Source organism: Nelumbo nucifera, chromosome 4 (assembly GCF_055504915.1).
Source record: "Nelumbo nucifera cultivar China Antique chromosome 4, China Antique-T2T, whole genome shotgun sequence".
Lineage (NCBI taxonomy): Eukaryota > Viridiplantae > Streptophyta > Magnoliopsida > Proteales > Nelumbonaceae > Nelumbo > Nelumbo nucifera.
Window position 1 is genome coordinate 25,322,989 of NC_142652.1, and position 113,025 is coordinate 25,436,013.

Here is a 113,025-nt window from a genome sequence, read left to right on the forward strand (position 1 = left end):
GATGTATCATCTGATCTATTTGCAGCTCTTTACATGGGGAAGGGGGAGAAGAAAATTGTCATTTGTTCAGTAGATCTAACAGTTCCTGGTCATCTGATGCTCGGGACCCACACGCTGTGAATCAGTGGCCAATGGGAAATTGACTATGTATCTAATTCAAGTCATGAGATCATGTTCTTATTCTGTGTTCTCTGTACTCTTTTTTTTTTGATGAATATGTGTTCTTTCTAATTAGAAAATGGAAAAGAGAGAGACACGGGATATGGATATGTAGACCCAGAAGCCTGGAGATACGCCTCATCAGTGATTCGAAGGCCAAATGCCTCTTCCCCCTTTTTAAAGCACAGATGGTATACTGAATTTGGATGACTTGATTGGCCTCACAAGCGTCAAAAAGTATGCGTTAGATATGTATAATATATAAGAATTACCAGATTTTGATGCATGGATCATGCTTTTTTATAATCTTAGAATTGAATCATGGGGACCAGTGTGGGAGCTTTATCACTGCAGATTACTACTAGGGTTGTGCTTGCTATCATTGCTGTTTCTACTTGAAACGTTCTTGGTTGATAGGTGTGAAATATGTATTGCCACGTCACTTCAATTACAAAAATCAAGAATACATTTGTGGGACTGGTCATTAATGTTTATAGTTGAAACGTCAATTTTTCAGATAGGAACAATAGTTAGTTTTTACAAATTTGTAATAAAAATAGTAACACTACCAACAATCCAAATATAACTCGCTAGATATAGAATAAATCCAAACTAATAGTGCATGTAGCTCATACAATTATTAGGAGTTTGGATTAACGAGTTCAAATCAGCTCCTCACAACTTCACAAAGGACATTATTTTTGAGATTATGATCGGGAGATGTTTCTAATGCATGACGGAGATGTATTGTGAGACGTTGTGGGGGGCAATGTTGTGAGGGGCTGATTTGGTCTCAACTACATTTCATGACTGTGTTGGGGATGTTTAACCGTGAATGATAATGCCCCACAACCACTCCAACCTCTCAGTTCAGAAGCATAGTTGATATATTATTGGTTAAACAACCCTTAGTACTCAATTGGGATAAATAATAATATAAGGCTTAATTTTCTTGCGCAAGGTGCCAACTGCCTTTGCACCGGAGTTGGGGGGGAGGATGTAGGCATGCCAATAATACTTAAAATGATGTCCGATATTACATCTGCATCAGAGTTGGATGATGTATTTATGTAATCGGAATGGATTTGGATTTTGGAATCTGCATATTGGATCGGATTCAGATTTGACTCCATCCAGTTCAATTAAAATCCAAATTTGATTATATTATAATGTTTATTGATTTTAATATATAAATTTTATATAATTATATCTACAATTATATATATTACATGAATTTATATATAATAAATTCCGTATATTATATTTACATTAATTTAATATATATTAAAGTTGAAATAAAAAGTAATTAACTTTTTTTTTTATGATTTTTAAAGATTAAAGTGGAATCGAATTAAATCTGAATCCGATCCAAGTCCACTCGGATTCAAATCTGAATACAAGGTCTTTAAATTTAATCGGATTCAAATTTTGTTGAATCCAATATGAATCTGATTCGATTGTGGCCCTAAGAAAGGGCTACCCTTGTTGTGTAGCCCCATGGTGAAAACAAATTTCCTTTACCGAGGACCCGAGGTATTTCACTAAAAAAATATGGGATGCAAATCTATCAATGGTAACATGTCGTGCATAGAAAGCACAAACAGCCGAAGCTGCCCTCTCTACACCCGTAAAAAGAGAGATCACTTTGGCTGTTTGGAAAAAACGGCTTTGGCCGTTTTGGGACCCTCTGCACATGATAACTAACTAATTTCAGGTTCTTATTTGTCTTTTCATCTGAAAAAACATTAAGTATTAGAAGGAGAACAAACAATTATTTATATAACCCTACTATACATGACAATTAACTAACGAGATAGACAAGTATGACCCTATTGATAGTATATACTGTCCAATATAAGACAGCGAAAAATTTCCCTACTTTTTTTTTTAAAGCCAAACAAAATTTCATTCATAAAATGGTCAGATTACAATAGGAAGGGGAAGAAACAGCAATAAGAGGAAGCGGAAACAACAATATAAGGGTTTGGAGAATTAACTGAACTGGTTGAAAACCCTAGTTAAGTTTTCCCTACTTCATTATTCTATTCAGTAAACAAATTCGTTGGCTGTTGTGAATATTGTACGGCATGACACATTAATCCATTCACTCCCTTGTTTCAGTCAAAAGAGATTGGAATGCAATTACTCTTTTACCCATGGTAACGTGTCATACCCGTAAACGTTTCCAACAGCCAAAGGTTTTCGACTTTCGCTGCCTATTTCAAAGTTATGACCGTTAATTTTTTCATGAGTATTTTTAAATAGGAATTAAAAAAATATCCTTTATATTTGTAAGGGATTCAAGTCCTTGGGGCTCACATTTAGGAATCCCCTGCTAGAATATCTACGTGTGCTAAGATGGATTTTTTCAAAACATCATCCACCAAACCTAGGGCTGTCAATGGGTTGGGTCCATCCAAACCGGTGGTTCGATGTATATATATATATATATATACACACACTAGTAAAATTGTACGTGCGTTGTGCGTGGTAATATCAAATAATGGTGTTGATAATAGTCAGCAACCAAATGATCTTACTAATTGAACTATTAATCTATTTAACCAGGAAAATAAACTATGATTAAGACATTAATTCATTTTTATCTTTGTATTTTAACCATTTGCTAACAATATTTCTTATTTTTCAAACATATTTTTGTTTAATATGAAGAATATATAATATTGATGTATGTTCAAATTTTTCTATAAAATTTATAAAAAGTTCTATATTTTTATTTTTTATTGTTTAATTTATAAGATAATAAAAATTACTTATTTACCAAGAGGAAATGCAATTCCAATATATTGTTTAAATATTGGTTTTAATATTGCGGTCAAATCAATTATTTATATATATATATATATCATTTATATATATGTTATTTATTATTTATTTATAAATATGTTATTTATATTGCGTTTTTGTAAACTTCTTATATGATGAAAATGGTTGAAAAAATACTTATATTTTTTTTTGTTTTTCTTTATTTCAACAATTATATTTTATTTTCCTTTTAATAATTTATTATTATTTTTAAATTAAATCGGATCATATCAGATTCGGATATCCAACATCTTGATCAAATTCAGATTCTAAGCAATATTTATAAGATCTGATAAGATCTTCGGATCAAATCGAAATCGAATATACCCTAATTCAAATCCAATCCTATATGTTTGCATCCCTACCAAACCACTTGCCTACAATGACCTAACTAATTAAATCATTAAACCATTTGACATGGTTAGTAGGGTCATGTGTTATACATTAATTCTCTTTATTTTTTATCTTAACTTTTATCCCATTTCTATCATTAGTGAAAATAATTCTCATTAATCATAATTTTTTATATGATTAATATATAATATTATAGAATGTGCCCAAAACTATCAACAAATTTCTATATTTTCTAGAATTTTATGTATTTTATTATTTAAAAATAACACCATGTGTTGGTCCATTTGACGTGGATAGTTGATCCACTAACCCACCACTTGGATAGAAAAACCATTTTTTCTTTTTCGATTGATTTTAAATCTTGTATTCTATTTTTATCATCAACAAAAGTAATTCTTATTTTTGCATTTAATTTTCCATGTGGTAGTATCAAATGATGATGATGATGATAACAATCAACAACCAAATGACCTTACTAGTTTAACCGTTAACCTATTTAACCAATAAAATGGACTATGATTAAAATATTAATTCATTTTTTCGTTGTATTTTAGACATTTCTATCTTTACTAACAATAATTCTCATCTTTTCAAACATATTTTTGTTTAATACGAAGAATATATAATATTAATGTATGTTCAGTTTTTTTATAATATTTATAAACAAATATATATTTTTATTTTTTATTATTTAATTTATGAGATAATAAAAATTACTTATTTACCAAGAAGAAATGCAATTCCAATATATTGTTTGAACACTGGTTTTTAATATTGTGGTCAAATCAATTATTTATATATAATATATGTATTATTTATTATTTATTTATAATTATGTTATTTATATTGCATTTTTGAAACTTTTTATATGATGGAAATAGTTGAAAAAATACTTATATTTTTTGTTTGTTTTTTAACTATTATATTTTTTGTTTCTTTTAATAATTTATTATTTTTTTAAAAAATTAAATCGGATCGTATCATATTCGAATATCCGACATTTTGATCGAATTCAAATTCGAATCAATATTTATGAGATCTGGTCAAAACTTTGGATCTAATCAGATTTGAATATACCATGATTTAAGTTTGATCTGATCTGTTTGCATCCCTACCAAACCACTTGTTTACAATGACCTAGGTAATTAAATTATTGAACCATTTGACATTGTTAGTTGGGTCATGTGTTAGACATCAATGCTCTTTATTTTTTTTTATCTTATTTATATCGTTAATGAAATAATTCTCATTAATCACACTTTTTTATATGATGAATATAAATATTATAGAATGTACCCAAAATTATCGATAAATTTCTACATTTTCTAGAATTATATGTATTTTATTATTTAACAATAACATCATGTGTTGATCCATTTGACACGGATAGTTTAACCACTAACCCACCACTTGGATGGAAAAACCATTTTGCCTTTTCGGTTGATTTGAAGTCATGTATTCCATTTTCATCATCGGTAAAGGTAATTTTTATTTTCACATTTATTGTTGTTTAATATGGTGAATATATAACAATAGAAATGTATCAAAATGCTTTATACAAAGCTTATATTTTTCTTTGAGTTTATATCGGAATGTTTGTATGTATGTATGTATGTATACTTCATATTTGTTACTTAGTTATGACATCATAGATTGACCCATTTGACCCGGAATGTTAGATCATTGAATTACCTACCATCTAGATATGGAAATGGTTTCATTTTCAAACATGTTTTAAATTTTGCATTTCATTTATATCTTTGATAAAATAATTATTGTTTATCATATTTATTTTTGTTTATATTATTAGTATATAATATTATAGATGTGCCTAAAATTGTTTCATATTTTTTTTGTAGTATTCTATTTAAAAAAAAATTATTTTTAATTATACATCATGGGTTAACCTATTTGACCTGAAAGGTTGAACCACTAACTCACCCCCTAGATAAGAAGATGGTTTAATTTCCCATCGGTTTTAAGTTGTATATTTGACATCTGTCATTAATAAAATTATGTCTATTTTATCATACTTATTTTTTAATATGACAGATATATAATAATAGAAATGTGTCCAATTTTTCTATATTTTTTATAATTTTTGTATTTATAAATTTATATTATTTATTTATGACATCTTGAAATTATCCATTTGACCCAAATGGTTGAAGTACTTTCCCACCACCTAGATGGAAAAAATGATTTCATTTCCAGCTTTATTTTAAAAATATAAATTTTAGTTCTATTAATAATTATTGTGTATGGATTTATTAGTGGAATTTAATGATGATAAACAAAAGTATTTTTATATTTCTAAATTTATATTATTTATTTATAACATCATGAAATTATCTGTTTGACCCAAATGGTTGAACTATTTACCCACCACATAGATGAAAAATATGATTTCATTTCTATGTTTATTTTAAAAATTTAAAATTTCATTCTATTAATACTTATTGTGTATGGATTTATTAGCGAAATTTAATGATGATAAGCAAAAGTATAAATGTTGGATTCAATGAGAGAGAATGTGATTTATTTAATGACTTAAATGTGAGATTTAATGAGAGGTAATTAAATGGACTTAATGGTATTCTTTTAATTAAATTTTCTACCATTTCAATGGAGATGAATTAAATTCAAAAGGAGGAATATTTTAGTAAAAAAATTCCAAAAGCCAATACCTCCTCATTCACACTTTTATAAGTTGATATATATCAAGTCAATTGGGTGAGACCCAATTATTTCGAGAACCAATCAATGCAATTATAGGTCTAAAATTATAAACCCTATTGGATCTAATTGGATTCCTGGTCTTTAGTGCTTATCAGACCGGTTCCAATTCTACATGAACCCTATTCAGACCCAACCCGTTGACAGCCTTTACCAAACCTATATGTAAATTGTAAAATACGAACATAAATCAAAGGGTGGGAACAAATTCTATTCCCATTTGAAAGTAGGCTTTAGGCCCTTATCGTTCGGTTACCACCTACCAGGTTTATAGAACACAGGAATTGAAAGAAATACTTTTTCTTGAAAAGAGGTGAAGTCATAAAAAACGGTGAATCTACATTCTCGACCATTTTCAAGGGTCAGTTGTTTTTTCCCTTTTGGGTAAAAGAATTTAAAAATGAATTCATTAAGACAACAGCTTTCTTTTGCTAGCCATTAGGGCAAATTCATTCATTAAGGCTGTGTTTGATTTAAAGTAAAAAGTAGGAAAAGGAGAGAAAAATGTAAAGAAACCTTTACAAACCTTATATGAGTTTTCCTATCTTTCCCTTCCTTTCCCTACCTTTTTCCTTCAAATCAAACATAGCCTAAGACAACTGATTACAAGTCCTTTAAGAAAGTTAAATTGGGTGGTTGAATTTTCATGATCAATCGAGCATTCTGTATTCCGCGTTTTGCAAATAAGTATTTATAAGGAAATGGTTCAATGTTTTCAACAAATTGCAGAAACATAGGTGCCATTTATTTGCATATAAAATGAAGGAAAATAAATGATTTACTGATATTTCTTAACTATCCACGTTTAAGTGAAAGTAAAACCCCACCGAAGAAGGGTTATAATTCATTTTCCCGACTTCTCGAGTATTAATTTTGAAAAAAATAAACACTTGATTTGATAGAAAATAAGAAAGAACAGAAACTAGCTTGAGGGAAATGTGAAGTACTTTCCGTCTCTCTTATAAAACCAATCGTAGCTTCATTTTACATGCATCCAAACTGCCATAATAAAATTTTACAGGGATTCAAAAAGACAAATTGCCGAGTACCTTGAATGCTGGGTTCTCTATGTGAAAGTGATTACTTTCTTTTTCCACTCCTGGATTCTTTGTTTTGTTTAAAATTATTTTTCTGACCCATTAGCCTGTTCAAAGCTCAAAGTCCCAAGAAATCATCGAAGGGCTGTAAACATATTTTGACTAGGTATAGATGCAAAATCGCAGTCAAAATCGGGCTACGAGTCTAGAACTTTAATTTTTTTTTTTTTTTCTTCTTTTTTGTTCTCTCTCTTCTTAAGTTTCCCGTCTGCAAAGGAAAATAAGGGAATTAGCTTGAAAGGGAGTCAGGTCGTCACCCATACTGCCGAAAGCACCTGTTCACATGGCTAATTCAGGGTTCTATCAAAGTGGCCGCCTCGATTGACCATGAAAGCGAAGAAGGGAAAAGAAAAAGCCTATGAAATCTTCAGTGGATTTCCATTGTCAAGGTGTGATCAGACTGGAATCAGAATCACATCGGAACAGTCGAACAGCTGAACCGGTGACCCAGTGAGCTTTCTAGTTTCTAGGTCCCGGTTTTCTTAATTGCTTAATGGGCTGAACGAATGAACCGCCAGTTAAACCTGTAAAGCTGTTATCCAGTAAGCTTTCTGGCGTTACGTCTTTGTCCTGTTCCAATGACATTGTAATCGAAAGAGAGAGAGAGAGAAGAGAAAGCAAATCTTGTGAGTTAGCTAGGTGTTTCCATCACTTATCAAGAAACATCCTTCTTTTTATTCCTTTCCAGTACTTCAAAAGATTGCAATGAAAAAGCAAGATATACAGATTTAGATGAAAATAACTGAACGTGCACGGATTTCTAGAAACTGTAGTTTCTTTTCTAAATATCAAATAGAAAAAAATGTTCACTATGGTGCACTTTTTAAGATTATGAAATGGGATTGGCTCTAATGCCTATCTGTGCCTATAACTTTGTCATTTAGGTTTCATTTGAGAAGAGTAAAAATATAAATATGTACATATATAATATAAAATTTTGCATTCTACATATTTATATTTATACTCCTTCAGTCCTTTTAAACTGAGCCTTAATTGTAATCCTGTAGGAAGAAATTAAGGTAAACAAATGTGGTTGAGTCCACCTTCAGATGGGTGAACAGATGTGCAAATTCATTGGCAGACTCCCTGGCTAAACGAGGGGTTTCTCGGGACCAGCTTTTCTGCTTATTTGTAGTCTTAACTATAAAAGGGCTAGCTTTGTTGTAGCATTGTAGAACACTGTAATGCTCAGACATCTCATCCTCCATCTTGCATAAATATCTTGGCCTTGCTAAGTCTATAAATTGTTGATGCCAAATGAGTACAAATAAAAAATAATGGTGCATCAAAGGGGAAAAAAAAGAAGAAACCAATGAACAACTAGAGGACACTAAACAACCTATATATTTCGTACCAGTTTTCAAAGATCGGTTCTGGATGTATTGGAAAGAATAAGGATTTCAAGCATTTTAGGTTGGATTATATGGATTATTGTTAACCTAAACTACCAGCTAACCCTAGCTAAATTAGGTGTGGGAAGGCCGGTTAATACTTGCTCATGCGGTGGTACGTGTTAGTGCCACTGTGCATAACATCATACCTGGAAATTCTTCAAAATTTTCTTGGCTGCATCATAAAACCATGGAATTCCAAAGTACAAGTTATCCACAAGGATTGGATCAACTACAAATTTCACCTCGCACGCATCCCACAACCAGCATTCCCCCGCACCAAAAAAAAAAAATAAAAGTCGAAGGAAGAAAAATCAATAAAAAACCAAACAAATGAAAGAAAAAAATATTAAATACCAAGAAGAACTCGCCTCCGAATACGTGAGCTTTAACAAATCGGTGCCGGAGAAGCTCCTCCCGGCCGCGCTCCCTTCAGAAACCAGAGCGGAAACAACATTGATTATACATATATTTCGGGATACGAGCTCACAAAGAAGAAGGGCCTGTGCTTTGTGAACTTTGACTCGGAAGAAGATGAACGGCTTCGGTGGGTGAGAATGGTAACAGCAACCGTCTGCCTAGTTCTCTTTCTCTATCAGAAAAACAGAAAAGAAAAAAAACGAAGGAAGAAAGAACGACAGGGCTGCATTAGGAAGCCAAAAGGATTCATCAATAACAATTTACAAGAAACTGAAATTCGTAAACCAGTGTTCTGTAGGGTTATCCTGCATTCCTGTGATCTCTTCTCTTTCGAGCGAGGAGCTTCCCGCGAAGTCTCTGCGTATCCCACCTTCACCAAGGATTCGCTTGGTTGAGCTACATCTGCGCCCCACAATGTCCACAGCGCATCGTCGCCGTGTATTGGGAACATCGCCCGATGATAACCAGACCCGATGAGCCGGTCTACTGATGTATTAGTAAATTCTAAGAGGAGCATATGTTTGTTTCTCTTTCATTTTAAAAAACCTGTAATTCAAGAAAAGATTTTGAGTGGTTCACATAGGTTAGTAGAATTTAATGTAATGTTTTTAAAGTATACTTTTTAAATAGAAATCAAGAGTAGAACTTATTATAAATTTCACTTTGTAAACAACATTTCTTGTATGCTATGGTATGATGGGAGTGTATTTTTGTTAGCAATTAAACTTTCAATCCATCTTTTGAGGAAACCCTTGAAACAACTACACATAATTGCCCATGTGTAAAGACCGGAGATTTTAATATATCCTAATATTCTTTAAAGTTTGTCCATGGCAAACTTTATAGAAAATTGTCTCCTCTTCATTTGAAAAAAGGTAGATAAACTCTAGGTTGTGACATTATGATCTTAAGAATGTAAGTTGTTTCTCTTATTCGGTTTCTTGTGATGATTATGTGCCTCCCAAATCTTTGAACTATAAGTCGTGTTCTATTGCATAGTCCATTTGATTGGTTTAAATTTTGTAACAACATTATTGGTACACCAATCTTTAACTTCAGAGAATGGGGTGGTAAGCTAGGAAAGTTCAATGAATTTAAATACTCGGGTGGATATAAATTTAATTGATTACTTGATACTTGTTCAATGTTACTAAGTATATCTATAATCAAATATGTTTGGCAAAAGTGAAAGTACATATGCATTGATATCATCCATCTCATCATTTTTTGGTGCCAATATTGCCCATTCACAAAGATATTGTTCATGTTGGAACATTGATTCTATGTTTGGGAATGTCTCTTCAACCAATTGTTGAGTTCTTAGGCCATTGTCTTCCAATAATACAACTTTTGGTATTGAAATCCAATCATTTTCTTTAGATTTTGTGATTGAAATTCCAGGTATGTTACCATCACCAATACTAAGGACCCAACTTGCAAACCTACATTTATTTATTGGTTGTCTTGTAGTATTCTCATGTTTACCCGAAGCTCTATCAATTCACATTGTGACCATAACTGGGATCTTTGTAATGAAATAAAAACTGTATCTCGACGATGGCTTTTTAAAATTACTGGTAATATTTGTCTAAAATCCCCACCCAAAATCATTGTTTTACTTCCAAAAACTTTATTAGATGCACTTAGATCTACTACCTTAATTAGTGACTTGTAACAGTTCAACAAGAGAAAAATGATGACTTATGGAGTAAATTGAAGTATCATGAAGTTCAATTATAATTTTAAACCTTGAATGTGCAGTCCTTCCTCCTAGAAGTAGTAAAGAAGTTATCCCAGATGTTGCAACTACTAAGACAATTTTACGATTATATCTGAGTTTGGAAATCAATGTCTTCCGCAAGTATGTTTTTCTTGTTCTCCCACTACTATATAGAAAGAAGAAACCACCAATTTTGTTAACAATAAATGAATAATCTTATCATACGCTACTTTTTATTCAATGTTCAAGGTAGAGTACATTTCTTCAAATTCACCTTTCAAGCATATGACATCATAAGATAATTCTTCCCAAATGAGTCTATTCATGCTTCTATAATGTACATCATTTCTTGGTCTTGACATCCTTGCATAGTCATTCAATGACTTACCATGAAAGTGCTTAAGCAAGGCCTCCCCTATACACCAGTTAGATATTTGACTGTGTTTGTTGTCTAGGAGATGTGGAACATCAAAGTGTTATCATTTCCCTAAATTATCATTCCTTGTTTACTCTTTGTTTGGCCAGATTGTTTACCAAACTATTTTCTGATTTTGGGACTCAATTACAAAAAACACCTAGTTCCATAATCATATGATTAATTTCCCTTAAAGTATGCCAATGGTGCCATGGCTATTGACTTTTATTTATACCACACCAGTACAATCCATGAGTCCCCTTCTATTTCCACATATCTAACATTCAACAATCTTTTCTATTTCAATCCTTAAAGAGGTGAAGTACATGAATTTGCTACATTAAACCAACCTCTGAAGATTTCATTAGTATTAAATGGAGCAAGCAAGTCAATGTTTTGAGTCAATGAACCATTGTTATTAAGATTTTTTTTTTTTTTTTTTTATAATGGCCTCTTTGCTTTATGATTTTCCAAGAACACTATCTCTGTATCACCTTTCGTCCCCTCTTGTTGAGGATTGAAGAAGGAACTTGTAAATATGGATTCAAAACCATAAAATAAGCATTATAGTGAATCTTTGCATCACCTTTTGTCTCCTCTTGTTGAGGATTGAAGAAGGAGCTTGTAAATATGGATTCAAAACCACAAAATAGCCATTCTAGTGCATCTCTGCATCACCTTTCCTCTCCTCTTGTTGAGGATTGAAGGAGCTTTTAAATATGGATTACACACCACCTGGACGAATCCACCTACAACTGAAACTGATTTTATGGTAAACTTTGGGATCAGCCTAGTCCAAATTGACTTTACTAGAAAATTGTCTCTGGAAGTTGATAGTCAAGTACTTTACATATTTATTAGGCATTAATATTAGTGATAGCTTTTGTATGTATTTTTTTTAAATGTTTGCATGTTTTCATGATTACATCATACTTAGAATCTTATATATTCTTATAATTGGTCAAAGTCTAGATCTACCCAATCTGATTAAATTTAAGATTTGATTCCACAATATATATTCATTAGCAAATGGGAAGTGATTGGGAACTTGAAGAGTTGTGCAGATCTAGTCTACTATGATTCCGACTGGGAATTCATTTCAATTGGGTTGATTATAATCTAATCACTAATAGACATGCCAAAGCTGCTCCAATGGGTTGATGGTGGTCTTGGCTATTGCCATCTCTACCTGGGTCCATAATGTACCCCCTCAACTTGAGCTGGTTAGTTGTGGATGACTAAGGGTGGTGATTCTTGTCTCAAAACCTACTAATGTACATAGTTCATCCTGGTGATTAACCATTTACTGAATTCTACCTTTGTTTTTACTCATAATCTAGCTATACTTTGAAGATTTTAATACATATATCGGATCTGTGATTTATATATCATTGCATTAGTAGCCAAGTGACCGAAAAACCCAGCAATTCTTATAATAGTTGATGTGCTTTTCCAAAACAACAACAAAAACAAAATGAAGACTGAAATAGAAAATGACTCACTCACCTCTTAACTTGACTACTTCTAGACATTTTGTTGATTTGTGAACTTGAGAATAGAAGAACAAAAGTTATAAATCTAAAAGAGTATTCCATAAGCAAAAAAAAAAAAACAACTTTGATAAAGAAAATGTGAAGTCCCTTAAAAATTTCAAAACAAAAAATCCATGAATTATTCTAATAATTCATGTGCTTTAAAAAAAAAACAAAAAAAAAGTGATGATTAAAATAGCAAATGACTTTACCTTGGATGGTTCTGAACAGTTTGTTGATCTTTGAAGCTGAAAATAGAACAAAAGCCATAAAGTTAATAGACTACTCCATAAGCAAATCTATTCAAAGAAAAGATTTGAAAGAGAAAACTGAAGTTCCTTGTTCAACTATGTAGTAGATCAGTCATTCCCAAATTCTACTCTTCTTTTTCAAGAAAACAAATCCCAAATTAAATTTGATGATTGCATTGTCATATTAGATTGTGCTCTTGCACTTGTACTAGTAACGAAAAACACACCAGAGAAAAAGAAAAGGAAAAAATGTGAATTTAATTGACACTAGAACATTCAACAAAGAATGAGGAAGATAGCTACACAATTAAAGTACCAACATCCTCACCATTATTGTCCTTTGTGGCAAGGCTAAAGGCTTTATAGGAAACAAAGGGGGAGATGCAAAGGGTTTGGTGGATTTAGGTGACAGTAAACAATTTTAAGGCATATGGTTTCAAGGAATAAGCATCGAATGCATTCATCAAATGTAACCATTTTAGCTGCAGGCTATTGCATACTTCTTTCAGATACACTTGTATCTAAATCCATGTGTCTATCATCCTCATGTCATTGATGCCTAAGCTGATCAAATAACCTACCAAATTTTCACCACATAAAAAGTTGCACAAAAACCTAAATTTATACTGTGTAGTTTTCTTCCTCTTATTATCTGTTTGTTTGTTCGGGAGGGGGTCGGGGGGACATCAGGGGGTTGTGAGTTGTAGAACAGCTCTAATGTCATCCACCTCCAAGCTGACAACTATGCATGTAAATTAAAAGCCAGTGAATCCTCCAAATATGAACTCACAACATGTGTTTGTACATAAAATAAAAAGATATTAGTTGATATTTTGATTAATATCAAGTAGACGGATCATAAAAAAAGTAGTTGGCATGAATGTTAAACTAAACATGCTACAAAAATCATATAGCAACAGGTCATACAAGGAACGACCAACAAGGTGGATTGGGATCATGCTGAAATTTGAATGAACCAACAAGGAACATAGACTTGCTAATCTTAAATGTTGGTCTCCATGACACTTACTATGATGTGAAGATCCAGACAAGTTGGAAACCCTAGTTAGTAACTTCTAGGGGCTTGTAAAACAGAGTATCCATATATTCAACGCTGACAAATTATCAGGGAGCCACTCCCACTAGCCATCACTACAACCAGTCAACTGCCAAGTTTATATTTCAGCTACTTGCTATCAACAAAATCAAAATAAATGAAAATATAAAATATTAAGACAAATAATAAATGAAAGAAAGAGAACAAAAGTCTACAAAAATAACAAAAGAAAAATTAAATTAATTAATTAATTAATTATTATTAATCCAATGGGAAAATAGTCCCAATTGGCGGTTGGCTATCAATTTGCAGCAGTGAGGTCATGGAGAAAACAATCGAAAATGTATCCATATTAGGCAACACGTGGCCTTCCATCCAACATGTTGCCTTAATACTTGCAGATTAAATCAAATCAAGTTGAACATATAATTGTAAATAAATTAAAAATTGAACAAAATTACTGTTAACTTGATATCATCTAAAGATTTTGATGGTATCATTGTCCAACGATGAAGGTTGAAGACAGTAGTGTTCAACACCAGGGGATGCTCATAGCGCCCTACCTTGTTGATCTAGATTTGAGCCAACTGTTGATCTAGATTTGAAGATGAAGGTTGAAGACGACAACGTTCAACGCTAGGGGATTCTCATAACACCCTATTGAGCCAACTATTGATTTAGATTTGAAGATGAAGGTTGACGGTTGAAGATGGCAACATTCAATGCTATGGGATTCTCATAGCACCCTACCCTGTTGATCAACCAACAGTTTGAGAAGATAGCCAAGCCTAAAGCCATTAAGAAATCGAACATACTTGCGAATGAAATTAGGGTTTTGGTCGAAATTTCCCCTCTTTCCAGCACGTCTGCTTTGAAAATGTTGTAATAAGAGCCTTGGTTGAAGTTTCCCCTCTTTCTAGCATGTATGCTTAGCCTTGATCATCTCTACAATAAAATCAAGAAGAGAACAAAATGAAAAACAAAGGGAGAGAAAAAACATGGACTAAAAACATAACTAAGAAAAAACGTAGAGAGAGGGAGAGAGAGGGAAAATCAAAACCGAAGAGAAAGCGAGAGAGGAAAGGGGAGAAAGGGAAAGAGGGGGACACAAAGAGAAAGGTAGAGAGGGAGGGAGGGAAAAATAAAAAACGAATAGAGAGGGAGAGAGGGAGAGAGAGAGAGAGAGAGGAAAGGGGAGAAAGAGAAAGAGGGTGTGCGGCATCACATACCATTATTAGCATATGTGCGGATATCATTGCACATGCGGTATTAGATACCGTTATCTCAAACGAGAAGGTGCCACGAATCAACCAATTCCATTAATAGATATATATTGGATACACCATTACGGTTGTTTAAGATGCCTTACTTGTATTTTGGGAAAACTTTTTTAAGTGCTTATTAGCAAAAGTGTTTACTAAAAGCATCCAAAGAAAGCTGATTTAGGTGTTTGGTAAAAATGACTCAATAAGCACGTTTTAAAGAAGCCAAAAATTATGGATTTTTTATAAGCACTTTTGTGTTTTTTTGGTCATCTTGACCCACCACCTAATTACCAAAATGCCTATACCACCCCCATTTGAAAGAAACAATTTTCTCACAAAATATTCATATGCTACTTATCTAAAAAATGAGTCATTTATAATAACACTCTCTATAGTTTCACATATTATTTAAACCTATCTTATAGTTTTTATTTTATTAAAACACTTTCTATAGTTTGCAGCCTATTTACTTAATTGACCTTTCACTAAAAAGTATTTATTTTACCATCTGAAAATAGTAATATGATCACCTAAACTGAGTGAAAAATGTTTAAAGACATGGGCCCATTATAGTTTATTCCAAAAGCATCCCTAACACCTCTTGGTACAGGAAACAAAATTGACTAAATAGATCCAAATTGAGTGGTTGCTTGTGTCTTATTACTTTATTAGGGACAAAAATGGTATTTTCCATTATAATCTAATGAAAGGTAGGCAAACTATAAAGAATGTTTTAGAATGTAAACTTTAATGTATGTTTTAGTAAATCCAAAAAAGCTATAGGGGTGTTTTAATAAATGACCCTTAAAAAAGCCCGTTTAAAAACAATAAACACTCAAGCATCGCCACTAAAGGTTTGCACTGGCCTCTAAGGGTGAGCAAAAAAACTGAAAAACCAAATCGATTAAAAAAATTGACCGAAACCGAACCGAAAAATCGGTTAACTGAACTAGTTGGTTTGGTGTTTTAAAAAAACTGCAGGTATTGATTCGGTTTTGGTTAACCAATATAGAAAACCAGTGATTAACCGAACCGATTGATATACATATATTTCTATATATTTTAAATATATTTATGTATATTATATATATTATATATTTTTATATATTATAAATTAATAAATATGCATTATATATAAATATATATTTTATAATATATTATAAAAATTAAAAAACTGAAAAACCACAAACCAAACCGACATTTAACCGAACCGTGAGTACGTGGCCTCCACCGTTCAAATCTTTGCACAAATGTAATATCATGGTGGGGTCCATTGAAAGGTGCGCCCTGAATTTCGATTCTGTGTTTGTGGTACCGGTTGCCAGTTATGGGCCTGGAGGCCCTAGACCACAGTCTTATGTCTCTGGATCCAAGCCTTCTAACATTTATGTGTCGCAACCAGATTCCTTAGTGCCTACCGAAAAACAGAAAAAAACTTAGGTTGGTTCCCATTTGTTTGGTCAAATTTGGAGGCATAGGCAACGTTTATGGTCCGTATTGCAACAAGAAATATGAGGCCCTCCGTATTTTCATGTCATGTGCGTCCATTACTCCACTTGAGCCATGAGCCCACGGGCTGGACCCCAACACGGTGACCGAACCGATTTCGCTTTCTTGCAGAGCGGAGCTCTCTCACATTCCATACAAGGACAACTCAGATACCCACAATTAATGGTGGCCTTGACTCCTCGGGGGACCCTCGGAATCTCTGTTGAGCAATCAATCTGTGGTTAGGTCCAACGACTCTTACGTGGTGTACACCAAATGGGCCAGCGTCGATAAGGCAGCACTCCCTGGATTTCGTTTGACGTATACAGGGCCTTAGCGCCAAATACCCACAGCCAACCAATGGAGTCTCTAATAATCTTCTCTGCAACTCTGCAAATGGGTATGGGTGTTGTTTGAGATGACTCTGCTTATCGAGAGATGTGGTTATCTCCTCATTGAATGGTAAATAACTGGCATATATTCCTCCAAGAAAGATGTGTTTTGTTTATCATGTTTCTGTGGCGTTTTTTTTTTTTTTTGATACAAAGTTGGTTCTGCGAGCATGTGAATTTAGTTGGACCCATCTGATTCTTTGTATTGATTTCTTCCTCTTTCTTCGGTTATATATTGCTGTTGAGCTGTGGAGTATGGAATACTAGTTTCAATGAATAGCGGTTACTTTACATGTTTCATCATAATCTTTTACTAGTTTCAACTCAAATCTGTGATTACCCATCTCGCGATCCATTCCGAGCTCAAGGTTTTTGTTTAAATGTTTGAATGTTGATAAGAAACGTGTACAAAAAGTAGTCCTAAAATAGCACTAGGTTTTTCGCATTATGCAACTCCCGGTTGATGCTTGCTTTGACAAATGAAGTAGCATCAACACACTCCATGGCATGATGGCAAACACGAGCATTTTACATCATGATTCCAAAATGTAGCTCATCTCTAAACCTCATATAGAATTGCGATAAGTGCAGATGCAGTACATGATTGATGGGATCCATGTGTTATTGAAGATTATCAGGTTTCGTACTGTAATAATGACGTAGTCATTTATTGTCCATAGCTGTCGATAGGTTGTGGGCCTAGGGGTGTCAATCGGACTGGATTTGGTCCAATTCGATCCGGTCCAACATGAGTCCATTACAAATGGACCAGGTCCAATCCAATCCAGTGAATATACTGTGGACCATTTTGGACCAGTCCAATTCAATGTCTGACCGTTCAATCTGTTCAAATTGGTTTTAATTTAGATTGGTTCCAACCTAAACTTGGTCCATTAACACCTGTATTCTTATCTTCTATCAATGGACCGGATATTGGTTCAATCCATTCCAATCCAATATAATCAATTACGGATGGACCAGGTCCAATCCAATCCAATAAATACTTTGGACTGGATTGGTCCAATTTAATATGTCCTATTGGTCTGTCCAATCCGTCTAAATCAAAATCAATTTGGACGGGTCCAACCCAAAACCGGTCCATTGACACCCCTAGTTGTGGTTTCATTACTAAATTGACAACTAGGATTCCTAAGTAATTGGCAAATTGGTATAAACAGAGTTTCGCCATGCCAGACAGATTTTGTACCCCAGAAACCATCATCTTTACCATTGGGTATCTATGCCAAATGAATGATTTGACTAAAGGTGAATATTTCAGTTGCCAGAAATATTTAAATGCTCTATTTACAGTTTTGGCATCATCTCACTAGATTGATTTTAGATGTCGTTATTGTTTTATTAAACCACAATTCCGTGCTCTCTGTTTATATATTAACCAAGCATCATCATCATCATCATCATCACCTAAGCCTTATCCTAACTTTATGGGGTCAGCTACACAAATCCTGTTTTTTCATTCTGTTCTGTTTAGTGCCATATCCATCCATTGTTAAAGTATGAGCACTTAATCATTTGTTATATATTAACTAAGCATAGTGATATCAATATCTTACTAACTTCCTGATAAGAACTGTAAATGGTGACTCTATGGCAGAAAAAAAAATTCTATGTAGCACTGAAATGGAATTACATATGTATGTAATTTTGTAATTTTCTAACTGGTTTATTTAAATGTGGGGTGATAATGATACCTGAGTTTTGAGGGCTATGGTTGATATAAAGATATCAGACTTGAAAATCTATACATTTGTGATGTGAGGAGGATATAATAATGCACACTGAGTTGAAACAAAAGTGTTTCTGAAATAAATTAACTTTTCAAGTTGGAGGCACTGCAGTTTGTCGTCATTTTGCAGATGGCACAAATACTGAGGCACAAAGCACCATGGAATACATGTGGCTAAAATGCAATTGTGCTTAACACATTTTTCTTTTATTTGTTTGATTTTCTTGTTTAAATTCACCATATCCTAACCAAAAATGGGACAGAAGTGTAAGTATCCACATGAAGGATACATAATAAGTTAACCAGTAACAGAATACCAAAAACAGCTGCATGCTTTTCTCTTCTCTTCTTTTTCATTTTTCCCTGATGTTCTGTTTCTTAACATTATACCACTATTCACATAGACTTCAATCACCAGTATGTGTTTACCGAAAAAAAAATCACTGGTATGTGTTTATATTCGGCAGATTTTATTTCTAATTTATTTATTTTGCAGCTATAAATAAGATAGATAATAACTCCTAATACCAATTTCGTTGTAATGTTTCAGACACATATGGCTGTAACTCCAATATGTTCAAATGTTTTTTACAAGGATAACGCCCTTCCTACTTTAAAATCAATAAGGGAGGAGAGAAGTATCACAGGTGAATGCTTTGCTGTTCAAGAGGCATGTAGGTGCTTTTTATCATTTTCTGGTGATACAGGAAGGAGATGGCATGAAAGATATAATATCACCAATTTCTGTATGAAAGCAAAGAAAATGCAAGGAGATAATGCATTTCACATGGTTCATAGAAGGAAGCTCATGCTATCTCAGAGAATCATTAAATTATCTAGTCTACATAATGTCTATGGCATAGAAACTGAGAAAGTATCTACTTCAAAAGATGCTTCACAAAGAGATATGTCATGTAAGGTTGCACATGAATCAGAACCAAGTACTAATGGGAGGCACTTGAAAGCATTGGAATCTTATTTTAGTAAGCTTCAAAACGAAGCTAAGTACCAAAATACTTCTCTGTCTTCAAGTGATTTTGAAACTACAAACAGTACTGAAGAACATAAATTGGAACTTTCTTCAAAATTTCCTGACAAAGTGACAAAATCACATGGTGAGAGTGACCAGTTAAAAGCAAAGAAAGAGTTGGGCTCTCTAGAAAATTATCTCAGCAGACTTAATAAGACAGGTAAATACTACAACTGAAACTTTCCTGATATTTATCAAGGATCATGGTTCTAGAAACTGAATCTACATGTGTATGTTCAACTATACAGAATATTTATACTGGAGTTTGATGACATTATGCAGCTGATTGTCCTTAATTTCTGTACCGATAGCTCGATGAGTGGATTTTCTTGACATTGGTTATGCAAATTTTTCAATAAACTCATCATATCAGCATGTGGGTGGTAGTCAGAACAAATGTATTGTATATTGGTTGAGAAAGCATATACAACTCAACAATTTAAAATTGTAGTACAGTAGTTCTTTAGTTTCTCAAATAAGCCATATAAACCACTTACCACTAATACAATTAGCATTCCATGTTAGTGTGCCACTGTGCATTTCTGAGGAAGTTTCTATGTTTCTCATCACTCTTGTGAAATACATTTATTGATATAAATTGATATATAATGATGGAAGTTGTTTTCATTACTCCCCAGCTTCATGTCTGTGTGATGTTTAATCTATGCCAGCAGAAGGTTTTTTACATGCAAGCCATGGACACCTTAATGTCAGAGATCTATATTATTCTGTTTTTGCAAATAACAGAGGAATTATATTTTCTTTTAATGATTTGTAGTGGGAGACTTAATGAGCTAGAAGAAGAGGCAATCTATTTTTGTACAATTTTGATGCTAAGTACATGCACTAACTTAATTCCACATCTTAGTGCTAAAGCAGTCCAAGTTCTAGTATTGCATGTGAAATATTTCTGATCAAGATTTATTGGATGGACATGGAATTTATTATTTCTATGAATCTCACCCTAGACTTCTATAAAAGGTTTAAGCAGATTGACGTCCAATGTCAATTTAACCAAAGAGGTCATAGCCAAGCTTTTATTTCCTACTTTGAACTTTAGAGAAGTATCTAAGCTCATGGATTTGTCGTAATAATTTCACAAGCAGCATATCCTACATTTATATGCCAGTTTGAAGGGGGGGGGGGATTGTAGAATTTGGCTGTCTCATTCTCATATGAACAAGACTATTCAAATTCATTTGTGTTGGCTTTCTGTTTTCCCTAGCCATAATTAAGCAAACTTCTTGTCATAATTAATGGTAACTTGTAAGTTTTATGTTCTGTGAAGAAGTAACAATGTGCACAGGGATGCAGGAAAAAACTTCTTTTTATTGTTTATTCTTGGAACTCTTTTCCTTTTTCTCCTTCATTGCCTGTAGAGATAGTTACTTTCTTCTTTCCTGAAATTAGTTAAAAAAGTATTATAGTGTTATGATTTATATATGATATAATAACAAAGTACTGGATTTCTGATGTTTTCTTGTTCATTACAGCAGTAGAGCCACAGAATATTTCATCTGGTCTTGATGATGAACCTGCTGAAAGTAATCCGATAAGATCAACATATTACTTTAATAGAAAGAATGAATTAAATGAAGACAGAAAGTTGCAAAATCTAACGCAGTTAGTAACCAATGATGCCAAGAGTAGTTCAAAGGATTCTCAAGGCCTACAATCATATGATGAAACATCTGATCTTTATTTAATGTAAGTTGCTCTTCAATTTTCTTTATGATGCTTTACTTTTCATGCCTGCGTTGTTAATCTGCATTCTTCTATTATAGTTTTATTGGATTGTGTTTTAATTTAGAAATCTTTGTTGCTCTTAGTGTAATGTTTTCCTCAGTGGCTAATATTTCTTTTGTTTTCCTTTTCTTCCCTTTCTTTTTTCTTGGATCAGATGCATGCTGGCTTCTATAAACATAGCAGTGTTTATTTTTGAGCTAGCAAGTCCAATTAAGACTTCTGATCTAGAGCTCTTCTCTCTTCCTTTATTATATGGAGCCAAGATAAATGAATTGATTCTGGTTGGAGAGTGGTGGAGGCTAGTTACACCAATGTTTCTGGTACATCATTGAAGATTGGGTTCGTGTTTCTATTTCTGTTAATGTTTTCACAATTTCCTCATTACAATAAAATCTTTTAGGAAATTACACTTGTCATGCAGGTCTTATAATATTTGATTCATTGGATTTTATTCTCCTTATCAACATTTTTTTTATCAATAACAACAAGATTTATGTTAAAGATTAAAAGGATAGATACAAGAGGTACAATATACACACAGGCATTGAGAGACAAACAGACTCATCTCTCCCCAAAAACCTATAAGTTTTACAACTGTGCCCAGAACAAATTCTCCCTCTCCACCCCTTGCTTGGCTAAACCATCTGCCATAGAGTTAGCAGACCGCTTAACCCATTGGACCTTTACTTCCATATCTTTTGTTATCCATTCGAATTTCTTTTTTAGAGAGCTAAAAATCCGCATCCTCTAATCATTGCGCCGCAACCAACTCACCACCAGTTTGCAATCTCCTTCAATAACTAATTTTCTGATGTTTAACAGACTTTCTCTTTGTATTCCTTCCATCACAGCCAGAACCTCTGCTCTAAGGGAATCTCCTTCCCCAACTGGCCCTGAATAAAGTGCCATAACATTACCTCTCTCATCTCTGAACGCACCTCCTATGCTTGAAGGTCTTGGATTACCCACACAACTTCCATCAAAATTGAGTTTCATGAATCCCCTGTCCGGTGGGCACCATATTGGATTAGCTTCTGATCTACTAGGTGGTGATTCAGCCACTACCTTCCAGCTCCTGAGAAGATCATCCATAGACACATTAAAGAATTTATCCATGGATTTTAACCAATGTGCCGTTCTGTTCTGATCAAGACAGTTTCAATTATAGCCTCCTTGGAGCTTTCCTTGTCCTTAAACAAACTTGCGTTCCTTTCTTCCCATACAGTCCAAACAATATCTGCCCTTATACGTTTCCATATAATCTTACCCCTTTTGTTTGGCCATTCAAAGAATGATGAGGCAAATAGGTTTTGGACGTTATTCAGAGGAGTCCACCTGCACCAAAATAAAGAGAGAAACCATTCCCAAATACAAGTAGTACAAGAACAAGAAATTAGCAAATAGCAAGTGATAACAGTTGTCACCATTGGCACAAAAAAACATCTATGGGGGGGATAAACACCACTGTGGTCTCTTCTTTTGAAGTAAATCACAGGTATTAATCTTTCCATGAACAACTTTCCAACAAAAAACACTAACCTTAGGTGGAATAGGCTTATACCAAACCTCCGTAACTGGGAAATGTTGCGAAGAAGTCATATCAGAATGAGACTGGGCTTGAAAAAATGAAGCACAAGTAAAGGAACCGGAGGGGGAACAAGTCCAAATTCAGCCATTAGGTTTGGAAGGATCAAAGAAAACATTTTTTGAACAGAAAAAAAGTAATCTGGAGATGAACTTGTCATGCTGTTTCTGTCTAGCTTGAATGGTTTCCTAAGGAATTTCGAACTTTTGGTAGTTCTAGCTTTTTTTTTGAAGATAAGTAAAAAAGAAAGGTTATTGCTAAAAGAAAAAACAGTACATCATAACTAGGTGACAAGATGTCACCCCCTCCGGATTACAGTAATGTAAGGTCACAAAAAACAAACAAGAACACCATTTCAGAAACAAGACAGATCTCAACATTCCTATAAGAATTCAGAGAAGTCCAAAAGTCAGCTCCAAAGTCTTTTTTCCGCAGTCCTTGAAACTCTGGAAGCAAGAGCATCCAACCAATTACTGTCGAACTAATAACAGCTACCAGCTCTTCCATGCTTTTATCTTTCTCCTCAAAGATCTTTCTATTTCTTTCCTTCCATATTTCCAGAAAACAGCAAAGGGAATACATGTCCAAAGGATCTTGACTTTAACTCCACCTTGGATTCTTGGTCAACAGCTTAAAATTTCAGCCGGATCAGCAAAAGGGCTCCTGACCACCTTGAATAACTTGAAGAAATAGGACCAAACTGGGCATGTAAAGCTGCAATGAAGCAAAATATGAGACACATCTTCCTCACCAGCACAACACAGCACACATGTACTTGGAAACTGCAGACCTCTAAGTTTCAAGTTATCCTGTGTTAGAATGCAACCTCTCACAATCAACCAAGCAAATGCTTCAGCCCTTGGTGGTACAAGCTTCCCCCAAACACCCCTAACTGGATCAGCCTCTACCTGATTTCTTATCAGTGCCGAGTACAATGACTTGACAATAAACTTCCCATCCTTACACTCTTTCCATAATCTGACATCTGTTACTGAGGGGTTGATCTCCAAGGCCTGAAGTTTTGTCAGCAACTCCAAGCACTCCTCCACCTCCCAATCAAAAAGGGGTCTTCTAAGATTTGGCCTCCAAATCACAGCACCATTTACTACTTCGTAGCAGTCTGAAATTGGCACTCCTTTCTTACTCAGATTATATAATCTTGGGCATAGTTCAGAAAATTTCCCCACTCGACCAGTCATCTTCCCAAAATCTTATGCTTGACCCACTACCCACTTTCCATGCATAGAAAGGGATCATCAAGGAGTTAAAACTCATGATACCTTTCCATACACAAACTCCATACGCATGTCTCACCTCCTTTGAATCCCACCCAACCCAAAGTTCATCACCCCATACTTACAAGCCACAACTCCTCCAAAGGGCCTCCCTTTATCTTCCGAGCCTCCAAACCCACTTCCCCAATAAAGCTTTGTCAAAGACTCCAACCCTTTGCACCCCTAAACCCCCATCTTTTTTGGATCTGCACACCAGCTCCCACTTAACCAAGTGTAACTTCCTTCTCTCAGCCCTAGCATTCCACAGAAATTCTCTCTCTAACCTTTCAATCTCTCCCACCACAGCAGCAGGAGCTTTAAGTGAAGATAAATAGTAAACCGGAAAATTTGAGAGAACATTTTTTATCAATGTTAATTTTTCTGCAAAGGGTATATATTTTCCCTTCCACCCCACCAGCCTTTGGTCAATTCTGTCCAAAACAGGTTGCCATGTAGAAATGGAAGCAGCTCTAGCTCCAATTGGAAGTTCAAGATAGGAAAAAGGAAACTCCCCAATCAAACACCCCATGGCCTTAGCACACTCTTCAAGCACACTGCTGGATGTCACCTACCCCTATCATTATGCTCTTAGATTAATCTTAAGACCTGAAAGCAACTGGAAGCTGTTAAGAATACTACTTAGAGAAAAGGCTTGCTCAACTGATGCCCCAAGAAAATTAAGGTATCATCAGCATATTGCAAATGAGATATAATCAGCCCTTCCCTCCCAAACCTGAACCCTGAAGGCCCCAATTTCTTCCCTTTGTCAATCAGCTTGCTCAACACTTCCACCACCAACACAAACAGAAAAGGGGAAAGAAGAACCCCTTGCCTTAGACCCCTAGTTCTAACTTCTAAACCATGCAATAGTTTTCTATAGGAAATTTTACAGATAATCAAAGTGGAGGACAGTAGTTAGAGAGAAAGGAAGGGAACAGAAAAGGATAAGCCTTTTATGGTCAAAACTGTATAAAGTTCTATTTGGAATTCCTTCTTGGATTGAAGACCTCTGTTTGGACAATTTCTGGTGTATTCTTTTCCTGATAGAAAATTCTACTGGGATAAAGGATTCATAAGATACACATATCATGAAAACTGAAAAGCATTTCTTGAAAGGTTGGTTACTAGAGAAAGAAAAGATGCAAGATTAATTTAAAGGAATTATTTGCTGTGATGGTGCACTTATGCTTCATTTGAAAGGTACTACATCACTATATAACCTTTACAAGGAAGATCTTTTCTTTAATTGCCTTCATTTTTTCTCTTTGAAAAAACTCTACTTCATTATGGGTTTCTATGAATGATGGGCACCTAATGCTCTGGCTTGGTATTTGTAATTGCAATTTTGCTGATTAATTCTTCCCTTCTTTTTCATACAAGATATTTAATAGATTCAGTAATGACCCGTTTGAGTCTATGAATCTTATATTTTTCTTTTCTGTGCAATGTGTGACAATACTGCTACACGAAACATATTTTACATTGCACCAGAAAAATAAAATACATTTTACAAGTCAATATAGAACCTTCACATGGGTATTTGATACAAGTTGGTGCAATCTTAACTTTCCTGCATTTGACTGACCATATGGTAAAAATGTCTTATATTCAATTTTGAGTTTTGTCAGTATACTCGAAGTAGTGATCCAAGCATTTTATTCAATTTTAATGGATATTTTAGATCATAGTCCAACATTATTTGTATATTTTGATTTTGGTCTTTGGGTGCTAGTTCCATTTTTGACAATGTACCATCATTGAACAAGGAGCCGATATGTGCTATCCTTTCTTTCTCCAACTTATCAGTTACCATGTGGATCATAACATTATGTTAAGTTTCTGAAGGAATGCACAATATGTCAATTAGTCATGTCCTCTCATGTAGAGATCTCAAATCCTATCTGATTGATGTATTCTTTTAATACCCACTACAGCACTACTTATACTGTAATGTAGATTGAACAATCACAAACATTTTATAATGTAGATTGGTGCTCTCCCTCTAATGATTTGGTTTCTGTGCAGCACACTGGATTTCTTCATGTTTTTCTTGGTGTCTGGGTTCTTCTTACATTTGGGCCTCAAGTCTGTAAAGGATATGGTTCGTTTACATTTTTGTTGATATATATACTTGGAGGGGTTTCTGGAAATTTGATAAGTTTCATTCACACACCAGAGCCAACTGTAGGTGGGACAGTAAGCAGCAATGCACCCAGCTTCTTTTTTTCTTTGTGTTTTCCTATCTCGCTTTATGTTGCAGGAAAATTGCATGATATCTTATTCAAAGGCAATTCATCGTTAAAATTGTTAGTAAGTTCTGGAAGTTGGTAGATGTGAAATCTACTCCCATGGACATTATTTGATCTGTTATGCTAGTCTTCCTTTACATCATATGTCTTACCATCATAACTGGTATTTTTGTTGGAGATAATTCAATGTTATGAATGTTGTATGAAGAACTTTTAGAGCTATAGTTTAATACTGATGTAGCATTTAGAACACCTCAGTTCTCACCATTTCAGTGCCCATGCTATTTGTTGTCTCTTATCGGCTTTAGCCTTGATGCCAGCCATGTACTCGTGTTTATGTAATTGTACATGTTTCTTGCATCTATAGGATAATCATACAGCAGTCCTTGTTGGCTCTTGTAGTTTTACATCATGTTATTATCTTTTGACTCCTTGAATATACTTTCATGCTCAGGGTCCCGTCTTTGCCATAATTGGATCTTGGCTGATCTATCAAATCCAAAACAAAGATATACTTGCAAAGGAGGTGTTAGAAGGCTTGTTTAGGAAGGCAGTAATTGCAACTGGTCTTGGATTTGTGTTGAGCAATTTTGGACCAATTGATGAATGGTTAGTTTTCTGTTTGGGACATCCTAGTCACACCAATTTGAGAAAAAAGTTCAGTTTCCTAATTTGAGTTCTTAAATGAACAAGATACAATTGTTGTGATTTAGTGCAATAGGTGTTACTTCTGAAACTTCGACACTCTCTTTGCAGGATGCATTTTGGGGCAGCTTGTATAGGCATTGTTTATGGCTTTTTCACATGTCCAACTCTGGAACTGGATAATGAATCTTCGAAGATGAGTCAAGAAAAGGGAATTGCAGTTGTTAGACAATATGTGAACCCTTGTAAATCACTAATCACATTTGCCCTCTTCATTGTGGTTTTGTGCTCTTTGGTTTTTCTTCTTGAACCTCCACTTAATACATTGGAAATTGAAAGCCTTGAGTAAAGAGAGGTATATGAGTATGCTAATATCTTCAATTTCATGTAAGATGTGTGAAAGCCTTGTAGATATAGAATAATGTCCTTGCTTTTTTGTATGTTGCCTGTTTCACATGCTACTTTGAGAAAGAACCTGAAAATCATTACTTTCAAGTGAGTTTCTCTTTTTTACTTTTTTTAATGGATAAGGCTATATTTTTTTGTTGTTGAGATCAGTGCGTTCATCTGATAATATGAATTCGTTGGTCCCAGAAAACTACAAAGGCCCGAAGGGTGCAACTTGTACTGGTATATAACAAAAGCTGACTGAAGCAATCCAACTTAAGTCAGATTAGAATATATTATTTTAAGCTGAAGTTAAATTTCCAACACTATATGCCAATACAGTAAGGATGGGAAATGTCCCCTTCTGCTTGTGGTTAAATGGGAGATTGAGATTATTGGTCTTGAGGCTTTCTAAATTCCTGTCAAATAAAAACATATATAGTTGATTGATCTACTGCCAGATAAATTGATAACGACTCAGTATCGTGATTATTTCAAGGAAATATGGGCTTGCAGGTATGAACTCCGTAGATTTTACCACTGAGGCTCAGTTTGGAAGGAGTAAAAATGCAAATATGTAGAGCGAAAAACATTGTATCTTGTATTATTTTATATGTAATTGTATTGTACATATTTGTATTTGTACTCTTCCCAAACTGAGCTTAAAGTGTTTGTACTGAACGATATGAACCAAAAAATTTGGTTAGGAGATAGATGGTGTTACAACTCACTAGAAGGCAAAACCTGGTTACTTGCACAAAACAATAACCTGGAAGGAAGCACGATGAACAAGGTGTTTTTGTAATTCCAGAGGGACCCAGAAGCTGCATGAACCTGATGATCAGCATGCAATCTTCTGAACCATTTAACAGAAATATGGTTGAGAAAGAGGTGCGCATTACCGAACATTCAACATTGTGGCAAGAGACCCATGGCTGCACAGCCCACACCAAAATGTGGAAATGATGCGCATGATAGTGGAGGGACCCCATTCTCATATCATTTCATTCATATCACATTCTTCAATTCTAATTTATACATCTACCAAGCAATGATGGCTAATGACTACCTTACCGGTGGGTGCACAAGGGTTATTGCATATTGCTTGTATGCAATGCCATGCCAAGCACAATAGAGGATTTTATGGAAATAGTAACTCCTGATCGTGGGATTTCTACCAGGCCCTGCACAGGTTTGGTCGGGTCACAGGTCATTGCTCAATTTCAGAAGCCTTGTGTAGGCTTGTACAGTCATCGAAGTCATAAAGAGTATATCAGGCACCAGTTACGGTTATGACAGAACTGAACTAAGGCTATGTTTGGGAGTGCTTATGTTAAAAATAAATGTTTTAAAACAAGTGCTTATTCAAGAGTGGAAATATTTGAAGAAGCGTAAAAATATTGATATGCTTTGCTTTCTCTAAATTAAGTGAAAGAGATACCACCTTGTGGTCATTCATTCTCTGGAATCTTGAAAACAAGTTCTCTCTCCCAACTCTGACTACAATAAGGTATTGCTTTCACTATTTTCATTCCTTGAAGGGATGGCAACTTGCCATCACTGCAGACTTTCTGATGCCATACTATTTCATTCTCATGCTCAAGTTTCCTAAGCATCTCACTCATTGCATCCATCTCCTCTCTGAAAACCAAACACCATGCCTCTTCCCCTGGCATTTTTTCCTGAGAGATCGCCAAAGCATGGTGAAGAACTCCAATTGCAACCCCAACTTGATCTACACTTAAGTCTTCTGCGAGGTGCTTCTGGCTTTTCAACTCATGTAGGGCTCTGCAAGCTGGTATGTAGTCCTGCACAAAATTTACCATTACTTGGTTATCTATCAACTCTAAAATGTAGCACTGTAGGAAGATACCACAGAGAGAGAGAGAGAGAGAGAGATTCAGTACCTATGATTGCTTTCATTTGATGAACCCCTTAAATTTAACTAATTTAATACCCAATCAATCATAAGCACACGCCAAATGTACAAGTACAACATGTAAAAGGATCCCCCAATGTATAATAATTATGAAGTCAAGAGGAAAGCATTACCAAATCCATTTGGATAAATAATTCAAGCAATTAAGCATTGGTTTTACTAAAAAACCAATAGAATGAAGTTGCATTTTTATCCCAAGAAACAGAAATCCAGCTTAAGGATAACAGAATATGATATTGATAACGAATATTTGGAGATTTACAAATGCCATCTAAGTTAGAATGTTACTTGGTCAAATCTGACATTTGTCAAATGACTCAAATCACGGTCATTTATTTTCTCTGTTGCCCTTATAAAACCCAATTATTTGAGCACCGATTAACCAAATTTCGTTTGAATAGAGAGGTCTTCTAGGAAACTCTCTTCCCCATTTTTGTATTTTCTTTCTCCCTTATGTTTTCATTGTTAATCCAAAACAAAAGTTGTATGAAGACAAAAAATGCCTAATAAGAAGGAATTATTAAGTAATATCTAAATGAGGAATAACAGTCCTAGTGTACTGATTATTGAAAAGCCAAATTACAGGGGGACTAAGGAAGATATACCATTAATAATACAAGGAGAAGGGAAAATCAGGGTGTAAATATGCTAACGACAAAACTTCAGTAAAAGGAAGAAAAAAATACAACTATGAAATATTTTACCAAAGGAAAATTTGTCATTATCACTATATTGCTTCTTCCAACTACAAAAAGTTGATTTTTTTTCTTGTAATATTAATGAATTATGAATGTAAGAAGCGCTCAATGAATTCCAAGAATAAATAGTAATACATTCTTCAAGGAAAATAAATTGGGAAATCATGAAGAAGTATCACTATAAGCTACATAATCTACAAAGAAAATAAATATCAACAGAATAACAGTAGAGTAACTGAGAGGTACACTGCAGATGAAACAAACATGTATTCACTATTCACTGAGGAAAAAAATCAATTGAAGGTAATACATACCAGAAACCTCATTGAAATATCATTGCAGTCCCCCATGGTAGAATATAGAATGTCAGTGGCCTCATCAAGTGACTGTGTAATGCCACAGTGCAACTTTGCTAAAAGACTTTTAGTAGTTCCCTTTTCTTCTGCCTTTCTTATAGTTACAGCCTAAGCATAATTATAATAAAAATCGCAGTTCAAATCTATTAGAACAAACATTAATCCTCTCATAATACTAAATCCAGAAATAAACATGAAAGGAAAAAAAATCGAACTGCTAAACAAAACATATTAGTTGACAACTGGATTGTGAAATGTGGAATTAGCAACATCACGGTGAAAAATCCTGAAGAGCTAAGACAGTAATAGAAAATATCACTAACCTGAGCCTCAGCCAAGCAAATCAGACTCATAATAGTGGACATAGATGGTGTAGCTTCTGGTATCCTATCCTTAGCCAAGTCAGGCTGCAGAGATGGAAGTATCTCATTAGCCAAATGGTCATAAACCCCTGCTGCTTTTCTGTAAAGAGTGGCAGATTGTACTAGATCTGCATTGCATTCATGGTAGCACAAATCACGATAATCATCCAAATACAAATTCAAATAAACCAATAAAAAAATAACAATAGCAATGGCAGTTGTAGTTGTAGAGTGTAAAATGCAGGAAGAAATCCACTTCACTACCTTCTTTTAGAACTTCTGAAGCCCTTTCCCGAAGAAGTGCACCATAAAGGAAAAGAGTCATGCTAAGCTCAAAGTGCAGGTTATCAATGCGAAAAAATTTTGGACCCATAAAACTGAAGACAGGAGAAGCACAAAGAGCACTACTCCATCTTATCATAAGGTCTGAAGTCCACCGAACCATCTGCTGATTGTTGCTAACTGATTCCACATGAGCCACAAAATTTTCCAATAGTGGCAAATATCTTTCTAGCTTTTGCAGATCCTATGATATTTTAGCAAACATAAGTACAACTTGCTAGTTGCTACATATGAACTAGGTGCTTAGTTTTAGACCAAAACCAATAATACCTGCTCATTGTGAGAAGTCAACCCTCCGGCCATTTCTCTTGCAATAGCCCTTGTAATAAAGTTATTCTCATTAATGGACTCCTCAACTGCTCTACGCCTGGAACTTAGCTCCTTCAGCTGCTCTAATGTACCAGAATCACGTGCAATGAAAACATCTTCAAACACAACCTGCCAAGTCAATCTCATATAAATGGTGTATCTAGTAATGCTTAAGATCACCTTCCTGACAACATCACCCAAAAAATCTAAATAAGGAATGCATGTCACAAAATAGACAATCCTATTTTTCCCACTTAAACAAACTAAATCAGGTATAGTTAATAACATGCCTGTTCTTATATTTCAAACTCATAATCTATGTAATAATTTAACAAATCTAGGCAAAGAAACTTGTTTATGGTTTACCTAACATATTATGAAAGGTCTTTTTGAAATGGATTCAAGGGTATGACTATGCAATTCAATAGACATCTTAATTAAATCTTCTTCAGGAAGCTCACTAATCACTATGCCTAAGTTGTTTCCTAGCAAAGATTTGGGTTACCAAGACACTGATGTCAAGGCAATAAAAAAAGGCCATTACCTAATGTTTATCCTAGCTATCTAGGGTCTTGGAAGGGGTAGACTAGATATGGACCTAACCTTTGGCATTTTTTTAAACAAAGAGGGTTCTCTCAGACTTGAACCTGCATTGTCACATTAATTGTCAAAGAAATGATTTTTCATATGAAAAGCCCAAATAAGTTTTGCTTGTTTCCCTATTTTTTATGAATTAGTTTATATTCTTACTTAGTTTAGCAAGTAAAAAATAATATCAAAGATGACATAAAATTCCTTGTTTTGTTAATACGAAGAAAGAAAATAAGAGACACAAAATGTGTGTAATAAATCAAGGAATAGGAAAAATAAATAAATTAAGGGAAGAACCTTATTTATGTTGAATGTGAAAGAGACATGGAGGAGAAACAATGTGTGGTGTGTTAATTTGCAGAGAAAAAGGGGGGGAAATGAAAGGATAGAACCCTTGTTCTGGTTATAGTTAGAATAACAAAGAGGGGTGATTAAAGAGGATTAAAATGACAAACAAGCAAAGGGACAATGCCCCCCTAATCAGCCATATAGAGAGACATGATGCTAATTTTGCTCAAGGAAATTGAGAGATAAGTAGAATAAATCTCTTGTGAAGAATATGTGATGAAGGCTAGTAAGTACAGAGACTTCACTGTTAAAAGCTCTATTGTTCCTCTCTATCCCTACCAAGACCCTTATCATCCAGAGACTTTCTCACCTCTGCCACTAATAACCTTATCATCCAGCCATCCAACAACTCAAACATAGACTGAGGACACACCTAACATATGTTGAGAATACTCAAAAGAAAATCTAGAAAGTTGAGATCCTCAATGCTAACTGTAAGCCAATGGATATGGTTTGTAAGCTCTGAAAGTTGAGATCCAGATGGTGGAATCGGTGATAGAGTGAGTGAGGAGGAGGAAAGGGTATAGGGGTTGAGAGTGTTAGGTTTCTTGGAAAAAGGATCCCTTTAGTAGGAAACCAAGTCTTCTATTTATAGGGGTGAATCGTCCATGCAGACGTACACCACCTGAGAATATTCCAGATTGGTCTGTATTAGTTGGGGCGGCAGATCCCAGGTTGCTTCGGTGGAGAGACACATGTAGAGTGAGGGACCAGGTATCAGCGCCTGTCACAAGCCAACTGCTATAATTCCCCCTCCTTGTGGGAGAAGTCATGAATGCAGGCTCAAGGTCTCTGCTATTCCAGAAAAGCTAGAACCAATGTGTCTTGTTGACAAGTGGGAGTTCTGTCTCAACAAAACTGAGCTTAGAAATTCCTAATAGCACATTCCTATTTCCATGACTAGCCTCACTGCACTAGTCCAGAATCCTGGACTCGTGAGTTTCGATATCCGTAAACTCAAGGTTTGTGATGCCCGACCAGGGCATTGCAGTGATATGTATATCCATTATCTTGCACCTCTTCTGTGCAAGTTGTCTCTCATAAGGCATTTCCCCAGCACACTCATCCAGCAAAGGCCACTTTTGATGGAACACCATGCACCCATTAATTTGTAGGGAAAGTCTGGGTTGGAACCACCAGCCAGAGCCCTCACACAAGATTTGATTGACAGAGAACACCCCTGATTCTTCCCTACCTAAGCTAGGGTAGTGTTCCTGAATCTTTGCAAATAAATCTGCTACCTGTCTACTAACCATAATTTTATAACAATACCTGCTTTGACTAAGGAAATGCTTATCAACTGGAACCTCTTCTAGGATGGGGTTCTAATGTCATTAAGGAAACCCATGAGACCTTTTAGTCAGTTTGGACAATCCCCTAGTCCATGGAGCTTTAAGTTTTGATGGGTGACCCCTCCTTCAAGTTCAAGCCATGATCTTTTTTGGGCTTGGTTGATCTTGAAATGCAAAACTATACTACTTGGATGGTTCTAATTAAGGGGAATATAAGTGGATGCATTTACTAGAAAAGAAAGAAGAAAAAAAAAAGAAAATGGTTGGGATCTGGTTTAAGAATAATCTGTGTATTTGGATTTTGGATTCATCTCCAAATGTTGAATGTACTGATACTATGCAACTTGGTTAAACCTAGTGGGAAAAAGAATAAGAAAAAATGGCATCTGCTCCAGGATATATGGGCAATTTGTTTCTCTAGCCAGGGTAATATTAGAATTGGTTTAAGTGATGACTATTGAGTTCCCTCAAAGCCAAACAAATTTGGCTCTTTATTCTTTCTCTCTTTACGAATTTAACAATTCTAACATGGTATCAGAGGAACAAGAACAAGTAGTGAACAACAAAGAAAAGGATCCTCAAAATTATATTTTTGTATTGGTTATTTGCAGAAGAATGGATGATTTATTTTTTATACTTATTACAAATCATGCATCTGGAAAAAAAATGTCCTTTTTCACCTAAGTAAAATGGAGCTTACCATATATTGACCAAATTTCCTAAACCTACTAATTATAAGGAGACAGACGAGGGTATTTCTCTCTAATTCTACTGAAACAAAATTTGCATAGGGGATGCAAACTAGGAAGTGTGACCTCCACAATTTGAATGCCACTTCAACTTTCATTATGTGTATGGAGTTCTATGTAACAGAAATTCCAACGAGTAATACAAATTGCAATTGTTACATCTACCATCACCAGGAAGCTCATAACTGATTTTCTTTTTAGAAAGGTAAAATAAAGCTCAGTTTTTGCCTTCCATAATTAAACTGAATGGAATTGAACACCCAAACCGAAAAAACCCAATAAATCCAGCATCAAAACAAATTATCAATAAAAGTTCAAGCTCGACCCAGTAACCAATTAAATTATAATCCAGTGAAAGATGCTTACCTTCTTAGTTTTCAATTTCGCCGGGTCCCCAAACTGCAACATCGTCGTTCCAAATAAAAATTCTATAAAACTCTAGCTAGTTACACCCCAAAGCTAAAATGAACACAACAGACAAGGAAACAAAAGAACAAGCAAACGATTCTTCAAGGCTAAGAGATGTCTTCGAACTGTTCCGACTTCTCTCTCCTCTTCCGTTCGTTTTCATACTCCGCAGTCTTTCCTTCATTTTTTCATGTATTTAGAGAACCACAGTTGACCGCAACTTAATCACAAACTACCCAAATAGAAGTAAAATAAATTAAAAAAGAAAAGAATCCCATTCCAGTGAGATGTAAAAATTCTGAGATAAAACCCATATACTTGTTTATTTTGGAACAATGAATTTATTATTAAGTAAAAATAATAATAAATACCAATAACGATAAAAGCCGAGCTCATGGAAAGGGAACCTTGTAGCTAGTTTCGACGCGATGCATAACGAAGAAACCAAGGATGCCTCCAAGAATGGTGCCTGTGATAATCCTGATATTTGCTCCTTTCCGGGAACCCACCATTGTCGCTTTCATCGCTTCACCTCCTTCCTTTTCCTTGTCTCTTCAGCCTTGCTCTCTTTGTCCAAATCCGACACACTACTTTCGCTATCATGGTTACCGTAATGCAGCAGAGTTGAATTGGTATACCACATACCTACCAAAGAAAGAAGGTATGCGACAGAGTGAGACGAACCAGGGGAGCGGCATGGCCTTGAGGCTGAACCTGGCTTTAATGGTCTCACACTGGTGGTAGATCTGTAGATGTTAACGGTTAAGGGTTGGAGGCGGGGCCAGTGGTTTGTTATATCTGGCTGACTTTTTCAATGCCGCATAGCTTCGCTGATCAAAATAAAATATCCATTGCAAGAAAACACTGTTGCAGTCGTCAACGCCAAACTACCTCCATGGCTCCATCCATGGTCAAAGACTTGGCCTTTTCAGCCATCAAATGGGTAAAACTCTGTTACAAAAAACAACTCAGCTTGTACAAAATACTTGAACAGGAGCAAGGGCAGAACAAGGCGTTCCCAATTAGAAAAAGAAAAAAATAGAGATTGAAACCAACGAATCAGACTCCGCAAAGATTATCTTTCATCCGTTGGCTGCAGCAGAAAGAATTGCCTTCAGAACGGCCGACATTTCAACTTCCACAGCTGACCTTACCTCCTACAGCAGCCAAATAAGATCATGGGGCCTGTTTAGGAGGGCTGAAGCTTTGATTGGTCTACTTTCACTCATTCACTGAGCTGCTTTCTCTAAGCCGTTTTGAAGAAATGGATGCTGTCTTTGGCGGAATTGACAGGCTTATTAAGGACTATTGCAGTCACATGTGGGTGAAGGAATACTGATTAGATCTTATGGCCGTGTTTGATAATAGATTGCATGGGAAAGGAGAGTTTGCACTCACAGACATACAGAATCGGATGCTCTAGTTTGAATCATTCGAAGATGACTTGTATTACTACGACCTCTATAGCAAAAATTTCACAAAACTTGAAACTGGGGAGTTGATAAAACCTCGAACCTCAGATGGGAGAGTTCTACTGTTTACTATTGTAATTAGATTTTGCTTTTCTGCATCCAAGGCAAGAACAATGAACAAACAGAGGGCCATTACCCAGTGTTGGTTCCGCCCGGCATTCTCATTACACTGACTCTGAAACAACTGGAGTCTATGAATCAAAACTCTGCAGAACTTGATAGATATTGCTTTTCAAGTCTTTATCTTATATATATTTGAGTTGAAGCCTTGTAAAGCCCATTTATGCAAAGTTACAAAACAATTGAACTTGATAGAAATCTAAATTTTCGATGACCCATCAAGCTATATATCACTAGCTTGGAGATTATCAAATATTAAGTGCACTAATCTATTTCTATTTAATAATGGCGCAAGGTGGGGGTGGGGGTGTTGGGGATGGACTGCATTGTCCTGCACACATCATGTAGGGAGCCAAGCATCCTTGGATGCAGGCCGTCGCCTCTTCACCTTTTGCTGCACATCCAAGCGAACAAGCTGAGAACGTTTGTAGGCAAGCCGCGATGCATCCAATCTGATCGCTCTTGACATGGTGCACAACTGAGCATGTCAGCAAGAGCAACAGAGCAGTACAGACAAGTGAATTTGAACGTGAAGGAACGAAGCCTGACATACACATATAATCGGTTGTTGTCGCCATCTATAGTTTGAGCAGTGTTGGTTTTCTGAGAATCTGAGTGAAAGGGGCTGGCGTTTATATAGAAAGTTGAGTGGCCAAAAGACTCTCTGCTACGTCTGTGACAGCTCTTCGTGCATCCCGGAAGTATGTGTGTAACAGTTTTTCATTGTTGACATGAGACGAAACGCATGACCATGGTTATTGGGCTGGGCTGCGTTGGGCTTTTGCCTATCCTGCCGGTATATCCCGGTCCGTTTGCAGATTCTAATTTAGATAGTGGGCTTGTTGGACGCTTATGTCATTGGAGGCTCATGTAGCTGTTGCCAAAATATGACTCTTAATCTATATTGGACACAACAAAAAGCTTATATCAAGACTGTTCTTAATGTTGGGTTATTTGAAAATTCAAATAAAAGTTTTTAGTTTCTCTCCCACTCCTTCTGTCTTTCGATCTCCCTCCCACTCTCTAACACTCATAGTTGTCTCTCTATGTTCAACGATTGTACGATTTGAAAATAAACAAAAATGATTTCCGGTTTCTATATTTACACCCTCTTTGTCAATCTCTCTCTCTCTCTGTATGTGTGTGTGTGTGTCAATCTATTGTTCTCCCTCAATCTCTTTCATTTTATTTCTTGGTCAATCAGTCATCCCTCATTCTCTCTCTTGGTCAATCTTTCCTTCTTCCTCAATCTCTATCATTCTCTCTCAGTCTCTCTCCTTTTCCTTCTCCCTCTCTCATTCTTTTTTTTATTTGTTTACACACTTATACGATATTAATCAGATTGTATAACAAAACATAAGACCAACCACTTGTACAATCAAATTATAAACTTCTATCGAGTTGGGGTAAATTTCATAGCCAAGAGTTTCTTGTGAATTTTTATCAAATTGGGTTGAAGAAGATAGAACCATGCCAAGTTGGTCTTATGTTCTTTAACACAATCTGGTTAATATTGTATAAGTGTGTAAGAAAAATAAAAATGAATGAGAGAGGGAGTAGGAGAGAAACAGATAGAGATTGAGGGAGAAGGAGAGATCGACTAAGAGAGAGAATACCAGAGAGAATGAAGGAGAAGGAGAGATTAACCAAGAAACATAATGAGAGAGATTGAGGGAGAATGATAGATTGATAGAGAGGGAGAGAATGAGAGAGATTGATAGAGAGAATTTAAAACTTTTTTTTTTTTTCAAATCACAAAATCGTTGAGCAAAGAGAGATGATTATGAGAATGAGAGAGTGGGAGGGAGATCGAAAGACAGAGGGAGTGGGAGAAAAACTGAAAACCCTTTTTTTATTTTTCAAATAACCCAACATTAAGGGCAATTTCAGTATAAGCTTTTTGTTGTGTCTAACATGGATTAAGAGTCTCATAATGGCAACAACCACATATGCATCTAGTGATATGGCGAGGGTTTTTATAATTTGAAATATACAATCGGTTGTTAGAGTTTTGTTGGTTTCTAAACCAACCTAAAACACCATTTTAAATGTTGAGCTGACTCAAGCTATAATTTAGAGAGAGAGAGAGAGAGAGAAAGATGATTGAAAGGATAAATCATTTTGTAGGGATGGGAACTCAAATCATCAACAACCAAACAATTTTAGGTAAAAAAAGGACCAACTTCCGAATCCTTATATTAAAAAAGTCTAAGAGAATAGAAATTTTTTTCTCTGTTTTGGAATTGAAGGATCAACTGGTTATCGGGGATGATCATGGGCCAGGCTAGGCATCCAGGCTTGTTCACATAAATTAATAAAACTACTTTTTAAAAAACTTAAAATGGATAAAACTTTGCCTGAAAGCAAGCAATGCAATGATATATCTTCTTTGTTTAATTTAGACATGGATGATATGCAAAATATTACAGAGATTAGGAAAAAAACTAGGGATTATAGCTGATAAGGGCAACTTTTGGGTCTTATTATCAATAAAAATAATCTTTTTAACATAATTTCTAGAATAGGGTATCTTTTTTAAAAAATATCAAAAAAGAGTAGAAACACTATTCATCTCCTTCCTCCTTCAGACCACCGAACAAATCTCCTCTCCCCACCTCCTGTCTCTATCTTTCTCTTTCCTCCTCCTCCTCCTTTTTCTCTTCTTCTTCTTCTTCTTCTTCTTCTTCTTCTTCTTCTTCTTCTTCTCTGCAACTGATGCCAAGAGAAACACCAAAGACTCCCATGTCCCTGTAAGTATATATACCTTGCTTCTCTTCTTTCTTCCCTACCTCTAGTCTCTGGTGTTTCTCTTGGCGTTAGTTGTAGAGAAGATGGTGTAGACAAGAACAAAGGTCCTGACTATCTCAACACCAAGGGGAAGAAGAAGAACGAAGGTGCAGAGAAGAAGAAGAAGAAGAAGAAGAAGAAGAAGGAGGAGGAGGAGGAGGAGGAGGAGGAGGAGGAGGAGAGAGAGAGAGAGAGAGAGAGAGACCGGAGGTGGGGAGATTTGTTCGGTGGTCTGAAGGAGGAAGAAGATGAACAATGTTTCTACCCCTTTTTTATATTTTTTAAAAAAGTTACCATATTCTAAAAATTATGTTAAAAAGATTATTTTTATTGATAATAAGACCCAAAAGTTGCCCTTATTGGTTATAATCCCAAAAAACTATTATAACATGAAATATAACCATATCTAAATGATAAATTACAGATCATAGAAAACATAAACACCTATATTTTTTTTGACATATGTAAAAAGAAAAGGAAGACTCATCTCTAAGAAACATAGGATTTAAGCTTGGCCTTAGATTAGAGTAGGTAGTCTTCTTCCTGATAATGCAATTTGATATTACAAAGGGGTGAAACCCTCAAAAAGCTATAAAATTTTGTTGCATATCGAACCATATCATATATATCGTATCAATGGCCCACTAGTACAGAAAATATACATTGGGGGGGGGGGGGGTTGACCCACATTAGGGGTAGGTAGGGGTTTGGATTTGGTCCAATCTGATCTAGTTCAATGCAAGTCCATTATAAATGGACCAGGTCCAATCTAATCCAATGAATGTTTTGGACTAATTTGGACCGGTCAAATTCAATGTCTAGACTATCCAATCTATTCAAATTCATTTTGATTTAGATTGGTTTGAATCCAAACCCAGCCCATTGACATATATATTCTTATCTTATATCAATGGACCAGATATTGGATTAATCTAACCCAATCCAATATAAAATTGTTTCGGACGGACCAGGTCCAATCCAATCTAATAGATATTTTGGACCGGATTGATCCAATCCAATATGTCTTATTGGTCCATCCAATCCATCCAAATTGATTTTGGACTGGACGGGGTCTAATCCAAAACCGGTCCATTGACACCATGGTTTTTAAAAATGAACCAGAAATAGAACCGATCAGGGGACTGGTTTCTAGTTAAGCGATTCAACCATCTGGATCGAACAGTTCGACCCGTGACATCATAAATATATTAAAAATAAAAAAAATATATTTATAAATAATAAAAAATAGCATAAAATTAAATAAAAAAGAAAAAAAAGAAAAAAAAATGGGGTTTTGGGTTGAAGAACGATAGGTTTGATTTGAGAGGCTGATTTGTTTGTAGTATCCCCATAATGAAATCAATGAATAGGGACAACAGTTTCAGATGATCTACCTGAAATCGATGAATGATTATGGTTCCTAGTTATCTTCACAGGTTAAACGAAGAGCATGCATTTGGGACGACGATGTACAGGGCTTTGTGGGTGCTTGGGAGGTTAAGATGAGAGGGAAATTAAAGAGACAGATAGAATGTGGAGGATTAATCCAGAGAAACTAAAAGGGAGAGAAGGAAATGAGAGAGAGTGGCCAGGTAAGGAGGATGTTGGGTAGATCACTGCTATTAAGAATTGTAGCGACGATCGAGAAAACTTGTCAAATAGCCACTGCAAATTCGCCGCCCGCCGCTGCAAACTTGCTTGCGCAACTCTTACTACTGGAGCCTACAAGTGCTGGCCGGTGCAACTCTTACTACTGTAAACTCGCCGTCGCCGGTTGCCATTAACCACCGTCGGTCGGTGTATATCGCCGTCGGATGCCAGAGGTGTTGGCCGCTGCAGGTGGTCGGTTGGGTGTGAGGGTTGAGAGGAGGGAAGGGTTAGAACGGAAAATGGGGTTCTAACCCTAAAGGGACTAAACATTAGATTATGGGTTGGGGATATTGAAGGCATTTTATTTTTTGTTTTTTTATTTAAACCAGTGAAAATAAAAAGGGTAACCCGTGAACTGCTGCCTGGGTCCAATGGTTTAGTGGTCCAACTGCCCGAGTCAGCGGTTTTTTGACTTTTTCAATGTTTTTTAGAAATCTCCGATTTTTAGTATAACCGGACCCAGGGGCTGACCAGTTACTAGTTTTTCTAGTTCGACCATCCGGTTCGGTCTGGTTTTGAAAACCATGATTGGCACACTTAGGGGTAGGCAGGCCTAAGACCTATTTGAATCCTGTTTGTCAATATGTTATGTTTAAAACAATTCCTTTGAAATCTTGAGTTATCAATAAAAGAAAAAAAAACAATTTCTTAATAAGAGTCATGGTGTTTTGATCTCATAATTCAAACATCAGAAAATTAAGGTACTACTGTTAAGTTTGACGCCACTTTTCTTTCTAGTAAGATTTAGCAAAGTGTTAGGATTGATGAAAAACATCTTTAGTCCAAGCAAAACTGTTGTCTTTGTAGGTCTTGTGCAGCTAATAAACGGGTGTTTGGTATTTGGTACTAGGGGTGTTTTAAGTCTCAATATTTCAATTTAAATCATGACATCAGGAATCAAGAAATGAGATGTATGTTTTGGCACAAAATATACTGCACAGTAGTTTATCAACAAAATGCCTACCATGTCCACTATTCTTTAATTAAAGACATAGTTTTAAGGGCAAAAGAGTAAGTAAAACAGACACACATATTTATGAAGAAGGGAATGCTAAACGAATTGGATTGTTATTGGATTGGATTGGGTAATATTCAAACTTGAAGTGAATGATAAATAGATATATAACTTAAGAGTCGAACTTGATTTGTTTATCTTTAAAAGATATCCCAACTCATCATATAATTGAATTGATTTTTTTTTTGTCATATAATTGGATTGAATTGAGGGTCCATTTGATTTGTTTATCTTTTGTCCTCACTACTAGGAAGTTCAAACACAAATTTGAGATGATTAAAAAACTTTTCCTACTTATAAGGGAAAAGGGTAAATTACTAATACTTTTACAGAGGTTTTGGTCAAATACTATGATCCTGTTCATTTTTCGGTAAGTTACTTACCCAGGTAAATGCAGTTACTTGGGCATAAGTTTTTCCTAGGAAACACTTACTCGGGTAAGTGCATTCACCCATATTCTTTTATTTCTCATGTAAATAAGGCAATGTCAATTTTAGCCATAAAAATCCATTATTAAAAATGGAATTTTTGTCCCATTCAAGTGTTAGCAACTTTCCCCCTAGGTGGGAAAGTTATTTACCCACCTAGTAGATGGGTATCACCCAGGAAAATAAACTTTCCCTGGTCCTCACATAAATCTGAAAAAAGAACATGGGATTCTTGGTCAATGGGAACCAAAATCCCATTGACTAACTCCCCCCCTCAAAATCCGAAAAAAGAACGCCCACCAGGAGGTATATTGGTATTGGTGAACTTTTATTTCCTCTTAACTCTGAATGCAGAGAATGTTGTTCTGAAATTTGAATTCTGAAAATTATCAAATATCTATTTTGACCTCATATATGAGAGTTTTTATTTACCGTTTTGGGGATATCATTGGAAAACAAAAACTTGTATGATTGCACTTTAAGAGATAAGAGATAAGAAGAAACGAACAACAATTTTTCTCTTAAAGTTAAAAGATTCATCTTAAAAGAAAACAAACATGCCCTTATTCGTTCCTTTTTTTTGGGTACATAATGAAAGAAAAGCAAAACAGGAAAAAGAAAGCTTTGACATAATCACATTCAAAGATAGCATGCATGATAGATTCATTTTTCTTTTGTCAAATTGGACATTCAGCAGAGACCCCAATACCCCTTTTCCATAAATTCTCTCTCACTGCAATAGCCCCCCAGCAACATCTCCAAATAAAATCTTTAATCTTGGGGTCTATTTTACTTTTCCAATTTCTTTCCAATGCTGCTTAGGGTGGAAATAGTATCCCAACCCCTCCACTTGTAACATCATGGACATAAATGCTCTTATGATGAAGGGATGCATTTTTTTAAGATTCACAGCATAAGGCATATTGTATCATATCTTTGGGTCTCCAAAATGCTAAATGCTACGACTTTTTAACTTTGGTTTGTTTTCTATTAAATTATATGATATGACAATAAGTCTGAAAGATACCTAACAAAAGAAAAACTTTTTTCATATGCAAATTTTGTATATCAAAGAGTATTGATACTTTGAACCCTATTTGTTTCTGTCACAAGGTTAAGGCGGGATAAAAATCCAAACACAAGTTAATGAAGTAAAATAAATTAGGGTAATAATTTAAGTTTGTAAAATATATAATTTCAAAAAATTAGTTTTTAGAGGCAAAATTAGTATTTTAATAATTGATAGAATTTGTAAATTAGTTATTTCTATCTCAATTCCCTCTCTTCTTAAGAAACCTCATAGGTTTTTAGTCAAAGAAAAATTGGAATACGATCAAATATCATGGAAGAGAAATAACAGTGTACATACTTAGTAAAGTCTGCTTACAGGTCTTTTGTGAGCTCTTATCCATCATCATCATCATCTTACAGGAATCTAAAAAGCTTAAGGACAAGTGTGCCAAATGGTTGTCACTTGTCGACTCAATATCAACTCTGTACCTTGTGTATGCTTTTCCATATTTTCTTCACATGTAGTGATGTCTGTTCACTAAGGTGGAATATATGGTGTAAAGCCCAAATTGGCAGTCCCGATCTATTCATCACAGCATGTATCAACCGTACATGGGGAATATGTTCTGTACTTGTATATTATTATTCATGGGAGATATTTTCAATACACGGTGGGATATGACTGTGAGGTCAGTGTGAAGAGCGCTTTCTAAGGAATAGATCCCCATAGTTCATTGACTCAACATCTTCGTCAAGTAAATACTTAAAATCACTCTGTGGCTCCAACCTAGCTAACAGAAAGTTTCTTGTTTATTTGAGAGATGTTGTGTGTTATTACATCTAATATGGGAGGCCCGAAACAAAACATTATTGTTTTGAAAATCTGCAACTCATCCCTTCAGATGTCATTCAGAAAACATCCTAATGCCAGTTCACTCTGATTCACAGAAGTTAATCTTTTGAATGCTAATACTAAGCCAAGCTTATGGATTAAGCAACTACACTGGGAGTATATTAGAAAACTACTTCTCTCTTTTAAGTTTCTTTTGAGTGCACGTAAACAGACATCTATACCAATTTCTTCACTTGGTTGCATATTTTGCTCGTAAGCATCAAGTAACTATAATGTATAACTAACTCCCTTACCATCATGTATGGTTCTTGCACAAAGAATGAATAGAGCTAGCAACTGGTTGGCGCCCCAGTTGGTAGGATTTGTATTTCGTTGTAGTGAAGTAGGTCAGGTTAAATGGTAAGCCCAACTTGACTGGGTTAGGGTTTGGATTCTCTGATCCAAGTTGGGTTCCGGTTCAGGTTTAGGTTTAGCTGATTCGTACACATGGGCCATATCAGGATGGAGACTACCTTGGCGGGAGTGATGTCCCTGCCCTACCTCGACCCCGATTTTACATATATATATATATATATAATATTTTTAAATATATTTAAAATATTATTTAATTCTAAAAATTTTGTTTATTTTAAGTAATTTTTTCCAAAAAAAGTTAATAAAAAAATTGTAGATTTGGGTACTTGACAAGGAACTTTGTCCCCATTAGGGATTGGGATGAAGGCTAATGGGTTGGGGATGCAGACTAAGGGTCAGGAACAGGGAGTCCTACCCCGAACCCGATTTATTGCCATTCTTACCCTACTTGTATACAAGGTATTCTTGTAAATTTCTATGACTTCTATCTATATAGCCTTAGGCTCCATTTGGGAAGAGTGCAAATGCAAATATGCAGAGTTCAATCTAATCCATACAAAATGTAAAGTTGGCATAGTTTGCATTGATAAATCTTTTCTTGCCAAATGATTTTTAATTGTAATGGGTGTAAATACAAATCCCAATATTGAAATATACTTTTTTAACATTTAATCAACTTTGAGCACGAATGTACATCCCTTTTTTTGTTGTAAAATTTCCTCTCATCTTGGGTGTAAACATGCCTTGGAAGTTGTGTGTGTATGTGTGTTTTTTTTCATTGTTAATGCATAAATGCATTATTGCCAAACATTAGCAAAATTGAACCAAAGTGTATATATACACTAAACCAGCATTTGCATTCTTCCCTGATGGAGCCTTGGGCCATATTTGGTTCTAATGCAAATGTAAATATGTATTCTGCACAAATACATTCTTTTGGGTTTAAGAATGCACAAAGTGGGTTCACATTGTAACCCATTATTGTATTCTTCCTGTTTGTTTTAAAATTGATGCAGAGCGTAGGCCCCATCAATAAATGCTTCAACTACGGATGCTCCAATGCCTAAACTTTTGGTCAAACGTACCAATTACCAAAAGAGCAGTCTGTATCCAAAAAATGGGTATAATAATACTCTCTCATTAGGATAGAAAACACATTTTTGACTTCTCAATGATTGCATTTTGGTATGTCAAACAAACATTCATAAATCTGAATCAGGGTATATAAATATCCCGATTTGGCGTTTGTATCGCAAACAAATGCAACTTTAGGGTTTCTTTTAATGTTTAGTTTTGTTTTCCTTAAAAGTTATACCTTATAACTCATAAACTAAATTTTACTTAAATTGATGACTTTTAGATTTTCAAAATGTGATAAAAAATACAATTGAAAGACAATCAGGTCGGGTTAGGATTGGACCAAACAATGAGCCGTTCTAGGTCCGGGTCAAGCAGTCTGACTGTCTGATCCGAACGGCCAACCTGCTCTAACAAAAAAAGTAAAAAATTAGAAAATTAAAAAACATAAAATGGCTAAAAACCATTATCCGGATTGATGGTCCAAATGGTCTAACCGCTCAGGTGAGGGGTTTACTGACCAAATAAATGGTTTTTGGCCAAATTATGATTTTAGGGTGAAACGTGACCGGTTATCGATTTTTCCGGTTCTACCGTCCGGTTTTGAAAACCTTGGTTAAGGGTATTGGGGATGAGTATTGTTTTTGTTAACTCAAGAAGACCGGAGAGATTATTCGACGAAACCCCATATAGGTTTTGAGAATAAATTTTTTCGGCACAAAAGTTGACCGTGTCCGATGGTGCACCGAATACGACCTGATACCATGAGCTAAGCAGTTATAGCAAATGGTAAATAAAACAGGTGCAACCGTCAATAGCATACAGTGCTAGCATCCGATACGATACCGAAAAGCTGACCTACAGAACTGTTCCGAGACCGAGAGAAACTCCGAGAGACGTCATAAGTCATAACCGCCGCCCACAACGAGCGATAACGGTCACTATCCAAGCCAGCGTAGCATCATTCCACCATTTAAAAATCCTTCCATTGATGATCACTTCATCTCAACAAGTAAACCGAGAACTGGGGAACGAGAGAACTTGAAAGGAAAGCCCACGGGTCTCTTCTGTTTTTTTTCCCCACCTTCAGCTGGAGAAAGAAGAAGAGAGGAAAAACCCTTATTGGGACTCCGCTGGGTCCTCCTTAAAGCAGATCAAACCCGGACATGGCCGAAAAACAGTTGATCGTGGCCATCGAAGGGACTGCGGCCATGGGTCCCTTTTGGAACACCGTTGTCTCCGATTATCTCGAAAAGATTATCAGGTTCTTTCATTTTTCCCTTGAAAAATTTGTTTTTTTTTTCATCTCTTTATTTCGTAATTTGTTATTTTTGTTATCTTCTCTGATTTGGAGGATGAGGTAAATTTACTCTATTTGCACGACTGTTTGTTTTGGAGTTGTGTTCGATGCATGTAACTTGAAATTGGTGGAATTAAGATAGAAAGTTTTTAAATTGGTGAGCTGGGTTTTGACTAGTTGGGGTTGTGAGTTTCAGAGCCTTCTTCTGCATCTTGGGTTGCATTAGGGGTGTGTATTTCGGAGAAGTACACCCTCGTACCTGGCGGGACAATTTTGGTTCAATCCACCTTCAGTAGTTTATTGGCTCACTACATTTGCTTTTCATTCAGTCCCTTGTGGAAGTGATTATGAAAATTGAGTGGATTCTGGGGGGCACTTCTTATAGGAATTCTGGGTTATTACAAGGAGTCACCCAATCAACTAAAAAATTGTTTGAGACACAAAAAAGGAGGGTGGTTTTGTTCAGGAGATTGAAGTAGAAGAATCTTGCTTTAGTTGGTTAACGGTGGTGGAGAATTCCGAGAAAACCATATCATGGTAATTACGGTAATCCTTTGATTGTGTTAGATTTTTCCTAAATTCTCCCTCTGGGAAAAGCTTCGATTTGAGCAGAAATAAACATGTAAAAAATATTTTCAAATAACAACCCCGCATGACCATTTTAAAATGGCTTTATTTCATGAGGGGGTAGATATTCTATTTCTGTTAAGTGTAATTAGAAGGTTACGTTTAACAGATATTTTTTTGGTGAATAATAATGGAATTTTATTAGAATAGAAAATGATTCAGGATTACAATCTCATATGAGATCCCATGGAGAGGCGTGAGCTGCAGCATCTCCTGACATAATGCAAATAAATTAGGAAAAGAGTACTGGAATCACATCTGAGCCCAAAACAATTCTTCCCTATTTGCCCCTTGCTTGGCTAACACATCGGCCAAAGCATTTGCTGATCTCCCCACCCACTGAATAGAAACCGGCGTATTCCTTGTTAGCCATTTAATCTTCTTAACTTTGTTCTTATAGCACCAAACAGTCTTCTCAGGTTTTCTTAACCAGCCCACCACCACCTTTGAGCCCCCCTCAATAATTAGTTGCTGTACCCCCATTTGGTTTGCAAACTGCACCCCTTGTACAGAAACTAGCATTTCTTCCCTAACAGAGTCAGTCACCAAGTCCTGAAGGACCCAAGTACAATAGAGCAACCTCCCCAAGCTTGTTCCTCAGAACCCCCCTCCATTCCAGATGACCCTAGATTGCCCAAACTACTACTGTTGAAGTTCAGCTTCAGTGAGCCTTCAACCTGAGGACACCACGTTGGCACTACCTTGTTCTTGATGGAAGAGCACCTCACTATTGCCAACCAATTTCTCCAAAAGTCATTAAGGGAGAACTGATGGAACAGGTCCAAAGTCTTCAACCATTGTTTTTACCCTAGCCAATACATAGTCCTTCAATTTGTGGTTATTTCTTTCCTTCTCTTGAAATATCTTATCATTCCTTTCTTCCCATAGTGCCCAAATCAAGGCTACTCTAGCACATCTCCACATTGATCTTCCTCTTTTTGTAGGCCAGGTGAAGGTAGACTGATCAAAGATCAACCATACTTTTTCTAGCAAGCTCTAATTACATGCTACACCCAAACAAAGAGAATAGCCACACCCACAATTCTATAGAGAGTGGACAAGAAATGAATAGATGGTCACAATCCTCCCCGTGAGCTCTACAGAGGGTACATCAGTTGGGAGAAATACAAAGGAAGGGTCTTCTCTTTTGTAGGTTATCTAAAGTGTTTACTTTCCCATAGTACACTTCCTAGTAGAAAGCCATGACCTTTGGGGCAATCGGCCTGAACCAAATTTCCTTTGAGGGAAGGACCTGTTGAGTGTAAGACTGAGACAAGGACTTAAAGAATGAGGCACAAGTAAACATCCCTTTGGGACTAGGGACCCACACCCTTTTGTCTGGTTTGGAAGGACACAAACAAATTTGATTAAGGAGGCCAAGCAAATGAGATAAAGAATCAATTTCAGCATCTCTTAACCCACAATGAAAACCAAAATCCCAATTTGGATCCAGGAGTGTTCCTGAGGGTGAGACGAATTTTGAAATTGCCTCTTTTTTAAAAATGAGATAGAGAACAGAAAAGGGAAAAGGTCCTTTAAAGGGGTATTTCTCACCCAAATATCTTCCCAAAACTGGACAGAAATACTAGAACAAGGCAACAAACTTCATACTTGACAAACCTGAGAAATTGAGGGATGAGTTTGTGGATGGCCTTCCACGGTGCTGCCAGATTAGCCCGCCTTGATACACCTGTGTCGCACCCATCCTCTGAGATGTCACGAATAATCCCTGCCACTTCATGCCAAAGTCTCTCTCTCTCTCTCCAATGGCCAACGCCAAATCCATTTCCCCAATAATGCTTTGTTTTTTCTAAACCACCCTCCCTAACCCCAAACCCTCTTCCTTTTTGCTTCTACACACAATTTCACACTTAATCAAATGATCCTTTTTTTCCTTGTCCTGGTTCCCAAAGGAAGTCTCTCATTAACTTCTCCAGCTTCTTTTTAGCACATATATTTGCTTGAATTTCTTCTTCTTCTTCTTCTTTTTTTTTTATACTTTATGTAGTGGAATTTAAGTTTTGGATGGTGCAAGAGCTTTCCTTTTGACCACGAAATGGTTTCCTGAAGATTGAGTTGATTCCGAATTGGTTGGATGTGATAGCATTCTTAACTTTAGTTGGAAGCCTCACTTCATTAAGTAGCTCAGGATGTGCATCTAGGAGTCATGGCTGCTTTAGCTTAGGTTGAAAAATGATGTATGTGGAGCCTGTTATTGCTCCATTCAAGTCTGATGAATTAAGTAGCTCTTAGGTTGTTGACCTATGACTAAGGAAGTCCTGTATAATTGCCATCATGATGCCTTAGTCTCTGCCCTCCTACAGGCATGGCTAGGCAGTTCCTGCATTGGTTAGGAGAAGTAACCCTTGACCAAAGTGAGAGGAAACATGACAAGTCACCATATGTAAAGAAAACAAAAGGATAACACTAATTTTTTTAAAAGACAACTACAAGTGATATTTTTGTCTTTGAAAAAGCAATGTATAGTATTCAAGTTTTCTTAAGAAAAACATCAACCTATGTACCTCAAGCCATTGTACACTGGGAATATTCACTAATCTGAGAGCCCATAATGCCAAAGTAAGTTTATAATGTGATGACTCAAGATATTTCCTAGCCAAGACATTCTAAAATCTAGAGGCTATATCAGAAAACCAGTGGCCTCAGAGCTTTAATTTAACTTAACAAAATTTATAGTCCATGTTATAATTATACTTGATGAAATGGTAAATCAATCTTCTGTTTTTAATTCCTGCCTTTGGCTTCCATCATTTATGGTTCAATTTGCTGCCATTCTCTTATACATTGTAGCCTTGTTTGGTTAAATTACTCCAAAAAAGTTATTTAATTTAATGTGGTTTTTGTGCAGGTGCTTTTGTGGCAAGGAGTTGTCAGGACAGGTATTTTTTTTTTCATAATTGTCAATACAATGTAGAAACCAACCATTATAAGCTTGTTTTACATCCTTAAGGTTATTGGTTGATCCCTAGTCTTTGATTAGAGAGCTTTAGTGCTCTGCTCAAACTGCAACTTCATTAATTTCCTTCTCTGATTAATAAACGATTCAGTTAATTTGGTACTTGGAAAACTTAGAAAGTTTGTTGAATCCTACCTTCAGAAGGCTATGACTAGAAACCAACCATTATAAGCTTGTTTTACGTCCTTAAGGTTATTGGTTGATCCCTAGTCTTTGATTAGAGAGCTTTAGTTCTCTGCTCAATCTGCAACTTCATTAATTTCCTTCTCTGATTAATAAATGATTTAGTTAATTTGGTACTTGGAAAACTTGGAAAGTTTGTTGAATCCTACCTTCAGAAGGCTATGACTATAAAAGGAATTAAGGAAGATTTGGTACTCTTGAGGGCCCTGGAAGATTGTTGGTTGGAGCAAGATAAGGAAGATCAGAAAATTTAGAAGATGTTCTGTTCACTTAATTTTTCTAACTTATAGGGGGGGGGTGGATTTGACATCTAGGTAAGTAGGTGAGTAGGATTTGGTGTAAACTAGTTCTTCACAGAGTGGAAAGATTGACATGTGTAGTTGTGCTTTAGCAGATTCTCATTGTTGATCAATTTAAGGAAAGAAACATTAGAATAACAAACATATTTAATGTTTGAGTGTGGAGAAGATAGAAAGTACCTATTCTTACATTATATTGGACTTCATATTTTTTCTGGATGGATTAGAGGATTCTATTATTGCTTCATGAGTTGATGTAATTATGAGAAAATGTTGAAACAACCCTTTTGAAGCTTTTGGGCACATCTTATGGAGGATCACTCCTTTTATGGTGTTTCAAAATAGAGCAAAGGAGGATATGGACATTTTCAACTTGTCCTTGAGGATTTGTGCAGATATTAGTGCATCCATTGTTGATTGGCTACGGTGCTTAAGGAGTTCAAGAGTAGGGAAAGAATCAATTTTGATAAGGATTAGGAGGAAATTGTGAAGTATTTAGTCATTTATTTTAATTTTTCATTTTTATATATGTAGTCACATAAATATGGATGATTTCATATCCTCTACTTATATGTAAAGTTCATTTATTTTTAATGACGGTTTCTATAATCAATAAAAAGAAGATCTTGATTTTTCATTATGTAAGTTGTGATTCAGTTAGCATTTCTGGAGAAGTATTTGTGGAGAAGAGAAAAAGAGGAAGAAAGAGAAATTCTGGGAAGAAAATATGAGGCACATGCCTCATCCAAGTTATTTTATTGAGAGAGACTTAATAGAACCTCATGGGCAATTACTATACTGCACTTTTATACTTAGATGCAACTAGAACTATAGTCTATAATATAGTATTAATAAATCACCATAGATTCTCAATCCTATGCAAACTTGCAAATAACACTCTCAAGTTGAGTTTTTCTGGCAACCTTGGTCAACACATCTGTCGATCGTTCATTTGTCTTACAAAGGGTGGGCATATCTTTGACATCTACTTTCTCTTGAATAAAGTGTTTGTCAGCCTTGATGTTCATAGTCTTGTTGTGATGGACAGGATTGGAAGCAATGCTGATTATAGCTTTATTATCATAGTATAGATTCTTTGAACCCATTACAGGACAACCAGACTCAAAGAGAATGGTATTCAATCATTATAGTTCATATGCACCAAGATCCATTGCTCCATACTTTTCTTCAGCACTTGATTTTGATACCACACATTGTTTTTAGTGATCTAAGTGATTAAGTTACCATTAAGAAATGAATATTACCCTGAAGGGTATCTTCTATCAACAACTAACCCAGACCCAGTTAACATCAGTATAAATCTCCACCTTCTTGTGACCATTATTACAAAATGAGAGCTCCTTTCTAGGGAATTCTTTCAAAGAACTGAATATATGGTTCATTGAATTAAGATAAGGGACTCGAGGATAGTGTATGGATTGGATAACTACTCTAATAGTAAAACAATGTCAAGTCTAGTAAGAGACAAGTAAATAAGCTTGTCCATCAACGTTTGAAACATCCTATATCTTCAAAGTTTCACCACAAACACCATCAAGCTTCAGATTAGGGTGCATTGGGGTGATAGTTGGCTCCAAACCTAGTTTCTCTATTTATCATAGAAGATCAAGAACATACTTCTGCTATGAAATAAATATTCCCTCCTTGGATCTTGCAACCTTGATTCTAAGAGGCCCCAAATCCTCAATTTCAAATTGCTTGGTCAATACAATTTTGGTGGCTGTATCTCCTTTGTTCTATCACTACTAACTACAATATCATCTACATACACAAGCAATATAATAGTAGACTTGTTCTTCCAAGATTGTATGATTTTCTTGGCTTCTAATGAACTTGATTTTCTGAAAACATTAGTGAACTTTTCAAACTAGGCTCTAGGAGGCTGCTTGATCCCATAAATAGCTTTCCTCAACTTGCACACCTTCACTTTGATACTAGGCAACTCAGCATCAGATGTGACAACCATATACAGTTCTTCCTTGAGTATTCTATGTAAGAATGCATTCTCCATGTCCATTTGATGAAGAGGCCAAGCTTAATTGGTTGCAAGGGAGAAAACTACTCAAATCGAACTCATCTTCCCTACTGGAGCAAACATCTCTTGGTAATAAATATCGTAAATTTGTGTGAACCCCTTGGCCACTAACCTTGCCTTATTATCTTTCAACTAACCCGTCTGGCTTGTGTTTGAATTTATTAATTTAACAGTAGAAATCCATTTGCAGAGTTGCAACCCACTGGTTTCTTTCCACCTAGAAGATCAACCAAGTCTCATGTGACGTGACATTCTTGTTTAAGGATTTTATTTCCTCATCAATTGCCATCTTATACTTAATTTGGTCAGTACTTGAATATTATTTGGAAGTTGGTACCTGAATGTTGGATGGTGAAGAGATAAGGGCCAGAAGGGAAGGAGATAAGGCATTGTGGGACTCACATTTTTCAATAGGATTAAGAGAAAAATACCTTTCTGAAAGGCTACAGAAAAATCAAGGCTAAAATAGGACATAGGGTTACTTGGATTACCTGAGTTTGAAGAGTCTAACTTATTGAGTGCATCAATAACTGATTTTTATCTTATCATATATTTTTGTAGCTCTACCTGCTTCCCAAAAGTGACATAAGTAATGGCTCAACTATAGGAATACGAACAAGAATAAGAAGAGTGCAGCTGAGGTCATTTCTTCCAAACCATTATTCCCTGAAGAAATGTCCTAGATGGAGAGAGGAACGGAATATTGGAATAGATTCCCAGAAAGTGACTTCTATAGAGACAAACTTTTTATTGGATAGAGGATCATAGACATGATATCCTTCTTGATTTGAAGAATAACCAAAGAAGACATTGGTCAAATAATTGGAATTTGGATTTGAAAATATGATGATTGTTGTTAGCTAAACTTGTCCATTCTGCCTAAGGATGCATTCCATTTTTCAGATGTATGGTCTATCTTAATTTTCAGTTGCTATTGGTTTTTGATCAATTGGTTTGACTTTTCATAGGCTATCAGCTTTATGAACTTTCTGGAGTTGTCCAGTTTGATAATCTCTGTACTTTTATTTTTTTCTATTTTTTACAGAAGCTTCCTGGTGCAAATTTTGAGCTCTCCCTTGTTGTATTTAATGCTCATGGATCTTGTAGTGGTATTTATCCTTCAATACCATTATCTCTGAATTTACTCTTCTTTTATGCAAGCATGTTACATCTTTATGTCAATACTGTTTTCCTTCTGATCATATACTAATGTTTTTTCTTTCAAAGACCATATTATTTAATTCCCACTGTAACATGTTTTCCTGTTTTTCCTTCTGAATGTGACCAGTGGTTGCCTACATAGGCAGTATTACTATTGCATTATTTTTTCTTTATGCATGTCAATACCGTTTTCCTTCTGATCATATACTAATGTTTTTTCTTTTAAAGACCATATTATTTAATTCCCACTGTAACATGTTTTCCTGTTTTTCCTTCTGAATGTGACCAGTGGTTGCCTACATAGGCAGTATTACTATTTCATTTTTTTTTTCTTTATGCTTTTCTGATGGTTAGGCTCAGTTTGGAAAGAGTACAAATACTAATATGTACCATGCAAATACATATAAAATAATACAAAATACAAGGTTTTACACTCTACATATTTGTATTTGTACTCTATTCAAACTGAGCCTTAAGAGCAATATCTATTGAGAAAAGAGCGAATGCTACAAAACGGGCTTTTCCAGATAAATCAGTAAAAAAAGAAAATTACATAGCAGTGAAGAACCTATCCCTAAGGCATTATCTCCACTCCCCAACACATTAGATCATTCAAATCCCTCTCTCTAGCTATGGTTTAACCAAATTGGGATCACTCAATCATGAAGTTTGACATGGATTAACATAACCAATCTTTCTACTTCTGTACCGGTGTGCCTAAAATGCCATGTCAAGCACCATCTGCTCATAACCAACCAATTGTATTACTTGTATCACCATCGATGATGATGTGAGGGACAGAAGTCTCTACATCGCTTGAGAGTTGATACCATGCAAATGAACAGAAGTTTCTGCTTGACTCGATTTACTATTTCAGATAGGGATTGAAAATAAATGAACTATTCTCTAATTGCTATCAATTTCCAATTTAGAAGTTATGGGGCTCAGTCTGGACACTAATCCGATTTTCTTGTTGGGTGATGGGTTAATCTATCCAATTGTCAAAGCTGAAATCCAGCAAATCCAGGATTGAAAATAAGTGAACTATTCTCTAATTGTAATTAATTTTGAATTTTAAAGTTATGGGGCTCAGCCTGGACACTAATATGCTTTTCTTGTTGGGCGATGGGTTAATCTATCCAATTGTCCAAGCTGAAATCCAGCAAATCCAGCTTTAACAAGATATAAGTGGGAAAAGATAAAGATATAGACATGTTTAAATGAACAATGCATGTATTATGTCAAAACAATGCAAATACCTTCCAAGACACCAGAAAAAACTTTAAATGACAAGAGGTAGTAAACTTAAGATGGGATAACATTGACCTTCAAAACAATGCATGTATTCCTAAATGAAGCAAGTTATTTATTCTGTTTCTCCACCACAGGATCGCTAAATTTCATGGCCTTTAGATTATCCCCAAGAGAAAGGCATAACCAAAATTCTGAAACAGCCTTTAGGTTTTATTCTTCTTGCATACGCCTCATCATAATTGGTTTGTTCCTTGTTATTGTCTTAAATGAGATTATATTTTTCTGGTATTAGGTTTCAATTGAATTTGATTTAATAGGGATTATGGAAGGATCTACTTTTGGGTACTTTGCATGTCCATTTGTAATTTTGAGGCATCTATATTGAGAAAGTTGCCTTGGGCATGGACTAGGGAGCTACAAAATGCATGGAGGTGATAAAAATTGTTGATGAAGACTTACACTTTTGGTGAATGACGATCATTATATAACCATTGCTTTCTTCATAAGAACAAGTTAATCCTATTTTTTTTGGATAATTGTATTAAGAAATCAGGAAAATGAGGGGCTGAGGCAACTCCAGTATATCTTAAACTCTTATTAGATAGAGGCCTGAAAGAAGATGGGGCACTCAAATCCTTCCCATGACAGAAAACGCCATAGAATGTTTTTGTTTCAAAATCCTCGTATTCCTCTCCTCCAGGGCACACCAACAAATGGCAAAACGTGCAAGATTCCAAAACTTTCTTGCTATACCCTCTAGCTAACCAGGAGTTAACTAGTGAAGAGAATGATTGAGGGATGAGGCATTGTCTTCCAGAATCAGCATGCCATCATAATCACAAAATTAAGGTTTTACTTACATTTTATATAAAGTAGAAAAGTTGTGAAGTAAATCATTGAATTCCTTTATATTGCTATTTCTTCAATTCATATGATCCGATCTTTAGGGGCCATTGCTTGGTGCAATAGTAAATCTTGGGCTGACAAGTATGAGAATGTAGGTTCAAGTCTTGGATTGGTCACTTTTTGCAAGAAAATGCAGGAGGTTTGGTCTGTATCCATTCCACCCCTTCCAAAACTCTGGCTAGACGAGATCTGCAATGAGGAGTGGCCCTGTGGTCCAATCCTCTAGATTTTTTCAAAGCTTGGACAGAATCTTAGTATAAAATTTGTACATGTGTCTTCTGTCATCTTTTTAATCTTCTTGCTTATGTATCTGATAGACACCGTGCACTGTAACCTGCTTTGATTTTTTTTTTCCATCTGATATTTTACCTGGATAATTTTTGAGGAATAAAGATAATTTTATTACTTCAAAAGATAATGGAGAACTCAGACAACAGCCTATGGAGAGGTGCAGGCTGCAACTTCTCTCAACTGATTATAAAGAAACTTAAAAGGAAAAGACAAGCATTACAGATGAGCCCAAAACAAGACTTCCCTATTTGCCCCTTACTTAGCTAAGCCATCAGCCAAAGCATTTGCTGATCTCCCCACCCAATGTGTATTAACAGACATATTCCTTGTCAGTCAAACTTTTTTACCTAGATAATTTGAAGCCAGTTTTTTCCCTCCCTTTCTTTTCTTTGTGCAGCTTGCTTAGTGCAACGAAGTGGCTGGACAAAAAATATGGATACTTTTTTACAGTGGCTCTCAGCCATACCTTTTACTGGAGGTGGTTTTTGCGAAGCTGCAATAGGGGAAGGGCTTTCTGAAGCTCTAATGGTAGGGGCTATTTCTTTTTCTACATCACTCATACTTTTTTATGCTGTTTGTTCTAATTATGTATCATACATTCTTGATGTTTTTAAATTATTATTCTTTCTCCAAAAATAGTAAGCTAAAAAAGAAAGTTTTAATAGAGCAGCAATTATGAAGTCATGCTCACTTGATGTTCCCCTCATTTATATAGTGGTTTATTACTTTTCTTCTGATAAGATAAAATCCTATACTGAATATAATAAGCAGGAGATCACCAAGCTGTAGAAAGATATCAATTATATTAGCTTGACTTGTATAAAATGGTAGACATCATGGTGGGACAGGATTCATGTAGCTGACCCCATCTATTTGGATAAGGTTTTTTGAGTTCAACATATGAAATGGTAGACCAACCATCATATGAAAAAAGAAAAGGAAAAGACAATGTTCAGACCACTGGGTTTCTTGAAAAGTTGCTATGCCAGTTTTTGTCTCTTTATCTCATAAAAATTTTCTTTAATGAGAGAACCCAGTTTTAACAATGATGTCAGGATATTATACTGCTTCTAATTTTTCCTTGTAAATCCCTGGAGGTTCATTACAGACATAATTCTTCGTTTCAGTCTATGGATATCATATGAATTTGTTGCTTATGCATGAATTGGTGTTGATTCTGTGGCACACTGACACTTTAACTAGCTTCTGCTTTTTAACTTATGCATATGTTTTGTAATTTATAATGCAAGTCAAGATCTGTAGAAAAGATCTAAGTGAAGATTAGGTGATGGAAAATGGACTAAATAAGAGGAAGAAATGTTGCCCAATGGTACTGAATGAAATCACGATTTCTAGTCCTCTTTGCTATCCTTGGGAATTCTTATGCTTTTTGAGCTATAGGGGTAGTTTCTATTTTTTTATAATGTTTCTTTGTAGTCTTTTCCTTTATGTCAAGTAGAAATTATAAAGTTAATTTTTTTAGCCTTTTAGGAGAAAGTAAAGAGCCTGAAATTTACTTAGTAACTTGATTTTTTGAGCTCTATAGTTGCTTCTGTCTCTGTCTTTCACTTGTATATCTTCCTAATTAGAGTTTTAGTAGGAAATGTGAGTTACTAGAAAATATTTGTTGAGTGTAAGTTAATTACTATATTTTTGTACTTGTAATAATGATCAGAATTTAAGATGTTAAACATAGAGTTTCTGATGTCCTGGCATCTAGCTGCGTTAACATATAAGTGGGTTTCTACCAAAAAAAAATCTATTAGTGGGTTGCTAACAGGCAATGCTGCTGCACTTTGAACACACTAAAAAGGCAAAGTGAGGCCCACAAAAAAGGTAGGTTAACTGTTCTCTTTTAGGCCCGAATCGTTTACTGGAAAATAAGCTTGGGAAAGTTGGTCGATGGGTATCTTTTTCCCATTGACCAACTTTACAATGTTCTTTTTGCATTTACTAATGGGCCCCACGGTAAAATAAGCTCCACTTCCCCAGGTAAAACTTACCCATCTCCCAGGTGGGTAAGTAACTTTCCCACCTGGGGGGAAATTTTATAAAGCATAATGAACTTTGCCCATTTTTATATTATCTCTTTATGGGTAAAGATGCCATTCTGTTACTTACCTGGGAATCCTGGAAATCAAAAGAACATGGGTAGACATTTACCTGGGTAAGTGCACTTACCTGGGTAAGTTACAAAGCTGCAAACAAACGAGGCCTTAGTGTCCCTTAGCATGCTATAAGTGGCAACATCACTGCCTGTTAGCATTGCTCAGCCTGCAAGTATGGACCTATTACCTATATTGTAGTGAAAATATTAAGACAAGTTATATTGATGAATAAGACTGTAAAACCTTCATAATTATCAAAAAAAAAAAGACCGTAAAACCTTCATGCTTTAGTGCATAAGGATGATTATTAGCATGGCGATATAGGCTATCTTGGCACCATATAGCCCCTGTTTAAGATACGTGCAACATTGATTCTTGGTCAAGTAGAGGTTAGATCCCTTAGTTATCTTAGTTTTTGGGTTTTCTTTCTAATTTCTGCACTTGAAGCCCTAATTTCAGTTATGGTACTTGGATGCTTCATTTTGCAATGAAGTAGCAATATTTAGTTATTTATAAAACATGATATGTTTGCATGGGATATGTATTGGAGCCACCTATTTGGTTTTGCTTATTTATTTTATTTGGAATTTGAGTTAAATGGATTGGGTATGTACCCATTCACTTGGATGCTTACCCAACATTTAAGTATTAACTGATATTGCTAAAAGGTGCCATTGGAAGTTGAAACGAATGTATGCTATACGTTGTTTGTGTGTGCTGCAAAGCTCGTTGCATTATTTTGCTGCGGATGTCCTTTTTATTGCTGATTGAGGACTTAATTTAAAAATACTAAATGGTGCAGGAGGTTGAGAAACAAGTTTGACTTTTGCAGTGACTGAGAAGATGCTGAAATGCATGAAACTCTTATTTTTTTTTGTCAAACTTGTTCTTATTTAATCTTTTTAGAGTTTCTTTTATGGATTTTCTTTTTGTGGACATTTTTTTTTTTCATTTTGCATATGGTAAAGATTAATTTCAGTGGTATCATTCAGATGTTCTGTGTGGCTCCAAATGGGAGCCAAACTCAGCAAAATGTGGATGGGCAAAAGCATTGTATTCTTGTAGCTGCCAGTAATCCCTACCCCCTGCCCACGCCAGTGTATCGTCCACCGAACCAAAATTTAGAGAAGAATGAAAGCATGGAAGGGCAAACAGAAAGTTGTCTATCAGATGCTGAGACGGTTGCCAAATCATTTGCTCAGGTTATGCAACCGCAAAGTTTATTATTATTATTTTGTTATTTTGTGCTTCCTGATCATGTTTATGCTGAAGATTCATTTATGGATATCTTCCCAGTGTTTCTTACTGTACTTCTGCATGCAGTGCTTTGTTTCTCTATCAGTCATTTCACCAAAGCAGCTCCCAAAACTTAAAGCAATATATAATGCGGTATGGATTTTAGTTATAGTTGAATTCATTTCTATTTGCAAACTTCTGTATCAAGCTTGTTAAGGCCTTTTCCTAGATTTGTTCAATGGAACCTGTCCCTTAGTCTGTGCACTAATCATCTTATTTATATTGAAACTTGTATGGTCAGTTTTCTCAATTCAATATACTTTGCATATAGGTAGTGAAAACTAATTCAATTGTCTGAATTATTTTCCAAATGAATTCTAATTAAAGAGAACTGTTTCTTACAACTAGAAATGCTATGTCATATGAATAAAGATGTGGTTTACTGTCTTGGAACCAAAGTTTGTTGATTTAGTTATGCATCTAGCACTCTCTTTTTCTTGCATTTGGATATTGGTAGAACTACAAAGTTTCAATCATGAATTAGCCTCCTCAAAATGTGGATATAAGTAAGCCATTTAAGCCAGTAAGTAATACATGGTTATATCCATATCCATTTAATTGCACGAAACATTTTCAAGGAAAAGTATTGCAACATAATCCTGTGCGTATGTATTTATGTGGTTAGTCACATACTCACATGTTTCTTCTATGAGCAACAAATGCAATAAAACTTGCACAAAAATCATTTTTGCAATTGGAGAAAATGTCTCCTCATAATCACTACCATAAGTTTGTGTATTACCCCTTGGCAACTAGTCACACCTTTTATCTATCTATACTGCTATCTGCTTTGCATTTAATTTAATGGTGAAGATCCCCATTTACAACCCCCCTCAAAAAAAAAAAAGAAAAAAAAACAGAAGAAATAGATGCAAGGAAAGACTAATATGAAAGGGACGAATTATCATACGCAATATGATGGTAAATACTATGGCTATAGAGGAGTGGCACTTACCCTTTCTCAATGCAATGGGAAGATCAAGATCTAAATAGGAGACTAAGATGGATGAGGTTCATCAGTGGTGACTTGGAGTGGTGATGTGGACAGAAGTGAAAGATATATGCAGCACTTCAAGTTTACAGAAATAATCATAACAATGAAACTCTGAAAACAACAAAAAGGAAGTTGGATTCTTAGGGATTTCAGATTTGAACCTGAAGTAGAACTCCTAGAACAGTTATGCTACAGTAATAATGGTGTCAAGCTGGCTTCTCGTGCAAACACATGACAGTAGAGGGATTGGAAGCCACCAAATGGGTTGACTCCTCAAAACCCAAGCTCCTAATACTTGAAAACCCTAGTTGGGGCTGAGCTACAACTCAAATAAGAGAGGAAGAACCAAAAATACCCCCACAAAAACAACCCCCTTCTCTTTTATAAGACTCAATGGCTTACTGGAGAAGGCAAGCTCCTAATACTTGAAAACCCTAGTTGGGGCTGAGCTACAACTCAAATAAGAGAGGAAGAACCAAAAATACCCCCACAGAAACAACCCCCTTCTCTTTTATAAGACTCAATGGCTTACTGGAGAAGGCAAGCTCCTAATACTTGAAAACCCTAGTTGGGGCTGAGCTACAACTCAAATAAGAGAGGAAGAACCAAAAATACCCCCACAGAAACAACCCCCTTCTCTTTTATAAGACTCAATGGCTTACTGGAGAAGGCAAGCTCCTAATACTTGAAAACCCTAGTTGGGGCTGAGCTACAACTCAAATAAGAGAAGAAGAACCAAAAATACCCCCACAGAAACAACCCCCTTCTCTTTTATAAGACTCAATGGCTTACTGGAGAAGGCAATTAAAATATTTACACATAAGCCCCTAGAATGTTCCCCCTTCACAAGCAACACCTTAAGAACAAAACTAACTTCAAACAACCACAAAATATAACTTTTGTTATAAAAACACCCAAGAGACCAAAACCCAACAGATGTGCACCCTGTTGCCCCCCTGACCAGAATCTGAAATATAAAAAATGATGAAAATACCCTTAGAACCAAACTGATAACAAAGCTTCCCAAGACAACTACTTGGGGTTCCAACTACAAAAACAAACTCAAAACATATTTACATTGTTATTTTCTCTTTCTTTTTTTTTTCTCCTTTTTCTGGTCTCATCAGGTGGTGTTCTTCTTCCCCCTTTGGTACAGCTATAACTCCTTTCTTGGGTTACCATAAGTCATAATTGTGATCAGATGAAAGAGAAGTCTCCATTAACTAGTACAACCTTTGGAACAAGAACAGGAAGAAGGAAAGCAACCAATATCAACACCTTCACTTCCACCTTTCTTCCCTTGAGATGTAATCCCAAAGTATGAAGGGAAATAATAAATGTGACATCCTTAGAAGCAAAGGTCCTCCTTGACATTGGATCATAAAAGTATCCTCCTTTTTGATCATATGCATATCCAGTGGTGGTGGCTGTATTTTGTGAGATAATCATGGGACCTTCTTGGGAGATAAAGCTTCTTTTTACAGGGCTGCCAGTAATATATTTGTGGATGCAATGGCCCTGAAGGATGGTATTCTTTTATCTAAAACTTTGGGTCTCTCTCATATTCACATCTTTATGGGTTCTAAAGTCTTAATGGACTTTGTTCAAAAGAATTCTTATCCTACTCATGAACTATGTCACTGGTGGAGCGAGATTGATGACTTAAGAAGTGACATAAATATGGAGACAAGTCAAACCCTGCATGAAGGAAACGAGTCAGAAGATTTCTTAGCTTGCCTTAGTTGTGATAGGCACACGATCATCTATGATTCCACATTTCCACCTAGGCTTCCTAATGGTTGGCTACATGAATCCTATTTTGCCAGTCCGTTCTGTTTAATGTCATTTCCACCGTTAAATTATTGGTGCTTAAATCATTTTTTTTATGGGTGCTTTTGATGGTCTTTGTTGGAATGCTAACTTTATTTATTATGTTTGTATTCTGCTGAGTTAGGGTTTGTTTGGACAAATTAAGGCAGTTTTTTCTTTTGTTTTTTATGCTGTAACTTAAGTAGGGGCATAAGGGTCCTTTCCCTTCTAATTATGGTTGCCCTATATATATTAATATAAGCTGGCGCCGCCAGCACTGTAGCAGACTCCAAATCTCTCTCTTCTCTTCTCTCCTCTCCTCTCTTCCTCTTCTCTTCTCCTACCTCTCTTGATCTCTTCTCCTTGTTTGGCTGTTAATATGGTATCAGAGTGGTTCTGCTAGGCATGTGAGCAGATCGACAAGCTTCAACCTGCTGTCTTCTTCAACTGAGATAAAAAAAGTGCAGATCTATGACTGGTAGATTTTTTTTAGTGTTTTTTTCCTTTTCCTTGGTCATGTACCAAGAAGAAACTATATGACTCCAGACTGCTGAATGTATTCTGAGAAGTTGTGAGGTTTGAACCTCTTTTTTTTTTATGGATCGTGTGATCCCATGTCTGAGAATTCAGATCTGTAGGTCGTGGATGACCTGATCTTTTAACCCTTGTGGTGTTACCATACTGGTTTATGACCCCTCCTAGCAGTCGATGTGTTTGGGGTGTTTGGAAGCTGGTGGAGTGTGACTGTTAGGTCAGATTAGCTCTGAGATCACCCTAAAATCTTGCATTTTTTGGTCAATCTAGGCTGGTTTGTGGTTAGATTGTGTCTAGATTGCAGTGTGTGCATGTGGACTTCATCCTTGGTGTTTCTAGGACTGTTTGTTTGGTGATAGGAGGGATCATAAAATGTGTGTAAGGTCTGAAAGGTGTTTGAATTATGTCCTCTGAGAATTCTGCAACTTCAAGAATTTCAGGAGGTCAAAATGGAATGAGTGGGGGGATGGATATGAGTTTCCCCATGGCTGTAATCCCCTTTGATGGACTGAACTATCTTGAATGGTCTAGGGGAATTAAACTTTATACTACTGCTAGAGGAAAAATTGGGTATATTAATGGTAAAATCAAGGAACCAAAGACTGGTAGTGCTGAACATGATAGATGGGACCAAGAAAATAGCATGGTGATGTCATGGCTGAAATAGCTTGTGAAACATGGGAACAAGCAAAATCTACCTATTCAGAACAGAGGCACTATGCAAAGATATATCAATTACAAGCAGAATCTTCCACTTGCAAGCAAGGGGAGAAGAGTCTCTCAGTATATTATTCAAACTTGACATCAATTTGGAAGGAATTGGATCATTATCAAAATGTGAATTGGAAGTGCGATGAGGATGCAAGGGCCTACAAATCACTTGTTTACCAGCAACGGGTATTTGTCTTTCTTTTGGGGCTGAATCCTATATATGAATCCATGAGGGTACAAATCTTAGGAAGTAAGAACCTACCTTTAGTCCAAGAAGTTTATGCCCTAGTTTAGTCTGAAGAGAGTAGAAGAAGTGTGATGAATTGTACAGAAGGGGAACCGATTGCACTAGTTGTCTGAGGGGGTACAAGTTCAAATGTTGGAGGTTCTTTTAAAAAGGGAGGTTCACAGAAGAGAGTGGATGACAAAGACAAACTTTGGTGCACTCATTGTCAAAAGTCCAGGCACACTAGAGACACATGTTGGGATCTTCATGGCAAACCGAAATGGGCTCGGGAATTGAGTAAGAAGTCTGATCCAATTAAGAAGCCAACCCAGCAGAGTCAGAAGAAATATAACTCAGCAAATGTGCATCGCAAGAGACTAGTCCCATGGTGCCCCAAGAGCAACACTCTGGTTCTGACCCCAAGGAAGAGATCATCAACTCCTTTTGTGACCACTTGGAATTATATGGTAGGTCACTTCGCCAGATGGATTCTGGCCCTACTCCTTCTACCTCCTTTGCGTCTACATCAGGTAACAACTGCCACTGCCTTCCATGTGTCATCTCATACATCTGATTCCCCTTGGATAATTGACTCTGGAGCCTCAAACCACATGACTGGTAAGTCAAATTTATTTCAGACATATAACCTCTTCTCTGGGAGAGGTAAGGTGAGACTAGCTGATGGGTCTTATTCCACCATAACCGGTCAAGGAATCATCTCCCTTCCTCATGGTCTTACCCTCTCTAATGTGTTGCATGTTCCTAAATTACCTATCAATTTACTTTCCATTAGCAGTATTACTCATTCCTTGAATTGTTCAGTGACCTTCTTTCCTTTTTCGTGTGTATTTCAGGATTTGACCTCGGGGAAGACGATTGGTAGAGGAAGCATGGTGGATGGCCTGTATGTGTTGGAGAATAAAGCTAGTCTTGTGGCCACAGAGTCTTTAAGTTCTTCTAGTGAGAGTTATTCCTACTTGTGGCATAATCGTCTTGGTCACCTTTCGTTTGAGTCTTTAAAACTTATGTTTCCTGAGTTGTTTAAGTCTTTGTTAGTTAGTAAATTGCAGTGTCATACATGCCAATTGAGCAAACATTGTAGAAATTCCTTTCCTTTAAGAAATAAAAGATCTGAATTTCCTTTTCATATTGTCTATTCTGATGTTTGGGGCCCTATTTCTCTACCTACTGAGACTGGATATAAATATTTCATTACTTTGATCAATGACTACTCTATATATACTTGGGTGTATCCTATGCAATCTAGAGATGAAGTGCCAAAGATTGTGAAAAACTTTCAACGAATGATTTTCACTCAATTTCAAACTGAAATTCACATTTTCCAGTCGGACAATGCAAAAGAGTACTTCCATAGTGATCTCACAGAGTTCTTTGCTTCGTGTGGATCTCTTCATCGAAGCTCTTGTGCCAGGACACCTCAACAAAACGATGTTGCTGAAAGGAAAAATCGTTATCTACTTGAGGTAGCTCTTGGTTTATTACTTCATATGAATGTTCCGAAACGTTTTTGGATGGATGCTGTTATGTGTGCTGCATATATCATCAACTGTTGTCCCCTATTCTAATGCGTGTCTTCGGGTGTCGTTGCTTCGTTCATGACTTGTCTCCTACTCGCGGTAAACTCGATCCCCGTGCTACTCCTTGTGTTTTTCTTGGTTATCCGTTATCGCAAAAGGGTTACCGCTGCTATAATACTGCTTCACGCAAGTACTATGTCTCCATGGATGTATTGTTCTTTGAGAGTCAACCCTTCTTCTCGGTTTCTCCTCAGGGGGAGAGTAGGGTTGAGGAGAAACACACTCAAGTTCAACTACCTCCTCTTCCCGACCCTTCTCCATTTCGGGTCTTTCTTTGCCGCCATAAGAGCCAACAGAGTTCAAGAGCCGTGGAACCCAAAACTATGCAACCAATATCATCGGACTCTACATAGGTAGATCCTCCTCATCATCCAGGTACACTTGTTCCCATTGATATGCCTAAATCTCTTAACATTGATCCTCCTGTTGTTAATGATCTTGATGTTCCTATTGTTAAGAGAAAGGGTGTTAGGTCTTGTACTACTAATCATCCTATCTCTCACTTTGTGTCCTATGATCATATTTCACCTTCATACTATGCATTCCTTTCCTCTATTGACAGCGTCTCTATTCCTAAGAATGTAGTAGAAGCTTTATCCAAACTTGAATGGACAGATGCAATGAAGGAAAAAATTAATGCCTTACACAAAAATGGCACCTGGGAGTTAGTGGATCTTCCTGAAGGGAAGGAACCAGTGGGTTGCAAGTGGGTATTCACATTTAAGTATAGAGCTGATGGTTTAGTAGAAAGATACAAAGCTAGATTGGTGGCCAAAGGGTTTATACAAGTGTATGGAGTAGACTATGCAGAGACCTTTACTCCAGTAGCCAAGATGAATTCAATTAGAATCCTCCTCTCACTAGCAGCTAACCTTGATTGGGAACTTCATCTGTTGCATGCTTGAATGGTGACCTAGAGGAAGAGGTTTACATGACTCAACCTCTAGGTTGCTGAGCCAAAGGTAGTGAGCAGAAGGTGTGCAAATTAAAAAAATCTTTGTATGGGTTAAAGCAATCACCTCGGGCCTAGTTTAGTAGGTTTCATTTAGCAGTGCAACAGATGGGATTCAAACAATGCCAGTCAGATCATACTTTATTTGTGAAAAAAGGTGAAGGGAAAATTGCATCTTTAATTGTCTATGTTGATGACATAGTAATCACAGGAGACTAGAAGACTGAAATACAGAAGCTGAAGAAATTCCTAGCCACTCAATTTGAGGTGAAAGATCTAGGCCCCTTACGTTATTTTCTTGGAATTGAAGTTGCGCGCTCAAAAAGGGGCATCTTTATTTTCCAAAGAAAATATGTACTAGATCTATTAGAGGATACAGACAAGTTGGGAGTGAAACCAATTGATTCACCCATTGAACCCAACCATCAGCTAGGAGACAGTCAGGGGGAGTGTTTGAAAGATGTAAAGAAGTTTCAGAGACTTGTAGGGAGACTCTTATATTTGTCTATGACCAGACTTGATATTGCCTATGTAGTGGGTGTTCTTAGCCAGTTCATGCATAATCCTAAGACAACTCACTTTGAAGCTGTAAAAAGAATCTTTAGATGCCTCAAGAAGTTCCCAAGAGCTGGTTTGCTTTTCTAGAAAGATGGGCATTTGAAAGTGGAGGTGTATATAGATGCTGATTGGGCAGGGGTAATCGATGACAGAAAATCTACCAGTGGGTATTGTACCTTTGTGGGAGGAAACCTAGTCACCTGGAGAAGTAAGAAGCAAAGTGTGGTGGCTAGATCCAGTGCTGAGGCAGAACACAGAGCCATGTCTCATGGTGTTGCTGAAATGATGTGGATAAAAAATTTGTTAGGAGAATTGGGTTTTGCAGTTAACAAACCTATGTCACCCTACTATGACAACAAGGCTTCTATCAACATTGCTGTTAACCTAGTCCTCCATGATAGAACAAAACATATTGAAGTGGACAAGCCTTTTATTAGAGAAAAACTTGTGAGCGGAGAAGTGTGCACTCCTTATGTTAGTTCAGAGGAACAACTTGCAGACATCTTCACCAAGGGCCTTCAACACGTGCGGCATAATAATTTGTGTGACAAACTGGGCATGATTGACATCCATGTCCCAACTTGAGGGGGAGTGTTGGAATGTTAACTTTATTTATTATGTTTGTATTCTGCTGAGTTAGAGTCTGTTTGGACAAATTAAAGCAGTTTTTTCTTTTGTTTTTTGTGCTGTAACTTAAGTAGGGGCATAAGGGTTCTTTCCCTTCTAATTATGGTTGCTCTATATATATTAATATAAGCTGGTGCCGCCAGCATTGTAGCGGCATTGTAGCAGACTCCAAATCTCTCTCTTCTCTCCTCTCCTCTCTCCTCTCTTCCTCTTCTCTTCTCCTACCTCTCTTCTCCTTTGTTCGGCTGTTAATAGTCTTCTATGCACATGACCAAACCATCATTGTCTATTTTCTCTCCTCTTATCACCTATTGGAGCTACTCCTAACAAATTGGGTCTCCTATGCCCCCCCCCCCACCAGGACTTTTTATATTTGATTTTAATAACGTTTTTGTGGCCGTCCATCCAAAGTTTGGGGGTCAAAAAAAAGAAAACACACTTTATTGCCTTAGGATTAAACTTGGATCTATGGGGACCTAGTATGTGAATAAAACATGTATGGCCAAAAACCCGTAGAGGAACAGAAAAAACATCATCTTTGGAGGACAACACACTGAATGGGGTCTTGAACCGAAGAACCAAAGAGGGGACTCTGTTAATGAGATAAATTATATGGATGGCATCCATGTAACAAGGGCGGAGTGATCAAGTGTCGATTGATGTAATAGAGCCTTCCTCATACTCTCTTAACTATGTCCAAGAGAGTATGCCTGTGATAGAGATATATCCTCCCAAGAACAGAGAAAATGACAGGAACACCCTGGTTGTACAACACATCATATATAAGAAAAAAATATAAATAAACAAAATAAAAAAGAATAAGCTGTAATCATTCAACAAGAAGGACATGAAGAAATCCATCTGATAGTGATGCCTGGTGGAGATTGTAGTATCTCAATGAGGTTCTTCTTTATGTCTTTGAGTGAAATACACTTGAATTCACTAATTACCTGCATCCAAGAGATAGGAAGAAATAGGACTTGGGCACTCAGTATCTCAAAAGATGCCTCTCTTTGTTGGCAAATATATGTCAGTTTGACCTCAAAAAAGTGCTCCACATAAGAAAAAAGAGAGTTTTTGCTACATGTTCGGCCCAAACTTACTGCATATGGTTTTCACCTTTTATTAGTAATGGGTAAATGCTTGAAGTCTCCATAACAATATATAGTGATTGTATCTGGTTGTAATTTTATTTGTTTTTTTTTTGTGATACTACTTGAAAAGGCTCTATACTTTATATTTATATTTCATTTAAGTATAAAAGATTTGCAAAAAGGATTTGGGTACGCTCCATAAAAGAAGAGAGCCTTTTACAATGGTAATGCAAAAAGAAAAAATTAAGTATACAACCAGATAGAATCAGTGCCTCGCCAGACATTAATTATGTTATTCATTACTTAATGGCCTTTGATATTCACAGAATTTCTCTAGTCCTTGTTTTTTTTTGTTCCATACTCTTAATCTTGTTTTTCATTCTCTTTTCTGCCTGCACTTCCACTTGCAAGTCTCTTGTTTTATGGCATCTGACTACTCTGTACTCATTAAATGTTAACACCTTGATTATCAGTAGTCAATGGAAGTCATGCTTGTTACTAATTTCTCCACTCTGTCAATATAGGGAAAGCGTAATCCTCGAGCAGCAGATCCATCTGTTGATAATCTTAAGAACCCACAATTTCTCATTCTATTGTCAGAGAATTTCATGGAGGCTCGTGCTGCTCTAAGTCGCCCTGGAATAACAAGTTTGACATCAAATCAAGGTCCAGTGAAGATGGATACAACTTCTGTTCCTCCAGTTTCAGGGCCTTCAGCTTCAATACCTTCAGGTTATTTTGCACATTGAATTTCGTTACACCATTCTTTCAGGTTGTTTTGCATGTTTAATTTGTTTACACCATTCTTCTTTGCCTTATCCTTGTAGAGAACACTCCTAACATTTCTAATCACCTTTTGTAATTAATTGTGCTAAATGTTTACCCGTTATTCTATTTTCAGCACTTAAATGGTATCTTGATTCTTTGCTTAAACAGAAATAAAATGTGTTAAAACATCAACTAATGTGGTCAGACTTGAGCTTGGAGAGCTTACTCTTTTTATGATGTTTCTTCCTTACCAAGTTCTGACTTAATGTATCAGCTCTTAAGAGTAGCATATTAGCTGTTTTTCCCTAATTAGGGACTACCTCCAAATTCTTTTCCCTGGATTATATTCTACCATTGATGTTATTTTCTTTTTCTTTAAAATCACTTGATCATGTTCATCCACTGAGCTGGAATTGAACATGTGAGTTCATGGTCGTGATCCACTGGAGTCTATAGCATCTCTATTGGTTCGGGTAGAGTTAACTAACACATCGTTTGTGGTGTAATCTCTACACCAGGCTGTAAGATTTGATGTTTTTATTTTAATAAAATTATTCTGTTATTATCAAAAAAGAAAAAAAAAACTAACACATTGAATATTTGATACAACTAAGTTTCTGCTTTAGTGGGTGTCAATTACTTGCTTACATTTTATCTCTTCATGTCACTTTCATGACTGATTAAAAAAACTCTATGAAAACAGTACATAGCTATCAGGGAAGTGAATCCAATATGAAAGGCAATACGAATTTCTGTCATACACTTTGCTTAATTGCAAATACAAATGGTTCTTGATTCCTTCTATGAGAATAAGTATAAACAGGCATTCACTTCCTTCTATTGGCACTCAAGGTGCACAAGAGTCAGCTAATGATTAAAAGCCATTTTAGAAAGGTTGAGAGGGTATTTATTACCAGTTATCGGTATTATGCCAACATATTTAGTTGTAATGGTTGACACATATCCACTCTTTTGCCCGGTTTAGTGCTTACAGTCTGTTCTTTTTCATTTGCAGTCAATGGTCCATTGATGACTCGTCAGCAAATTCCTGTTGGGAACATTCCTACTGCAACTGTAAAAGTGGTCAGCTTCATAAACCCTCTATTTTACTTTCATTGGAGTTGTCACTTCTGAAAAAAAAGCAGCTTTTATCACCATTTATCCAGTTTTATTAGTTTCATAACTACGCTACTCCTGGTGCTCTTGTTCAGGAGCCAACCACTGTCTCCTCCATGGTAACGGGACCTGGTTTTTCAAATATTCCACCTGTTTCACATGGGGCTACTCAAGCTGTTCCAAGCTTGCAAACTTCTTCACCAATTGCCTCTTCTCAAGAGATGATAGCAAATGCTGACAATGTGCAGGAATTCAAACCAATAGTGAATCCTGTCTCACAACCCTTGCGTCCTCCAGGTGCTGCAGCAAATGTGAACATTCTCAATAACCTCTCTCAGGTACGGGGAAGTTCTATTGGGCTGCAGACAGTGGGTGCAACTCCCATGGCAATGCATATGTCGAACATGATATCCAGTGGAATGGCATCATCTGTTTTGCCAGCTGCACAAACTGTATTTTCATCTGGACAATCAAGTATCACATCATTAACTGGATCAGGGTCATTAATGGGGACTGCACAAGTTACCCAAAACACAGCTATTGGTTCATTGACTTCAGCAGCTTCTAATATATCTGGAAACTCAAACCTAGGCATTTCACAACCATTGGCTAATATTCAAGGAGCTGTTAGCATGGGCCAACCAGTACCCACTGTTGGCCAAGGAAATCTTTCAGGAACACAAATAGGACAAAGTGGAATTGGTATGAATCAAAACATAATGACTGGACTTGGTCCATCAGGTATTTCATCTGGAGCTGGTACAATGATTCCTACTCCAGGAATGTCTCAACAAGTCCAGGGTGGGACACAATCCCTTGGTGTGAACAATGGTTCTGCAGCTAATGTGCAACAGACAGCAGGCACTCTCCAACCATCACAGTCCAGATATGTTAAACTCTGGGAGGTAATTCTGGTGCCTTTTGTTGCTTTATTGAAAGGGTTAATTGTAAAACTGTATATTTGAATGTTTAAATCTATTCATGGTTTAACATTATTCTTTTCAAGAATTTGTGTTATATGATGAAATACAATAAAGCTTGGTATCTTTTAGATTTTTTTTGGCAAAATGTCTTTCTGTTACTTTTATCTCTCTTTCTTTTTTAAATTTATTTATTGATTAAGGAGAAAAATATTTACTAAAATCAAAAGAGAGGTTTGAGGAGGTTTATAAGTAGAGGAGTAAAAACTAACATCTTCCTTTTTCTAAGCCTAACTAAGCATCCCTCTGGTTATCAGATCTAGGATTTCTGAACATAAGAGAAGTTTAAGAAACTAAATGAACAAGGTGTTTTGCCCAAAATTTCAGTTTTACTTTTTGAGTCATAATATCAGTCTGTTTTTCTGCTCATTGTAGATTCTGGAAACACTGACTTACTGGAATGACTTCTGTGGACATGCAGGGAGCCTTATCAGGACAAAGACAAGGACAACCTGTATTTATTACTAGACTTGAAGTATGTATTCATACATATGATCAAGATAATTTTACTTTCATATTATGTTGGAATGTTGTTCTCATCCTTACAGCATTAGTGATTGTTTGATATAGGAAATTACAAAATTGAATATGATTTGTAATCTTCTTCTCTAATTTATCTCAAAAACTGATACCTAACACATTTTCCTTTGTGACAGGGCTATAGGAATGTAACAGCATCTGAGACGTAAGTTGATGGGTTTCATCGCTTATAAAATCATCTATTTTAACTTTGTGCCATCTCTTTTATCAGTAGTCAATGAAAATTATTACTACCACTTAAAATTTTCTAAGACCATAAAAAAGCCCAGTCTTTAGGGGTGCAGGAGGGGGTTGGAGGACATTGAAACCAATAGAGAAGCTAGATAAATATATTACTAGAATCCACCTAACATTATCAAAGGAATATTCCTTGATCATACCCACAGTAAATGAATAAAATAAGCTATGGATATTTTGTGATGCAGTAGGCCTACAGAGAGTTTTTTTCCTTTCTGGTTTTCTTTTCTGTTTTTTCTAGAAGACTTCAATCAACCTAGTCATTTGGCAAGGTTGTATGCAGTGTTTCTTCTTGATCTTACTCTGTTTTACATAGAAGAACAGAGAAGATATTAGCTGACAGAGGTAGGAAGAGATAAGAGAGGAAGAAGACCTATCCCCTTAATGAACCAAGATCCATTTTGTATTTGTAGTTCAACCTTTTTTTTTTTTTTCCCCTTGCAGAAGTTTCCTTCCTAGGGAGGACAGGGTTATACTGCTTTTGGTACTATCAAAAGTAGTCCTTCAACCACATATGTTTGTAGCCCAAAATCTCTGTTTTCAAAACCAGGTTGCACTACCTGGAACTTTATATGTCTGTAGGTTAAAACATTTGTATGGGAAACTGTCCTTTGTCAATAATTCTAGACAGTTGATTAATAAATGGAAGCCCCTCCATATATTTCATATATTCAAGCGTCCTTTTCATCTATCATATCAACTGCATGAATTTTGTTAAAAATCTGCTAAATATTTCCTTACTACCCTAAGTCATGTACCCTTCCCTTTGTGATTTGCAATAAATTACTCTCTTCAAGCTACTGCATTCTTTAGGTCTTTATCTTACATGCTCTGTCAGTGTTGACTTCTGGTGCTATCTTTAAGTTCTCAAAATATCCTTCCTAAATATATCCATCCTGGTCTTGCTATTCATCCACTTCAACTTCCTGAAATGTCTTGACACTAATTTTATGGAAGTGTTATTGTGCATTGGCACCATGAAGTATGGTCAGTCTTAAATCTGTCCAGAAACAGTTTATCTGTATAAAAGCTATGAACAGCTGTTTATGTTTCTAGAGATAAAAAGTGCATTATTGTGTCATTGGAAATTTCTGGCACTGTATGTCTATAGTAGGCGATCAAGACTACAATCAGCCTTGAATCCTAATGGATTTCAGATTAGGAAAGGTAGAAGAAAAGTAAGGAAAAGAAGAAAAGAGAGGAGAAGAACAGGAGAACACAAAGGTTTGAAAGGAGGGACAGATTCTAAATTGATCTGCCGCCGCCACTCTTAGTATTTATAGGTTATGTTCAGTACATAGAGGAAATGACAGATCTGCCCTTAATACTTACATGACAAATAAAGCAAATAACAAACTGAAATAAATAACAACTGAAATAACACGCTGACCACCAACTAACACTAACATGACTGAAACAAATAATTGCACATACTGTCCTACGAACACAGTGGGGACCACAGCTGTGGGGCCCACATCAGTGTTCTCTACATCTATCATATTCTAAGATTGGTATTGAAGTCAAGTTTTGACGCAAGTTCTTTCTATTTCAGGCTTGCATCTGATTGGCCACCCACAATGCAAATAGTTCGTCTGATATCTCAGGATCATATGAACAACAAGTAATTTCTGATTGCTGTCCCTGTTTTTATTTTATTATAGACTTCTGTCTCATCCTGTTTATCTGTATTTATGTTTGGTTCTGATGAATAATATACCTTTTTAATTTGTTCTATTTTTTATTTAATATCAGGCAATATGTGGGAAAGGCAGATTTCTTAGTTTTCCGGGCACTGAATCAACATGGGTTTCTTGGACAACTTCAGGATAAGAAGCTTGTGAGTCGATGGAAGCTCAGCTTTCTTGTTTAGATGTATTTTGTCTGTCATATTTTTATCTGAAAGCTGATACAGTTCTTATTTTTTCCCTTTTTGTTTATTACTGTAGAACAGATGAGCATTACCTTTAACATAAAATATTAGCATCTGGTCAGTGTAGGAGATTAAAGCAATGTTGTAAGATTTGGACCAGACACAAAACTGGAATGCCTGCTGGGTCATGGGTCAAACAGTCTGACCACTGAGTCAACCCAGTGACCCATGACATCATATAAACAAGATATAAAATATTGTATAATGATACATCATATGTATATGTAGTGGCTAAATGGTTTGCTTGGTTTTTAATACAAGTGACCAGGGTTCAAGTCTTTTTAACTAGCATTTTATTAAAAAATGTATACATATTTGATAAATATAAATATTACAGAGACAGAAACTAAAACAAATGGCATACTTGATCAATGGTAGCATGTAGCACACAAAGAATAGGTCTCAGCTTCAAATCTTGTCATTGACATTTTGTAATTTCTCGATAAGTCATTGATCGGGGGGGGGGGGTTGTTTGAAATTGGCCAGATCATTGAAACCCAGATAGTTTTCAATGGGTCACCCGTTTTTTCAGAAATTTGAAAAACTAGGGTTTCATGCCTACTGGTTCCCAGTTTTCATGGCCCAACTGTCTGGTCCAGCTTGAGTCTTAACAACATTGGATGTAACTTTTAAGTTGAGAAAGTCCTTTATGATTTACAGTGTCATTTACTCATTTGATTAGTTGAATTCTCTCTAGAACATACTTTTTTTTTTGGAAAAGGTAAGGTAAAGTATTTTATTAAGTATCAAAAGTATAAATATCTGTACAAGAGGCTGTACACACAGTACTAGGACTCTTCCTCTTCCTCACACTCCAGTTCTTCCTGATTTTGATGCCAAAACATAGATCACCCTCCTGATGACTGGAAAACACCAAAAAATCCAACAACTGGACAATCTAAAGTAGATTGATCATCCCTTTATCTCATGCAATCGGCTGATCTAGGACTGCATGGAAAAACTCCAAGAAACCCTAAGTGAGCTCTGATACCAAGTAGAAAACTGCTGAAATAAAAAACTGTAAAAGAAAAAGAATATTTCTTGAAGAAGAAGGAAAGAGAGAAGGAAGAGAAGAGAAGAGATTTGAGAGAGAAAAGAGAGCAGTAATTCTGGCCACCCTCTTCACTATTATTTATAGTTTAAAATAATAGAGTACAAAGACCAATATGCCCTTATAGGGAGGCTAACCAATAGAACAGCATAAAACACTTAAAATAACTACTAAAAAAGGACCCAACAAGAGTGTTGTGGTCCCCACTTCCTATCTAAACAATAACTAATAAAAAACTACCACTACAAACTGCACAAAACTGTCTAAAACCTCAGCAGTGGTTACAACATTAATGATCAGAAGAGCATTCCATGTATGCACAGCTATCAAATGTTTTGGGCATGGTTTGTTCAATTTTGAAGAGTGATTTCATGGTTGATAATATAAATCCTTTCATTTTCTAATATCTGGCATTCTTTAATGCTTTCAGTGTGCAGTAATCCAACTGCCATCTCAGACGCTGCTCCTTTCAGTTTCTGACAAGGCCTGCCGCTTGATTGGAATGCTTTTCCCTGGGGTAAGTTAATAGCACAATCAATCTTGCGGAGTTACATGCATCTCTCAACTGAACAATATTTTCTGTGAACCAGGATATGGTTGTATTCAAGCCACAAATACCTAATCAGCAGCAACAGCAGCAGCAGCAACAATTACAGCAACAACAACTACAGCAACAGCAACAATTGCAGCAGCAGCAGCAACAACAACAACATCAGCAACAGTTGCAACAACATCCACAGCTTCTGCAGCTACAGCAGCAACAGCATCCTCCACAGCTGCAACAACAGCAACAGCATTTACAGCTACAGCAGCAGCAACATCAGCAGTTACAACAACAACAGCATCAGCAACTGCAACAACAGTCACAACAGCACCAATCACAGCAAATGGTTGGTGCAGGAATGACACAAGCATATGTTCAAGGCCCAAGTAGATCACAACTAATGTCTCAGGGACAAATATCATCTCAAGGCCCACCAAACATGCCTGGAGGAGGGTATTTAAATTAATTGAGCTGTGCTATGCCTCAAGAACACAGCTGTGGACAGACAAGAAATGGGAGTTACGGAGGAGCTGAAGGAGCTAATTTTTAAATTATTTCTAGGAAACAAATGTATCAGGTCAAAAACTAATCTCTCAGGTCAAAATCATTTCAGGCAAGCTGGCTGTAACCTTATTTTGTTAGAAATACACTTCATGGGTGCGAATGAAATAAATTATATCAGGAGTATCGGAGAAACAAATACATTGGAAAACTTTTACCAAAAAAAAAAAAGATTAGGAAACAATCACTCCTGTATCAAGTAACTAAAATTGTAGTGCACGATGTAATAAATAATTTAAGGGCTTGTAATTTTACAATGGATAGGGCATTGAACCGAATGGAATGGCGCACCCTGTCCCTATATAGTTGGGACAAGGCTTAGATGATGATGATCATGAAAGAATTGGGTGTAAAGAGACGAAAGTTTTTATCTTTTTGTTTTGGTTTCAGAGTCGGGTTTTGGGTAGGCGGTGGGCTATTGTCTAAAAGCTCTTGGATATGTATTTGCTGCCTAATTAAGTGCATGATGAATTTTACAGTCCGTGACTTATCCAGTGCTATTCCAAACTGTCACGATCCATTTGTCCTATGTTGGTAGTATGGGATGCTAATGTGATGCTGTTGTGGGGTATATATGTGCTTGGGTTCCCTCCTTCTAACAATTAGCTTTTAAGGGTGAGTTCTCCTAAGGCATATATCAAATGGTATCAGAGCCTACACTATGCCTTTCAGTTGCAATTGTGCGGCGGCACAGGTGGTGACGTCAGTATTGCAGTGTTTGGCCAAGACTAGGGGGACTATTGCAAAGCCAGCCTGTGTGAGTGCCGGGACTGCAGATCGTGGTGGAATGTTACAATCCATTAGTCCCACATCGGTAGTATGGAATGCCGTTCTGGGTTCCCTCCCTCTAACAGTTAGCTTTTAGGGGTGAGTTCTCCAAAGGCACATAACAAATGGTATTAGAGCCTACACTATGCCTCCCAGTTGCAATTGTGCGGCGCAAGTGGTGATGTTGGTATTGCAGTGTTCGGCTGGGACTAGGTAGACTAGTGCAAAGCCAGCCTGCATGGGTGGCGAGACTGTGGAAGCGTGGTGGGATGTTACAATCCATTTGTCCCATGTTGGTTGTATGGGATGCTAATGTGAGGTGTAGAATGGGATGCTGTTGTGGGGTGTATATGTGCTTGGGTTCCCTCCCTCTAACAGCTAGCTTTTAGGGATGAGTTCTCCCAAGACATATTAAATTCAAAGATGTATTTTTTCTCTAATCAGTAATAGATGATCAATTTCTATTAATAATACAATGGAAAATGTAGTCTTTAGGGCTTCCTTGGTACATCAAGATGATCCTTCAACCTATTGGGGCGGGCAGGGTTTTGGAAAGACTCAATGGACCATCTTGCAAATGAGTTTGCCAAAGTTTTGACATCTCCATGAACCCAATTAAACGTTTTGTTCAACTGGTTTTGCAAGTTTAACTGTGCTAACTTTTTCCTGGCACCTTGTAGCTTCCCCAATCTGAATTTAAACTAATACAATTCAAAGGTGGAGGGACCATCCCCCACCCACCCAATTGGACTGATCTTCTGGAAGAAGAGGAAGTAACATGATTTCATCCTTGGATTATGCCATCAGTGCCAACATTCCATGAAGTGGCTGTGAAGCTTAAACAAACACTCAAACAACTATGGCGATGTAGGCATATAGATGTATAATTTGTACTAGACAAAGGCCATCGTTTCAGAGGAAACACCAGTACCAGTAGTGCTAACTGCTAAATGAACAAGAAGTAGAATCACAATCAAGATAAGATTGAAATTGAATATTTTGCTTTCAGCATGCCGCGGTAAAATATATACGAAGTTACAAACTATATTCTTGTGCTTCTTCGGTATCTTTCTTTCAGGTAAGAATATACAACTACCTTTATCAGTACAACTTTCTAATACAACTATACAAGTATGTCCTGCGTATAAAGACCTTAAAAGGAATGTTATTCTAACCTATTTACCTCTCCTAAAAGAAATAAATAGATATACAACTAAGAACCTATTTAACTAATTACACTGAGGTTAAACTAAAGACAATGATATATTAAGTTTGTTATAACTTACAACAACTCAATTGGTATACAATCATCAGAATATAAACGTACAATAAATTCAACTTTTGAAGCACCAGGAGGGACATCTGCCAGGGGTTTAATACTCATTAGTTTTGCACTTTCCACCTATTCGGGTAGTCTATCACATCTTTTTTCCTTCAACATGACAGCCTTCTTAGTATTCTGCTACTTAGATGCTGTTGAGGCGGGACATAACGTAGGCCAAGAGTTCTTCTCGGTGAGAGAATGTGAAATCCAAGTGGGCATATTCGAACTCGTTGAATGAAACCATCACACCTGAATTTTTCATCAGCTTGTAATGTTTCCTCACCATGGATGACGGGATCACCTTATCCTTTCTCCCAGCAACCAGATTGACAGGCATGTCTATAAGATCATAGTACTTGCCTAAGTCCAAGGGCTCAACTGATCCATATACTTCCATGTTGGCAGCTGTGTTACCATAATCATACATTATAAACTTCCCTGCACGCTTCATCTGTGCCAAGTGAAGAGCAACATGAAAGGATACTCCAGGCATGTCATATATGTTGTAGTGAGGCAATCCTAACACCCCCACCCAATTTGAGCTGTCACCACCCACGACATAACTCATAAGGGTCTGAACCAGACCTCCCAAGGCAGGGTAGTTGTTGAAGTCCTTGGCCAACTTGTTCAGCAGCATTCGGAAAAATCTTGTTGGTATGTATATTCCTGGCATAAGTGGTGCCAGTATTGGAGACAGCATAAGAAACAGGTGTTGTATTATCGTGAATACTATGGTAGAGTGGTCATGGAAGCCAGCAGGTGATAACTGTATCAACCTTGATAGTCTATGGGGCTTTTCTTCAATCCTACGTGTTATTACATACATCAATATGGTTGCTCCTCCCAAGCTGTGGCAAATTGCACAAAGTTTGTAAGGCTGATCATGACTGGTTTTTTCTTCAATATCAGATTGGCTGCTCTTCAGTTCAGAGGTTTTCACTTCATGAATCTTCTCTATCATTGCAGGTATATCTTGAATTCCATGCTCACTTATGGAGTATCTCCAGTACCTGCAAGATGAACAACTTATTGGAATGATATTTATTTAATATCAATTATAAACAACAATTATGCCACACAAGCAATGATATTCCTATATTCCTATTTACTTCATATTTCGACTTTACTGCTGTGACCAATTGAAGAGAACTGTATCTTATTGTTGCTGAAATATGTATACCAATCAACAGAGACTAGACTTACTGTCGAGAGGAAATGTTCTTGTCAACGTGTTCCCTAGATACCAAACCACGAAAGTTCCCAAGGAAGACATCATAACCTGCAAAAGAGGAGAAAATTTTAGTCCATAGTTTGATCTTAACAATAAAATATTTTGAAAATCATGAATTTATCTTTAGAGCATACCTTGATCGAAGGCTGCAAATGCAGGAGAACCAACAACTCCATTGGATACCCATCTGAAGATGAGATCAAGACAACTCATAAGTAACAATGATGGGCTAATGGCACTAATTGTAAAAATAAGAATCATGAAGATGTACTTTATGCTAGAATAATTTTTAAAGTCTTCTGTAACCTACTTTTAGTGCATTTTTATCAACATTTCCCTTTCACGAGAAAAATCATTTAATGCTTTCTTTAACATGTTCAATTGCCAATGCAACAAAATATGTCAAGCCTATCTAACAAGAAGACTGCATTTTGTCCATGTAAGATCATGTATTGTATTCAACTGCCTGATACATTCCTGAACTATTTTGAGAAAATTTAATTGATCACATAATTCTATTATTTCTGTGAACTAGTTACATAAGTTGTATTTAAACAGGATTACCCCATCCACATCCCTCATATTCAACTGTTGGCCACATTTTCTTATTTCTGCATGTATCCATGTATGACCATGTCCAACAAATTATTATTATGTGCAATTTTGTGATTTTCTTAGAATACATGTATCTTTTTGTCTAAATTTTCTATCATGTATTTTTAGTTTGTCTGTTTATGCCATTAAATGGAACGTAGTAGAGTGATAGATAGGATGAACTATCTTTTCTACCATGTAAATGCATTATTTTCATTTAAAGTGAGGATATTCTGGAAAAATATCCAGACTGTATCCCATACCAACGTCTATTTGTATCCTGTGAACAGTGGTATTCTCGCTATCTACAGGTACCCAGGCATCATATCTAAACAATAGCAAATCACAAAAGCCTAGAATCCCAACTTAAGATCCTGCCACCTCCGAATGACAGATCTGAGAGGACAGGGTAACTCACCCCATGGAAGAATCCAGTATCCCATGTTGCAGAAACACCACCTTTCGAGAGTCACGCCTGCAAAATGAAATTGCAGGTGTCAGGCATCTATTTACTGGTTCAAATCCACTACAGAAACACCTCAGTAAACCTAAAAAAGAAAAAGATTGATTTGTACCTTCGAATCCTTTCCAAAAGAAGGACATATCCATCAGAAGTAACCACACGAATAGCTTCATATGGGTAACTGAGAAGGCAGGTCCAAATTAGAAAATTTGGTCAGGGAAACAAAAACAGATTGTCTATGATATTAAATAGGACATCCAGAAAAAAAGACATGAAATCTAAAAGTGATATTTCCTTTTCAAACCACTCTCAGACACTTCTTTACATTATGAGATTCAACCTAATTACAAATAGCCTCTATTGAAAGGTAAATTACATCTTGGACTGACTCAAAAAGGTTCTATACATTTAACCAAATAGGCCTTACCCAAACTCCGTTATAACATCTTGGCATGTCCGGGCATCTGTGTTTAGAGACTGATAAAGAGTGTTTTTCCTTTCAGTAGGAGTGGGGTCATTTTCCCCAAGTGTAGATGTTGGAACAGATGTATCTGAACCACAAGAAGATACTTGTTTGATACTGCTGTTGAGAGAAGAAAACCACTTAGATAAAATTCTGAAAGCTTCTGATGGGGAAAGAAGACAGAGTGCTGCCTTATGAAATATGTCAAAGATGGCCTCTATGAATATTTCAATTGCTAGCTGGAGGTCCTGGTGACAGTAACATCAAGCATGAGAAAGGGAAAAAAATAATTCCATGAAATAAAAAGGAATAAAACTAGAAGCATAACAGAAATTAATATCAGAGCAATAACATTTTAAAAAGAGCAGTCCTTTCATACCTCAACAACTCCACGTCTCCTGTCTGTTGTGCAGTGAAAAACATGGTCCTTTAGGAGGTTTGATTTCTTGGTAGAATATAAATCTGTAGGCTGGTGGCATCTGGGGGAACTGGGGATTGACCCCCTAAATCCATATAAGTGATAAAGATGAAAGGGTAATAGCAGAAGAAATGTTACAGGCCAAAAGATTCATGAAAAAGGGTGCTTGACCCAGCTTGCTTCGCATTTATCATACTTGGTGAAGTTACTTGCACGGGACATACATGAAGCTTGGGATAATGGAGATGCAGGATTGTTTTCATTGCTATCTTTTCTTCCAGATGAGTAATCCACAGTTGATGAAGCATTGGAATCCATAGAAAGTTCATAAATGAACTGGTTGAAGGAAGAGACACCACTATCACCAGAAAGGAGCCAAGGAAAGATGATTACATTACATACAAAAATAAATAAATAAATAAATAAATAAATGTGCTATCCCCCTGTTCCAGCCAATGGACAAGTCAAACTTTTTTCTTTTTAACAGAAAATTTCTTTATCTGAGACAAGAAAAGAAAATCCTATGTTGAAATCATTACTAATTGATGGTACATGGACAATGTTGTTTCAAACCATCTTAATTCTATAAAGCAAACTCAGATAAAAAGATGCATTAAATAAGACCAAAGACACTAGTAGCTTTATGGGTAAGTCAATAATGAAAAAGGATATCTATGAAATGTAAGATAGTGTGATCCAAGGTGTCAATAATCATATGATACAGCCTAAATGTTAAAGCAACATCTAAAATACAATACAGAAATTAAAATTAAGTATGACAAATTAATTTAATATTATGGATGTGGAAGGCACTAATTAGTAATATTAATCTCAATGTGTAACAACAATAAGGCAATTTTTTGAATTCTAAACCTAAATCAAGACAGAAATTGTTTAGATCTGACTTTGGAACCTTCAAAGCTCCAGGAGAAAAGATGGTGCATGAATGAAATTCCAAAACAGAAGACATGCCTTGTACATAAAACTCCTGAAATCAATCTAACAGACACTCATGTAAATTGAGAGCAAACTTTTCCAAGTAAAAAAAAAAAAATCCATAATTTGGGTGAAAATCTAACATACTCGTGTAACAATTTCCAGATGAAATATATCATTACAGCCTTCAGTACTTACTTTTCCATCCAACGTGGAAGTCGAGGTCCATGAACAGTTGGCCTGAGTTCCCAGCCATGAATACCTTCGAGAATAGTAGTTTTTCCTGGCAAAATTACCAGCAGAAGTGCAGAAACTTCATTTATCAACCTCACAATATTGTTTAAAGATTCATATGTAAATGTCTTGACTGACCTAGACAGACAGAAATAAGCAGTCAATGCCAAATTTATTTGATGTTACAAAGAGAAATAGCTTCAATAAAGGGCATGAAACCATACTAGTAGCAACATGCATACGATAAAACTGAGGATGAAAATTTCTGCAAAAGGTGCAGCTTTAAAGGGCAGAGCCATATCATGCATGTGGAGAGACACATACATAATCATAATGTAGATATGCTTACAAATAATTTAAATAGCACACTTGGGAAACCCTGTTTAAATTGTGACATGTATTATAAGCTAGACATCCTAGTCTTCTAACTGCAAGTTTGGCCCTATGATTGGTTTCTCACATGTGGCATACAGTAACCAATCCACAGTTCAAAAGCTGAGTTCCTAGAGAAAGGTACAGCATGCCGAGAGCACTGTCTAGAGAATGCTAAAAAGTCAACCTAAGTAGGACAATTGGGTTCTATCTAAATGCAATAACTTATTTCAATATTTAGATTACACAAACATGGGAAAATGCCTCATATTATTTCTTCCGAGGTATCCTTGGTTTTGAGTTCAGACCTGCTCGCTAAATCTGTGGTTTACCTATTTATTTACAAGTAACATTGATGATTAACGTAGCTAATCAGATTATCTAATGATGTATTGATCTGCTAGCTTACTCTTCCATATTTCTTCTCTTTGTTAACATATTATGTTGACACTTCATCACAATATGATCTTGCGGGTAAAAGATAGAGATATAAAAAATTATATGATTACAATTTTTTGCAAGATATATTTGTCTTTTAAGTTTCAATAATCAATAGTTCCTTTCTTTCCAAATGCTCCAAGTGACAGCAAAGGGAAGCAGTTAGCTGGATGCCAAAGGATTCTTCTCTGAATACTATTAGGTCATTTATGCAACGGTCGTTGATGGAATCATATAAGCCTTTTGAAGTGGTATACAACAATGCCAGGATTCCCATGGATAGCTAGATACTGGACCTCAAGAAAAAAAAAAGTAAATTGCTAAGTGAACTGGTTCTTAATTAAATTCCTCTAGCGTAGCATAATTTGGCAATTTAATTTCTTTAAAAAATAGTTAAAGGCAAGTACTTTATCAAAAACCACCTTTGAGGGGAAGAAAAGTTACTTCTGCTGGGACCAACTTGAACCAGCTTGGCCAGGAAGGGAATATCTTTGCCTTCCAAGATGAATGATAAGAACAAAAGCTACCGAAAAAGGCCCTCCTTCCTGGTCCCATACCAAACCAGAAAAACTTCAGAGGCCAAGAAGATTCTCTTCTCAAGCATACAAATTCCTTCACAATTACAGACTCCGAATCATCCAGTTCAGAATTCTTCCAAACAATTTGTTTCTCAAAATTGCGTCGTGCTCCACCACCTTTTAAGGAGATGAATGATTGCATGCAGCTGCTCCTATCTTATTGTCATTATTTTTGTGGAATTCCAAATTGAATCTATCCAAACTACGAATTACAACTCTATTGGTTCTAAAGAAAGAAAAAAAAAACAAGTTTCTAAGAAAACTAGAATCCCAGAAAAATGCGCATTCCATCAAGAAACAAATAAATTCCAAACCAAGATCAACCGGAACCGGAAGAGGAGACGTCACACGTAACCATGATTGCTTATAATGTTGTCAATTCAATTAACAACGGAATCTACTCTAAAATCTAAATGTGAACGTAGGTAATCACAAAAAGCAGAAAACAACAACAGAATTAATTAGAAAAGGAAGAAGAAAAGAAGAAAAAAATTTGTTGGAGGAGAAGAAGATATCATTGGACTAACTCTTTGGTGACTGCGAGGACGCAATCGACAAATCGCTGCATCATGCGTTTGGATAACGAGAAGAGATTGGTGAGATCGATTGTTCGAATGGAGGAAATATCAGAAACAATACCCGCGAAAGCAGGGACATGGCCAATTGTCCATAACTCTCATAAGTAGAGAGAGTAGAGAGTGACGGGAAGTCCACGTGGCAAACATGGGTTGTCCGAGCGTGTTTTCGCACGTTTTTCCGCTCTTTCTCCTTTTCTTTTCACATGTTTGCCACGTGGACCACGCCTTCTTACATTTTCTTTTCGGCATGGAAGATAATTGTGAACGTTGGATTTACATTTCTGCGAAGAAACAAATGGACCTCTGTTCACATCTGCCTACTTTTGTCACTTTCTAAAATAAAATTGCTAAGTCAGCAAAAAAAAATAAAAAAGTTTATTTATATTTTGATTTTGAAAAAATACTATTATTAAAATAAAATATAAGCATACAGATACAGGAAAGGGGCTTTTGGGCTGTGTGCATGGTTAACTAGCTAGGGCAGTTGTGTACAGAATCCGGTGTGAACAGAGGTACCTGTTTATTTGCGGTGCAATTTTATTTGCACTGGTGCAAAAAGTATGAAAGTGCAAATGAGGGGCATATGACAGGCTCATGATGGTGATACATAGCATCATCCACATGGCATCCTGGCCATCTGCTACTAATAAATTCCAGGCAGGTTCAAGTATAAATAAGTGGCATCACTCCCTAAGATCCTCGTGATCTCGTCTGAGCTATCTCTCTCATGCCTCATTTGCCCCCTTTGTTACATGTTAACTTGATCGTTAGAGTCTTTACCCCTGGAATAACACCTGAGACCTTTGACATGCCTCTTTTTTCACAGGTTGGAATTGTAGGCCCTCGACTAAGGAAGTGAAAATACATTGTTGCCCTTGGCCCAACCTTATCAGCAACAAAAAGCTAGTTTTGATTTCTTTTGGTTTTAATTTGTGTCTTACTTATTTCATTTGCTTGCAGTTCAGATAAAATACGATTTAAAATATCGGTACATCAGTGTATCGGCAGGTGGTATCGGTATTTTTTTTTGAATTTCATTTTTTATAGACATTTTTATATTATTTAATAGCTAAAAACTTTCATGGGTGGATGGACTGCCAATCCAAGGGAGATTGCAGGTATTTTCCTTCATTGTTTTTGAGCTGTTCACATCCACAATTCCCTCCCTTGCATCGACCCGTTGAGGGGCTTAACTCAATTATTAATGCTGATATTAATAATTCACTTTGTGCAGTTACGACTGTTGAAGAAATTCACCAAACTCTCTTCAGTATGAGAGCTTATAAAGCCCCTGGCCCCGATGGAGTTCAAGCTTTTGCTTACCAACAATGTTGGAACACGACGCACTCACTATGGTTCAGGAGCTACAAGATTGCTGGTTACACCCTTCCACCATTAACTTACATATGTTCGATTCCCAAAGCTACAGTGGTGGAGGAACCTAAAGCTCGGTTTGGAAGGAGTATAAATGCAAACATGTAGAATGTAAAATTTTATATTTTATATTAGGGAAATTGCTTAAAATTCACCATGAATTTTCAACATTTCTCTTAAATTCACTACAACTTTTCAAAATGTCTAAAACTCACAATGTCAGTAAGTTTTTATTTTACAAGACTCACCTTCCGATAGTGCACCGTTAATGCTTCTAAACAGAGGTGTTCATGTTTGCATAAATATCAACTTTCATGACCAAATTACCCTTGAATGGTGAATTGAAAGAAAAATGGTCCTTTTCAGTTTTCAAATTTCTTGTTTTTTTTTTTTCGTTTTTAATGTTTTATTATAATTTCTATTGTTTTTTTTTATAATTTCTGTTTTTTTATATTTTTTTTATTTTCTATAATCTATAAATCTTTGGTGTTTTTTTATTGTAAAGATATCTGCACGTTGATCACTGCTAGAAATGTAGGCAATGCGAATGAGGCCTTGTTGCAATTTATCATGGACAATGTGGTAGTTTATTTCAATGTGTTTAGTGTGTTTATGGTAGCCTGGATTTGCTGAGAAAGTGGCATTCGGAGATCCTTAAGGAGATATGATAGCCATGCCAAACAACATGTATTTGCCATTGTACGGTACTCCACTTCAGCTAAGAATAAGATATCATTTGTTGTTTCTTCGAATTTCAAGAGATAGGTGAAGTATCAAGTAGACAGTGATAGATTGACGAGTATCACGACAAGCTCCCTAATCAGAATCATAATAAGCATGAAGTTGAAGGGAGCTAGAAACAGATAGAATATGCTTATCTCAGGCCATGTAATTGTCAAGTAGACGAGGCACCCATTAAGTCTTCGATAAGATAGCCGAGCACCTAAGAAACCATAATCTTCTAGAATTTCAAGTGCATACTTATACTTATGTTGGCTGAGATAAATTCCTGTTTTGGTATGAGAGACTTCCAAACCAAGAAAATACTTCAATTGTCCAAGGTTCTTAATCTTGAACCTTTCATGAAGAAACAACTCGAGTTAGCAGTGAAGGAGTTCCCTAACTTGAGAGAAGAGGGAGTAATTAGCCTTTGATTGCTCCTAACCAACAACAATGAGGGCATTAGAGAACTTTGAAAACCATTACGGAGGAGCCTGTTTCAAACCATATAAGGAATTGTTTAAATGGCACACTCTATGCTCCCCTATCTAGAAAAACCCAATAGAATTTTCATATATACCTCTTTATTCAAGTTTCCATGAAAAAATGCACTATTCATATCAAGTTGATATAAGTGCCAATTATTAATAGTTGCAATAGCAAGCAAACAACGAATTATAACCATTTTTGTTACATGGGCAAATGTCTCGCTATAATTAAAACCTTCATGCTGAGTGTATCCCTTCGCTACTAAGCATGCCGTATAACATTCTATTGATCCATCTGCATTATATTTGATTTTATACACCCATTTACACCCAATTGCCTTTTTGTGTGGAGGCAAGGGTGTTAAAGTCCAAGTCTTTTTTTTTTTTTTTTTCTTCTAATGCCTTAACCTTAACTGCCATGGCCTCACACCATTTTGGATATCGAATGGCCGTAGAAAAGTGTTTAAGTTTAGTGGTGGTGTTAATGGCTGAAACAAAGGTTTGATGTGAACTAGAAAAGTGATAGTAAGACAAATGATTAGAGAGAGGGTGACTTGTACTTACTTTGGTACCCAAAGACAAGGTTGAGGATGGATTGGGAATAGTTGAGATGACCATCTTGCAATGGTAATCCTCCAAGTAGCTTGGTGGACGGGATTCACATGTATCTCAATCCTTGCTCTAATGGAGCATTAGATGGATGTGTCAACTAAGGAGACTCAACTGATGGTTCATCTGCTAGCCAAGCCTCTATAGGTGAAGTCTCCGATCTAGTATCACTTTCAACAACTGTATCTAGGGATGTATTTAGAAAGGGACAAGGAAGGACGATGTCAGATGATGTATCTAGTTGACCATGAAAGGGGAAACCATTTTCATGAAAGATGACATTGTGAAAGACAAAGCAAGTATTTGTGTTGAGATCAAGCAATTTATATTCCTTATTCCCATAAGGGTACCCAAGAAACACACATTATTTTGCTCGAGAATCAAACTTAGAGCGCTCATGAGAAAGAGTGGAAGCATATATAGCATAAACAACCAAAGACACAAAGATGAGAAACTTTGGTGGAGAATAAAAAAGGAGATCATAGGGTGTGTGACCAAAAAGTATGATTGTAGGTGTGAATTATTAGGTAGGTTGCAATTAAAATACAATTTCCATAGAAATATATAGGTAAATTTGCTTGAAACTGTAAGGCTCTAGCAACATTGAGCAAGTGCTCATGTTTGTGCTCAACAATGCCATTTTGTTGAGGTGTCAACACAACTTGTTTGATAAAAGATGGGCATATCAAATTCGGGTCCATTATCACTATGCACTTGTCGAATTTTACACCCAAATTAAGTTTCAACAAGAAGAAAAAAATCCGTCAATAGCTTACATTCTATGATTTGTGTTGTTTGAGGTAAATCCACATGCATCTTTTGTAATCATCAACAATGGTGAGAAAGTAACAACAACCATCAAAAAAGGAGTTTTATAACCACCCTAAATGTCAATATGAATTATATTAAAAGGTTCTTTACTAGCTAACTGGAAAAGAAATTCTGGATTGTTTGGCTAAAGGACATATTTCACAAAGAGAAAAATGAGAAGCATCAATGTCAGGAACAGATTTTGCTAAAACACGAAGAGGTTGCATTGGAAAGAGATTGCTCCTCCTTGCTTGTGAGAAAGTAAAGGCCACCTTACTCCTTACCCATTCCAATCCTGATCCTTTAAAATACAAGAATGGGAAAAGAATGTGATTGCACAATTTAATTGTTTAGTCAATTTACTAGCTAAAATGAGGTTGGATCCAAATGATGGTACAATAAGTACATGCTTAAGGACCAATGATGGAAATGGTATAATAGTACCAACATGGGTTACATTAGCATTATTCCATTAGGCAATTTAACAGAAGCTGATCTAGCAGAAAGCTCCTGAGACAGAGAGAGAGAGTTAATAATCCAAGATAACACCAAGTTATTGCAACGTACCCATGCACTAGTCATAGTCTGGGTGAGTATTATTGGGCTTGGGTAAGGAACCATCAACAAATTTGGTTTTATTCTTAGCACTAAGTGCCATTAACATCACTTGACTCCAAGATGCATAGTTGTCTCCATTAAGTACTTGTGAGACAAGAACCGTACCTGGATTGTCAAAATAATGTAGCTAGGGACTAGAAATATCTTCATACTTGTTTCCTTTGACAGTGAAACTAGTTGACTCCATTATTGTTGTTCAAAGGGATTGTCATGAAGCAAATGTTGGAGCTACGGTTGTCATTAAGAATGTATTGGCTCTGCTACCATGCCAAAAACAAGAATGAGAATAGAATAATTCTGAAGATTGAATTCAATTCATATTTTCTGTGTATTGTTATAAGAAGAGATAGGTATATAGACAACTATTCTAGGAAGCTAAAAGAAGAATCCCATAATTGATGGTATTGCTGTACGGATTAGTCGAGGGCAACAAGATAAATTCACTTCAAAGTAGGCCAAGGCCGGGGAATGTAGGCCAAGGTGAGACACTCCCTTTTGAGTATGGCAGAAGTCGAGGACTGTAGGTCATGATTTCGGTAACGAGGTTCCTGGAGATTTGAGGTACTGCAAAACAAGAGGTGTCAGAGGCCTCGGGTGGAGATCCAAGGAGGAAGCTCCAACGCTCAAGTTAGTACGAGGTGTAAGGTGGGAGGAAGTGTAGATGAGGCCTCAATTCCCTAGGAATAAATGCTAAGAAAGTGAGGTAGGTACTAGAAATAAATGAGAGAGTTGTATCTGAATTTTGGGATTCGGATCCTTTGTCAAGGGAGAATTACCTCATATTTATACTTGATCGAGATGGAGATAGGTGGAGATGAATGCACCGGATGAGGGCCGTACGAAGTTAGATGACAGGTCCTTGTGAGTATGCTTAACTGCTCCACGGTTGGCTTCGTATGAAGACAGTAAAGCTTCCCCCCTGCTGTGGTAGGCATTAGTGGGCTGGGCCTGGCTAGCCCACATCAGATGGAATATGTCAACGGTTACAACAAAGAAAAAAAGGAAACCAAAAAAAAGGGAAACTAATTAACAAGGAAAGGCTTAATACATGTTTGACAAATTTTATCCCCATTTGCACCAGCCTTCTATGACCTTATCTACAACTCCTTGCGAGCTTGTGTTTGGTATGGTAATTATTTGCATGGCAAATCCTTCTGGATGGTTTCAACAAGAAAGGGTACATCTTCTATTTGGGTCGGTGTCCTCAAGTGCAAAGAGGTAATTAAATAAGGTACCTTCTGGATTCTTGGAGATGGTTGGTTTGTGCATTTATTACATAACCAATGGGTAGAACAAGGATTATTTCTCTCTAATGTTCTTCCAACATAGAGATCTTACCACAAAACAGTGGAATTTAGGCCCCATTCTCCAATCTCCATCACGTACCTATTCCTACCTGAAATTTGGTACAAAAAGTTCATCTCCTTGGTCCTGATATTCAGGCTGAAGATGAATTGGTATAGGATCACACGCCTTCTAGAAGATTCACCACTTCTTTGTGCATTAAACTACTTGCTCAAAGCAATCCTAATGGGTCCACTACATCCCGTTACCTTCATAATGACATGAACTGGAAGCATTTGTATGAAAATCTTTATTTAATATGCTGACCACAAGAGAAAATCATGCAAGACATTCCAATCTTATTGATACCACTTGTCTCTTCTACTCAGAATACCCAGAAACAACATTAATTACACACTCTTTTTCTCTACCCTTCAGTGGAACCGGTTTGGTTCGGTTCTTGTTTACAGTTCAATCCCACTGAGTGCTAGTTCAACGACATTGTAGACTACCTTTATCTCTGGTGGAAAAAAGATAGAGGACATAGCTTTGATGATGGTTGGATCCTATGAGGTTGCCTTCTGCTCCACCACATTTGGTTATCTAGCTAGGAATGCTCTCATCTTCAACAACAAAATGCTTAACCTAGCTCATCTGTACAGAAGTTTCATTCACATCTAGAATTCTATTTTATCATTCATGGCAACCTCCTCTCAGACGGTTTCACTTCCAGTCCAAGCATCCACCATGATCCATCGTTGGGAGAAACCTCCTGTTGGCTTCTTGGAGATAAATGTATGTTGATGCTACTGTTGGTTCTTCTTCAGCTTCCATTGGGTTGGTTGTGAGAGACCACTCAAGCTCCTTCCTCTTTGCTCGAGCCTGCAAAATTAACAAATGCGATTCTCCACTAGCAGAAGCCTCCGCCTTCCTTGAGGGTCTTTTCTTTGCTTTGGCGTTGAACTATTCTCTCTGTATCCTTGAAGGCGATGCTTTATCTATTGTCAACCTTCTGCCAATTGTGGAAAATAAAGACCCACGGTGGAAACTTCACAATGTGATAGTCACATGCAGAGGTTTATTATCCCGTTTGCCTCTTAGCTCGGTTAGATTTGTTCCTCGTAGTGCAAACAGTGCTGATCACTGTACAGCCAGGCATGGCCTATCTTTGTATCATTCTTGTACTTGGTCTTTGATCCCTGAGCTCCTCTCTCAGGCCCTTGTATCTGATTTATGTACTAAAAGAAAGTGTATGAGTCTGAGATGGGATCCATTTACATGAACATGTACAAATCGTGTATATTGAAATCTATCGGAACCCTCGCGATATTATTTGATGGGATCTGTTTACAGCCCTACCAAAATTTTAAAACTCCCATGACCATCAATAACAATTTGAATACTCCTATACACTTGTAAGGGTGGCAATTTTTCACCCAACCCGTTAAATCCATCCAGCCCACCCAATATCTAACCTGCAATCACCCATTGGGTCAATTTAAATGGGTTGGATCGGATCGGATTGTAAATAACCACCGGGTTAACTACTAAAGATACAAATATGAATTTCTTAGCTTTTTTTTTTTATTTTCTCTATTTGAGTGAAATAATTTATAACTAATGCACTCATTTTATATTAATTATTAATTAAAATTAGTTTTACCTCGAACCAATACTGGATTGATCCAAATCCAAATGGTTCAATCACTCTTGATGTGATTATTTCGAAGACAAATCCAATTAGATAGTTCAAGCTGCTCTGACTGGTTTGAACCTAAGTAGTTCGGTCAAACCTAAAACTCGAATATAGTCAAACGACTTCAAGTGATTAATTGCCTTTTATTCTCCTTGTAAAAATAATATGCATGTAATGTGATTTGAACATTCAACAACTATTGTTACCACCAAGCAATGGCCAACTTATTTGTCAAAAGAGAGATTTTAGTTTTAAGTACATAAGTATAAGACTAATGGGTTGGACGGGTTGGATTGTGCCAAGGTGGGGTTTGGGTTGAATCCAACCTATTTAATTTTATATAACTAGGTCATTAATGGGTTAGCGAGTTAGATGAATCGGATAGAAGCTCAACCTAAACCAAACCCAACCCAACCCATTCAATTGCCACTGCTATACACTTGGTTGTGTATAAAATGGGATCCGTTTACCAATTGAAGTTGACATAGCCTATTGGCTGTTGCTTGTTGTTTTCCATCTCTACTAGTTTATTTATCTAGGTTTGGAAAAATACTTGGAGACAAAATTAAGTAGGCTTTTAATGGGTTGGTTCCATCTGACTTCGTGAATTGAACCAAACCGATTATGTTGTTAGTTAAAATGTTTAATTTTATTAATATATAAATAATTTAATATTCTATTATAATTTTTATTAAATTTGCATTATTAAAGATTAAGGTTAAGTTATTATTTAAATAAAGGGAAAATCTATGATGCTGAAAATGTATGGTATTGGAAGAGATTTGACCAATCAAAGCTCACACGTGAATTTTGATAAATATCATTTGATTGTTTTAGGGATGCAAATGGATTGGACCAGATTCAAATAAAGGTATATTTGAATCCAATTGGATCTCATAAATATTGATTTGAATTCAAATCCGATCAGGATGTTAGATATCCAAATTTGATATGATCCGATTTAATTTTTTAAAAAATTAATACATTATTAAAAGGAAAAAAATATATAACAGTTTAAATAAAGAAAAACAAAAAATACAAGTATTTTTCAGCTATTTTTATCATATATATACATGTTTTTATAAAAAACATAATATAAAAATTTACAAAAATACAATATAAATAAAATATTTATTAATAAATAAATAACACATATATTAAATAATATATATACCGGAGTAGATCCTTTCGAATTGAATAGATGAGAGGAGGGCTGGGAAGGAGAAGAGGTGATCCGAATCCGATCCAAAAATACAAAATAGAGATATCAAAATCTGACTTTTGGACGTCATCCGATCCATTTGCATCCCTAGATTGATTAACATGATACTAGTTGATTGATTAACATGATACTAGTTAAACCCTTAAATAAATAAAATAAATATAATTTTCAATATAATCGGATCTCAACTATTAGTTATAAAGAGGGTTCTAAATCTATGATTTTATTTCGATTAATAATTAATTTGGCACGGGGACCATTACGTCCCGACCCGACAACTCTAAAATTAAATTAAGTCTTCCAACAAGGATAATAAAATCACTCATGAAACATGCCTACAACGAAAATAGCACACACATGAGGTCGGCAACATCATTTGAAAAGTTTTTGAAATGGAAGAGGTTCAACGTACTCGGCGGACGGTGGGAATATTTTGACTAGTGATCGTACCTTTGAAATTTTTTTAAATTTTAAAACTTTTATGATAAAATGGATGACGTGGCTTTAACATCAACTCTTCCCTACTTTGACTCGAGAGAGACCCGGATTTGCTCCTTACACCTGGTGCCTCACACGCACATCCTATCATGTATTAAAAATATCTCCCCCATACTTGTTAGTTATTATTTATGGAAGATGTTTCTAATGCACGGTGGATGTGCCTATGAGGTGCCCATCTGTGAGGAATTGATCCTGACTTGAGACTAGATCTGTTCCCCACACCTGGCACTTCACAGGCACATTCTTTTATGCATTGTGAACATCTCCCACACATTAATTATTATTTATGAGATGAGATGTTCGGCACCCATTTGTGAGGAGTAGATTCTATCACCTTTGACTCTGAATGTGTTCCTCACAGAGCACGCCTCACACTGGTCTTATAGTCTGTTTGAACTACATATGAGAAATATCTCTCATATTTGTATTTATTATTCATAAATACAAGTAAGATATGGCTGATTTGCGCTTTGTGAGGAACAGATCCCAATTCCCTTATTAAATAGACTCAATTATATTACCCATTATTAAATTAACATCACAATTGCCTCAATTTCCATGTGAAACATCCATAAAATCACTCCATTTCACGTTTGTTTGGGTGCAATTTCAGATAGCTAGGGTTTTAAAAATGAGACGTGTTTAAAAGCCATATTGGTTTACAGCTGCAATTTGATTTTTGCCCGTGCAGAAGTGCGGGATTGTAAATGAACCTAAAAGTGAATTAGGATTTACATTCTTCTCATTTGCATTTATAGCTCAATTTAAAAAAAAGTACAATATAAATATATACAAAATAATATAAAATATAAAATTTTGCACTCTACAGTTTACACGTTTGTATTTATACTTTCAAATTGAGCCTATACATATGTATTAGCTAGGGAAAATTAGACATAGGTACCCTTTATTTTAGAGGCAATGCAACTTAGGGCCTCAATTGTGACAATTAGGTATAATTTCAAAAATCAACATTAGGTCCAACTGTTAGCTTACGTTAGTTATCGAGACGTGCCTTTAAATATTTCAAAATCCCAAAAGGATTTTGCTCTCCTTTTATTTAATGCTAAAGCCCAAGTTCTCCACCTTTTTTTTTTTTTTCCTATTTTCATTTTCTAGATTTGAACGAACACCTTTTCATATTAGAAACTTGTGCATCAACCTATTAAAACCATGAACTGATATTTTGATAAATTTATCACTCACTGTAAAATTGGCTAATGGTGTTGAACATTTTATTTTGATAAACAAACAACCAAAGAGCCACTAAGAAAAAAAAAAGAAGAAATTACAGCAAGTAGGGGTGCTCACGTGGGGTGATTTTCTAGACCGAACTAACCTGTCAGGTTTTTAAATTTAATCAAACTGAAATTGAACTGATGCAACCGGATAACCGGTGGACCGGTTAACCATGGTTCGGTTTTTCGGTTTTTTTATGTATTGAAAATAAAAAAAAAAAGGAAAAAACCTACTGAGAGAGAAGAGTCTGAGTGAGTGGAGAGAGAGAGAGAACAGAGGGTAAGTCTGGCCCATTGGGGAAGAAGAAGAAGAGATTGAGAGAGAACAGAGAGTGAGATAGTTGTTAAGATGAACAACAGCTCTAGCCAACTGTAGAGTGTCTAGTTTCTCCTCCTTTTGGTCGTCCTCTTAGGATCTCTCGATCACGGCGGAACAGACGGAGAAGGCATTCCTGAAGCAGCCGAAGGTGTTCCTATGTTCAAAGAGAACCAGAAAGGGGAAAAAGCCCGGGAATGGTGGAAACCGTTTCTGGTGTGGAAAAGCATTGGTCTGGGCCTCTTGGGTTCAAGATGCTGAGAGAACTCAGAGAAGCTATTGAAGACTTGAAGTAAGTCTTGAACAATGAACACCAAACGTCCTTCTTAGTTCAATAGTTCGATATTCTCTATTTCTCTTACATTGGAAATTGGAAAGGCACGTCATTCGAAGAGATTGTCAAAGTCAGACTAAGAGATTGCCGGATAGCCTAGACCAGCAGTGACAGGTTTGATTTTCCAAGAGAAAGGCTGAAAACCCAACTTTGTTACTCAATTTTAAAAAATATAATACATAATATAATATATATAATATTGTATATATATATACTGGTTCGGTTAACCACTGGTTTTTTTAAATGGTTAATCGAAACTGTTGGATTTTTGAAAACAACGAACCGATTGGTTAACTGATTTTTTGGTTCGGTTTTGGTCGATTTTTTTGATTAGTTCGGTTTTCAGTTTTTTTTTGCTCACCCCTGACAGCAAGAGAGGTCCAATTAGGAGGGCGGTGAATCCCACAAGCAAAAGACATAAAAAAAGATTATCCATAAAAGTGTCATTATTGAAGGAATAATGTTACCCCATCATGTATTAGCAATTTCCCTTGTGGGCGGGAAAGTTATTTACCCAAGTGGGCAAAGGTTTTCAATGGACTCTGAAAGTCTAATAGTCGATTCAACTCTGAGTCCAGTTATTCCAAATTTGGATGTTAGAACTTGTATTGGACTGATAATCAGATCGGATGTAAATTTAACCCCATCCAATCCGATTGAAATTGAAATCCAAGTTTGATAAAAAAAAATTATTATCTATAGGTATAAATATATTATGCATAATTATATGAAATTTATAATTAATAAATTTAATATTTTGCATTTATATGTATTTATTGTACATATATAAATTAATTAAAAATACTTAAACTTTTAAAATTTTTGGTCATTTTAAACGCACTAAAATGATTGGAGATAAATCCAAATCTAATCCAAAATTTAAGATGATAATTTGCGGATGCAGATATAGAGGTTTCATATAATTAGATGTGGACATAGATGTGATTGGATCTGATCTGAATCTTACTCATTTACAACTCCAGCGCTTAGGAATCATTCTTTTTTTGAAACACACTAATACCAGAAAAGGAATGAAGATAAATTCGTGAACTCTCGCATTTATTAAAAACAAATAAGTTCAAAATATATATACCAAAAAGACATCATATCTAAAAAAAACTTGTGATTAATCAACAATCAATCAGATGGTATTTATTAAATTTCAGAAAACTCATTTTGTCGAGTGAAACCTAATTATCATCTCAACTACTGGGTCATCAGTAGTACAACGTCATTACGCTTTGATGAATTTTTCCTCGGTTCCGATTGTCATCAATAGTACAATTCCTTTATTGTGTGTACTGCGTACTAATTTTTCCTCGGTTCCCGATTGTCGTCCTTAGGATCGTTGTTCATTTGGGTGGAAGTTGATCTGGATACCACTAATACTGTCTTTATCTCCCTTGAGTAAAACCTGTTTGTGTCCACTATACTTGTCTTATTATATATCGCTTTGATGAATTTTCTATTGATGTTAATTTCGTGGCTTGAGATTCACTAATGTTATTATCATGGGATGCAACCGGGACAGAGAGCATTGTTCAGCCTTACGTACTTTTTTGGCATTACATGTGAGAAATGGTTTAAACATCCATAACTTTTTATTGAGCAGGATTTTTTTTTTTTTTGGTTAGAGGAGCCAACAGCTAATAAAGATTTTTTTTTTTTTTTGAAACAGCTAAATAAGGATTAGGGGAGCCAAAAGTGGTAATAAACATAAATGGAGAGCCAAAATACAAGTTGGATATACACAGGGAGTAAGGATTTTTAAGGCATGGGGGGCCATGGCTCTATTATGAAGAGCCAAAATACGAGGTGGATATTAAGGGTGAGTATGGGTTAGTTTGGCTCAGTTCTATGGTAGAAAGGTTAGTTTTAAGATTTTGGAACTAGAACCTATTTTGTGAATGTTGGTTTTGGTTTTGGTGGTTTCGGGATCGGTTCCAGGGTCCACATGTGGAAATGTTATTTCTTTATTCTTTCCCTTCTAAAAAAAAAAAAGAAAAAGAAATATGTCCTTTAAAAACTTAATTTTCAATAATGATAATATATAGTTTAAAATTTATATTATCTTTACTAATTAAATTGAGTAATTTAATATGTAGGTTACCATAATACATTAATATATATTGTTTAAAATTTGTCATTATAATTTAAACTTTATAAATGTTATCTTTTACATTATTTGGTATACACATTCAAATATTAAAATGAAAACAAATTATCAAATCACTTAAGTAACTCAATGGTAAAGTGAGACCATGTCTTTTGTAACCATGAGTGCTTGGGTTCAAATAAATCTTTTCAACCTTAAAAAAAGTTTGGGGCATATATATTTCAAGCCAAGTTCGATTCCACCAAGGCCAACTAAGGTTGGTTCATCGGATCAGTTTAGGTACGATAAACTCCTAGACCCTGGAATCGACTTGGGTGGGGGTTGGTTCCAAGAATTTGGAACCAGACTCTACCCTATAATAGATTGGGTAGGGTCAGTTCAAGACCAATTCGAGATCGGTTCCATTCAGTTCTGGGTAGAACCTACCCTTTGCTCACCCCTAGTGGATATCTATGGGGTCTAAGGATTTTTAAGGCATGGGGGCGATGGCTCCTCTCTACCACTCCTCGCTCTGCCTTTGCTTGAGCACACCCCTAAAATAAGGGGCCATGGCTCTCCTATAGAAAGCCAAAATACAAGGTGAATATAAATGGGGTGTAAGGATTTTTAAGGCACGGGGGCCATGGCTCCCCTCCACCACTCTTGGCTCTGCCATTGCTTGAATACACTCCTCCATCCGGGGCCATGGCTCCCCTCCACCACTCTTGGCTCTGCCATTGCTTGAATACCCTCCATTGGGGGCCATGGCTCTGCTATAAAGAGCAAAAATACAAGGTGGATATAAATGGGGTGTAAGGATTTTAAATGCATGGGGGCCATGGCTCCCCTTCACCACTCTTGGCTCTGCCTTTGCTTGAACACACCCCTTCATACGGGCCATGGCTCTCCTATGAAAAGCCAAAATACAAGGTGGATATAAATGGGGTGTAGGGATTTTTAAGGCATGGGGCCATAGTTTGGTGAGCAGCTATTTCAATGAAAGTTACGAGCATTTCACATCTACAAGGCCACAGTCTATTCCAATACGAATTCTGGAATGTTCATTGCATCTAGACATTTCACGCCTTGAACCTTCCATGAGTGACTGAAATGTGACCCCTCCCTCTCTCTCTCTCTCTCTCTCTCCACACACACATTAGAGAAATATGTTTAGGAATTTGAAGAACACAAGTCTCCAACTGAAGTCTCATCATGTAAACCCATGGATCAAGGTGGAATGTCTGTTCACAATCATTGTATTTTGACCCGGGTCCGCCGACCCATTTCCCTCAACCACCGCTGGTAACAATGTCGTTTACATGACGACCTAGATAAGATAAGCAAAGGTGACCTCAAATCTCTCTACTTTTTTGTTTGATGTAGATTGGGTTTTCATCCAACTTATTGCCATCTCCAAAGCTATTGCGGTAGCCCAAAGATATAGCCCCACAAACCCGTAAAGCAAGCATCTTGCATCCTCATCACCTCAATTAATACCCCTGAATTATATAATTCCCAATGTTAAGTAACAGGTTGTGATTTAAAGATAGAAACCATGCGCCAACCCACTAAGCTTCACCATCATTAGTTCAAATCAGATAGTCTAAAAGAAAGCTTTCATTCCCACCTTGCAAATATAATAAGGAAAAGAGAAGCATGTGCAGCAGCCTCGGCTGCTCCAGTAGAGGTTGGTTTTGCTATTGTTTGTGTATGTTAGCTAGGCGATGCACATGGCCTACTGATTCCTCAAATCATCAACTGTGATTTGGCTACCAAGTGAATGATTCAGAATGATGACTTGGTGGGTCACATACAGGGTGTTTTCCCATAATTTGATATCTTGTTTCTACCTTATATTTTTCTTTGTAGCTAGTAAACAATAAAAAAGGTCCTAGACGGCTAACTACCTCCCATATTTCCTAAGATTTGGATTCTTCTCTCTACCTTTAATATTAGACCAGTCATTAAGGGCATCACCAACCACTACAATATTGTAGTACAAATATATAGGAAGATACCTTGGACTCCCCACATTCAAGGTGGTGAGAAGATCACTGAACTCATCACTTAATCCCACATATTCAAGGTAGTGATCACTCCTTTTAGTGCAAGAATGGTTGCATCATCACCACCCCGTCCAAAGGTAAAGCTAGAAAAATTCTTGCTTCATTCATTCCCTTGAACCCATCAATCTTAATTTCTTCCCATATAATTAATGGATGACTGATTTTGTTTTTTGGGGAGTCTTGTTTTGCAGGAAGTTTGTTTCGAGGAAGAGTGGTCAAAAGATGGCCCCCCTCGTGAAGCCAAATGGTGGTACTCAGCCTTCCACAATGTCACAGCCATGGTTGGAGCAGGTGTTCTCAGCCTGCCATACGCCATGGCCTACTTAGGCTGGTATATATACCAGATCGAATAACATAACACCTACTTCAATTCTGTTTTAATTTATTCTTACCAAGTTGAATTTATACAGATATAAGACCAAATTTTGATGCTTTGATTCTTCTCTCCTTGTGAGGAATAGGGGGCCAGGAGCAACTGTGCTGATATTGTCATGGTGCATCACCTTGTACACGATATGGCAGATGATACAGCTCCATGAATGTGTTCCTGGGACTCGCTTTGATCGCTACTATGAACTCGGCCAGCACGCCTTCGGCCCAAAACTGGGGCCATGGATTGTGCTCCCTCAGCAGCTCATCGTCCAGGTGGGGTGTGACATTGTCTACATGGTCACTGGGGGGAAGTGTCTCCAGAAGTTCATGGAGATAGCCTGCACCAACTGCACCAGACTTCGCTCATCACTCTGGATTTGCATCTTTGGTTCCCTCCACTTCTTCCTGTCTCAGCTCCCTAATTTCAACTCTGTTGCTGGTGTTTCTTTAGCTGCAGCGATCATGTCCCTTAGGTGGGGTAGTATGATAGTATCTCCTGTTTCTGGACCATGTGTCCTAATAATAATGGAGTAGAACCATTATTGCTTCACATTTGTTTAACTTTTCTGGTGCAACTGCAGTTATTCAACGATATCTTGGGCTGGTTGTTTGGGTCGAGGACGGATTGAGAATGTGAGCTATGCATACAAGAAAACCAGCTCCCTTGATTATATGTTTCGGGTGTTCAATGCGCTGGGACAGATCTCGTTTGCCTTTGCCGGTCATGGGGTTGTCCTTGAGATTCAAGCAACAATTCCATCGACGCCGGAGAAGCCATCAAGGGTTCCAATGTGGAAAGGTGCTATGACTGCATACTTCATCACAGCAATTTGCTACTTCCCAACGGCATTCATAGGCTACTGGGCGTTCGGCCAAGACGTGGATGATAATCTGCTGATGGCCCTTCAACGACCAGAATGGCTCATAGCTGCAGCTAACCTGATGGTGGTAATCCATGTCATTGGTAGCTACCAGGTATCACATTTCTTCACCATGGAACTATGCATATAATCAATGGAGACTCATGAGCTAGACTCTTTTATCATTCAAGTGTTTGTCAATGGCTCCTAATTTGTTTTGAACTTCACTTAGAAAAAGCAGAAAAATGGACCCCGAGGAGGTAAGACAGGCAAAGAATGGAACATGAGAGTGGTGGGGGGGAGCACAGAAGGGTGAAGGATGGAAAAAGAGGTAGAGCACAGAGATGGGAAAGCTAAGACAAAAATAGTCCATTAGATGGGGCCTAATTGAAAATAAGAAAGAATAAATTAAAGTTGTAAGTAGAAAGCAAAAGTTTGAAGTACCCCACAAAAAGGAGTAACTGAAATTCTCTCTTTTATACGAGGGTAAAAGATATACACATGGAATTGTTATAGTCATTGAGAAAGCATATTCTAATAAGGTTTGTGACAGAACTAGACATCTTTTGATAATTCGGTAGCAACTTTGAAGTAACATAATCTCTGTCGTTCTTCTGCTTTTGGTTCAGATATAATTGAAGTTAAGATTCCATTAAAATAATTATTTAACTACAAAGCTAGCCCACTTATGTTAAATTTCAATTGAGTATCAACACACCCATGCCAGTTTCTTGGATAATTTATGTGCAGACCAAGTGTATCTTTATACTCTAGTTTATTCTCTTTCTTTTAATGGAGATGCACAAAATCATCATCATCATCCAAGCCTTATCCGAACTATATGGGTCTGTTACATGAATCCTGTTTCACCATTATGTTCTATTTATCTATCTAATGCCATATCCATTGTTAAATTATTTCGTACGTGCCATTTCCATCCATGTCTCTTTTGATCTACTCCTAGCCCTTCTAATCCTTTCAACTTGAAGCAGATCACTTCTTCTTATGGGTGTTGTCGATGGTCTTATATGCAATGAAGAGGCACAAAAAAGAAAAAGAAGTATATATAAGACTGTATAGTTTAGAATATTACAGAACGACTGCTCTCAAAGAGACGTCCTCTTGACACTTAATCTGCCAAACTCATGAAAGATCTATCTTAACATAGAGACATACAAATAAAATCAATAACATTGAATGATTTAACAGATACAGAATGATCAACTTTTAAATTTCTACCAAAAAAAAAAAGTATCAGTTAATTCAGAGGTATTTGCAGGTATATGCCATGCCGGTCTTCGATATGCTTGAGAAGATAATGATAAGGCGCTTCAACATTCCACCAGGATTTCCACTTCGACTCGTCACTCGATCCACTTATGTTGGTATGACAGAATGATTTTCTTTTCTGATTAACACAGAAACCAACATGAGAGAGAGTTTCTGATAATTAAGCTCTAGAACAATACGGCTAAATTACATCACCCCATGAAGTATAGACTGTTTAATGCATAAGAGATAAACCAAAGGCCTGTTTCATTTGCAGCACTTACGCTATTCGTTGGTGTCACCTTCCCATTCTTTGGCGATCTTTTGGGTTTCTTTGGTGGATTTGGCTTTGCTCCAACTTCATATTTTGTAAGTCAATTACAAATTTGTTTCTCAGTTTACCTTCTACAGAAAAGATGAATTTGCTTCAGAGAGGTAATTAAACATTTGTCGTGTGAACTTGTGGCAGCTTCCTTGCATAATGTGGCTGGCAATCAAGAAGCCCAGGAGATTCAGTCGTTCATGGCTAATCAATTGGGTAAATATATAGAGAATCTTTTCCTTATTAAGGGATTTCTCATCATCACTTCAATTCTTTTCAAGAAATTTGACATAGTTATCTACTTGTCCTATTACAGGCGTGCATATTCGTGGGTTTATTCATCATGTTTGCATCAACCATTGGCGGGTTGCGGAATATCATCATCGACTCCTCCACATATAGTTTCTACTCATGAATCAATGACAATTAAAGAAAAAAAAATGAACTTGTTAACTTGTTGTGAAGAGGGAAATTCAATAAAATTATCTGGGTATATTTTCTTCATGATCATTATGAAATGGTCTCGTTCCAATATCGTATTAAGAAGCAGCCGGAGGGTGCAGATCAAAATTAGATATTGAACTTGGGCTGTGTTTGGTTTGAAAGAAAAGGTAGGGAAAGGATCAAACCAAACACAGCCTTGTGGTTCATTTCTTCGATCAAATCCTTGATTCATTTCAGTATCAAGAAAAGAAATCTTCATCACCAGTTTGATCTCATTCAGAAGGAGACAAAGATTTCAAGAAAAAGAGAGTCATCACTAATAATATTTAATTACATAAGGCAGGCTTTGGGATGAACACGGCAGTATTTTACATCAAACAACAGTTGATTAGGGGATTCAGGACATTTAACTTCTGGGATCAGAGCAATGAATGCATTATTTAGTTCTTTTAGAAGATGCCCCTCTTTGTGAAAAAATAGTGCCGAAGGTAAGGTTTTTATCTGGTCCATGGCCATTTTATATTAGTCTGGATTTCTTGAACTTGAGGCTTTGTGCTAAATTGTACATTAAATCACTAACCAATAAGAACCCATTAAAGTTTATGGGGTGGTTTTGATTGGTCGAACTCTGAAGAGTGGGTGGTTATAATAGTGAAAGATCTCACTTTTGAGAGTGTGATTAATCAAACCACCCTATGAATTTCGATGAATTTTCATTGGTTATTGCACAACTTAGCACAAAGGCTTAAGGAAATGTTTATACTTTCACTTCCATGTACCCATTTAATATACGAGTCTGTCTTAATTTCCAACTGAACTGGTGGGTCATTGATGATAATGTTGGGGATTTTGCAACTTGCAATTAACATTTTGTGATGAGTTGCGACTTGAAACTGATTGGTTTGCAGTTAGAGTATATTTGATTAATAAAGTAATTGGGTACTCAAAAGTAGAATTGGAAACTGAAAACTGCATCCACTATAAGATAATGTTGAAAATAAACGTGGAAAAATAGTTTTATTAGCATCGTCTATAAATGCATCTCATAATCACTTTTTGGGACACCCTTGATTAGACTTGGACACCATATTATCCCGTGTTTAGGATCACTCTATACCAGGGAACCTTTTATCAATCACCGTAAATTTCTCCCAACAATGACAGCAAAGATTAAAATATGGATACATTCCATATCTAAAATTTGGTATCAATGCATATTTAATATGAACAATGCTCCCCCTTTTCAAGTTTTTTACTTTTTTTAATTTATAATTTTTTTTTCAATATCCCGTAGGCACATCTGATACACGAGTGATTGCAGAAAAAAAAGTGGAACATAAGATCAAGTATGACGTAAAGCTGCCATGGTGAACCTCCAATATGAATTAGGAAGCTGGGAAAGAGACCTTCAATATCTTAAATATTGCAAAAAAATACCTTTGTACCAAGCATTTTTTTATACACCGCGGGGGGGCTCGTGCAAAGTGCGGGCTGTGTCATGTTGGTTCGCGGGCCATCATGGCCATGCTGCCCTTCCCGGTGGGGGTCAGATCAGCACGGCCCACGGCCCAAGCCCATGCAGACCCATGCCGTACTGTGGGCCTGGGCCGGGCTGGACCTTGGGTGTGGTTAGACTGGTTTTTTTGCATTTTTTTTTGTTTTTTGTTTTGAAATTTTTTATTTCTTTTATAAGTAAAAATGTAAAATTAAAATATTTAACTTTCCTTTGAGCTTTGGGAGCTTTTTGAAAAATTAAGAAATGAGAAATGTAATACATAAATGAAAAAAATATTTAACCAAATAAGAATGATGGAATAACAAATTGAAAGAAAAATAGGAATTTTATTTCATTTAAATTTGAATGATACAAATTACAAAGCATACAATGGTTGGATACTTGGATGAATGAAATATGAAAATGGAATAAATTAATAAAATATAAAAAATACAATATAGTTACAAATTAAAAATACAAAATTACATTGTTAAAACAATAACAAATAAATTAAATAAAATTAAAACAAAATTTATAATAATTCGAAAAAAAAAATTCTATACAACTAGTCAACTATTGTTCATGACTTTCATCATCTGCTTCAGGTGAAACATCAGGTGTAGTGTCACGCCTTCCTTTGTTTTGTAATGTATCTTCAGCATCCAACCAATATTTAAAGCAGATGTGCATCTCTATACTTTCATCGTTCATGCATGTTAGCACCCGATTTTTGCCCGGTCTGCCGCCTGAGCCTCCAATTCACCCCAAACACCCGGTCAGACCCATCCAACCTCTTCGAAACACCCAAAAACCCAAAAAACCCAAATTTCACCCTGAGATCCCTCAGATCCACCGTTAAACCTGTCTGATACTAATGACCCCGATTGACTCTCACTCACACCTCAACCATTAGATCAGACACAACCATCAGATCCAAAACATCTCAAAACACCTTCATTTGCTTCGATTACATAAAGATTCAATTTCGAGGTGCCAGATTGACCAGATTCAAAATCCGCCTGATCCCGATCCAATTGGCCAATCTGACTCCCCCAATCAGCTCAGAATGTCCGAAAACCCCACCTTACAAAATTTTAGCTAAAAATACCCTTGTTAACCCACATCCAAAAATACCCTTTCATCAAAAAAGATTCCATTTCGACCAATCTTGTTAACCCACACACACAAACCCATTCTCTGTGGTCAGACCCATCTCAACCCTCCATTTTTTTACCCAGAACCACCCATCATTAACCCAAGAACCCGGTTCAACCCTTGGACCCGGTTTAACCCAACGTATTGAAAGTTACCAAACATTGCTCCTAAAATTCCCTGAAATTACAAAAGCACCCCTGGCGCCGTGCCACATTGTTTAGAAGATGTTGTACAACTTTTTAGGCTCAAGTTTAGAAGTAGAAGATGTTGTACAACTTGTAGAATCATTTCCTATTACTTCGGATTCATATAAACTATACATTTCAAATAATAAATTATTAATTAATTTGTTTTTATTTCCAATTTCAATATTCATATTTTTATAATATGTTTTAAGTAAAATATCTAAACCATATTTCCTCATCCTAGGATCTAATATTGTATCTAAGCAATAAAGAGGAGAAATGTTCTCTCAATATTTTTTAAATTTATTTTCCATTATTTCAACAATACTTTTAAATTGTGAATTATTTTTATATTTTGCAAAACAACCACTAATCACCATTAATTGATAAGGTAAATTACAATTAGTTGGATAATAAATACCCAATAATTCATTAGTTGCATCATAAAATTCTTTTAAAAAATCTTTTATACAAACTGCCATTCCCTAGTCTTCCTCAAATATAATATCATTAGGCATTTTTTGCATTATAAAAATCAATAAGAATTTGTTTATGAGAAATACAACTTTCTAACATAGCATAGGTAGAATTCCATTTACGTTTAACATCTAACATAAAATGTTTATGATGAGGGCAGATTTGGCCCTCCAGTGAAATTGCGACACGTGGCACCTCGTGACAACTAGGCAAGCACCCAGGCAACAACTTACCAAGTTGGTCTCCCCCCCGGGCACCGGTCTGGCTGGCCTGGCGCAACCTGCACGCGGTCCACGGGCGGCCTGCACGCAGCCTGGCGCGACCTGCGCGCGGCCTGCGCCCGACTTGCGCGCGACCTGCGCGCGGCCTGCGCCCGACATGCGTGCGGCCTGGCGCGGCCTGCGCACGACCTGCACGCGGCCTGCGCGACCTGGCCGGATCAGCCTGCCACAGGCGCCGACCTGGCAACCTGGCCCGGACACAGGCGCCGACCTGGCAATTTGGCCCGGACACAGGCGCCGACCTGACAACCTGACCCGGACACAGGCGCCGACCTGACAACCTGACCCGGACACAGGAGCCGGCCTGGCCCGGACACCGACCCGCCGACAGACACAGGCGCCGACCTGGCAACCTGGCCCGGACACCGACCCGTCGATAGACACAGGCACCGGCCTGGCAACCTGGCCCGGACACTGACCCGCCGATTGACAGGCGCCGACCTGACAACCTGGCCCAGGCGCCGACTTGGCCGCCTGACACAAGCGCCAGCCTGACAACCTCGAGGAGTTCATCACCGTACCCCAGTTCTGACGAGATATGACGTCTTACCATTTGAAGGCTTTTCACCCACCTAACCCGCGAGGGCACCACTATATAAGGACTCCGACCCCCAAAGCCAGGAGGGAGAAAAAAAGGATGGTAACCCCCGCTCTCTAGCTCTCTCATTTCTCTCCAAGCCCTCTGTAATCAGAATGCTAACTTAGGCATCGGAAGGTCCCCGCCGGGAAAATACTCCCGGGTCCTCTGATTCAGTTCTCGCAGGTCCCTCAGCTCCTGCCGTCTACAAAGGAGAGAAAATCACCTCACGCAGAGGGTAGTCGGGTTGCGCTGCACCAGGGAGCTCCATCATCCTCTGAGTTGCAGATCGCCTAGGAGCAAGTCAAGTGACGAGTTCACCATCAGGCAGTTCGCCATCAGGCAGTTCGCCACCAGGGAGTTCGCCACCAGGCAGTTCGCCACCAGGTAGTTCGCCACCAGGCAGTTCGCCCCCAGGCAGTTCGCCACCGGGTAGCTCGCCACCAGGCAGTTCGCCACCAGGCAGTTCGCCACCAGGTAGTTCGCCACTAGGCAGTTCGCCACCAGGGAGCACTACCAGGCAGTTCGCCATCAGGCAGTTCGCCACCAGACCGCCAGCAAGCAGTTCGTCACCAAGTAGTTCTCCCGCAGGGAGTTCGCCACCAAGTAGCTCATAACCAAGGCACGTCACCACCGAGTCAAACAATGAGGTACTTAGCCAAAAAATTTATACATCACAAAAAATGGTACGTGACCAAAAACGGTTACATCAATTGGCGCCGTCTGTGGGAAACGCTACGAAAAGCTAAGTTCTCATCCTACAAAAGCTAAGTTCTCATCTTACCAAAGCTAAGTCCTCACTTTTTTGAAGCTATCACATTATAGTTTACATTTTTTATGAACTCAAAAACTATGCAGGGGGCTAACAGACTAAGTAGCTCTACCAACCTTACTTTCAATTCAAATAATGCCTCATCAGTCCTCTCCACAAGGTCCCCCTACAAAGATGAGCTCTTCGTGGCTTCCGCGGGAGTTGACGGCCAACAGACTACATAGGCGCCCTTACCGGTCGAGCCTTCCAAGGCTCCCGTGTGAGCTGGCAACCTAAAGTTAGTAGTGCTGCCCCCGAAGGTCGAGCTCCTAGTAGCTTCTTGTTGGAGTGGGTGACCGGCCTTACGAAGCTGATGCAACTCAATCATAGCTCGACACCTCACAGGCAAAGCCTACGGGCCACATAAGTGCTTAAGACCCGGTCGCCTCTCCGGCACGGGCAAAAGTCAAAAAAGAGTAGACTACGAGTCACTCCCAAAAGCCTACGGGCCACATTACTGCTTAAGACCCGGTCGCCTCTCCGACACGGGCAAAAGTAAAAAAAGTAGACTACGAGTCACTCCCAAAAGCCTACGGGCCACATTACTGCTTATGACCCGGTCGCCTCTCCGACACGGGCAAAAGTCAAAAAAGAGTAGACTACGAGTCACTCCCAAAGCCTACAGGCGACATTACTGCTTAAGGCCCGGTCGCCTCTCCGGCACGAGCAAAAGTCAAAAAAGAGTAGACTACGAGTCACTCCCAAAGCCTGCGGGCCACACTATTGCTAAATATCCAATCGCTTTCTCAGCAGGAACAAAATCAGCAAAAGTGAACTATAAGTTGCCCCAAAGCCTAAGGGCTACACTACTGAACTGGCGGAGACCCCCTCGTCTTACTGGCAGCTCGCCACATACAGGCAGCTCCCAAAGCCTAAGGAATTGGATCAAAACTTACTAGCTCGTCGACTTACGGGCCAAAAGAAATCTACTCCCTTCGCTGAGTTACTCTCAGCTCGGGAGTGGGGGGCAATTGATGAGGGCAGATTTAACCCTCCAGTGAAATTGCGACACGTGGCACCTCGTGACAACTAGGCAAGCACCCAGGCAACAACTTACCAAGTTGGTCTCCCCCCCGGGCACCGGTCTGGCTGGCCTGGCGCAACCTGCATGCGGCCCACGGGCGGCCTGCACGCGACCTGCGCGCGGCCTGGCGCGGCCTGCACCGACCTGACAACTTGACCCGGACATAGGCGCCGACCTGACAACCTGACCCGGACACAGGCGCCGGCCTGGCAACCTGGCCCGTACATCGACCCGCCGACTAACACAGGCGCCGACCTGGCAACCTGGCCCGGACACCGACCCGCCGACAGACACAGGCGCCGGCCTGGCAACCTGGCCCAGGCGCCGACCTGGCCGCCTGACACAAGCGCCAGCCTGACAACCTCGAGGAGTTCATCACCGTACCCCGGTTCTGACGGGATATGACGTCTTACCATTTGAAGGCTTTTCACCTACCTAACCCGCGAGGGCACCACTATATAAGGACTCCGACCCCCAAAGCCAGGAGGGAGAAAAAAAGGATGGTAACCCCCGCTCTCTAGCTCTCTCATTTCTCTCCAAGCCCTCTGTAATCAGAATGCTAACTTAGGCATCGGAGAGTCCCCGCTGGGAAAATACCCCCGGGTCCTCTGATTCAGTTCTCGCAGGTCCCTCAGCTCCCGCCGTCTACAAAGGAGAGAAAATCACCTCACGCGGAGGGTAGTCGGGTTGCGCTGCACCAGGGAGCTCCACCATCCTCTGAGTTGCAGACCGCCTAGGAGCAAGTCAAGTGACGAGTTCGCCATCAGGTAGTTCGCCATCAGGCAGTTCACCACCAGGGAGTTCGCCACCAGGCAGTTCGCCACTAGGCAGTTCGCCACCAGGCAGTTCGCCACTAGGCAGTTCGCCACCAGGCAGTTCGCCACCAGGTAGCTCGCTACCAGGCAGTTCGCCACCAGGGAGCGCTACCAGGCAGTTCGCCATCAGGTAGTTCGCCACCAGGCAGTTCGCTATCAGGCAGTTCGCCCCCAGGCAGTTCGCCACCAGGTAGCTCGCCACCAGGTAGTTCGCCACCAGGCAGTTCGCCACCAGGGAGCACTACCAAGCAGTTCGCCATCAAGCAGTTCGTCACCAAGTAGTTCTCCCGCAGGGAGTTCGCCACCAAGTAGCTCATCACCAAGGCACGTCACCACCGGGTCAAACAACGAGGTACTTAGCCAAAAAATTTATACATCACAAAAAATGGTACGTGACCAAAAACGGTTACATCAGTTTATATTTTAAAGCATAATTTTGACATAAATATTTAACTTCTTGTTTTCTTTCTCCAAAATTTTAATAAATATAATAAATTTCTAATTTTAGAAATGAGTATAAATAATATTTAAAGCATAATGAATACATAAATTTAAGATGTGACATGCACATCTGATATGAAATGATTTACCATTTAAACATGGTTTTAATTGAGCTTTTAAAACATTTATTACAGAATCATTATTACTAGCATGTAAAGTATTTAAAATGCTTGTAGCAATAGCTGGGCTACTATGTGGCCATTCAAGCATAGTAAAACTTAAAATTCTTTTATTTAAAAGTTAAATTTCATCAATAAAATGACTGATAACACAAATATAAATTATGTTAAATTTAGAAATCCAAACATCGGAAGTAATTGCAACTTTAGAATTAAGATTTGATAACAAATAAATTAAATTTTGTTCATATGAACAAAAAATTTTTAAAACATCCGATCTAATAGTATTCCTAGAAACTTTTTTATATTGTGGATTTACAGAATTACATAACCATTTTTCAAATTTAGTATCTTCAACTAATAAAAATGGTTGTTCTACATGCACAATGTATTTTGCTAATTCTTGTCTCATTTTTCTTGAGAATATTTAAATGTACCAAAACCCCCTCCCAATTTGTGTTTGTGTTGTTTCTCTCACTTCTTCCTTTTCTTCTTCTTTCTCATGTGTGAGCAAATGTCAATTCAAATGGCCAGTACCACCCTTATTACAATAGCTAAAGTCTTTTCTAAATTTTTGGTAAAATTGCTTATTTTCCCTTTTTCCCTTCCCCTCAACATCCTCTACTTTAGATATTTTCCAAACCGGGCTACTCAACTTAGATGCCTTCTTTTTCTTTCCCCTAGTATCAGTACTAGAGGTGAAAGTTTCATCAATATCAATAGCATCCATGTCGGTGCTAATACTATCATGATGCAACTGAATATCGTCAATAGTGAACATGTTGAGGATTTGATTTCAGGAGTAGCTGGCCATCTTTTTAATTTAAAAAAATAAAAATTAATTTAATTGGACCTACCTGGATTGCTGGTTCATAACCCCAACTTGATTTCAATGGTTAAAGCCTTTTAATTCCAAGAGTCCAAACCTCTCAAATTGTTAACTTGAAATACTTGAGCTAGTTGAGCAAGTCTTCTTGTTGAAATTTCAATAAAGTTGAGAATTGGAGAATCAAATAATCAGTCAATTAGTGTTCACTTAGATTTCAAAGAATGTATGAGAAAGAGAGAGAGAGAGAGGGAGAAAGAGAAAAGAGACTAAGAGAATTGTTGAATTTGTGTGATGAAAATGGTGGAGGATAGGACTATTTATAAGAATTTAAAATAATTCAGTTGCCCAAAATACCCTAAAAACTATCTATTTTTAATTGTTAAGAGGGGTATTTTGGTCATTGTAAAGTTATTTATAACTTTACCCAAAATGCCCACTAAACTAGTTATTATATAGCTATTGGGGGGGCATTTGTATCATTTTTTCTCTCCCCCATAACCAAAATA

General features: G+C 36.9%; 4 protein-coding genes and 1 pseudogene across 13 annotated transcripts; 3 read left to right on the forward strand and 2 right to left on the reverse strand.

The window, feature by feature from the left end:
- The first annotated feature begins 17,008 nt into the window (after nt 1–17,008).
- LOC104603024 (Rhomboid-related intramembrane serine protease family protein) lies at nt 17,009–27,874 on the forward strand. Of its 6 annotated transcripts, none has more exons than XM_010266930.3 (7): nt 17,009–17,173; nt 19,401–20,040; nt 21,374–21,587; nt 21,781–21,946; nt 26,511–26,681; nt 27,189–27,343; nt 27,491–27,874. In XM_010266930.3, the coding sequence occupies exons 1-7, from the start codon at nt 17,171–17,173 to the stop codon at nt 27,726–27,728; spliced, it is 1,587 nt and encodes a 528-aa protein (XP_010265232.1). In that variant the 5' UTR covers nt 17,009–17,170; the 3' UTR covers nt 27,729–27,874. The 6 variants fall into 6 exon arrangements, 5 of the variants coding, with proteins under 5 accessions (XP_010265232.1, XP_010265233.1, XP_088759717.1 ...); XM_010266931.3 differs by having other exon boundaries at nt 21,377–21,587; XR_736143.3 differs by having other exon boundaries at nt 17,016–17,173; nt 26,511–26,673.
- Nucleotides 27,875–29,146: 1,272 nt separating this feature from the next.
- Nucleotides 29,147–36,943, reverse strand: LOC104603022 (uncharacterized). 4 transcript variants are annotated; one of them, XM_010266927.3, is made up of 6 exons: nt 35,568–36,943; nt 31,734–31,901; nt 31,386–31,647; nt 31,083–31,249; nt 30,718–30,867; nt 29,147–29,574 (listed from the first exon to the last, which is right to left on the reverse strand). In XM_010266927.3, exons 1-6 carry the CDS (start codon nt 35,682–35,684, stop codon nt 29,218–29,220), a joined length of 1,221 nt encoding a protein of 406 aa, XP_010265229.1. In that variant the 5' UTR covers nt 35,685–36,943; the 3' UTR covers nt 29,147–29,217. The 4 variants fall into 4 exon arrangements, with proteins under 4 accessions (XP_010265229.1, XP_010265230.1, XP_010265231.1 ...); XM_010266928.2 differs by lacking the exon at nt 35,568–36,943 and adding an exon at nt 35,119–35,338; XM_010266929.2 differs by lacking the exon at nt 35,568–36,943 and adding an exon at nt 35,119–35,328 and having other exon boundaries at nt 31,734–31,956.
- Nucleotides 36,944–46,664: 9,721 nt separating this feature from the next.
- On the forward strand, nt 46,665–77,354 carry PFT1 (phytochrome and flowering time regulatory protein (PFT1)). The gene is made up of 15 exons (XM_010266926.3): nt 46,665–47,191; nt 50,724–50,754; nt 54,415–54,478; nt 57,379–57,509; nt 60,082–60,291; nt 60,413–60,478; nt 70,013–70,220; nt 71,272–71,339; nt 71,468–72,277; nt 72,774–72,827; nt 73,009–73,037; nt 74,682–74,750; nt 74,882–74,966; nt 76,541–76,627; nt 76,701–77,354. Exons 1-15 carry the CDS (start codon nt 47,094–47,096, stop codon nt 77,118–77,120), a joined length of 2,430 nt encoding a protein of 809 aa, XP_010265228.1. The 5' UTR covers nt 46,665–47,093; the 3' UTR covers nt 77,121–77,354.
- Nucleotides 77,355–78,962: 1,608 nt separating this feature from the next.
- On the reverse strand, nt 78,963–85,696 carry LOC104603120 (uncharacterized; annotated as a pseudogene). The gene is made up of 9 exons (XR_016085568.1): nt 85,562–85,696; nt 83,611–83,695; nt 82,438–82,834; nt 82,023–82,306; nt 81,708–81,776; nt 81,551–81,607; nt 80,673–80,725; nt 80,511–80,586; nt 78,963–80,317 (listed from the first exon to the last, which is right to left on the reverse strand). The product of XR_016085568.1 is annotated as an uncharacterized LOC104603120 (transcript).
- A 14,886-nt stretch (nt 85,697–100,582) lies between these two features.
- Nucleotides 100,583–104,310, forward strand: LOC104603020 (Transmembrane amino acid transporter family protein). The gene is made up of 8 exons (XM_010266925.3): nt 100,583–101,060; nt 101,175–101,314; nt 101,445–101,828; nt 101,937–102,330; nt 103,495–103,600; nt 103,762–103,853; nt 103,954–104,022; nt 104,123–104,310. The coding sequence occupies exons 1-8, from the start codon at nt 101,031–101,033 to the stop codon at nt 104,219–104,221; spliced, it is 1,314 nt and encodes a 437-aa protein (XP_010265227.1). The 5' UTR covers nt 100,583–101,030; the 3' UTR covers nt 104,222–104,310.
- The last annotated feature ends 8,715 nt before the right edge of the window (nt 104,311–113,025 follow it).

Bases quoted from the DNA above. Each gene is read 5' to 3' on its own strand.
- LOC104603024 (XM_088903591.1), top strand. The intron at 21,588-21,780 runs GTAAGTTGCTCT...TTCTTGGATCAG, and splicing joins ACATCTGATCTTTATTTAAT to ATGCATGCTGGCTTCTATAA. The intron at 26,796-27,188 runs GTAAGTTCTGGA...TTTCATGCTCAG, and splicing joins ATTCATCGTTAAAATTGTTA to GGTCCCGTCTTTGCCATAAT.
- LOC104603022 (XM_010266927.3), bottom strand. From the start codon at position 35,684: ATGAAAGCGACAATGGTGGGTTCCCGGAAAGGAGCAAATATCAGGATT. The intron at 31,250-31,385 runs GTAGTGAAGTGG...AATGCAATGCAG, and splicing joins TTCAGAAGTTCTAAAAGAAG to ATCTAGTACAATCTGCCACT. The intron at 29,575-30,717 runs GTATGTATTACC...AATTTTGTGCAG, and splicing joins ATATTTCAATGAGGTTTCTG to GACTACATACCAGCTTGCAG.
- PFT1 (XM_010266926.3), top strand. From the start codon at position 47,094: ATGGCCGAAAAACAGTTGATCGTGGCCATCGAAGGGACTGCGGCCATG. The intron at 72,828-73,008 runs GTATGTATTCAT...CCTTTGTGACAG, and splicing joins TATTTATTACTAGACTTGAA to GGCTATAGGAATGTAACAGC. The intron at 74,751-74,881 runs GTAATTTCTGAT...ATTTAATATCAG, and splicing joins CAGGATCATATGAACAACAA to GCAATATGTGGGAAAGGCAG.
- LOC104603020 (XM_010266925.3), top strand. From the start codon at position 101,031: ATGGTTGCATCATCACCACCCCGTCCAAAG. The intron at 101,315-101,444 runs GTATATATACCA...TGTGAGGAATAG, and splicing joins GCCATGGCCTACTTAGGCTG to GGGGCCAGGAGCAACTGTGC. The intron at 102,331-103,494 runs GTATCACATTTC...AGGTATTTGCAG, and splicing joins ATGTCATTGGTAGCTACCAG to GTATATGCCATGCCGGTCTT.